Source organism: Phragmites australis, chromosome 1 (genome assembly GCF_958298935.1).
Source record: "Phragmites australis chromosome 1, lpPhrAust1.1, whole genome shotgun sequence".
Lineage (NCBI taxonomy): Eukaryota > Viridiplantae > Streptophyta > Magnoliopsida > Poales > Poaceae > Phragmites > Phragmites australis.
In genome coordinates this window covers 46,478,510-46,620,527 of record NC_084921.1, presented here as the reverse complement: position 1 = coordinate 46,620,527, position 142,018 = coordinate 46,478,510, and the positions used below count along the sequence as shown (strand labels likewise).

At 43.1% G+C, this 142,018-nt stretch overlaps 11 protein-coding genes and 1 long non-coding RNA gene across 16 annotated transcripts; 4 read left to right on the top strand and 8 right to left on the bottom strand.

The window, feature by feature from the left end:
- The first annotated feature begins 5,179 nt into the window (after positions 1 to 5,179).
- LOC133922941 (uncharacterized) lies at positions 5,180 to 7,745 on the top strand. The gene is made up of 2 exons (XR_009910549.1): positions 5,180 to 5,623; positions 7,222 to 7,745. It is a non-coding gene; the product is annotated as an uncharacterized LOC133922941 (long non-coding RNA).
- A 5,333-nt stretch (positions 7,746 to 13,078) lies between these two features.
- Positions 13,079 to 15,186, bottom strand: LOC133890138 (NDR1/HIN1-like protein 13). The gene is made up of 2 exons (XM_062330587.1): positions 15,052 to 15,186; positions 13,079 to 14,402 (listed from the first exon to the last, which is right to left on the bottom strand). Exon 2 carries the CDS (start codon positions 14,367 to 14,369, stop codon positions 13,488 to 13,490), a length of 882 nt encoding a protein of 293 aa, XP_062186571.1. The 5' UTR covers positions 14,370 to 14,402; positions 15,052 to 15,186; the 3' UTR covers positions 13,079 to 13,487.
- A 2,887-nt stretch (positions 15,187 to 18,073) lies between these two features.
- Positions 18,074 to 23,577, bottom strand: LOC133922930 (uncharacterized). The gene is made up of 3 exons (XM_062368444.1): positions 23,058 to 23,577; positions 20,247 to 22,461; positions 18,074 to 20,155 (listed from the first exon to the last, which is right to left on the bottom strand). The coding sequence occupies exons 2-3, from the start codon at positions 22,429 to 22,431 to the stop codon at positions 18,504 to 18,506; spliced, it is 3,837 nt and encodes a 1,278-aa protein (XP_062224428.1). The 5' UTR covers positions 22,432 to 22,461; positions 23,058 to 23,577; the 3' UTR covers positions 18,074 to 18,503.
- Positions 23,578 to 27,923: 4,346 nt separating this feature from the next.
- Positions 27,924 to 31,646, bottom strand: LOC133922918 (transcription factor GAMYB-like). Its single transcript, XM_062368440.1, has 4 exons — positions 31,483 to 31,646; positions 30,694 to 31,072; positions 28,581 to 29,595; positions 27,924 to 28,507 (listed from the first exon to the last, which is right to left on the bottom strand). The coding sequence occupies exons 2-4, from the start codon at positions 31,063 to 31,065 to the stop codon at positions 28,242 to 28,244; spliced, it is 1,653 nt and encodes a 550-aa protein (XP_062224424.1). The 5' UTR covers positions 31,066 to 31,072; positions 31,483 to 31,646; the 3' UTR covers positions 27,924 to 28,241.
- A 19,450-nt stretch (positions 31,647 to 51,096) lies between these two features.
- Positions 51,097 to 54,826, top strand: LOC133922909 (probable arabinosyltransferase ARAD1). Its single transcript, XM_062368436.1, has 8 exons — positions 51,097 to 51,372; positions 52,152 to 52,325; positions 52,626 to 52,783; positions 52,876 to 53,023; positions 53,147 to 53,401; positions 53,931 to 54,041; positions 54,129 to 54,197; positions 54,448 to 54,826. Exons 1-8 carry the CDS (start codon positions 51,265 to 51,267, stop codon positions 54,565 to 54,567), a joined length of 1,143 nt encoding a protein of 380 aa, XP_062224420.1. The 5' UTR covers positions 51,097 to 51,264; the 3' UTR covers positions 54,568 to 54,826.
- Positions 54,827 to 59,848: 5,022 nt separating this feature from the next.
- Positions 59,849 to 60,729, bottom strand: LOC133890128 (uncharacterized). The gene has a single exon (XM_062330577.1). It carries the CDS (start codon positions 60,566 to 60,568, stop codon positions 60,173 to 60,175), a length of 396 nt encoding a protein of 131 aa, XP_062186561.1. The 5' UTR covers positions 60,569 to 60,729; the 3' UTR covers positions 59,849 to 60,172.
- Positions 60,730 to 65,667: 4,938 nt separating this feature from the next.
- LOC133922889 (proteasome subunit alpha type-3-like) lies at positions 65,668 to 69,535 on the bottom strand. Its single transcript, XM_062368421.1, has 11 exons — positions 69,339 to 69,535; positions 68,826 to 68,977; positions 68,701 to 68,740; positions 68,515 to 68,598; positions 68,089 to 68,162; positions 67,932 to 68,018; positions 67,749 to 67,833; positions 67,503 to 67,549; positions 66,761 to 66,826; positions 66,080 to 66,170; positions 65,668 to 65,993 (listed from the first exon to the last, which is right to left on the bottom strand). The coding sequence occupies exons 2-11, from the start codon at positions 68,927 to 68,929 to the stop codon at positions 65,922 to 65,924; spliced, it is 750 nt and encodes a 249-aa protein (XP_062224405.1). The 5' UTR covers positions 68,930 to 68,977; positions 69,339 to 69,535; the 3' UTR covers positions 65,668 to 65,921.
- A 7,385-nt stretch (positions 69,536 to 76,920) lies between these two features.
- Positions 76,921 to 81,071, top strand: LOC133922840 (ribonuclease III domain-containing protein RNC1, chloroplastic). Its single transcript, XM_062368349.1, has 5 exons — positions 76,921 to 77,828; positions 78,525 to 78,729; positions 78,804 to 79,004; positions 80,244 to 80,330; positions 80,420 to 81,071. The coding sequence occupies exons 1-5, from the start codon at positions 77,062 to 77,064 to the stop codon at positions 80,735 to 80,737; spliced, it is 1,578 nt and encodes a 525-aa protein (XP_062224333.1). The 5' UTR covers positions 76,921 to 77,061; the 3' UTR covers positions 80,738 to 81,071.
- A 410-nt stretch (positions 81,072 to 81,481) lies between these two features.
- LOC133922859 (probable U3 small nucleolar RNA-associated protein 11) lies at positions 81,482 to 85,917 on the top strand. 3 transcript variants are annotated; one of them, XM_062368399.1, is made up of 9 exons: positions 81,482 to 81,725; positions 81,854 to 81,944; positions 82,152 to 82,243; positions 82,334 to 82,427; positions 82,529 to 82,608; positions 82,734 to 82,817; positions 83,060 to 83,159; positions 85,480 to 85,568; positions 85,653 to 85,917. In XM_062368399.1, the coding sequence occupies exons 1-9, from the start codon at positions 81,670 to 81,672 to the stop codon at positions 85,654 to 85,656; spliced, it is 690 nt and encodes a 229-aa protein (XP_062224383.1). In that variant the 5' UTR covers positions 81,482 to 81,669; the 3' UTR covers positions 85,657 to 85,917. The 3 variants fall into 3 exon arrangements, with proteins under 3 accessions (XP_062224383.1, XP_062224374.1, XP_062224367.1); XM_062368390.1 differs by having other exon boundaries at positions 81,483 to 81,725; positions 85,480 to 85,573; positions 85,680 to 85,917; XM_062368383.1 differs by having other exon boundaries at positions 81,483 to 81,725; positions 85,480 to 85,573.
- Positions 85,918 to 86,103: 186 nt separating this feature from the next.
- On the bottom strand, positions 86,104 to 90,015 carry LOC133922849 (L-2-hydroxyglutarate dehydrogenase, mitochondrial). Of its 3 annotated transcripts, XR_009910541.1 has the most exons (6): positions 89,300 to 90,004; positions 88,293 to 88,574; positions 87,476 to 87,912; positions 86,743 to 86,902; positions 86,291 to 86,630; positions 86,104 to 86,196 (listed from the first exon to the last, which is right to left on the bottom strand). XR_009910541.1 is itself a non-coding variant. In XM_062368361.1 (5 exons), exons 1-5 carry the CDS (start codon positions 89,555 to 89,557, stop codon positions 86,520 to 86,522), a joined length of 1,248 nt encoding a protein of 415 aa, XP_062224345.1. In that variant the 5' UTR covers positions 89,558 to 90,004; the 3' UTR covers positions 86,241 to 86,519. The 3 variants fall into 3 exon arrangements, 1 of the variants encoding a protein (XP_062224345.1); XM_062368361.1 differs by lacking the exon at positions 86,104 to 86,196 and having other exon boundaries at positions 86,241 to 86,630; XR_009910542.1 differs by lacking the exons at positions 86,104 to 86,196; positions 86,291 to 86,630 and adding an exon at positions 87,234 to 87,363 and having other exon boundaries at positions 86,772 to 86,902; positions 89,300 to 90,015.
- Positions 90,016 to 91,862: 1,847 nt separating this feature from the next.
- On the bottom strand, positions 91,863 to 96,024 carry LOC133922880 (leucine-rich repeat protein 1). The gene is made up of 6 exons (XM_062368410.1): positions 95,673 to 96,024; positions 94,587 to 94,658; positions 93,552 to 93,695; positions 93,203 to 93,274; positions 93,043 to 93,114; positions 91,863 to 92,185 (listed from the first exon to the last, which is right to left on the bottom strand). The coding sequence occupies exons 1-6, from the start codon at positions 95,873 to 95,875 to the stop codon at positions 92,116 to 92,118; spliced, it is 633 nt and encodes a 210-aa protein (XP_062224394.1). The 5' UTR covers positions 95,876 to 96,024; the 3' UTR covers positions 91,863 to 92,115.
- Positions 96,025 to 121,462: 25,438 nt separating this feature from the next.
- Positions 121,463 to 141,686, bottom strand: LOC133922831 (uncharacterized). Its single transcript, XM_062368336.1, has 2 exons — positions 140,881 to 141,686; positions 121,463 to 121,815 (listed from the first exon to the last, which is right to left on the bottom strand). The coding sequence occupies exons 1-2, from the start codon at positions 141,418 to 141,420 to the stop codon at positions 121,801 to 121,803; spliced, it is 555 nt and encodes a 184-aa protein (XP_062224320.1). The 5' UTR covers positions 141,421 to 141,686; the 3' UTR covers positions 121,463 to 121,800.
- Between the last annotated feature and the right edge of the window lie 332 nt (positions 141,687 to 142,018).

Sequence of the window (142,018 nt, the reverse complement as noted above, 5' to 3'; positions counted from 1 at the left end):
GGTCGCATATCATACAGAAGCCAAACAAATGGGTCTCACCCGGCTAGCCTAGGACTAACACATGGCTAAGTGGTGGTAGGACTGAGACACCTCAAAGATCACCCCGCAAGTTCCCTCGCTCGACCGCAAATCTTAGCTCACACTTGGCCACCACTTCCCGGATATGTAGGTCAATGGAATCTTCAATAAGCGTTGACAGAGCTTCAGGGTGAGGAGGTGGGTTGGCCAGTTCCGGTCGCGCCTCTTCCAACCAATACTGGTCGTGGGCATTGTCAGTAGGTGCGGTCGGGGGCTCAGAGCGCTAGGGATTTTCAGAAATTTCAAGGCTTCTACGACCTAGGTGGCCACAACATAACTCATCAGGGAAATTAAAAAGTTCATCCAAACATAATACAAAACCTAAATTATAGTTTGATATTAACTCCTCGGCGGCCTCCACCCAAAAGATGGATCCCACATAGTTCACTGGCCTTTGGCACTCCTCCTGCAGTCTCTCCTCGGCTACGGACCTGGCTATTGCAACCCCCTCTCGAATGAGGTGGAGGTTGAAGTTGGGATCGCGATTGTGATAGCACCAGAGGATGTACCCCAACGCATCGCTCACCTCTCGCACCACATCCTTGGCACCCCTCACCGCTAGAATACCCGGTAGATCAAAAAACTTTTCCAGAAGAACCTTGGTGGTGTAGGCCTGGGTCTAGGCTGTGCGTGGGTCCTTCGGCTCAATGATATCCAGCTCAAGGCTCCTCAGGGTCTCCTTGAATGCATTAAAAGTATCTTGGAGATTGCTACGAGTGGTGCTCTCATCCTCCCTGAGCTGGGTGTGTTCGGCGGCAAGCGTGGCTTTTTCTCGTTGGAGCTGACCATACTTCTGTTGGAGCAAGAGTCACGCCTCCTTTTCTTCAGTTAGCTGCCTCTCTAGTTCAGCACACCTATTGGCTGTTGCTTCCTTATCATAAATCAACTTATGGATAGAGGCCGGGAAGCAAATGGCCAGGGAAGTAGGGCGGAGGACGAAATAGGTTCCATAACCGGCTCAGTAAGCATTGGAGCCACGATCGATTCTCTCGAGGTCAGAGCTACTGCAGGCTGGGGGGCCATAACATGTTGCTGAGGAACTGGTGGAAGGGTTACAACCGCGGCTGTGGGTGGGGTCGAAGATTTGCGGCGACAACAGATTTATGAAATTATGAAAAGAAAGAAAACTCAAAGTATCTACGCCTAACCAAAAACCTTACCATGGCAGTGGAGTGCTGAGCATGAGCCTGGACATCGTAAAGCTGCTAGGTTGGCTGGGTGGGGAGGACAACCCAGAAATCGACCTGTCGAAGCTCAACGTACCGCGAGCATGTTTGGATGCCTCCATGGTATACGGGCCCTCCGCTAGTCTCTTCCCCTGTTGCATCGGCACTGGGCCAGCGGTTGAAGATGGAAGTTCCGAGAAAAGAACAAACATACCAATCTGAGCCGAACCCTCTCCGATGGAGAAAGATCGCACAATGAAGGAGCGTCTCACGGCGGACCATCCTTCCTTAGGGTTGTCTCCATGAGAAATTTGACCCGTGACTCGACGAACTCGTCGGAGAGATCTGCATAAGAGGGATACTTAAGACATCTCATGAATAAACAAAGAGCGCCATAGAAGAGGTTGCGATGTTACTCAGAGAGCTCTCCCTGGTGGCGTCGTCACTCTCGGTATACATATATGTCAGATGTGCTCTTTTTGGTAAAGGGCACAACCGGCGCTTGATGAAGTCACAAGCAATATATGATCCTGTCAGCCCAGTGTTAGCAAGGGTTTTGACCCGGGCTGCGAGGATTAACAGCTTTGAGTTGGTCACGGGGGAGTTCCCCCAGCTCTAGGAGACATGTGTCGGTTTTTTTGACACATATGTTGTCCAAGGAATCCTCCGTCTTGAGATAGAATCATTCTTCCCTCCAGCCCAACCACAACAACTTGAGATCCATCTCAAGGTAGGAGCCAACGATGCCATCGCGAAGGCGGAATCCGCAGCTCCCGGTGGCTGGCCAGGTCTACAACTTGGCCGTGTAAAAATACCTAAAGAGATCGAGGCATGGCTCGACTCTAATGAAGTTCTCACACATATGAGCAAAGACGCTTAGCATGTTGATAGAATTGAGATTGAGGTGGATGTGCAGATATTGTAGAAGGAGATGACGTTGGTAAAGAATTCAGGAAAGGACGGCACAAGGCCATCCAAAAAGAAAGAGGCAAATAGCACGATATCCCCATTGCGGGGAGCAAATACATCCTCCACCGGGCGGTACCCCGAAGAAAGGCGACGAGAGAGCAGACGGTTGTCGTATATCTACTTCAGCTTCGCCACAGTGTACTTGGACTTGGGAAAGTCTGGCTCTTTACCGGTGTGTAGCGCCATTAGGAGCGGTAGGGGTGGTTGCGGGAACATGAGTGGAGATGGAGATGATGGGCTCTGAGCGCAAGGGCTTGAAGGCTACAGGGGGTGGTGAAAGGATTCATGGGTAAGCGTTGGCTTCCCAATTTATAGGGCCAACGCGATATCCCAACCGTCTCAAAATTTGAAAGGCCACGTTTTGGGGGCCGAAATTCCCTCAGGTCTGGTGGAAATGAATGTCTCTCTCACACAATTTCTCTCTCTCTCTCTCTCTCTCTCGAAGTTTAAAACCTCCCCTCGGCATACGGTTTTTTGGGCCCACCACGAAAGTGGATTGCATTGATGGCCACTCTCAGGGTGAACTCGTGTTGACTTGGGGTCCAGGTGGTGCGTCTTGGTCCATCTGCGATCACACGATGAACTGCTCAAACCACCACATCCACGAGGGAGCTTGAGGGCTACTGTCGGTGTATAGAATAGGGGTCTCCTGTTCTGAGGGCTCACACTAGCCAATACTAGTTGGCAGAAGATTCTTTTTTGGTCCAGGGTCCCACTGCGCGACTAATCTGCATGTTCGCGACCAGGATTCTTACCACATAAGGGATTCCCACGACAGGCCTTCGCTGGTCGCGGGACAGGTACACATCTTACCAATCTATTCTTATTAAATGTATTTCACTCAAGTATTTTTCTTCCCTAGGCACTCCTCCCTAGTGAACAGGTGGTGATCGGCGCAGTGGTGCAATGCCCCGTCCTGTAGCATTAAACATTACGAGACATGCTCGTAGGCATGTCAGACTGCTTCACAGGTGCGTTTGTGAGACCGGTGATGGGATGGGGCGCACAGCCTAACTAGGGCGACGTAGGTGTGGAGGTGTCCAGTGGATGGGATGGACTCAGCTGCTTCATTAGAACAAAAAGGGACATATGCACCTATTTTAAATATCCTAGAGGTGTGAGGTTTAGCTAAGATATGGGTCAATGGAAAAGGATTCACTTGTAAGGTCTCATTCTCTCTGTATATAAAGAGAGTATGACCCAGTTTGTAAAGAGGGATAAGAAAGAAAGGATCAAGAAACTCATCTATAACTAGTTCACAAACACTGATAAACAAATACACAAGATGTGGGACTGTTATCCTTAGTGAGGCATGAACCTGGATAATCCATGTGTTTTTGAGTTCATCACGAACACACGCACACCGTAAGTGTCGTTCACACGCCCATTGATCGGTACACCCTGGAGTCATTATCAGGAATTAAACCTCGACACACCCCTAACCACGTGGTGGACATAGAAGACACAACATGGGAGAAACTTGACGTTTTCTGCTGAAAGCGTAGCGCGGCAGATAGGATGCCCTTCTGACAACGCCAAAGGATCGTAGCTGTGGCATAGCGGGAAGGGTGAGAAAAGCTGCAGTTTTTGGTTGCTCTGGTGGCGTCATGATGGGTTCGATGGTGACCTACTTGTAGGGATGACAATGAGTTGGGTCGGAGTTGGGTGGAGCAAAACCATGTCCGACCCAAAACCCGACAGTCTGAACTTGACTCGAGCCCAAAGTGGTGATCGGGTAAAATTTGATACCTGAATCAGCACCTGCCAGGTTCCCATCGGGTCGGGGAGCTCAGTGACTAGAGAGGTCAGGCCGGGCGGGGTGACCGCCAACCAGGGGAGGCGACGGCAGGGAGGCCGGGCGATGCGGCTAGGCGTCAAGCGACCAGGCGAGGTGGTGGCGGGGAGGCTAGAAGGCCAAGCGGGGTGGCGGTGGAGAGGCTGGGTGTCAGGCAGGCCACACGGGGAGATGAGAGTCGGGAGGACGGGCATGTGACTGCGGCCTGATGGATGAGTTGGCCAGTTGGACTGGCCTATGGCCTCATGGGTAAGTTAGGCTACTATGTGGGTGAGATTTCAAGCGTCCCCTAAGTATCTGCAAATGAAATTGAAAATCTAAACTCAACTCAACATATTTTAGATACTTGACCCGCTAATCCCATAACCGAAAATCTAGATCCAAATCTAAACTCATCAAACATGGAACCTATGAATACTCAAACTCACAAGTCTAATCATCGTCCCTATCTGGCTGCTTGTGAGGCTGTGTGCAACCGTAACGCAGAGTTGCGTACGAGAACTAAGCAGAGCCACAAATCCGTGCTTGTTTCTGTCGTGCGAAATTAATTAAGCAGACACTGCATCTGAAGCAATTTTCTCGAAACCTGATTTTTTTAAAAAAAATCTCGAAAAATAATCGGCCTAATGATCTCGTGGCTCAGATCAGATGACCTGATGCAGTCCCATCAACATATCTGGCTTGCTATTGCTAGAATAAAAAACAAAGACATTACCCTTGGTGCTCGATCCCCAATCGCACCCCCGTCGACCGTGACGAGGCGAGGTCACGCCGAGAATGATTGATCGTGTTGTAAAACATTATTGGCGGTTACGATCTCTTCCTATCCGATTCTCCAACACAGCATAATCTCAAATTAGAACGTAAGGACCAGAGGTATAAAATCTGGTAAAGACTTACTTCTTTATTGTAATAAATAATCCGTGCTTTGTGTCTCTTTTAGTATATATAGAGTTGTTTGGATCGTAACATATGTTTGTCAGGTCGAACCTTAAGCAATCATAATTTTAAGATAATGCCTAATTTTCGAGCGTGCGCACTTCTCTCCTGCGGCACGCATGCTCAATCCTCTGTCCGTTCGCATCTGTCTTCGCCTCGTTGATTTTTGTAACCGCCGGTTGCATTCACACGGCGACACGCCGTCCATACTCCTATTCTGGGCCCACTCCGCTTTGGTAAAGTTTTCTCACCCGTGTTTTTCCTACCTAGCTAAAGTTTATATTTAGTGGCTCATATGTCATCACAATTCTTTGTGAAGGCAACGGCGTGGGGAGGCGAGTAGTTTTGGGACACGCCTGTTCAGACCATCTGAAGTGGCGTTGGTTCATTTGGTGACCCTTCTCTCTCACCAGGTTCATCTCTCCCTCAGGTGATTTTCATCTCTTGCCCTCAAATCGATTTTAACTAGGGTTAATTTTTTGTGTTCGATCCAATGAGGGAAATGAAAATCGGAACCTGGTGGGAAGGGGGCACAGAGGAAGGTGAGTTCGTTGTTCTGCTTTATGCATTCAAATTCGTCCCCTTTTTTCTCCAAATCATGTCTAGATTTTTCAGTTTTTAGGATGGTTTTTTTATTCAGCGTTTCGAAAGCAAGTGGGGAGGTTCATGCATCGAGGTGAGCCCATTGGATTTGTGCTTGGTTAGCCTTTGTTTACAGTTGAATCGGGGGGTTTGGTTTGCCTTCGCATTCAAATTTCGCATTCACGAATCAGGAGGTTTCATTGGAGTTTTTGACCTTTTTATTTGGTTAATCAAGTTCAGCGCGCTACATCGATTAGAGTTTGAATATGAGAACCATTTTAGTGGGGAGAATTTTAATCAGATTGTGACTAGGAATGTTAGTTCATACATACCCCTGCTGTTTTTTTCCTGGGCACGTTTGGTTCATGCTATCTAGGGAAGTGGAGGAAGTGGCTTTTGCTCTGGAACCTACTCTCCAATAAACATGTCGATGTTAATCTTTTGTATCACATACCTCTAGCGTAGAGGAAGTGGAAGAAGCAGAGGCCGCAACCATCAATCCCACAACTGATACCTCCTCCTAACCAGTCGTTGATGCCCCCACCGCTATGGGCTTCGGAGCCATCCATTTAGAGCAGCGATCTCGTTCTTAGGCATGAGCTCACTATATTTGCTTTTCGATTTAAATAAATTTACTCTTGAATTTGGTATGAATTTGCTCGTAAAAATATATAAATTTGCTTACTGATTTTTTATGGATTTACATTTGTAAATTGGAGCAAACTTGCTCTTTTTCATATTTATTTGCTAGTAAACTGAAACAAATTTGTTTTTAAGTTTGTATATGAACTTTCTATCTGAGTTGGTACAAATGTTTGCTTGTAAATTTCAACAAATTTGTCTTCTAAATCTGTATAGATTATTTTGCTTGTAAATAAAATAAACTTGCTTTATGAGGTATAGATTTGCTTGTAATTAAGCAAAATTTATCTTTTGTGTCTTACTGATTTCTTTTATTAATTGAGGTAATATACTCTCATAAACCTAAGGAAGTATACAAATTGCTTTGATTTTTGTTTGAAAACATGTAGTAGATTGATTTGATTTTGTTTTTACACGATTTCTAAATTGCTTTTTGAATCCTATGTGATTGTTTGCAATTGTTAACTAAATTGCTTTTAGACATTTGGCGAACAAGAAAAGAACATGTGCAGTTTGCATCACGTTCGCACAATATAAGATATTACTAAAAAATAAGAACGAGAATGTTTGTTTAGATATTATTTTACCAACTAACTTCTCAGCTTCTATTTCATTTTTCTATAAGCAAGCTTTTCGCTTATCAGAAATCATTTTTAGAAAAGTCACTCTCAACTAACTTCTCAGCTTCTATTTCATTTTCCTATAAGCAAGCTTTTCGCTTATCAGAAATCATTTTTTAACAACTCATTTGTTTGATCTTCTGGTTTCTAACATCAAAAGCAGTAAATAAATAGAACCTTAGTCAAGATTATATGGCAAAATTAGTTACCAACCAAACCTGCACATAGTCTCGTACTAGGAAGCCCATTTGGTAGACCTAAAACCAAGTAGGACAGGGTACATGTATCCTTCCACCGATGCGTCCAGACTCAGAGGCCGAATCATTATGTCCCGCCCGCCTGGCATGGCGGCTGCATTATTGCCGAAAATGACCCAGGCCCTAACGCACGCAGCACCAGCATGTCTGTCTGTGCCTCTGTGTGCGCGCAGGTGCAGCTGCAGCCACCGCATCGCACGCTGCGGAGGGCGGCGGCGGCGGCGGCGGCGGCCCCATTCCGAAGCCAACTACTCAGCTCACAGGAGGCCACGGCCGCCCGATCCGGTTGGTGCCGAGAGCCTTTTGAGAATCTCAAGGCAGGAGGATCAGATCAGGACAGCGTCGTCTCGCTCTCGTCTACAGCGAATTAGTTAGGGCTCCTCGTTCATCTCACGCCACACGCCGACACGGTGACACGCCATGCCAAGCTGCAAATGCTTATCCAGATCTAGCTGCGTTCTTTTTTGCTTGGATATCAATTCTGACGGGATCGTTGGCAGCCAGTTGCTTTCAGGAATATGTATATCAGAAGCTCTGCTAAGTTCTACTGGCAGCTAGTAGGCCTCTTATTCTTCTTGTTTCCAATTGGGTTTTTTTTTTTGCACTAAATCGCATTTAGATTATCTGAAAGCGAAATCTTTGTATTTGTATATATGTGTACTGCTTGACAAGCGGCTTAATTGCATCCTACAAACAATGTGTTACTGTGTAATCACGAGCAGGCTGAGAATGATTGCAACGATCTTTTTTCTCTTATCTTTTTCCCCCTTCCAGTGATGAACTTGTGAAGGAACCAAAGGTACCTGCGAGATTTTGACGTGATTGCAACTGAAAATTTTGCTTTGCAATTGATAAGAAATTAAACCAGATATAGATTAGATGTGAGTGTCATGCTGTTGCAGCACAGCGCTAGTCGGCAGCAGGGCAGCAACTGCTTAACATCGCGGAGTTCAGAAAAATCCGAGAAGCTGTTTGTAGATGCACAGTGCAGACTTTACGACCTAATCTGAGCCGTTAGTTTTCTAGATCAGATGCCCCCCAACTGTCGAAAGGTTAGTTCCGGCGCCTTTAATTTCATAACAAATATATTCTTACACAAACCAATATTAACCTGCTTTCAGATCACTGAAATCCTCTGGTTAGAGGAAGAGCAAACCACATGGCAAGTCTTTTCTCCCCTTAAGGGCTTTGGATGGCTCATACCCCACTGAGATCCTAGCCTATTCCACGGGGACGATTCGGTCTGTCGTTTTGCTCCCACTGTTATCCCGGACCGTTATTTGGACACCACATGGGCCAAAAATTCCTCGGTCCTTTCCACCCCAATACCCATACACCCATAGGGAAAATAAAAAACATCTCCTGACTCATGAAAAAATCTCCCCATCGTGAGCGTTGCCTCGTGCATCTTGCAATTCGTCGTCGTCTCCGACGCCTAGCAGCTTTGCGCTTCCACACGAGCCTAACCACCAGCACCTCAGGTGGCGCAACGATTTGGCCCCACTTCCTTGCGTTCCACCTCCTGATGCCCTAGGTACGTGGAGCTCAATTCCCTCGCAATTGGCCTCCAAGATGCGAGATCTATCCACACGTTGTCCCTCATCCTCGCCTTAGGTAAGTCTATTCGCCGCTAGCCTCACTCTCTGACCTTGCTGGTGGCCTCCAAGTCCTCTATGCCATCCTCCAGCGGCCCTCCCCGTTGACCTCCTCCGCGCTGCGCTCGCTTGCCACCACTGGTGCCGCATCGCCTCCCTCGCTCTCCCCTGCACACCACCACTCCTCGACTACTTCTTCCAACTCTCCGCTACCTCTGGCCCATCACCCTTCCCCCCAAGCGAGGAGGGCCCGCACCGCAATGCCGTCTTCATGCCCCTAGCCACCACTACCTCTGACACCGTTGCACACCTCTCCCTCAACTCCACCCGTAGCTTCTCCATCCACGATGTCCACCTCGGCCTCGTCCTCCTCCTCCCGGACCCATTCCTCGAGAAGATCCTGACACCTAAGCAAGCTGTCAAACTATGAAACCTACGCAAGCTTGTTGTCTAGCTTAACCATGGACTTCTCTGAATTATCATCCATTTACCATGCATTTAGCAAATGCCTTTTCTTAACTAAAAATACATGCACATTGTAACATTGTATGCTATGTTTATTATCAGTTTGCATCGATATGATATGGCCAAATCTGTAGATTAATGTCACCAAATATTTGATGAGGCAAAAGCTTCAGTTTTCATGTGCGCGAAAATAAACAATCCCCATATTTTAGCTTCTGCAACCTAGTATGAATTTATCCAACAAACATTTATCTCAGAAACTGATTTATGTCTGCCAATAATAGACCTCACTCAAAATAATATATGCTCCCTGCATTAGAACAACTAAATAATTAGGCCTTGAAAATGACATTTCGGATAAATAGATATGCAATCAACAAAAGAACAATTCAGCAGTGACAACCCTATGGATGCGACAAAACAGCTGCCACTGTGGTAGACATGACGATGATGCTCTGCTTTGCTCGATACAAACTGGAACTATATTATGTTACTTTAATATTTAACCTACCGGTCCATTCGGTCCATTGCCCTTTTACCTCTCTAGTTTGATAAACGCTATTGCTGGTTCTTTTTAACTTTCAGTTTTGTGTAAATTTTGAACTAACAAATGATCTTAACTCATTGGCACGCCCACTTACCATTTTTGCATGTGGTCCAGATATCATTGTCCAGACCTAATCCTAATAATCTGAAGTTCTGAACATCACATAGCTGAAATGTGTTGATGTTGGCACAACGCTGAAATGACTCAAATAAGTAGCGGAAAAGGAAATCACCTAGTTCTAGGCAGTAGAACTGTACAATAGTTGTTGTATGTCAGCAATTCAGGGCCAGTTTGTTTTTCCCTCGTGCGGGTTGGTTTCAGAATGGGAGTCAGCAAATACTAATGTTGAACATTCATTAGTTGTACAATCGTATATATGGGTATACATATGTAGCAGCAGCAATCTCTTTCTGAGACTCGAACCTACCTACTTTTCTATCCTAAAGTTGTGTCTAATATACATGATGATCTAGATAAAACAATTTCAGAACTGTTATCAATAGGATTGTTGTCCTGGACTGTTATCAATGCACTGCTGGTTCAGAACTAAATAATTATGCACTTTGATCCTATCTACTGCCAAAGTGTTGTATGGGTTTAAACAATCTCCTTGTTTTTTTTTTCCTAATTGTTCTTGAATTAGTTTCTTCAGTTGTTAGTTTTTTTGATTCTTATATTACATTCTTAACTATCATGCATTATGATGTGTAATACAAATTATTTAGTTATTTGACTAATCTTGTTTTTCATGTCCTCACAGGCCTAATTTGGATCAACTTAGAGGTTATGGGTTACAATTTTGCAGAATATGCTATCAATTTTTAATTTGGATCATGCCTAATTTGCATTTTTCAATTGTCTCTGTACTTTGATGTTAAGTTGTCTGTATGAACTAATCAACTATGATGCACTTTGAGTTAGATGATTAACTTGATCGGATGCATGTATCAGTACTTGTGAAAGATTAACCACACCACATGTTTTTTATATTCTAGCAGCATTTTCATTTTTTCTGATTTTTTTTTAATTTTTTTGATTGGTCGGGATTTTTATCCTTGTATCTCTCAAATAACAATTAGGAACTTTTCCCATGTAGGGTTTTTATCCCTTTGCCAGGAGGGGGTGTTATTGGCAATGAAAAATCTCTTTCGGGGTTTAATTTCATGTGATTTTTGCACCCTACCATCCAAACAAACCCTAAGGGTGTGTGACCATACGTGCAAGAGCCCTTGGCCTGACTCTAAGATTCGTGCATCCGAAGAGATAATTGAACTGAGCATAGGTACACTCTTTTTCTCTTTTTTTTTTCCTTTTAAAGGAAGACCAAAAGCATATTTTGTACAACTACTAAGGTCATGCCAAGTAAAAATTCAACTGATCATTAGACCCTATTTGGTAGAGCTCTAGCTCCAAATTTTATGTAGGATTTAGAATTTGTAGGATAAAATAAAGTAGTTTAAATATCTATTTTCAGTCTAAAATAAAAACAATATGTCTAAACCAAAGATCCTTAATCTACCCACAACTCTAGCTCTAAAAATTTCTAAAGCTAAAGATGACCAACTCTAGAAATTTTTGAAGTTGAAGCTTTGCTAAATAGAGGCACACCAATGTCTTCAAAATTCAAAACCGGAAGTGGATATACAGATCTGAGCATATAAGTTAAAAAAAACTAGCAAAGATCACGACACTTTCTGTGATATAGCTTGGATGATATCGCGAGAATGCACCTGATCTGAAACCCAAGATCTCAAACCTGATCTAGCCCCGAAATGTCTACCGTGTGCAAAACCACACTTGGCCCTGGCCCTAGCCCCAGCCCCATCGGCGACCGGAGACCCGACAGGGCACCGGAAACCCGATGGCGTCATCCCTCCTCTACGCGAACGCGATGGCATCCTCGGCCACACCGCTCGCTTCCACATCGTCGGGCCCTCCCTCGCCAGCAACATGAGGTCACACATAGGAGGAGGGAGAGAGGGATCAGAGTATTGGACTTGCGGAGGAGACCTCGGCCGATCCGTTGATCTGAGGAGCGCCCATAGGCCTCCTTCGCCACCATCATCGGGGAGATCGGGGAGGGCGGCCTCGCCTCTTTTGTCACCCCTGTCGGTTGGTCGCGTTCGACGCACCGGCGAGCCGCACAGGAGCCACCGACATGCCCTCTCTCATCGACGATGTGCCAGCCACCGCCGTCGCACCCTCCCTTGCCTGCGACGCACTAGCCACAGCCACCGTCACCACCTAGGGGAGCAACCGAGCATAGGAGGCCGGGAGGGGGTCGCACTACCGCGCAGTCGTGCCGATGCATCGGCCCACACAGGAGCCACTGTTGCACCTCACAGGAGCTAAGGAGTCGTCGGTTCGTGAGTGCCTCGCATGTAATTGGGTTGGTGAGTCCACGAGTGGAAGACGCCAAGCCGTGGTAATAGTGTCCGGAGACGAAGTGGAGGCTCACACGGTCCAACGACAAATACAAACTACTGCATGGTAATAAGTCGTCTCGTTGATGGGCCTCACATTTCGGGGCCCATGGGGCACCCGTAGTGCAAACTGCCACCCGAACCCAAACTCGAATTGGATCGGCCCCCCGACCCGATAGCCCCACGGGGCCGTTTCTCCCCTCGAACCCGCCCCCATCAGGTATTAAACTTGCGGGGACCCGACCCTATCTGATCCATTGCTACCCCTACCGCCATGACGTGGAGTACACTATTTTTTTTTTAGATGAGACACTATCACACTACTGTTAGTTGCCCGGATATTACGAGAATTAACTGACCGGTGACCAACAGGCATTCTTAGAGAACAGAAAAACAAAACAAGCTCTGAATCATTCCTTGTGCTGTATAGCTAAACAATTAATCCGACACATACGACATTGATATGTGGAGATGCACTTTTCAAATGGATCGAAATGTTTTCGGCGTTTCAGGCTTTCAGCATTCATCAGCCATGAACTATGATGATGTTGTCAGGCCCGGCTCTGTACTCCGATTTTTCTGATACGTTGAATATGCTTCTGCATTGAGTACGTCCTTGTCAATCATATAATTTTGAGGTCAAGTACGCCCTGAAATGAGCGCTCCATTCCCATGGTACTGAATGCTCAATTTTGTCATGGGGCCTGTGTTAGTGACTGCAAAGCCATGAATGCCCCAGTATATAGGACTACATCGAAGTTCATGTGACATTCTGGAATCCCTGATTGTGTCAGGAAGGCAGAGGCATTCACAACCAACTCGTGCGTTTCGGATTTGAGAACAACAGGTGACAGCTTCACATAGGAGCATAAAGAACAAGATTTTTTCCCCTTTCGAGTCCAAATTAACTTTAGATGATGAGAGGAAAACTGTGGGGCCATGTTATGGTGCAAATTTCATTTGCACTTGGACTAACACATGAGCCACCACTCATGACAGATTTACTAAATATTCAGGTATGGTGAGTTCTTTTTTTAGGAATCAGGCAAAATAATACTCGTCTATCGTCTTGGATATCCAACAGACGGATGTTTGAAAGTGTACTGGAAATCATGTCACCAAGGCCTGAACTCAGTTTCAAGATCTGGTTTTTCAGCTGCCCAGTTGAGGTAGTAACACAAACAAGGACCAACAACAATTTCTTCAGTCTTCGGCGAAAGAACGAAGGTGCAAATCATCGACGCCTCAAACTGCAGCACGTTTTCGCAGTCGCAGCATGCACGATATGATTCAGATTACTCGATTAAATCGACTTACAAATGAGCAGAGGGAAAATGTATCATGGATGGAATCAGCAAGAATCCATTGGTCTCAAGAAATGCCTTCTAATCCACCAACATGTTACTTGCTCAGTTCCACCAGAACAGGATCCCCTTCATGTCGCACGACCTGGACACCACCTTCGCGTCGGCGGCGAGCCTGTCGACCGCCACAGTGCACCGCACCCTCAGGGGCACGGCCCACGCCTTCACCTTGCCGAGCTGCAGCCGCACGGGCACCTCGATGCCCACGTCGAACGGCACCGAACGGAGCCGCTCCGCCGCGGCCATCTGCCCGCGCACGCTCTGCGAGAACCGTATCCCGGACCCCTTCTCCTTCGCCACGAACACCGTCACGTTCTGGGGCTCCTGGTAGAACGACGGCCACGCGCCGTCGGCCAGGACGACGCCGTCGTACGACACGGAGACGTGGCTCGCGTCGCCGTCGTAGTGCACGCCGATCTTGCCGTTCGGGTTGTCGGCGCGCACGGTCGCGTCGAAAGCCGGCGAGAACGGGCCCGCGGCGGAGGCGTTTCCGATGCCACCGAGGCCTGACACGGCGAGCGCCTGGACGGAGTACGCCGGCCGCTTGGGCCTGAAGACCAGGTACATGACGCCGGCGAGGGCGGCGAGGAGGACGGCGAGCGCGAGGACCGCCGCCAGCAGGCACGTGCAGACGCGGACGCAGGAGCAGCGGCTGCGGCGCTTGGCGCGGCGGGTGTAGTGCTCGAAGAGGTGCGCGTTCTCGGGCGGGGGGACGCGGAAGACCTTGTCCTTTGGCACCTGCACCACGTAAGCGCCGGGCTGCGGCGGCGGAGGAGGGGGCGGCGGGAAGGGCTTCTCGAAGTGGAAGCTGTAGAGTGGGCTGGAGGAGGGGTCGGAGGAGGAGTGTGCGGATTGGTTCATCTCGCCGGAGAAGTCCGAGCTCGACGCCACCGGGAGGACGCGGCCGTGCCCGTGCCCGTGGATCATGGGCTGCTCCTCGAGGCGCTCGTCCGAATCAATCTGCGCGGTTGATGCATCATACACCAGCTTAGCAATGAAATCATATCGAACGTTGTAGATACGGTGCAAATCGAAAATGCAGACGCTGATGCCATATCCAGGCAGGGTGTGAATAAGATTTTTTAAAAATAAATAAAAGAGATTTAAAGCATGCCATGTTTCCCCGAAAATACAATTGAAAATGCTAGGCGCTTAAAAATTCGGATCTGTGTACTTTTGGAAGCCATTCATGTTCATTCACGCGGTCACGCCCCAGCAGGCTGCGGCTTACACCCAGATTGATGGCTTCAGTCCCCCAAATAGCTAAATATTAATTCACTCCCTATGAAAATCCAGAGCAAATTTTCGTTAAAAAAACATCCAGAGCAATTACAAATGTCATTTTGCCTTTGGAAGCTGGTTCCATATCGCAAGGATAACCAAGAGCTAACGAACAAATGACACACCCCTCGATCATAAAACCATGGCGCGTCACGAGCAAAAGCTCTGGCACGGAGCGCTACTCGAATCCAAGAACTGGAGAAAGGCATGCAGGACAAGATTGACCCGGTACTAGCTCTCGACCGAAAAAACTAGAGCGAAAGCTTTGTGCGATCGAGAAACACCGCGGCAAACAAACCGAAAGATCACAAGGATGGGGACGCACTACCTTGCCTGGTCTCGCGATGCTCGCCGATGCCGTCGTTTCTTCCGGGTTGTCCCGTCTGTCGGCGGCGTCCAAGGCTCGAAGCGACGGACGTGCGGGGAGGTAAGCAAGGCTGACGCTGACGTTGAGCTGAGCAGGGTGGCCGACGTAGAGGCGGCAAAGGTCTGGGGGTGGAGGGGCTTATATAGCAAGGTGTATGGCGGATGCGGGTGGCTGGCAGGTGGGCCCGGGTGGTGCGATTGGGTGGGTCCGGCGGAAGACGAGCTTAAACCGTGTCGCGGCGGGACTCGGATCTCTGTATTAACGGTAGATTGGACCACTATTCATACAGTAAAATAAGTCTGATGTCATAGTATTATGTATTAATTAATTATCTATTACTGTATAATAGTTCTCTAGTCTACTGTACATCTAATTTTGCATTGTATCTATGCACTGTAGCACTACCGTATTTCTTTGACCGGTGAAGCCCCTCGTATCTTGTGATTGTGATCAAAATTTATCCTACCCCTTACATGCCACTCCCACCGCATGGCTTATGCGTTCTACGGTAACGCGGGTCCTCAACCCACACATGGATTCTCCTTCTATAAGCGCACAAACCTAGCAGCAGGAAAGTCATTCGCAGTGAAGATTCTGCCCAAGGAGTATTACTACTATCGTAGCACTCCTTTTAAGTCCTTTAAAAAAACAAAGGAAGACAGTACCACTCCTATACTAGTACTTACTAACAAACATGGTCAAATAGGCCATTTAGGCCGGCCTGGCACGGGTCCGGCTCGGCACGGCCCGGCTACGGTCTGACCGAACGGCCCATCTACTGTAGCGGCCATGCCGTGTCGGCCCGCGTGCCTCTCCCTCGGCCCACGGCACGGTTCGTCGGTGACCGTGTCGTGCCAGGTCAGCTCGGGCACGATTTCAGCCTAACGGTCCGATCGGTCCGACAGGCCGAAATAGATAAAAAAATTATATAGAAAATAAATATATATATATATAATATATAGAAAAAAATATAGAAAATAGATAAAAATATAAAAAAATAGATAAAAATATAAAAAAATAGCTACAAAATTAAAAATATATTTAAAAAATAGAAAATAACTCGGCCGGGCCGTGCCGTGCCGGCCCGTCGTGCCGCGCGCTCGGCCCAGGCACGGCCCGTGGCCTCGTACCGTGCCAGCCCGGCCCGTCAGTGATCGGGCCGTGCCGTGCCTGGGCCGTGCCTACAGTGCCGTGCCTCGGGCCGGTCCAGTAGGCACGACCCATTTAGACGTCTTTACTTACTAAATGCTGCAAGTTGTAGCATAGAAGTAGCCAGGGGCAAACCCGAAAAACATATAAGGAGTAACAATCTTTCTTGATCCATGATGTCGTCTCCTATGAAACAACAATCTTGCAAAGACATTTGCTGCATATGGGTTAGACGACCCTAGATGTGATTGATCGTCTGGATACAGTGTTGCTTGTATGAACCGTATATATAGGTTGATGGTAAGTAGTTTGAATGAAATTATATTTATCGTAAAAATGTTTAATTGGTTATATTAGTTTAGACATCTGAGTTGATTTTCTGTTTGGTTGACTGATTTTGAGGTTGCATAAGCTGACGTAAGAGCTGAGATTCTGATTAATTGCTCGTATGCAGGGAAAATTTTATCGGCGATAGAATTTCGATATTTTCGTTTTATTGGTTGGGTTCGGTAAATTCTTTTTATCGTCCAATTTTTTTTTAAATTCCCACCTAGTAGCATACTATTACACACTACTATTATATCTTTGAATCAGTGATACTCTTTTATTCCTATATTATTATGTGTATTTTTTTATGTTAAATGGTTTGAAGATAATTGGTGTTATTTTTAAGAGAAATTGAGCTGTTTTTTTCTAAATTTTGACTGAAAAATTTTGTCTATCGCCAATAGAATTCTGATAAATTCGAAAATCCCGTTTATCGGTGACCCTCGATAAATTTGAGTTATCGCTAAATAAAAACTTGCTTATTTTATGATACTGACAAGTGAGACTACTTGCATGATCGGATGCAGAAGCCTGTATCCGTCAGATCAGACTGTGAACGTACATTTACATCTATCGAGCCAAACTAAAATAGTATATATGAACAATCAAATATATTTTTTCCTAAATTATACACATCCGTTGAGTTAGAATCCATACACACGAGCAACCACTCGCACCCCTAATGAATGAACTGTGCCTCCGGCCCCGGTAGTAGGCAAAGCTTCTGAGGGGGCGGCGGCAGCTGGTAACACAGCCCAGAACAGCAGACCACGCAGATTAAGGAGTAAGCTGCTACACGTAACCGTAACGATGGGCTGGCTCAGTTAACAGCATTAGTCAAACATCGCAGAGCAAATTCTTAATGCAGTCAGGTACTGCTAGGATTCAGGCAGGAAGGTTGGTAGAAGTAATGCGCGCCACGCTCGCACTGCCGGCGAAGCCTTCGCCGGCACGTCTGGTCGTGCGCTCATGCTTGTCCATACCACTAATCCAGAGATAAACCAGTTTATTCTGTCAAGATAATGCCCAAGAATGCTCGAATAGCAATCCTGGAACATATCCGTACTCGTGCCAAACCAAAGAGAAATGTTACAGACCGATTGATCAAACAACCGCCCATGGTGGTTTAAGGGATGTTTCCCCAACCGATAGGATGTCCATTCATCATGTATAAAAGAACATCAAATCAATGAATGAATCAATCAATTTTCTCTCCACACTCTATTGTGTCAATCTCGACTTACAACCAAAAAAAAAAGGAGCTTAGTTCCGTAGGTTCTCCTGATGCTCGGGCAGGTTTCAGCAGGGTCGTAGAGATGCACTGTACATGAGGTGTAGAAGAATCGCAGACACGATAAGCAGATGGAATGCTTTAAATCTGACAACGTATTCACGGTACGAGCAGTTGCAGTCTATGGGGCTCAAATCGAGGTAAACATCAAAAACAATTGGTCTCGTTCGTCTATTGCCAGCTTCCCCAGTTCAATCAAATTGGACAACAAACCTTGGTCACATGGTACAATACATTGATCTATCTCCCTGTCATCACACCACACTGTCTGCGCAAAAATTACACCTCTTCAAACTACAGCCAAAGCTTTCTTACGATAAAAACAAATTACAGCCAAAGGATGGGGGAATCAGATTAAAACAAACCCGCCAAAACCGTGAAAGGGTAAAAAAAAAATGAAAGAAAAAAGAAACAAATGCGTTCACGAAAATCTACATCAAAACTTAGTATTTTGAATATTGTGAAGTATATGCACAGCTGCAGGCCCCTGAAACTTAACAAGAGGGCTCCAATCCAATCCACAATAAGCTCCTTCACCCTTTGACCAAGGATCATTTTTGTCTCAACTTGGTAGCATCTCCTTTTATGACATTTTATCATTTCCCTTTAGCAGTCATTGTGATAGTATTCATCGCTGTTCACTTTCCTATTTTCTTTCACAAGCATCCTCAGACTCCATTGCCTGAACAGTACTCTTGGCACTGCCATCAGAGAGCTTCTTGAACACTGCATTAGTGTCATATTGGATCATTGCCTCATTAGAACTCATATTGCTTGTACTCTCCACTGGTTCAGCCTCCCTAGCATCTCCGACATTATGCGGACTTTCGGCATGTATTGCTTCTAGAAATTTATCATGATTTGTGGATTCTGCAGTATCTCCATATCCATCCTTATCTTCATTTTCTTCCAAACTACCATTTACAACAGAATCACATTGCTCCCTGAAAGCAGCATGTATGTCTTCCACGGATTTTGCATCGATGACATGCGGCTGTCCCGCAACATCTTTGGGCTCTGAATCAACATTAACACTAGAGATGTGTGAAGTTTCAGTGTCCGTGCTGGCCTTAGCAGACACACCATCGCTAACTAATTTTAATGCAGTTTCTATATCCTCCAGAGACTTTGCATCAAGAATCGCTATCTCAGAATCAGTTGTAGTTGTCATGGACTCATTTTTACTGACCTCCGTTTCACTTGATCCAACTGCTAACATCACTGCTGAAGGTGTATCACCAGAAGGCACTTCTGTCTCATCGCACGGTGGCTTCAACTCCGTGCTCATTGCTTCAAAGGGGTTTGATTCAAGAATCCGTATCCGAGGATTGTAGACAGTCTGCTCAGGGTCACCATGAGATGCTCCACATGACCAACTAAATTCGTGGTCATTTAGGTCATCGACCAATGGAGAGTCTTCCCTGGAGTCTACAACACTGGCTTCTGACATGATCAAGGAGACGCTGTCAGACATCTGTGGGCCAATCATGGAATCTGCAGGAACACCATTGGCAGGGCTATCAGAATGGGAACCACAATCCAGCACCTGCCGGTCCAGTCTCATTGATTCTACTCGGAAGTCTCCCACTGCATCCAATTCCGACAGGAAATTTTCATCAAATCCACTGTCCTCCATAGGCTCAGGGTAGATTTTACCGGCTTCGTCATCAGAATCAAGTAGATATCCTGCAGTTGTTTCTTCTTTCATGTCACCTATATCCACCTTGTTAGGTTCAGCAGCCATGGAAACAAAGGGATTCAAGACTTCTGCAGGATCACTTGATGGAGATTGGATGACATCACTTGCTTGAGGATACGAGGAAATGACTGCAGAGCTCAGACTTCCATCAGATCCAACATCAAAGTGTTCTTTGGTTACATGCAAGCCAGTCAAGGCAGCAGCTGAATCAGTAAATATTGCCGTTTCATGCTTTTCTTGCATATTGAAGTTCTCCACAACTCTCTCCTCAGGGATAGGATGCAGGTCCATAGATATGACCGGAAATGTTCCCTGCACAAATTCAGAAGGCAGCTCCATAGACCCATGAATCAAGTTATCTAATGACACATCATTGATTGAATAGGACATGAGGTCAACATTTCCATCTTTCTTGGCTGGATTGCTTGCACCAAGAACAACTGTGCTTGAATTTGATGCAATTTCAGTGTCAAGATACCCTGAAAGGTATCCAGAACCTGATTCGCCCTCCTCAGCTGGCCTGGAGGACGAAACCCATTCTGAGCATTCAGCTTCGGTGTTAGGTTGGAAAGAAGGTTTAGCACCAAGGCTGCTGTCACCTGCACAACAGGAGTACAGGACATGGTTCAAATAAAGCTGTGGAACAAGTATTAAGCTATTAAACAAATTGGTCAGATCAAACTTGCTTACCATCTCCATCTTCCCAGCTAAACAGATCAGGAACCGGATGAAATGGCATTGTGGAATTCCCAGCCAACTTGGGCATGTAATCTTCTTCACGACCCTTTCCGTTTGTTGAGGCAAGATATGCTTCCCTTTCTTGCGATCTTTCAAAGACAAAGTGCTGTAGAGCAATCTCACGGTCATCAATGTCACTGTTGTCTTGTTCAACATCTATGGAGTTGATACCATCTGAGCATTCACTTCCAACATCTGCAAGGTCACTATCTTGTCTCAGAAGAGCTGGAGCTGGTGACTCATGCTCCACCTGCAAATTCTTTTCATCATGGTCATTGTGATCCTCCTGATCAGCAACCGATGAAGCCACATCAGATTCAGCAACAGATATCAATTTAGATTCACTCTTATCACTGAACTGTCTTTGGAAATTGCTTCCGTTCCGTTCCACTGTTTCAGGGAGATAATATGCCTTAAGTCTAGAAAAACGTCTCTCCTGGGTTGCATCCTCCCTTCCAAAGTTGAAGCTGTCACGCCTTCTGAAGAACATGTCACGATGAGAAGATGCCACAGATTCTCCAGAGTTTAAACTATCATGTGCAGGGATACCACTCTCATTGGACTGTTCAAGGGGCAGATCAAATAGGTTCTTCCGTGCGTGCAGAATTGAAGGAGCTGAGCTGGGAATTGCCGCTTCTTCAGAATCATAAGGAAGGTCAAAAGGGTTCCTCCTTGGCACTGAAATAGGTGGTACTTGTGCACGGAAGTGTGACAAGTCATCTAAACCCCTACCAGCACCATTACTATCAATATTTATCAAGTTGCTGTCAATTTCAAATCTTATGTTCTTCCTGGACCTTCGCCTTGCCATCAAAATCTCCAACCTGCGGTTCCTTTCCATCTCAGAATACCCGAGATCCATCAGATTCTTCTCATCATCTGCTGTCCAAAGAAATGCAGCTTCCCTCCCTTCATCTTTCTTCTTCCCCTCCACATTATCTTTAGCGTCATTTTCATCACCTTCATCATTACTTTCATCGTCAATTTGATGATCCTCTGAGACATGAGAATCAGTGTCTGAATCATCCTTTGGAATAGGATCAGGGTGAGTGGAGTCAGCACCCAAAAGTGGGTCAATCTCGTCAAGAACTGGAGCAATGTCAGTCATAGAAGCGTCAGGAGAAGAACTCTCTGCCCGATCAGAGTCAAAACCAGATGAACCATCCTGACTGCGAACTCTTGCCCATGGTGAGCCAAGAGAGGAATCAAGCAAGTTGTCCTCAACAACATTGCTAGTATCAATATTGAGCCCGTTGTTCTTTTTCCATTGGTGAACGGAGACGGCGCAAGCTGGTTTGCTAGTTCCAGCAAACCCTTCAGTTGCCTTCTCTTCAGAAATTTCTCTCTCTTTGCTGGCTGCTGAATCTTTAAATACTCTCTTATGATTCAGATTTTCCTCATGGTCAACATGTTTATTAACATTCTCACTGGACGAAAACAAGCCAAAGGATGTATCTTTCTCATTCAAACCACTAAGAAGGGCACCATCAAATAGGCTACTCTGCCCATCAGTCCTACCCTGTATGAAAAATGAATCTTCTGATTGTATTTCCTTGTTGAAGTTCAAATCATCCCCAGTCCCAACCTCTTGACAAAAAATGGCCATAGAAGGAAATGGTGTTAATGTTCTAGGCATGTTACGCCGATCAGATCTCTCATCTTCTTCATCAACTCTCCTCAGAAGAGGAACATCATCATCCAGATCAACATGCTCGCTAGCCCTCTCTCTGACAAAAACTGTCTGTTTAGTTTCCCTCTCTTTGGAGTTTGATGTATTCTCCCTGAATCCAGGCACTGAAAGTCTCTGATTTGCCTCAAAGTGAACATCACTGGACGAATTCCCAACCTTGAAAGCTGAAATTTCTGGAGTACCCTTGTGATCTTCACTAGCCTCAGGAAGATTAATTTCTCCATAACTCAGTAGGATTCCAAGAAGAAGAGTAGTACATATAATTACAGGAGAAGAGGAAAGCAGGAACACAAAGAACCTTGGTGAAGATCTGTACAACAAATAGAGAAAAACACCCAAACAGAAAAGGATTGGGTGTTCGGAAACAAATCTATAGCCTTTTCTAATGGAGGACCTCAAAACTTTCTTGATACATAGAAGAGCAGCTTGGTTTGCCTCAAGAGCCATGGCATGTGATCCTCAGCCTCCAACACAAACCTACCACAAGAAAATAAAAATCAAGATTAATAAGTTGAGTAGAACAAAGTAGCAGTGTTTGGACTAATTGATACATACAAAAGAATTTGGAAAATTCTGTGATGCTAACTTAATAAAACCAAGTTACGTTACCCAGCGAGTTAACCCAAGCTGATTCAGGTTTTTTCTTTCCTTCTTTTTTCTGAAGGAGACCGAGCTAATGCAAATGATCGCTATTCAGTGAACCAAATGAACCTAATCACACACGTTTACCAAACACCACCCTCACAAACAGATCCAACTAAAGGCTAATCAAATAGGATACAGGAGTAGGCCATAGTCAATACTTATCCTTCAGCAATTAGCAAGCGCAGATTCTAAATCGAAAGGGGGGGGGGGGGGTAAAGACATCCGATCTTGGTCCACAAACCACTGAAACATCGCCGCCTTTACTCCCGATCAAGCAAGGGGCAAACAGATCTTCACCACTAACAACTCAGCATCATGATCCAAATCCACAGTTCAGCGAAGCGAGATCGATCGTACTAAGTCGTGCCCAAACTCATCAACTACAAACCCACAGTTCAATCAGATGGAATCGGAAAGAGGGCACGTACCTTTCAGGAAGCTCGGCAGCAAGCAGTTGCGAGCGAGGCAGGAGAAAGCTCCAAGGAGGAGCAGAAGAAACAGACGAGCGTAGTAACCGAAACCCTGTGGCGACGTACAGCGACCGGGCAGGGACGGAAGCCAAAGCCGTGCCAAGAACAGCAAGGGGAACGCCCGGTCAAAGCCACCAGCGGAGTGTCCGTGCGCGAAACGTGCGCGCGTATCCGTGCGCAGGGATACTAGCAGCAGAAAGACAGGGATGTCAGAGGAGTGAGGCTTTGGACTATCGCCCCGCCACTTTCGGCTGCGGCTTTCGCGGTCGCGGCGGGATGGACGGAGTGGGCTGTGGGCGGCGGCGATGGCGACGGCGATCGCCCGAAGAAGAGAGGAGAGAAGGGGAAAAGGGAAAAGGCGGCGGCAGTAGCAGCAGAAAGCGGAGGAAGTGGTGGGCCCCGCCTTTCCGTCCCTGCTGCTACAGCTGTCTCAGATCGCTTCGTCGCCAGGCCGGGGTGGCGGTGACGTTTCCGCGTGGCTGACGGGGGTGGCCGGCGCTCTGTGGGGCCCGGAGACAGAGGGAAGGGAAGGGTGTCTGTGCGTACTGCGGCCGGTGGTGTGCTGGCGCAGGCTCCGCTGTCGGAGGCGACACAGTGTTGTTTGTTTTCGAGCTATGCTTGCCTTGCTCCTCGCGATCTCACTTTACCTGCACAGCACGACACATTCCCGTTTGAATATTCAAACGGTTGGCTTCTTATTTTAATTTTTTTTGAGGAAGTAGTTATAGTTGAAATAAATTTAAAACTGATAAGCAAATTTTAATTATTTTTTTAAAGCTAAAAATTTATTATAAAATATAATGATCGAAATTCAATAGCACAACCGCTTTCTCAATTAACCAGAAACTCCGAAGATTATCCAAACAGGCTCATTGTTGCGCTACATGAATTAGGGCCTCTATGTTAGAGTGACGTGTGTTAGACATGTTTGGTACAATTTTTTTAGCTTTTTTCTTCTCAGAAATCAGAAGTCGAATCAAACAATCCAGTTATGAGTTAGTATTTAAAAAAGCTCAAAAAGTTAATTTTTGAGAAAATAAATTAAAAGCTGAGAAGCTAAGTTGAAATAAGAGTTTTTAGTTTTTAAGAAGCTAAAAATTTATTAAAAAATAATAGTAAAAAATCAACTGTCAGAAAAAAAAAACAAAAGTCAAAACCTTAATCCAACAAACATACCTTTAGTAGCAGCAAGGGGCCGTCTACACGTATCTCGGATGTTTTAGGACCCCGCAGCACTCAATTTTTTGTAGTTTGATCAAGATCTAACGAACCACGGCTTTCTTTCTCCTCCTGGCCTTTCTTTCTACTCCGGCCTTCTTCCTCCTTGCTGTCAAGCCCATCCATCGTGTGACGCCTCTATCGCGCCCTCCTTCTCACGTTTCCAGCGGATCCCGTCACCATGCTAACCTCTCTCCGTTGGATCCCTAACCCTAGCTACGTTGGAGCGGGAAAAGACCCACCTCAACACGAATCGCACGGGTGACGGAAGGGGATGAAACACTCGATTGAGAAATGGCTTTTTCCGTAGTAATAAGGTGTCTTTGAGCGAAGCAACGTACTGTACGTCGAGTTTTTCATTTCATCCATCAGTCATCGGTGACTACTGAGGAAAGACCTGCCTTCACGGCCGTGAGCGTTGGTTGAATCACTTCACCCGTTTGATGGAATGAAACTGATCCTCTCCAATCAATGGCGTGGAAAATAGGTGCTCTAAACTGCCACTCTTCTATGAGTCAAGCGATTGAAATTTTGAAAAAAAAAAAAGTGCTCAATACCTGGAGACTGGCTGCATCCTTTTCCGATCGATCTGACCAATGGTTCCCTGTGCTGTCATGTGCAGCGGAGTGGTTGGCCAAACATCCAGATCCAAACCCAGCCGAGTGCAAGTGCACAATAGTTTCTACTCGATCTAATCGATCTACTCGATCTCTAGCTAGCATGCACGAACCGACGCCAAGTAGTTTCTAGGCGACAGAAAGCATCGTGAACCGACGCCTAGTAGTTTCCATTCTTGAAATAACTGGACCTCCAGAGCCAAGTGCGGAAATGCAGTGGTTGCTGCGTATCGCGAACACTCGGCGCGTGAAATGATCCATTGGATCCACGATACCTCACCGAAATCCGCCGATGCAGTGGGTACTGCATGCTGAAGAAATCAGTTGCTACTAGTACTATCTTCGTTTTCTTTTTACTGTAGTAATTGTGATCTTGTGTTTTTTAAAAAAATTTAGCAATTTTGATATTATGTTTTTCTAAAAAAATTATAGATATTTGAAACTTTCGTGCTATTAGATCAGTCGTGAATTATACTTCATTAGTATTGTATATTTTTCAATATTTTTTATAAAAATGCAAAATTAAAATTACTATAGTAAAATCCCAGTAATAAATAAATATAAACAGAGGTAGTCCCTAACTGAAATGCAGAGGGAGACAAGCCACGTGCATGCATTGACTAACACGCGATACCAAAGATTCAGAGTAGACAGATCCAGCACTGCCGGTTTTTTAATTAAAGAAGTAAAGAAAAGAAAAAACAAAGTAGCAGATATTCCCTTTTTTTATTAAAGAAGTAAAGAAAAGAAAAAACAAAGAAGCAAAAGAGCCTAACAAAATGGAATCCCTCAAACCTGACATATCTGTAATCTGCTCTTTCGGAGATATCTCCAAGAACCTGCAGTCTACAGAATCACGGGTCTGTACATTTCAGAAGTTGACCGCAGTTGTCGATCAGAGTTGAGGCATCAGCTTAAGCATCTCGCCGTCGCTGCAGTACCTCCACCACCACGTCCACACCGTCCCCCACGTCCACACCGTCCCCCACGCGGAGGAATCGACGAACCGTGCGTCGGGCGCGTACACGGAGCTAGCGTGCGCGTTGGTCGTGGGAGCGGCCTCGCTCATGGCGAAGTCATGCCACGCACATCGTGTGATGGGCTGATGGCCTGACGCCCTGATGGGTGGCGTGAATCCGGGGCCGGCAGCACATCCATGGCACGCACACACGTCGCGCGTGTAAATGAAATGATTTGGCTGGAGAAAGATCAAGAGACAGTCTCGTAGGCTGCTGCCATTGTTGAAGATGGAAGCAAGGCTGTGCCTGCACGGTTGAGTTCAGAGAAGTGTTACGCGACGCTCCTGAAAGCTGAAGGTGCAAGGTGAGCTACTCCGATGAAATTGAACGCCTTAGGTGAACGGATTCTGGGAGAGTTTGAGGTTGAATTTTGAGCGCTGGAATTGCGATGGTCATGGTCGGTAGTTCATTTCTTCTCAGAAAAAGAAAGAAGGTTCTGTAGTTCATCGCCTAGTATATGTAGTGCTACCACATGCCTTCAGTCTTCACAACTTTGACAAGTCTGCATAGCGAGCCCTCTGCCAAAGGGGTAAAGGTCGAGAAAAGCTAGTGCTTGCATGACACTTAGGCATGCAGGTGAGCAGGTCCCAAAGAAAAGGGATAAATGCAAAAACTCCCCCAAAAGTCACTTGGATTTTGACTTTCCCCCCAAAAGTTGTTTTGTTGCAAAAAAACCCCCCAAAGGTTTGATTTTGTTGCAAAAACACCCCTAAAAATTCAAAAAAATTTAAAACAAATCACAAAAAATTCTAAAAAAAACTAGAGACAATTATAAGACCTTTTGTGAAATTTGTTTTCAAAAATAATATCCTTTGCATCATATTTCATAGAGAGTAAGTTTGAAAAAAAAGAAAAACGTGCAACTCATTTATTAATTCGAGTTAAATGCATAGTTAATTATTTACTAATCCAAAAATTATGAAACAGAATTTTTTAGTCTTCTTACATGATCCTCTATCTTGTAAAAATACATGAAATCTTGAAATAGTTATTGTAACGTGCAGGATTCAGTAAATGGGTTGCAGATAGATTAATTCATAACTAATCCATAACACCCCCAAAATTAGTGAAACCACTTTTATTAGTTTACTTAAATAATTATTTGTGTAGGAAAAATAATGGTAGACATGACAAAGTTAAAATAACATGAGTTAATAAATGAGCTGCACATTTTTCTTTTTTTTCCAAACTTCCTCTCCATGAAATATGATGAAAAGGATATTATTTTTGAAAACAAATTTCACAGAAGGTCTTAGAATTGTCTCTAGTTTTTTTTAGAATTTTTTTAATGATTTTTTTATTTTTTTGAATTTTTAGGGGGTTTTTTGCAACAAAGTCAAATTTTTGGGGGGCTTTTTGCAACAAAACAACTTTTGGGGGGGAAAGTCAAAATCCAAGTGACTTTTGGGGGGGTTTTTGCAGTTTTCCCCAAAGAAAAAGAACACTCCTGATGACACACACACACACACACACATATATATATATATATATATGTACGAAAATGACCAAATGGTCGATGTGCAGCACACAGAGAGAAGAAAAAAAACTGATCACATGCAACTAAAAGGACGAATCCAACGCAAGAACTGATATCAGAGAAGTAGGTACACAGCGTCTGCGATCGTGTAATGTCGCATGCAACTTCCTCGTGTCATTGATGATAGAGCGTCTTTTGGGTTCCAACTCTGAAGCCACAATGTTGCAACCGTATTCATTCATCACCTATCTTCGCCTTTTTCTCCAGCCACCAGCTAAAGCAAGCAGATTGCAAAGGTAGCCAAAGCCAAAACTGGAGGTGCAAGAATGATGCTTTCCCTAAGTAGCCTAAATTTGATTGAGGAATAATTTCACAAATTTTCGGTGCAATTTGCACATCTAAAGAATCATCAGGCTTGCAGGTATGCTAATAACAATGACAGTATATGCTTCAACAAATTGCTACCACTCGCAAATGTTCGAAGAGATTGTACAGCACAATATCAATAACCGATCTTAAATTGTTCAAACAAAAGCATGATGCATTTCCAACAGAATCCTGGCCACAGAGATGGCAAAAAAGGTTCTCGAATAGAAAGCAACAAAAATAAATAACCGTCTTCATGCGCTTTATTGGACAAAAGGACTCGTCGCATGAAGTGCACACCTGATAGCTGCTGGATGCCCACCTCAAGGACCTGACACTAACGCAGCATTACAACTAATGAGGCCTTCCCTGACATTATCCTCAAAACAATCAGCAAGAACAACGGCGAGAATCTCCTTCCGTGCCACAAAGAGCCACAAGGAATTCAATTGAATTCCGACATTTCACAGGCATGTGGCATGTTCCTCCATGAGGAAGGATCGAACACAATTCCATCACCGAGAGCAGGTTTGCACTCGGCATTCATGTCACCGCCCAGGAGCATTGCTATGGCATTGTTGAAAACTGACTGATCAGCTGTATTTCCGGAGAATAGTGCATCTGGCCTGAAGTTTTCAGGACGAGGTGAACCTCCCGACTCGCATTTAGGCTCTACCACCAGCTCGCCAGAACCCATTGCAGGGCTTTGTGCTGCAAATGAATAGGCCATAAGTAACTGAACTAATCAATTGGGGCAAAGGATTAGCGAATTAAATATACTCACCAGGAGAAATTCTCGAGAGCTGAAAGATGTCAGGTGATGTGGCACAAACAGGAGTGGATTCAGTGAATGAATTTCCACTGAAGGGGGCATATTCATTGAAGAAAGAACTGGGATGTTCTTCCCTATATTCCTGACAGAGATCAAACTCTGGGCTAACCACCGTAGTAGTCTCACATGGTGTACCAGCAGAGGAACTTGAACTTCTGACAGACAGCTGTTGGTTCTTCCCAGATCGTAGTGTTTGAGCTTCCTGAAGCAGCTCTTCCAGAAGACCACTGTTCCTCGGCGACGCACACTCAGATTTCACTGATGGGGTCGCTATTGGAGACTGCAGGTAAGGATCAACTAACTCAGTAGGCTGCATTGCAGGAGCCACAGTATACTTGAGCCAGCTATTTGGATCAGATTCAGTATCTTGGAGTGAAGGGAGCTCCATCTTCAAAGGACCATTTGTGGACCTAGAAGCAGAGAAGTTGCCATTTAAAAAGGCATGGCTGCCAGTAAGTGCAACCCCAAAAGGTGCAATAGTCTTGCTGCTAGCATTGGCTTCATTGAGATAATCAAAACTTAAAGCCTGCTTGAGCTTCTCAGAGTCATTTGAAAATTGACCCATCGAGGAAAGCACACCATCGATTGTATCACTCAATGCAGGAAGCACACCGCCAGATTGTTTCAGCATCCCTGACTGATCTACCTGATCCGTGAAGCTACAACTTTTTGATGCAAAGCTCTGGCCGAGCAAATTGCTTATTGAAACAGCTGAAAGCTGTGGTGCATAAGCCTCTGGATTAGCAATGAAATTGTCACTGGTAAAATCCGGTGGATAAAGACCGTTCCCGTTCAGAAGATCATTGGATAGATTCTCGCCCCAGTTAAAATCACTAGAGACTTGCTGATCTTCATTTGGAGATTGATTGCATACACTAGCAGGATAGATAGGAAGGCCGGCTCGTTGACATCTCTTTATTCGAGTGTTCCAGTAGTTCTTAATCTCATTGTCTGTACGCCCGGGCAACTGAGAAGTGATGCTCAAGGTTAATGACAACAAAGTATAAAGAAAAAAAACGTGCAAATTGTTCAGGGTAAAAAGGGAACTTACTAGAGATATACGCAAACAGGTTTAGTATATGAAATATTTCAAAACATAACAGAATAACACTGGGAATAAACTTCAATCAACCAGAATTTATGTCTTTATCAAATCGTAGGAAGCACATACCAGTGATGATGGCAAAAGTATTAGATTTATGTGGTCTCTAAAGACCGTGAAGAAAAATGATGCTACTACTTGGTCACACCGAAATATATCTCAAGTTTTCAATTATTGCTCCTTGTCATCAATTAACTTGTATCTCAGACAACATACAGCCTGGCTAGATTGGCAGACTTTGCTAACATGATAACGCGAGTATCTAAGTCTCAAAAGGTAGAGTGTCCTTTCCAGTTGATTGTTGATTGTTAAAGAAACAAACTAGTAGCAAGGCCACTAGATTTTAGTGACAACGAAAGTAGAGTCAGCCTCTCCAGAACTATCTTTGCTGCTCATATGAAGTATTCCTACCTTTGAATATGACCATCAACTATGTCTTTACCAATAAAAGAGTAGCAATGACAAATCATTTGAAATTGAAAAAACAAAGCTAAAAAACATTAGCAAGTGACCATTACTTGATATCACAGATCAGAAGTGATCCTAGAAACTTAGGATCTGTGGATCAGGAATTTGGTACCAGGAGGATTTGAGCAGGTTGCTACATGAGGATTCTTTCGAAGGTCACCAGACCTAATTTTTGAACCACAAGATTGGTATTTTACTCAACTAAACCATAAAATCATCTAAGTTATTTCAGAACAGTAGCAGTAAGCAACATGAACAGATTAGCACAGTTCCAATAAGTGAACAAATACTTCATCACTAAGTAAAAAACATCACTATTTTTCACGAACGTCTACAAGAATAAACGTCAAGATTAAAAACTGCAAGTATGAGAAGATCCAAAGAACACATCAATTCTCTATGGAAACTTGGAGACTAAAGAAGAGCATGCTGATACGAATTACGAAATATCTATGCGCAGAGAGCAGGGAATCAAGTAATCAGCATGGCACTTACATGAGCAGCCATCCTCGCCCACTTGTTCCCCATTTTGGCGTGGAGCTGGATGATGAGCCGCTCCTCCTCGGGGGTGAAGCCCCCCTTCTTGAGGTTGGGCCTCAGGTGGTTCGCCCACCGGAGGCGGCAGCTCTTGCCGCAGCGGAACAGCCCAGTGTTCTTCTGCACCGCGTTCCAGTTCCCTTCGCCGTGCTTCTTGACGTAGTTAACCAGGATGGCGTCCTCCGCCGACGTCCAGGGCCCTTTCTTCAGGGGCGGGCCGCCGCCCCTGTGAGGCGAGCCCCAGCCGCTGCTGCCGTCGTCGGCCACCGGCGAGTCCATCTGGTCCTGAAGGATCATCTCGCAGTCGCTCTCGCTCTTCACCCGGTACATCGGGCGCCTGAATTATGCACGCAAAACAGAGTGGAACTAAAAGTATTATATGACTTGGTTTATGCAAATATTAGTAGATGAAAACTACCTAATTTCCAAATTCAGCAAAGAGAAAAGCGAAAGGACTTTTATTAAGAGCCTGTTCAGCTTAAGAACTCCAAGCAGTGACAGCACCACAGTTTAACCCAGATTTCAAGGAAAGGAAAGATGAAAAGGTGGTGTTTTTCCTCACAATTCACAGATCAAAGCACCAGACAAACATGGCCTAGACACTAGGCCTCGTTTCCCGAGAATGGAAAATCTCGCACGGCAGAATTGGGCCGAAAAGGAAAAGGAACCGAAATTCACCACCTCCCCCCTCAGATCACCACCTCGTCACCCGAAACAAACGAGAATCCAGAAAGAAACCGGAGCTACCTGGCCGAATCTTGCAGCAGCCGGAGCCGATCGAGCCCGTGGTGGTGCTGAGTTGAGCTCCTCCAATGGCCCCCCTGCTATTGTGAGCTCAGCAGCGAATTGCAGGAGAGGAGGCGACTTGAGGGGAGCAGAGGAATGGAAACCGGAGGGGAATGGAAACCGGAAGGGGAGGATCTCTACGACGTGTATAATAAGGTGACATCGACTATTAAAAAAATCATTTAAGAATATAGAAGAGAAAGAGAAATAAGATAAAAAAGATATTATCTATTAATTAATAAAAATTTAAACATTAGATAACTATTTTTATAGATAATATTTTCTCCATGATATATATACATACCGTATATTATTTATAGTATCAATTTTCCACATATTATTTAATAATTATGTGTTATTTAGATTATTTACAGTCAATTCACATAATAGCTTGTCTATTATATTATATATATATATATATAACGTAAAATTATATTATAAACAGTAGTCATATATATCACTATACATGCCCTAGGCGAGATACCACCACCACTTAGCACCAGAATATGTGGGAATCTCCGGGGTGAGAGAGAGAGGTGGGATTTGAGGGGAGAGATCATAAAGCTGTAAGGTGCAGCGCCAGAGAAGACTTGCGATTGGGCGTGGGCGCATGAGCACCTATTTTCTCTCTCTACAGCCCTATTTTTTTTTCGATTTTGCAAAACTACGCTCTTATATTTATTGCAAAACTACATTTTTGTTTTCTTTGTTCATGTCTCGTACTCTCTCAGAACCAGCGACTGTATCATGAACACAGCATTTGCAGATAAACATTTTTAAGGATATATAATAGGAGTGCTAAATATTGATAGCTATCACGTCGTACAAATTTTCTACCTACTCCAATGATTTTACTTGGAAAAATTTAAGAATTTTAGTATCTGTTAAAAAACTAAAAATGAAGGATTATGTCTTATTTGTTTTTATTGTGGATTATCACAATCTGAATTATATGGAGAAATTCATTTCTGTCAGACTGTGGATTGTAGGATTTTGTAGTACAACTTAGGACTTGTTTGTTTCAGCCGAGGATTCTGAAAAGCAACTTGTAGCTTGTGAAAAACTTTTAGATTATGGATTCTAAAAAAATTAATGGATAGTTCAGTAAAATAGATTTTCACAATCTGTGAAAAGTTGAGGAAAACTAGCTTCTTGGATCCCCATAATCCAACAATCGAATTGTAAAAAACTATGACAAAAATTATCAGTTTATTTTAGCTTTAGATTGTAAAAGCTGAAAGCTATAATCTAAAACCAAAACAAACATACACTTAGCTGATGAATTATGAGAATAGAATTTTAGATTGGGATGCTTTTGCTTTTGCTTTTAGGACTATAATATATAGTCAGAATAAAAAACAAACACAACTTTAGTTTACTAGGATGAATCCACTTGCTCATAAAAATAGTCAAGTAGTAACATATGGGGAATTCCCTTTTTATGTGTGTAGTCTCGTAGAACATAGATGGCATGATGAATAGATATACCGTGTGAAGGAGAAGATACCTTCAGTTAGGCACACAAAAAAAACCCTCCAACTTGCATAAAGCAAAGGGCGACATTTATACTAAATCTAGAGAATTTTTCCGTTAGTAGTAATGCATCGATCTCACTTTCTGCATGTTTATAACTTAAATTTACTTGCCACTGCTCTCCTATAGAAGTGCAGCCTTTTTAAAAAATTAGAGTGCTGCACTATGCGCTCTGGCAAACACCGAGGGAAATAAGGTCGTCCTTGGGTTAAAGAACACGCTTGGTTTCATCCTCACAGTTATCTTTATGCACCTTTTATTTTTACAGCTTTTGTATTTTTTTTCCAAACCATTTCTTTTACCTACTTCTAGTCACAAGACTTTTTGTAAAACGCAATCACTAGTATGGAAAAATACAGGTTCTTGTAGAGTTCTATAGTCGAATTTGTACACCAAATAGTTCTTCTGAACGGAAACAGAGAAAACTCCACTCAAGTTCTGCATAGCATCCATGCACCGATAAACATTTTTTTTAGAGGAAGCATGCACTGTTGAACTTACACATGATGCTTTCATCGGCCTCTCGTCTCCGTTCTCACCGCTCTGATTTTTCCAGCTTAGAATATGCCAGTTCTTGCGGGCGACGAGTCAAGACATGCATGCATGCTGCTGCTGCAGGGCTCAAAAAAAGGGGGAAAAAAAAAGAGCGAGCAGCCAGCAATTTCGCTGCCCATCTCGCATGCTTTTCGGTTGCTTCCGGGGCGAAAATACCGAGCTCCCAACTCCATTCGGCTTTGCTCCAAGCGAGGTAGTAGGCCGGCGCGGCCGGTGTTTGGCGGCCGATGGATGGATGGATGGAGATTGAGTAGCCGGCCGCTGCTAATTCGGGGCCGCACGTGGTGAGCCGATCAGGTGCTCATCCCTGCGTACCAGGCCTGGAGGGGAAACTGCACATGCCCCGGTCCAAGGTCCAACAACTTATCTGCTTATATTACGCGCTAAATCCGATTAGCCTTTAATAAAATAAGTGTTGAAATTTAGATCTTATTTGTTTGTTTTTAGATCATGAATTCTGCAAACAAATGGTTAGATCTGAAAATAGATTATACAAATATATAGATTTGATTATGGCACAATCTACAATCCGCTTAAGATGAGTTTCTATAATCCACAACTCAGAATTCAGTACAGAAACAAACAGGATCTTAGCACTCCATGTGCAAGATTGTATTTTCAACTTCAGATTACATTGTGCAGAAACAAAGAGAGTCAACCGTGTACAGTTTGGGAACCAGGTTTTTGGCGGGGTGGTGTAGCCGTGCGTGAGGATGGCTTCGCCTCACCACGTTCCAAATCCCTTTCCTACCTTGTGCACACATATGCAAGTGTTTCAAGTGATAAATTAAACGTTTATTCAATTATAGACGTGTGATAAAAAAAAAAGGCACATTTGCATGTCGTGCGTGCCTATGCCTTCTTTTAAATCGAAAAAGAAAACTATATAATTCGTATGATGTGCAAGTATATATGTATTCGCCTTTTTGAATTTTATTGGAGGACTTTTTTTTTCCTATAACCGTTTTTTTCTAATATCATACTCAATCTTTTTTATGTCAGTACCATACTCAAGCCTCCTATTTGTTTGCAGTACGAGTTTTTTTTTTTTTGCCGAATAGTGCACAAGTTCAACTATGTCATGCAAAACTTGTGTGCAGTTTTTGCGTTCCAAATATATCCTAAACTCTGAATAGAAATGGTCAAGTTAATAGACAGCATCACACGTAACACAAAGCAATTACCCACTTCGATGCAAAACCTTTCTTGAAGAGAGACCTGGTGCAGAGTTGATTGAAGAGTATTTGGTTACTTCCTCCATTTCACAATATTTGCCCTTAGTCTACCGTGTACACTGACCAATGAAGTATTAGTTTCAATGAAAAAAACAATAAGAATTGACAATCCATATCCATATTAAATGACATGATATAATCACTTTTCTGTTACAAAGCATTTAATTAGAAGTAGAGAGTGGAAACATCTTAATAACTACACTTTTATTTTTTTCAACGGGCAAACGTTTATAAATGGATTATCCCCATGCCACGGGCAAACATATTAAAATGGAGGGGTAAGTTAGATGTAAAACCGCAAATGAAATATGTGATATCGGATGATCCATCCTTTTTTATGTAGAAAACTCAAGTGCTTGAAATGAAAAGGATTGCATAGGCAGATAAATGCCCTGCTAGTTCGCGTGCATGGGGACCGCGTATATATGCTGTAAATACGCCTTTTCCGGTCAAAAAGAGTCCCGTTCCATATGCTCGTAGGTAGAATGTCTCAAAATACTTTGATCGATGTAGATGCACCGCGGAATGGCTTCTTTTCTTCGTTAATTTACTCCCGAACAAGAACAAATCTCTATTATTTTGCTTTTTCACATGAAGCTGGCATCTATTCCCCGTCAAACACTTCCGGAAGAAAGTGGCAAAGAATTGCTCCAAAAAAGAAAGTGGTAAATAAAGGCACGCAATGTTTCACGTACGTGCATGCGATAGTGGTCATAAAAGGTTCAGCATTAGATCCTGAGAAAGAAAAATTACCGGTACAGTACAGTACAGAGCACTGAAAAGCAGAGTATACCAGTCCAGTACATGTAGCACAGGCATGACAATGTTATGTCCGGCAATTTACTGCTCCTGCGGAAGAACGGTAACTCACAGTTACGAAAATGGTAGGAAGGACACGTAGATGCTCGACCTGTGTTCACTTCAAGAGTACCCGGTCCGTATTAATTCTGCTGCACGGTTGGTCACTGCGGCCCGCAACGGCAGGAACGTAATTTTTTTGTACGATCATCGCAGGTTTATGAGCCTATTAACTTTTACTTATCACTATGCAAATACTCGCATACCCGTATAGATAGATACCAACCATCCTGTCGTAAGCAAAGCACTCTAGTACTTCGTATTTCCTTTGCACTTGCAAACAGCGGCTAAAAAGAGAAGGAAAGAAAAGGAGGAAGAACCAGGGCCATTTGGGCATCATATATGCATCATAGGTAGTCAGAGATCAGATGTATCTGAACAGGCGTGCATGCAAAATGGGTCGCTTGCTCGTCGAGAGCCTCTCGATCGTTAGCGAACCAGGCGCGCACGAAACAAGCGCGGAAGAAAAGGCTCGGCTAGCCGTGCAGGATTGACCTCGATTCCTGTCTTGCTTACGATACATCTCCAGAAAAAAGAAAGGAATCAAACACAAGAAGAACAGAAACAAAGAACGGCGGGACACGAGCTTTAATTCGTGTCCACGTTTTGGTCTGCATCATCAGTCGTCGTCGCCGTTCCGAAGAAGCTCTCAAGTCCGAACCGTTCCACACAGTTTTGGCCGCCGCACGGCGAGGAGAGAGAGAGATCCGGAGAAGGGGCTGCGCCCACGAGAGCTCCCAGCAACCCTGCGTGGCGCCCACCGTAAATACTGGGCCCACTTGGGCCTCATGTGGGTCCCGGCACGGGATGGTGTGGGCCCAGCTCTTATCCAACCACGGACCCCACCCGTCAGGCGAGGCGAGGCGAGGCGGGACTGCAGTTAAGAACGTGCAACCGTGCACAAATCACACCGTTTTCTTAGGCTCCGAACGGCCTGGAAGGACGTCTGGAACGACACAAATCATGCACGCTGCTCACCGCGTCGACGAGATCGATCGACTCAGAAAAAGAAATGTACTATAATTTCTTTCAAAGATCCAAAAACTAAAATTGATGCGATGCGTGCACGGTTCAATTAACACACTGTGGCTGTACATAGACACGACGCGACGTCGATGCACGCATCATTTTCCTTTAACCGTCGGTGCCCGCACGACGATGAATCGCGCGAGCGGCTGGTGGTGCTGGCCGGTCTGCCTGGAGGTCGATCGGGCTGCAACGGACGATCGACGGCTGGTTTCGACGGGGACGACACGTAATGCACGCACAGTACTCGATCTATCGGTGCTTTTTTTTTTTCAGGGTTAAAGGAGAGGTTGATTTGATAGGTTCGTTTGTCACCAGGTTTAGAAAGGATTCTGAAAATGAAGGTCGTTACAGCGGAGGAGGTGGGTGTGAGGATAGAATGGTGAGGATATTGCTGGCTACAGACGATAGAGGATGATTAGTGGGTCAGTGTAGAGATGAGAGAGGCAAGTATGTCAGGTTAGCGTGACGATAGGAGTACCGCTAGGAACAGACGAAAGAGGACAAGAGGTGGGGGAGGGAAGCACACTGTAAGCCGATATGCGGTTTAAGACAGAGGCGGAAACAAAAGGCAGTAAAAGGCTAAAGAGAACGATAAACTATTAAATACCTATATAACAGTTTACAACAGTCGTATGAAAAGTAAAATAAAAAAGGTGGTTGATAAATAGCACGGGCTTTATTTGTTTTGAATCGTGATCGAACAGTGCTCGACAGTGAGTTCATGCCGCGCGTGTTCTTTGTTGGACGTCTGTTCACGTTTGAAACGGAGCAGAGAGCAGTCGCCGGTCGCCCGGTCGATCGAATTGGCTGTTGAGCCCCGGGTACGTACATTTAGGGGCGGAGTTAGGTAATGGAGTGTGGGTGCACATGCACCCTTTTTTATCTAAAAATATTATTAAAATTAGCTCTAATAAATAGTAAACTACTGTAACTCTGATAAATAATAAAGAGCCCTGCACCCCCCTCTCTCTGGATTCGCCCCTGCGTACGTCGTGACATCGGCGCCGGCCTTGCATGTGGCAGCCTGATCGATCGTGGTTTGCAGTGGCCAGAGAACCATGCAGGAATTTGTGGGCACGCCGTGACCCCGTACACGTACAGGCTAGCAGCAGGAAATAGAAAGACACTAGCGCGCGTCAGATTCGCAGCGCAGGACGTTAATCATATTAGCTGACGTGTGTAGATTCTGTAATCCTTTTTTGTTGAATGCGTCTCAAGCTACGCGGACGAATGTTTTGGCCAGTTACTATACCCCGGCAGTACGTGTCCAGGGAAAGAGGACATGCAGGTCGAAATGAATAAGAACGGAAAGGGTGTTTTTGCAAAGGCAACGGACTTTAATTTGGAAAAAAAACCCAAAGGCAATAATCTCTTAGGAATTTTCACATGCGACTGCGGACAAGTATAGAGCTCTGTGGCAACTCTCCCAAATAGAGGCGAGTCAGCCCCCGTTTCACACCTCTCAGATCTTTAACGAATACCGTGACGTGGGGAAGCGCCATAAAAAAAATCACATGCGAGAACAAAGTCCAATTCCGCCTACGTAAGTTCTTGCCGTGCTGCAAACTAGGTCAGAACAGGAAAAGAAGAGAGAGCGACTAGTCGTGCATTCGACGTGTCGAGTCCGAACTTCCGACGCGCGCGCGTTTCCACGCAACCTAGCTAGCTTCGTCCAATCCTATGTGTAGAAGTACGTACTGCACTGGGTCGATCAGGACTGGTATTGCTGCTATTTGTGTGTGTGTGGGGGGGGGGGGGGGGGGGTAACGTACGCGTCTTCAAGGTCAGAATCTTCGTTGAAGTCTACAGGTTTGAACTACGTTGCAGACTTGCAGTGGCCGATTGATTGAATTAACCTGCATCGATCATGCATGCATGCGTGTGAATAATTTGCACACGCAGAGATCAGGCAGTAATTCTTCTCGGCGATTCTTGCATTGTAGTAGTATGCAATTATGCATGCATGCGTGCACCTTTAATTGTCGGCTTTGCGTGTGAAGTGCGCACGTTAAGTTATGCCCAAGCTGATGCCGCTGGTCTCTGCTCTGCACGGATCGTCGTTCTGATGCGTTATAGCCTGAGAAAAAAGGTGGCCGGCCATGTCGTGTGGCCGATCGCGATTGCTTGTGCGCGTCGATGACCGATGAGCTGAGCTCAGCGCACGCGGCTGGCCGGATCCGATGATCGGGCGGGCCGGCAACGCCTGAGACGACGACGGACGTGGAGGCGCGTACGTGGTTTGGTGGATGGGACAAAGGGATCGATCGGTTGCATACCGCGCTCATACGTACGTCGTGCAACTGCGCGCGCATATATACGGCGGCCGGCATTCCGGCGTACAATACAATGCATGCATGCATGCATGCGTACGTAGGAGACTAGCTACGCATGCAAATCAAGTGGATCAGTTCTAGTAACGGCACACTGAAAAAGTTATACTCCTTCTCAGAAATAGTAAAAGTATTTTTTTATCATGGTCTTCAAAGTTATTTTGATTAAAAATTTCTCATAAAATATATCATTTATAACTATAAAACATATATAGGGTGAAATCATTTTGAATTGTAAGACTAGTTGTATAATTTTTATACACTAGATATTCTTATAATTTAATTACATATTAGTTAAAATATATATTTTTATTTTTATTTAAAAAATATGCCTACTACTTTTGAATATTGTGAGTAATTACCAGGTGACAACAATCTTACCCAATGTAGCCACGCCATACGAGAATCTTGTTCCGCGCGCAACCGCGCGTGCCCAATCTCATGCCGTTGTTGTTTAGCTATCGAAGCGCGCATGACGGTCAGGTTAGGGTTAGGATTCGGGGTTGGGGTGAGTCTCCATTGCATGAAGGGCCTAGAGGGAGGTCCGAGGGGCAGCGATCGGCGAGACGGAGGTGGTGGGCGAGGGGCAATTGAGGCCGGGCGACGGGGGCGTCAAAGCAATAGCCCGACAACTCCGGGTTAGCGTGGAGGCGGGCAGTGGGTGGCAGATCCGGCGCGCGGGGAGCCACCGAAGACGGTGGAGGAGGGCGGGGCTGGGTGAGCACGCCGAGATAGGGTCACCAGAGGCGAGGAAGAAGGAGAAAGATGGAGGCGGAGGTGGGCGCGACGGGTGACGGATCTGGCGATGGGAGCCACTGAAAGATGGTGGAGGAGGATGAGGCGGGGGCGAGCACGTCGAGATGGGGTCACCGGGGGCGAGGAAGAAAGAGGGAGGCGGAGGTGCACACCGTATCATTTAGTTGTCGGGCGGGGGCGCTAGTTCGCTTGCTCGCGCGAATTAGGACTATCCCACACCATACCTTCTAATTGGTAATTCTAAAAACTGATATACTTTTGAAAGTTTGACTATCAATATCTTCTAAAATATTTAGTTTAAAACTATGAAAATCTTGTTTGTAGTTTTATCTTAAAAATTACTTTCATAAGATCATAAATTTATTTGATTTTATAAATATAGACTAATAAAAAATCATGGACTATATACTTGAGACCATGTGTATCCAGAACATCAATTATTTGTGACTAGAGAGAATCTAGTTGTAAGGTTAAAGGGGAAACAGTTGTGTAAAGGCTCAGTACAACTGTGATCTAATTTGTGGATATATTTTTTTCGACGATGGTCAATCTGATGAGACTAGCTGCGTGATTGTGCCGCAGCTCGGCTGTTTTAAGGTCTTATTATTATAATAGAAAATAAGGTCAATCACGCCCCCATTGTGTTGCGGAAGTCCAAAAGGATGAGGATAACATGTACTCAATATATACGATATGCCTTATGCCTATATAGGCATGCGTACCACCTTTGAGTCTCGAACTGCAAAAGAAGAAAAAAGAAAGCAGCACGCAACTCATCATGTATATAGGTGAAGCAGATGGGCCGATCGAAACGGACTCAAACTGTACACGTCTCTATATCTGTACAAATAGTATTAGAGATGGTTTTAAATTAGTATCATTTGAGAAAATAACAATGAGCGGTTGTAATAAAATAGTATGCTATAAGTAAAGACGGTTTTTAATTTAGAATCGTCTATATTAATAATATCCTATTTGTTTTGAGCCTATATCTTATATAGATTATTTTCATACAATATTTTAATGAACGACAGGTGAGATGGTAAAGAAAGTTCGCACGGAGTTAGGTATTGTAGGTTCGACTCTTTAAAAATACACTCGTAGTATTTCGTATGAAAAATCATGTGACTTGTGATCACAACTACCTAAGTAATATAGGGCTGGTATGGGTAGAAAATATGTTTTTTTACTCAAAAAACTTAGTACAGATGGTAAAAAACTGCACGTACAAATATGATTTGTACCGACTCTTTTTTTATAAACAATTAAAAAAATCTCCTACGAGATTTTCAAAGCAACTATACAAATTATTTATCTACTATTGATAACATGCACTCCATATATACGATATGCCTTGTGCCTATATAGGCATGCGTACCACCTTTGAGTCTCGAACTGCGAAAGAAGAAAAAAGGAAGCAGCACGCAAATCATCGAGTTTTTTTTTTTACACTTTCTAACTTAAAAAATTAAAAAAAAGCTCTCAAATAAAAAAATTTACAGAAATAAACGCCTATCGCACTCTCAAAGAGCTTCAGTACTTTTAGAGGGCGATAAAGATACTACGATAGCAAACACATACCTTACCATCCTCTTAAAGGGTAGTTAGCCTTTGCAGCCAACTGAGAGGACGGTTAGTTAGTATTCTCAAGGCTGGTTAGTTAGTATTCTCACTGTGAACAGTACTCGGCGCTTAATTTTCTTTTCACATCTCCCCTGTTCAAAATAGTGGTATTCTGTTGTTAAAAAAAATCTTAAACTTTTTTTTACATGTTCCATAATACATGTGCAATCCATTTTAATTATATTCACTTAAAAATCATGTGTATAATTTTAACTAAAATTCTCTTAAAAAAAGTACTTTTATAACATCTAGAAATTATAAGGGGCATCAAATAAATTCTTAAAAATCTAGAAAAATTCACTAATATTCTTCTTATATGATGGACAAATTTTTAAAATTATTTTTAGCTCTAGCTTATATGGTGAAAAAGTGAGTTCCTTTGTAATGTTCTATTTATATGTATTTTTATAATTTCATGTGATATTCTTATTTTAGCTCTATTTGAATTCAAACATATAAAAACCTAGGGCTGAAAATAATTTTAGAAATTAGTCCATCATATAAGAAGAATATTAGTGAATATTTCTAGATTTTTGGAAATTTATTTGATGCCCTAACAATTTCTAGAAGTTATAAAAGTACCTTTTTTTCAGAGAATTTTAGTTTAAATGATACACATAATTTTTAAGTGAATCCAATTAAAATGGGTTGCATATGGATTATGAACATGTATAATTTTTTTAAAGATTTTTAAAGCAACAGAAGATCACTATTTTTAACAGAGAAGATGATAAAAGAAAGTTAAGCGCTGAGTACTGTTCACCACGATAACAGTAACTAACCGCCTCTCATTTGGCTGCGAGGGATAACCGCTCTTTGAGAGGATGATAAGTTCTGTGTTTGTCACCATGGCATACTTACCGCTCTCTGAAAGCATTGTAGCCCTTTAAAAGGGCGGTAGACGTTTATTACTGTAAATTTTTTTAACCGGAAGTTATTTATTTAATTTTTAAGTTAGAAAATGTAAAAAAAAACTCTCATATAGATAGGTGAAGCTGATGGGCCGATCGAAACGGACCCAAACTATAGAAGAGCACGCGTCCGTCGTACTCTAGTACATAACAAGCAGAGCAAAAGGAATAGTGATCTTGATTTGCTGTGGTAGATCGAGGAGGTACCAGCTAATTGTAGTCCAAACGTGCTCCTTTCCCGATCTGTCTTTGCGCACACGTACGTATATAGTATGTTGATAATGAATGCCTAATTAATTGAGTCGCCTATCTTTATTGGTCTATAGCTGTGTTTAGTTGCTACCCCTACAGTCATGTTTACTTGTTTCTCCCAACGGCATGCTGTAGAACTAGTACTCCCAACGGCATATATTATTAATCAAAGGGAGTAATAACTATACCAATATTTTTAACAATAGGATAAAAACATATCTCGCCCTCTGCATCGCATATCACATGATATCATATAGCACTACTATAGAACATGGTTTTACTACTAATGCTAAACTGGTTTTAATTGTCGATTTTAGAACCACGCAATGGCCAGTGATAAATCGGATTATTATCACTGTCGGTTATTGTCCACTGACAGTATTAATATTAAAAAAAACGACTAAAGCTAGGCATCCAGCCGCTGGTGCCGCTCTGACCAAGTCACTGGCAAGCGCCCTCCACGGCCTCCTCTATGGACTACAAGCAGAAATACATACACAAACTAAATTCAAAGAAGAGAACAATTTAGCATGTCTTTCGTCATCACAGAGGAAAAAAACAAAAAGCAAAATGCACTGATGCTCGTCGGACAAAGCAAAATGCGTCGGTCATCGCTCGCGCAGAACTGCCACCTCCTTGTCTTGCTCACCACCTCCCTAGCCATGGTCATCGGCTGTGGCGTCGCCCTGCTTGTCTGCTGCAATGGCCCAGGCACCGCCGCTTCGCCACGCTTAGGCGCCACCACGCATGCTCACCATAGCGGAGCAGCAGAGGGCCACTAGATCTGCGTGAGAGGGAGGAGGCCACCATGGCAGAGCAGTAGAGGGACGCATGTGGAGGAGGAGATCGATGAAAGAGGTTGACATGGAGGTTGCCGTGGATCTCATCGTCATCCTTCCTCCAGGCCGACACTTACCTTCCTCCAGGCCTGGCCCCCTTTGTTCCTCCTGCGCGAACCTTGCCGTGGTCGAGAGAGAGAGAGAGAGAGAGAGAGAGAGAGAGAGAGAGAGAGAGAGAGAGAGAGAGGTGGCGGGACTCGGGCGAGGAGGGAGATGGGAGAGGTCATCGTGGAGGTCGCTGTGGATCTCATCGCCTTCATTCCTCCAGCCCAGCCCCCTCCCTTTTTCCTGCGTGAACCTTGTCGTGGTCGAGAGAGAGGGGAGAGGGGAAAGAGGCAGCGGTGACAGAGACATAGAGAGCAAGCGAGTAGTGAGGATGGGGAACGAGACTTAGATTTTTTAGGGACGAATGAATGGATATGAACATGTGAGACTAAAGTATATTGAAAACAAAATTCGGGTCTGTCTCTGGTTAACTGTAGGTTCATTAAAAAAATGGTAGTGATATTATCACTGTCGATTGTTTTTTAAAACTGACAGCAATAATCATATTATTGTCGATTCTAATCTAATAGTGATGAGACAATGAATATGACTTTTATAGTAGTGTAGAGAGATTGGTGGCCTAGCTTCTTCGACGAACAAGAACGATCGATGATTCTTGATAGGAAGTGATGAGCTACGCATGCGTTTAGTTGGGCAAATTTCTTATTTAGAATTAAATCTTTTAAGTCTTCCCTTTATATCATCAAATTTTTAACATTCTTTATCTACCATCAATTTTATCTTTCTTTCCTTCCTCACCCCAGTGAGTCTTATGTAGTTCTCCCATCTAAAAACATTGTTCACAGTGAAACATAATTCATGTGTAACCTATTTTAATTAGATTCACCAAAAAACCTATGTATGATTAAAACTAATTTTTTTCAAAAAAACTATTTTTATAACTTCTAATAATTGTTAAGGACTCAAATAAAATCCCAAAAATCTGAGAAAATTCACTAATACTCTTCTTATGTGATAAACTAATTTTTAAAATTATTTTCATCCCTAGATTTTATACAGTAAAAAAGTAAGTCTCTTTTGTAATGTTCCATTTGTATGCAATGGTAAAAATACATATAAATGGAGCATTCAAAAGAACTCATTTTTCACTGTATAATCTAAAGCTGATTATAATTTTTAAACTTAGTCCATCATATAATAAAAATATTAGTGATTTTTTCTAGATTTTTGAGATTTTATTCGAGGTCATAACAATTGTTAGAAGTTATAAAGTAGTCTTTTTTGAGAATTTTATTTTAAATTCTATACATGTTTTTTAGTTGAATCTAATTAAAATATGTTGCACATAGATTATACAACACGTACAAATATTTTTAGAATTTTTAGAGAAATAGAAAAACACAGATTTTTCCAAAACAGAAGATCACCATGCAGCATAAATCAGTGTTGATGTCCTAAAACACTTCCTGAAAATTAAACCTTAAGAGATGCTCCCACACCCTATAAAGCGCCCTGCATCCGTTTTGAACTTGAATAAATTCACACGCTCTTTTGACCATTTGATCCAACTATAAGAATCACTGATCAACACATCCGTGTCATCCGATACATCCGAATTTATTATCATGAATCATTCCTGATAGTAGGGTACAATTCAAATATGCCCATGGTACGCCACACGCATATACAAACAGAAAATCCAGTTCACAACTGTGGAATTATGGAAAGCCTAGAGGGCTGGCTGGGTTGCCTCAGCCCACAGGCGACCAGATCGCCACTTGGGCCAATGACATTGCGGCCCATACACGAAGCACCGACGAGGAGAAAACTGCTCTCCACTCTCCAGTGAGCTTCCAGCAAGTCACCACCATGGCGGGGAAGCAGTTCCCCTCCCTGGCGCACGCGCGCCCGGCGTCCGCCTCCTTGTCACGGCGCCCACTACTTCGACTACAGCTGAGCAGAAGACGCGGGCGCACGTGAGGGACGGGCTGCCGCAGGCGCCAACTCCATCGGGGAATGAAGAGAGGGCCCGGCGCGTCAGCGAGCGAGCAAGGCGGCCAAACGCGCGATACCCGGCTGACAAGTGGGGTCCTTGACAGCTGGCTGTAACAAACTTAAAAACGCTGGAGCGCGTGAGGGAGGGGCGAGAAAGGAGAGAGACGAAACTGAACCACTGAACCAGAGTTTTCCTCTGGCGAACTGGGCTTCTTCTGTCTTTCTCTGATGAATCCATCTGATCTCCCCCTCCAAAAACTTTTCTCTACTCTAGATCGGTGAAGGGTTGTGACATTTGGTACCAGAGCCGAGTCGATCTGGCGGATCCTCCGGACTACCTCACGCGTCCGCAGTACGCGACGCGGGAGCAGAAGAAGGCGGCGGAAATGGAGCAGCAGATGGCGGAGATCGCAAAGGCGTTGGCGCCGTTGCCGGGGTTGATCAAGACGGTGGAGGACTTGTCGGCTTCAAACACGGCGATCCGCAAGACCCTCGAAGAGATGAGTCCGGCGGTGCAGAGCCTCACCGGGTGGAAGCCGGAGGTGGAGGCGGCGGTAAGCGAGTTGCGCGGAGAGGTGGCGGATCTGCGCGCTCAATTCAATCAGATCGGGGTCGGGTCGAAGAGTTCTCCACAAGCTGATCAGCGACCACCTCTGTTGTACGTGCCGCCCAACCTGAAGAAGCTAAGTGAGCCGCGATCGTCTTACGAGAGCGGGGAACTCGGGCCGAGAGGCCACGGCGCTGACGTTTCACACCGGGGGAAGGATTTTGGGGAAATTTTTTTCCCCAGTCCACCTCCGGTCAAGGGTACGCACCATTCCGCAGAAATTCATTCATCTCATGGTCCTTTCGAGTCGGTAGATCGGTCATGGGGAGGGAATTATCATTCGGCGCTGCCTAGAATGGATTTTCCGCAATTTGATGGGGATAGCCCTAAGGCATGGAAGATGAAATGTGAGGCATACTTCCGAGTGTTCAGGATCCATCATGAGATGTGGGTCAGCATAGCCTCAATGCATTTTGTTGGGAATGCATCTGTGTGGTTGCAATCAACCCAGTTCATGAGTCGCCTTCCAGATTGGGAGCGATTCACTGCTGCAGTCAGCGATAGGTTTGGGCGTGATGAGTTTCAGGGAGTGTTGCGCCAATTTTCCCGTCTCCGACAAACCACTGGGGTGGCGGAGTATGCGGAACAGTTCGATATGATGATGCACAATCTGCTAGCTCATCACGAATCATGGGAGCCGATGTTTTTTGTCACTCAATTTTTAGATGGGCTAAGGGAAGATGTGCGTGCTGCTGTGATTTTACATCGCCCCAAAAATCTAGAGACTGCTGTGTCTTTGGCTTCTTTGCAGGAGGAGGTGTTGGAGGCACACCGACGAAGGGACAGGCGGTCTGACACCGGCAATGGGCCGCGTGGGCCTCCACGCTCGGCGCTACCGTTGCCACCGCCGCCTGGAATTGGGAAATCCCGCACTGCGACACCAGAGAAATCTGATGATCGTAGGAGCATTGATGCGGCTCGGGCTGAAGGAGTCGATGAGCGACTTTCATCTCTCAGGGCCTACTGCCGAGCACGCGGACTGTGTTACAGATGCCGGGAGCGCTGGTCACCTGACCACAAGTGCGCAGCCATGGTCCAGATGCACGTGGTGGAGGAACTGCTTGAGTTTCTCTCTACCGCGCCTCAGCTAATGCAAGATGCTGACTCTGACTTTGGCAACACCCACAACACAGAAGTATTGATGACAATCTCTCGGGAAGCTGTGCAAGGCATCTCTACCCCCAGGACACTGCGGTTACAAGGTCAAATCCAGCATAAAGATGTGGCTATGTTAGTTGACTCAGGGAGCTCACACTGTTTTATCAGTATGGAGCTGGCGCAGCAGCTGAAAGGGGTGGTCCAATCTGTCAGGCCAGTGAAGGTAAAAATCGCTGATGGGGGTCTGTTGCTGTGCAATCAGGAGATTCCCAACTGTTCCTGGTGGATCCAAGGTCAGACGTTTGCGTGTACTTTGAAAGTGTTTCCCCTGGCTTGTTATGATGTGATTTTAGGGATGGATTGGCTAGAACCTTTGAGTCCCATGATCATACACTGGAGCAACAAGACTATGTCATTTGACTATCAAGGCAGGAAGATATCCTTGCAAGGAGTGACCCCTCAGTTACATGAATGTGCTATGATCACTGCTGCTCAGTTGAAGAATTGGACTACAAGAGGTGCTGTGCATACTGTTGTGCAGTTATGTCTGACAGAAGGTGCTGACCAACTAGATGAGGAAATACCGCTGGAAATCTGTGAGTTGGTTCAATCTTTTTCTCACTTGTTTTCTGAACCTACCTGTCTTCCTCCTGAGAGACCCTATGATCACTCAATCCCATTGATCCCAGGAGCCAAACCAGTTAACCTCAGGCCTTATAGATATTCCCCAGCCCAAAAGGATGAAATAGAGAAACAAGTTCGAGAGATGCTAACCCAAGGAATTATACAGCCCAGCACTAGCCCCTTCGCCTCACCTGTGCTACTAGTGGGTAAGAAAGATGGAACTTGGCGTTTTTGTGTAGATTATCGCCATCTTAATGCTATCACAGTTAAGAACAGATATCCTTTACCCATTGTGGATGAACTCCTAGATGAGTTGGCAGGAGCTAGTTGGTTTACCAGTCTCGATTTGCGGGCGGGCTACCACCAGTTTAGAATGGCCAAGGCTGATGAAATGAAAACTGCTTTCAAAACCCATAATGGCCATTATGAGTTTAGGGTGATGCCATATGGTCTCACAGGGGCTCCTGCCACCTTCCAGAATGCTATGAATATGATTTTGAATCCCTTGTTGAGGAAAGGTGTTTTGGTCTTTATAGATGATATTCTAGTCTATAGCAAAACCGTAGAAGACCATGCATCCCTGCTCAAACATGTCCTATTGTTGTTGGAAGAGCACAAATTGCATATCAAGAAGTCTAAGTGCTCCTTTGCCAAGCGACAGCTCACTTATTTGGGCCATGTTATTAGTGCTGCTGGTGTATCCACAGATGCCAAAAATATTGAAGCTGTCAACAAGTGGCCAAGACCTAGTTCAGTTAAAGAAGTCAGGGGGTTTTTGGGTTTGGCAGGTTATTACAGGAAATTTGTGAAGCACTTTGGTATTATTAGCAGACCTCTAACTGATTTGCTGAAGAAGCATGCCATTTTCTGTTGGACAGCACTGGAAGAACAATCATTTGTCACCCTGAAGCAGGCATTAATCACAGCACCAGTATTGGGATTACCAGATTTCAATCTCCCTTTTGAAGTGGAAACCGATGCTTCAGACAAAGGAATTGGAGCAGTACTAATTCAGCAAGGGCATCCTCTAGCATATTTGAGTAAGGCTCTGGGTCCAAAAAATTCTCAGCTATCTACTTATGAAAAAGAATGTCTAGCTATTCTCTTGGCTGTGGATCATTGGAGAGCTTACCTGCAAAGTGGGGAATTTATCATACGGACTGACCAAAGGAGCTTGGTCCATCTACAAGACCAACGTTTAACAACCCCTTGGCAGCAAAAAGCAATGGCCAAATTACAAGGACTGCAATACAAAATTGCATATAAAAAAGGTGCTGAAAACACAGCTGCTGATGCCTTGTCCAGGTGTGTTTCTCATGACCCAGTACAACTGCATGCTATTTCAGCTAGTGTACCTTCTTGGCTGGATGATGTAATATCGGGATATGCTGATGACAAGCTGGCTGCTGACCTGCTCTCCCAGCTTGCTTTAAACCCCACATCTGTACCTCCTTATACACTTAAGGATGGGATAATCAGATATAAGGGACGAATTTGGCTCGGCAACAACTCCACTCTGCACAACACAATACTGCAGGCCTTGCATGCAAGTGGCTTAGGTGGTCATTCAGGAATTCAGGTCACATACAATAGAATCCGCAAACTATTTGCTTGGCCTGGTCTCAAGAGAGCAGTTACTGCTTTTGTCAGTCAATGCGCAGTTTGTAAACAAGCTAAAACTGAACATGTGAGATATCCTGGCTTATTACAGCCTTTACCCGTTCCTGATCAAGCTTGGCAATATGTCTCCTTAGACTTTATTGAAGGGCTACCTCGGTCAGCCGGCTATAACTGTATTATGGTGGTGGTGGACAAATTGACAAGGTATGCACATTTCATTCCCTTGTCCCATCCTTTTACTGCTTGGCAAGTGGCTAAATGTTACTTGGACAACATCTACAAATTACATGGTTTACCCCAATATCTGATCTCAGACCGAGACAGAATCTTCACAAGTCATCTCTGGAAAGAGTTGTTTAGGCTGGCCAATACTCAACTAAACATGAGCTCCTCATACCATCCACAAACCGACGGTCAAACCGAAAGAATCAATCAGTGTCTTGAGGCATATTTGCGCTGTTTTGTCCATTCGAGTCCTACTAAATGGCATTCTTGGATTAGTCTAGCAGAATTTTGGTACAACACCTCATATCACTCAGTGTTGGGAAATTCACCATTTGAGACATTATATGGCCATGCCCCTCGACATTTTGGCATTGTTGATTCTTCAGTGTGTGTCGATCCTGATCTTACTGAATGGGCTAAGGAGAGACAGCTGAAGACCCTGCTTTTGCGCCAGCATCTTGAACGAGCTTGTCAACGCATGAAGCATCAAGCAGACCGGCGACGCTCTGAACGTAATTTCAAGGAAGGCGACTGGGTGTATCTCAAATTGCAGCCGTATCTACAAACATCGGTAACGAATCGTGCTAATCATAAGCTAGCATTCCGTTACTTTGGTCCCTTTCAGGTCTTGCAGCGCGTTGGGGCAGTGGCGTACAAGCTCCAGCTGCCGGCGTCCAGTCGCATCCACCCCGTCGTCCATGTGTCCCAACTGCGTCAGGCTCTGCCACCGGGCTCCATCAAGCATTCCGTCCTGCCGGAGCCACTGCCTGAAGCAATTGTGCCAAGCGTTCCCGTGCAGATTCTCCAGCGGCGCCTCCATCGCCACGGGTCCAAGGTGGTCGAGCAAGTGCTAATACAATGGGATGGCCAACCTGCTTCTTTAGCGACCTGGGAGATCTTCTCCGAGCTCAAGCATCGCTTCCCGCATGCGCCGGCTTGGGGACAAGCCGGTCCTGAAGAAGGGGAGAATGTCACGGCGCCCACTACTTCGACTACAGCTGAGCAGAAGACGCGGGCGCACGTGAGGGACGGGCTGCCGCAGGCGCCAACTCCATCGGGGAATGAAGAGAGGGCCCGGCGCGTCAGCGAGCGAGCAAGGCGGCCAAACGCGCGATACCCGGCTGACAAGTGGGGTCCTTGACAGCTGGCTGTAACAAACTTAAAAACGCTGGAGCGCGTGAGGGAGGGGCGAGAAAGGAGAGAGACGAAACTGAACCACTGAACCAGTGTTTTCCTCTGGCGAACTGGGCTTCTTCTGTCTTTCTCTGATGAATCCATCTGATCTCCCCCTCCAAAAACTTTTCTCTACTCTAGATCGGTGAAGGGTTGTGACACTCCTCCTCCCGCCGCCTCCTCGCCGCCGCCGCTGCCTCCGTCCTACTCCTGCTCTCCGCCTCCTACTTCCTCCTCTTCTCCCCCTCCTCACCCCGCCCCGCCCCCATCATCCTCGCGAGCCCTAGTCCAACAACCTCCTTCCTCGCCTCGCTCGACCGCTTCCTCGCCGCCCCGCTCCCCTCCGCCTCCGCTTCCGCAACCCCAGGCAACCTCGAGGCCGCGATCCGGGCACAGGAGGAGGCCAGGCTCTACGGGGAACCCGGGGGTGCTTGGCCCGCCGCGGCGGGGCCGCTCAAGGTCTACGTGTACGAGATGCCGAGCAAGTTCACCTACGATTTGCTGAGGCTCTTCAGGGACTCGTACCGCGAGACGGGCAACCTCACGTCCAATGGGAGCCCAGTTCACCGGCTCATCGAGCAGGTGAGCTTGCTGAGATCGAATTGCAATTTTGTTTTGTTTTGATGCTACGAGGCGCGTAGTTCTAGATTGGATCTTATAGAGTGCTGGATTTCGATGAGAGCGGGAAATTTTATCCGTATATGTGAAAAAATTTAGCACACTGGTTCACGTGGATTGCTTGCTGGTTGGAAGTGGGATGATTATACACTCCTTCGTGATGCATCTGTTCTCTGATGCTTTGGTAGGCTTGGAGATGTTTTTGACATGGGCGACATGCTTGTATACTAGATCTCAGAGAGTTGGTAGACTCCAATCTGCTGTAGCTTGGTTTAGCCATTGTTTTGAAAAACAGGGCATTTTGACGAGTAGGACGTTATGCTATATGTTCATGATTCCATTATACAATGTGTGTGTTGTGAGGTGAAAATGCTTCTAGACTGGATCTTATTCTTAAAGCAGTTTCAGATTCTTTGTTAGTACTATAAGTTTTACATGTAACGACTCTTGAGATTGTTTCAGATGGATAGAGACAAAGTTCATGCCTAGAGCAGTGTACTTTTATTTCATAATTCAAGCTACAAATATAATGTTAGTTTTTTATGCCTTTCGAGGATTTAAACTAACTGTTCAAAATATATCATCTCTTGCATGCTACAGTTCAAGACATCGGTAGTGCAGCACACCTTTGTTTACAGCTAATATATTTGCATAACTTTGCAATAAGTATTGCATAATTTTTAAGATTGGAACTTTCTTCCATTTGTTTTGAATGTAAAATTGTTTTTCATTCACATATGCAGCATTCTATTGACTACTGGCTGTGGGCGGATCTCATTGCGCCTGAATCACGAAGACTTTTGAAGAGTGTCATCAGGGTTCAGCGGCAAGAAGAAGCAGACATTTTCTACGTGCCATTCTTCACAACAATCAGTTACTTCCTGCTGGAGAAACAAGAATGCAAGGCGCTTTATAGGGTGTGGGAGCATCTCTCAAGGTTTAATTTTCAGAAAGTGTTTTAGGACATCAACATGGAAAAACTAGTGTTTCTGTAGGAAAATTTCTTAATGAAATTAAATTTTTGATCATTCTTTTTGGTAGTTATACCTGAAATTATAATGACGGACAACATTGTCTGAGTTCAATTTTCTATCACTATCTATAACGACTTTTATTGGTTCAATTGACTGTAGGAAATCATTTGAAATATTTACCTCTGTTTATAGAAATGAATTTATTCCAAGAGGACCTTATCAACATTACTCCTTTGATGTCAGGAAGCTTTAAAGTGGGTGACTGATCAGCCTGCTTGGCAACGTTCAGAAGGAAGAGATCATATCATTCCTGTTCATCACCCATGGTCTTTTAAGTCAGTCCGGAGATTTGTGAAGAAGGCAATATGGCTTCTACCTGATATGGATTCAACCGGGAACTGGTATCGTATTCATTGTTTGCCAGTTGCCATTTTACCTTGGAAAACTGCCCGCATACATCAGTTGAACAACAAAACTCACTGTCTTATTTCAGGTATAAACCCGGACAAGTATATCTGGAGAAGGATGTCATTCTTCCATATGTTCCAAATGTTGATCTTTGTGATTCTAAGTGTGCATCAGAAACTCAATCCAAAAGAAGTATATTGATGTTCTTTCGAGGAAGACTGAAGAGAAATGCTGTAAGTCTCTTGTTACCACTTTCTAGCATTTGACAGTTCCAAATAAGTGCATGGAAGCCTCCACTTGTACTTGCCTTGTATGATTTTTGTGCTTCTATTCTGTTGACCTTTTATCTCTTCTAGGGAGGGAAGATCCGCAGTAAGCTTGTGGCAGAACTGAAAAGTGCCGAAGACATAGTAATAGAAGAGGGCTCTGCTGGAGCTGAAGGAAAAGCAGCAGCTCAGGATGGCATGCGCAAGTCTCTCTTTTGCTTGAGTCCAGCTGGGGATACCCCATCTTCTGCTCGCCTGTTTGATGCAATCGTTAGTGGATGTATCCCGGTTATAATAAGTGATGAACTAGAGCTTCCTTTTGAAGGAATACTTGATTATAGGGAGGTAAACTTGGCCATCCTGATAGCTTTTAATACTGTTACTCTTATATCACATGCTCCGCTACTCATAGTCATAAGGTTTTTCAAGGTAATTATAACTCGGAAATTTGATTCATTGCACAGAAAATGAGGGATTTCTTGGTAGTTGCATCCCCTTAATATCAGCAAATATCTTGGTATCACTAAGAATTGAACACCTAGTTGCATATTTGTTGGTAATGGACGGTCTGGGGTTCTATTCTCCATGGGTACTGATGGTTTTATAGTTAGTAGCTTCTTTGCTGAACTGAGATATAGCTCAGCTGGACAAACTAGCCCATTTTAGCTATGCCGTGCTTGCCTTGGCTCATTATTTGGTTGGTTTACTTTTGATGGCAGACTTTATTAGCTAGTTATTTGGAACGTGCTAGTTATTGGAGCAGTTAACACTGGAATCATGGGAAGTTACAAATATTTTGCTTCCACAAGAGAATCTCGCCGCTGAGAGTTAGCTAACTCGGCTCTTTTTACTTTTGATGGGTTCTATTCTGCAGATAGCATTGTTTGTTTCATCAAGTGATGCTATGCAACCTGGCTGGCTCGTGAAGTACCTAAGAGGAATCAATGCGAACAGGGTCAGAGAAATGCAATCTAATCTTGTGAAGGTGACCTCTTTATCTAACTCTTATTTCACACGACGCCTGGGACGATTCAATATTGATGAGTAATAATTTACCTGTATTCATTCACAGTATTCAAGACATTTTCTATATTCAAGTCCTGCCCAGCCTCTTGGACCAGAGGACCTTACATGGAGAATGGTAATTTCTTTTCAAGATTATTCTAGCAGTAGCATCCGTAGATACTTGTATTATGAAAGAGGTTATATTGCTACTCCATCTGTTCAACTTCATGAGCATTCCCATTACTGTAGCCCCCTTAAGTTTTAAAGATCTTAGGTCAATTGTTTCATTTGCAGTTGCATTTCGATTTCTTGTAAATCTTGTGGCTTCTACTTATGGAGCACATGGTCCATTGTAATCATTTCGACATTCCAAACCTAAAATGCAGATTGCTGGTAAGCTGGTAAACATCAAGTTGCGCATTCGACGTTCTCAGCGTGTGGTCAGAGAGTCAAGGAGCTTATGTACGTGTGAGTGTAGAGTCGGGAACACCACAAGGATGCTTTGAACCAACCTTTTCCTTTGCGTTTTCGAATTTTCATAGCATAGCCATTTTTTAGTTGCCAATAGCATGAGCGTTGAGTTGTTAGGCAATTTTTTTTGCCAATGTACTTGCAAATCTAACCATAGTTTTGTAACCAAATGCATCAGTGGGAACAGGAAAGGGTTGACACTGCAATTTGTGAATTGTGATGTCCTGTCATGGTTGAGATTCTGCGCGGTTGCCCTTGTTAGGCTTAATGTAAAGGTTCTCAATTTACGCTTCACTGTACGGTTCAATTTTTTAAATATATATGAAGCTGAAACTATCATAAAAGAAATGAAACATATTATTGTTTTAATTTAAATATATCATCATTGTATTGGGTTATCTGGATTTTTTTTCCTAGTCTAATTCGACAGGGCATGTACGATGGCTGAAACTATCATCAAACAAATGAATCATCCACTATAGACAAAAAAAATCTATCATTGCATTTGAGGGCATGCAAGATGGTGGGATGGCAACAGGTACCCGTGCCTAGGGGCTATCTAAACCTATGTTCACGAGCTAATTTTCAAACCTATGATTGCACCTATTACCCACTATAGATGAGAAACACCACCTATGTCCACCACTGGCGGCCACCATGTGCCTCTAACTCTCTAAGTATGCTCTATGCGTGACAACATGTAAGTATAAATTGAATATAGCATGAACTATAATATAAATCTCATCAATTAAAAAGGTATCGTATATCGCTAGTATGCATCTCAAATAATTAAAAAAATATCTAATGAGGCAAGGAAACCCTAACGATGCATTTATATACCTAGTGACTTGGCCCACATTTCAAGTACTTGGAGCGGATAGCAAAACCGACACAAGAAGTGAGCTTTTTTTCTTTAATTTCCATGAGAGTATCTGTTGGCTTTAGAATCAATCCAACACATACACACAGACCCATAGACAAAAAGAATCGATCCCAAACCTGTACCCATCAAGGTTTTACCTGTGACACGCAGGTAATTTGTATCCATTGCCATCCCTAGATGGCGCATTGTCAAATGTCTCAAGTCCTATTGTATCAGCGAAATCTTAAGACGAGAGTGTATGTCGATCTCTTCGGCAGGAAACAATCTCTTAGATAATTGTGGAGTCACCTAAACAACTCAAGAGTTTTTTTTGTCATATAAAGACAAACTTAAGAGAATCCATTTAAGTTATCTTAGTGTTGTCTCCATATTCATGCGAGGCTTACATACAAAGAAAACAGTAAAAAAAAACCATCGTAAATGCCCTCGTATATAGATTCCAAACCACTCACTGAGAACAATCACCAGAGAGAGACCGACAACCGCCCTTCTTTCTTCTTCCTCTCTCCCACAGCAATGACACACTTCTTCTTCCTCTAGCTACACCGATGTCCCACATCGCTCCCCCGCCCCGGCCCTTCTCCCTCCGTCTTCAATGGTACCCCACCGCACATAGCCTACCGCTGCGCTAAGCTCTCTGTTTTGTAGCTACCCTGTCTCAGCACCGGTCCATCCAGCGGTTCTTTATCATATGCGGCTAGCAGCACCCTCGCCCCTGCGATTGCCTCCTTCACCGGGCCGACCTCCCTCTTCAGAGCTCTTCTAAATCTAGTGACAAAGGAAGCCCCCTACCCAGCACACACACAATGAACCTTCTCCCCTAATCCCATCATTCCTGCTGTTATTTATCGCCTAAGATATTGATCTTGTTTCCAAACGCCTGATCATTAGAAGGTGCGAAAGAATATTTAATATGCATGGCTGCGATCTAAATATCTTTTGTCATGGCATGTTGCTTTCAATAAAAATGATCTGATGTGGGGTTCCCGCTTGGACTCTCTAGTCTGTGGAGCAGTTCTTTCTGCAAGAAGTCGAGAAAGGGTGAGCGCGTGTGTTGAATGCATGAATTTTATAGAATCTTCAAAGCAAGAATAAAAACCCTACAGACATTAGAACTTCACCGAACAAATTTCGTATTTTTTTTGTGTTCTCAACGCTGCACTACTTAGCTAACGGAATATGCAAAATCATGTTCATGCAAGATCAACGACGGACAGAAGAGAACCAAACCTTAACTTAGCTGGCCACTGAAAGTGGTTGTACTCTATCTAATTAGGAATTAAATGGGGTTTACTTGTTGTGAGGAACGGTGCCGTTCTAAAAGTGAGTGAATTAGAATACTTATAAATCTAAACTAAAATTAGTTCCAAAAACTTCACAAGATAAATATATCTTAATTTCTATCTAAATGTATTTTATATTTATCTAGTGTGTCTACTCTACCACTTAAAATGATTGTAACCTACTTTAACAAGTTAAATTATAAGTATGTAAATAAAGTAGAGAGACAAATTTGACACAAAGGATTTTTATCTCGTAGTATCGATGGCATGAATGTCACCCCTAGTATATGTTAGAGCTCCACAAAGGATATGCTCCCGATCGGCATCCAGTCACGGCTATTGAGTTACCAAGTCGCAAAGATAAGATCTCAACCTAGATAAGTCATCAAGGCAAGCCTCACCACAAGCCTCTTTTTCGGTCTCTTACCGTCGTGATCACTTCGGAGCTTGAGCCATCAAAGCAAGGATCTCCGCGTCTCCATATATGTGTCTTGCCGCCGCTCCACAACAAGCCGGAGGATCAACAAGCTTGAGCCACCAAGACCTAACATGCCGACGAGTCATCAAGACTCTAAGGTGGTGCTGATATACCACTCGGTACAAGTTAGGATCACTCTTTGATCCTTTCTTCAAGCTGCAACACTTAGTTACACTCTAGGCCTATAAGCACTAAACACTATCTAATCTTGTGCTTAATTACTTTGGATGATCACTTTAAGCACTTTGGTGGTTTGGATGTCTTCTCAAGTGTATATGAACTTCATCTAGACTTCAGCAGCATGTCACACATCAAATAACCAAGTGGAGGGGTATTTATAGCCTTAAATCCTCCAACTAGCCGTTTTCATAACACCTCAGGTGTTAACAACTTTTCTGAGCTGTTTTCATAACGGCTCAGAAAGTTGTTAACATCGGATAATCCGGTGAGAATAGTAGTACTAACACCAGGTCATCCAGTGAGTATAACATCAGAATCTAGCTATTAAAACTCCACTCATAGCCTCTGTGAACACCATACAATCCGGTGCGCCTTCAAATCCATCACTAGACCTTCTGGTGAGTTATCTTGAGTCATCCGAGCCTTTGCAGTCCCTCTATGTAAAATGCTATGGTGCATCCATCTATGTGATTACCGGACTATCTGGTGAGTTAATCTTTATTCTTCAGCAATTGTAGTGGTCTTTGCAAGAAATGCTCCGGTGCTATACTCTCGTGTGCACAAACCAAACACCAGATCTTCTGGTGGGTTGATCTTCAGTCTCTTATATTTATTCTTCTTTGCAAGAAATGCTCTGTTGTTACCCAATACAAATCATCGGACTATCCAGTGAGGTCATCAGCCTTCTTCCCTTCTGTTAGAAATATTCTGGTGAGTTCAACACACAGAGCACCGGACTATCTAGTGAGGCTATCGGTCTCTGTGCATAATGCTCTGGTGAATGTAAACTTTTCTACACCGGACCTTCCGGTGATGTCAATTCTCCTTTAACTTCTCCAATTCAATCAAACTTTATCTCGGCTGCAGTGGCTTCTTCATGTATTGCATCTATAAGATCTACTAACAGATATTTTTGACAAACACATAAGTTCTAATGACTATATTGTCATTAATCATTAAAATCACAATCATGACATAATAGAATCATTTTCGTTTCAATCTCCCATTTTTAGTGATTGATGACAATACAATCAAAGCAAGTGATAAATCATAAATGATACCAATCGTAAATAGCATAAAGTATTATCACATTGTTTAGATGCATACTCTTATCATTTAGTCAATCTTTGTTGTGGCTCCTCCTTTCTTCACTGTCACTATCTCCCTTGATCGACCTATGCAAGAACTTCTCCTTCTTTATCAACCTAGACGTATCATGTTGCTTCTTATATCTTCTTCTTCTCCTCTTTATCAACTTCGATATTTCTAGATATCTTGTATCTTGCTTCTTACTTTGGTCATTAAAACTTCTCTCGCTTTATTAACAATCTCAAAAATAGCTACACACATATGTTAAACTTGAAGAAGACCGTTATAGCATATGGGAGAGAGTTTCATAAATCATGATCCAATAAAATAATATCAATTAAAAAAACATACTAATTGCATAGGAGGAATTGATATCAATTTAAAAAGATAAACAATGATCATAATTCATGAACTCACATAATATAATCTAAATTTCTCCTTTATATGTGCATACATATAATGACTTACTCGTGAATACCACATGTCGGAATATAACAATATATGTACATTTAGATAATAAGTAGAGGTAGAAAGTTTAAGTTATATAATATATGGAGGTAGCTTAAATGTATAAATGAATTGATAATGATATCAATTGAAACATTTAAGCATTGTATACCTCTAGTGACATATTGATTTCTCTATGAGACTACAAAAAATACATCTAGCAACACATGTTAGTCTTAAAAACATAATATATATGATATACTTCTCCTAAATATGTGCATAAAAATTTTAAATACTTATGAGACATATGCACTTGTTATTAATAATAATAGAAAGAGTACCCCATTAGATTGGTTAATGACACATAAAAGATATTAATTGTAAAACTAATACTATAAAAAATCTACAACTAATAAGCATGTAGGTTGCTCATAAGAAATAGAGAAATACAAGTAACCTACTATATAAAAACCTACACTAAATATTACAATAAATTAAAATAAACATATGTAATCTTATACAAGACAAATGAGCTACAATAATTGAAAGATTTTACATCTAGTTTCATTACATTTTTATTTTTATGATGATCATGATCTTCATCAAAATATCCAATCTTATAATCATAATTTAATATGATCATTTTCACTACACTCGTGTCTCATCAAGATGTAAATTTTTCTTTCAATAATACACGATGTACCTATTGATAGCAAACGTATGTGATAACTTTATCAATCTCTAAACTCTGCATCTTCAGTAGATATTATATGAGTACGTATATATGATGGTCTAAGTGTGTCAACGTATCGTATTAAGGTTTTTTAAAAAAGATTGACAGAAAATCGTGATTTTCTATAATGCCGGGAAAACCAAATTCATTTTATCAGGCAGCTCTCAGATATCAATCGCAATTCACATTTGTAGATCCATACTAAAGAAGAAGAATGTGCGGACCACCACAAACTGATCACTGCAAATGTTAGAACGGGATTTACAACTGTTTACATGATCACAACCTACAACATTTCACAGCCAATCAGCGCAGCTCTGCTCTGAAATCTAGAGCACAGCTGAATCCAACAGATCTAAGAAAGAATCACGTAACATCTCCCGCCGAATCCTCTCAAAATTAGTAAATCACAACGAAATCGTTAAAGGGCCATTCCTCACCGCTCAACAACACACCAAGAACCAACAAAAAAATCGCGAAAAAGAATAGTTTTACATGGAGCTCTCTTTTACATGCGGGGAGGGGGATACAACCGCGGGAATGGGCATCAGAGGAAGCCGAGGAGGACGGCGGCACCGAGCACGAAGAGCCAGACGATGTGCACGAGCAGCAGCGCCTGCCCGGAGACGGGCGCCGAGACGGCGCCGACCTCGCAGTACCCGCGCCGCGCTACGCGGGCCCCCGCGCACGCGGCCTCGGGGCAGCCGCACCAGTACGTGACCCCGTCGGCGCCGCAGACCGGGTCCGGGCGGAAGCACCGCACCGGGCACGACGGGGCCTCGCCGCCCCCGTCCGATACGGAAACCGCGCAGGGGTCGCCGGGTTCTGCGGCTGCCGCGCCGGAGGAAGAGGAGGCTAGGGTTTGTGCGAGGAGGAGCGAGAGCGCCGCAACGAAGAGGAGGCGGTGGAGGTGGAGGCGGGAAGGAGGGACTGGGGGCGGCATGGCGGCGTCCGGTGGTTGCCGGCGAGGGGCGGGGCGGGGCGGAGCTCACGGCGGCCTTTGGGGAGGAGGCGGCCGCGGCGTTAGGGGGCGTTGGAGCTACGGCCGCGGTGGAACCGGTCGGCTCTTTGAGAAGTTTCCGTTGGCGACGCGTCGGTGGGTGAGGGGTGGGTGGGTTGGGTGCGCGTCGGGTTGGACTTGGTTGGTCCGCGTTGGCATTGGCGTTGGGCTCTTGGCTCGTTTCACCGCTCACGAGAATACCAATCGGCGAATTTTGGTCGTTTCGAAAAGTTAATTTACTTAATTAAGGTATGCAAGGGGTGTATCAGTTTGATTACTTTTGCAGATATTTGTAAATTGGGAGCGTGAATTTTAAAAAGAGGTCTTTCGGATTTCTTCTGATTTATTATTTATTTAAGCTTGTAATGATAGTTTTCTATCTATCTTACCCATCTAAAGCCCGATAGACAGTCAGCTTTTGATTGATTGGTATTCATGAGCCATCAGGTCGCACTTGAATGGCACGACGATAGGAACCTTAATTAGGAAATGGATGTAGCTGTGAAGGCAGAGGCTAATAATGCATCATCTGCTATTGGTGGTAGGGGTGAGAAGAGTGCACATGCTATTGTTTTTTGAAGGGTATATATGATTCTTTTCCTTTTAGATGTTTTAATGGATACCTTGAAGAGTTGAACTACTTCATACCCATACAGGCAATGTGGACCAATTATCTGTTTTTGGCTAATGTAAAAACTGTTACATTCATTCATTTTTCATGTTTGCACATGCTAAGTTTTGCTACACCCATTGTTTGGAGTTAGTGACTATGCTAGTAGTTTAATCATTTCTACTACTATGTTTCTGTTTGAGCCATTGAGTCTACTTTAATATCTATTTGTTGACTGTTGAGTCTGGTCAACAGGTGCATCAGTAAATGTTCTAAACTTTTAATTATGCTTGGTAATGTTTGGATAATCTCACAATTGATTAATTATTGTACTTTAACACTGTTATTACTCAACAGTAATGCGTGAATTTGTCCTCATCTGTTGTAACCCTTTAAACCTGTAGGTGTTATATGTTGTAGTTTACAACCACTATAAACGGTTATACCATCAATCTTTACAAAAGGGATAAGTTCCAATTTATCACGTCAATTCCTCTTTTTCTCAAAATAATGAAGCATATCTATTGCTGCACCCATAGATACTAGAATTCATTCATGTATTTTAGTGGCTGATTATATAACCTAAAAAAATTGGTCTGGAGCAGATTTGTGTGGTTTTGATGGGGAAGCTGATAATAATGATGATGATGTGGAACTAGAAAAAGGCAATGTATTGTTAATAGGACCTACTGGATCAGATAAAACATTTGCAACCATTTAGAGTTGTTGTAATAGATATTGGATAACCTAAAATACTGTAAAAAGAAAGGGCACTCAGCAGTATTTTATATTGATGATCAAGTTCTTTCACAGGTAAAACTTTACTTGTGAATACATTTGCTCGCTTTATGAATGTACCATTTGTAAGTATGTGTAGACTCATGTATCTGAAAATGCATTTAGGCTCCCTAAGTGGGTTTTGGCTTATTGATGACAAAACGATTAAGGAACTAACATGCTTTTCTAAGTTATGAACAGATTTAAGCATTAGTTGTAAAGATAAGTGACGTTTGACACCTGTCAAAACAAATGGAGAATCAACGAAGAGTACTCAATAGGATTTAAATTTTTTTATTTTTGAAATTGAGTCTAGGATAGCCGCTCTATTAAGAGGGTTGCATTTGATTGCTTGGTTAGTGTCTCAATGCTCAAGATATCCCTTAGAACCAACTAGTTGAGAGACACAATCACTCACGGACACCGAGTTCATTCTGAAAAAATCCACTGAGTTCGGATACTCCGGTGTTCACCGGATACTCCGGTACTCAGTATTTAGCCCGGAGTCTCCGATGTAGACTCCGGCAGAGAGTCTCGGTTACGGTTTATTTTTATTTGGAAAAAGACCGGAGTCTCCGGTGTTCACCGGACACTCCGGTAATTTATGGGTTAACAGACCGGAGTCTCCGAGGGAGACTCCGCCAGAGAGTCTCTGTTAGGTGTTTATTTTAATTAAAAGGGGACCGGAGTCTCCGGTGTTCACCGGATACTCCGGTAAGTGATTGAGAGAGACTCCGGCAGAGACTCTCGGTTAGCTTTTAATCTTTTTGATAAAAAGAAAAGAGAGACCGGAGTCTCCGGTGTGCACCGGATACTCCAGTACCTGGAGAGGCCGGAGGGTCCGGCTAGTCTCCGGACTTAACTTTTTTGGAAGCTCTGTCAGGACCGGAGACTCCGGTGTTCACCGAAGACTCCGGTAATTTAATAGAACTGTAACGGCTAGTTCTGACACGTTCTGTGACCGTTCTGACGCCATTTTTGGATTTAGGGCCGGATACTCCGGTGTACACCAGATACTCCGGTCAGTTCTGACAAAACAGTAACGGCTAGTTTTTGAGAGAGAGCTATAAATGCTCCCACACCCCATGGCATTTAGAGCTTGCTATTGCTGGTAAACTTTAAACCTCTTGAGCACTTTAAGAGCATTCAAAGACCCTCCAACCACCTCTAGTGCAAAGTTTGCAAATTTTTAGAGAGTTTGTGTTTGGAGAGAGTTCAAGCCACTTGAGCATTGAGTTCTTCATCGAGCATTCGCTGTGATCATTTCTCTTGAAGCTTTGTGCTTCTAGACGGCAAGACGTCGCCCGTAGAGCACCCAAAACTTGTGGAGTACCACGGGATGTTTGTAAACATCTTCGAATTGAGTAAGAATTTTTAGCTTGATCTTGGTGGTCGCTAGAAGATGATAGGGTTGGAAAAGACCCGACTCTTTGTGAGCTCCTCAACGGAGACGTAGGCATTTCTTTGTGAGGTGGCCGAACTCCGGGATAATCTCTCGTGTTCGTATTTGTGCTATTTGCTTTATTGTGTGAAATTAGTGTTTTGTCATATAAATTGCTCTAGTGATCATCTTGCTAGTGTTAAGTGTTATTCTAGCTCTGTGATATCCAGTAGACCTAGCTTCAACCTTAGATTCTAGCTATTAGCTTTAATTCGTAATTGTTCTAAAATTCCTGTATAGATTGAAGACTCCGGACTAGACCGGATACTCCGGACCATACCGGAGTATCCGACCTTCACCGGAGTATCCAACAGATTTAATCCGCTGTTTTAGTGTTAATTTTCAGAAAAGCCTATTCACCCCCCTCTAGGCACTTTCAGTATCCTATAGCTCTTATTGAGTCATTTAACTAAATAATAATAAAAAGGATCATATCTTGCTTTTTGCTACTGCATGTAGCCTTAGCCTATTTAACCCCAACCCTCCCCCCCCCCCCCCGCGCGTTTGACTCGTTTACATGCAATGAAATAAGTTGAACTACGAGTTGCGTTAATATCTTACCTTTGAGAGTGAGTATTTTTTTTTGTTTCATTTTGACATTAACTAGGTTGCAGATTTTAATGTGCAAGCACACATAAGGGATGGTGTACATAGATGAAGTTGATAAGATCACAAAGAAGGTATGGTACATGTGCCTTTGACTTGGATTTTCTCTTTTGGTGTGAACATTAATAAGTTTATGATCCAACATGTAGGCTGATGGTGAAGGTTTTCAGCAGGCGGTGCTGAAAATGTTGGAAAGCATGGTAAGGAGTTGCAGGATAAGCATGAACCTCGGTATAACCTAATGGCATCTTGTTGGAACAAGTAAATATTCTATACATATTTTACAAACCAACTATGATTTTAAATTTATAATAGAACTATAAGAACATATTTGAAGAACTTGTATGGTCAACATGCATGTATGTTTTGCCCTCCTTTAAATGGTAAGTAACCAAGCAATTACAACTTCAAAGTAAAAATGACTGAACCCTTGCACATCTCATTCAGTGAACATGCAGACTACCTTTTCAGATTCTAAATTTGTATTGGGAGGTAACAATGTAAATGTGTAGAGTGCAGCAAAACAGGATTATATGGTTATTTTAGTTTAGCAAGGATCAACATGCTAAAAACTAACATAATACTCTATTGCAGGATCAACATGGTAATCTTAAGTTTGCTGTGTGATATGGATGAAGACTAAGCTGATATTTATCTCTACTTAATTATTTATATATCTAGGTGATCTATGTATGAACGTGAATGGCTTAAGTCTTGTGCTGCTAATCTAAGACATGAACAACTACTTCAACAGCCTCTATTAACATTAAGATACCTATCATTTCTAAGATGCATTTGCTGAATTCTTAGTGGTTACAATCAATATCGACAACCAGATGATCTGAATTTGTTTGGAATGTCATTAAGTAGTGATTTTGACATGTGTAAGGTGAAGTCACATGCCATGGATTCGGATACTATCTTTTTTGCATTTATATTCTTTGTTATTGCTTTGAGCAGCACCAACATCCTATACAGATATCCATACAAGCAAGCAGGGTTCAAGTTTATCTAGACTGCGAAAAATATTTTGTTAACCCATTGTTGTCAAAAATAAAAATATTAGGAAATATCAACTAAGCTTTTTTCAATCAACAATTCTATTGCAAGATCAATTATTCATGGCCATGAATTTTATCAAATAAGGGCCAGCAGGCACGGCAATGCCTCGCCGCTTTTCTAGTTTTATTCTGGAAATTGCCTCCTTGCCGGCCGGCCTAGCTGTAGCTGCATGTGATACCTTTCTTCAATCTGAATTCTTCCTGCTTTCTTCGCCTTCGCTTTCTTTTGATGGGTTGGCAAAACCTTCTATTCATGATTCCAAACTAAGCCCAGCCCGCAAGAGATGCAGCACTTACAAGCTATGCGATTATAAAAAAAAACCCACCGTCGCACAATTCTGTAAACCACATGGCAATTACTCTTAAAATAGACGAATGGCAATTAAAAATAAACGTGATTTCACAATACAAATACAGTTACTGATTCTTGCACAAGAGCACTACAGTCATTCCATCACAGGTAAAACCGGGAAGCCAAAAGCACCACAACGTCAAGCAATTCATCCAGGTGTCTGGAAGAGGTGGCTTGATAATTGATACTGAAGGGGAAAAGAAACAGTCATTGGCTTAAGAACAGTAAATATCATCAGAATCTGAACAACAAATCTGATACCCCTCACTGTGTAGCTTCAAACTTTCCCATGAAGGAACCTAGTTCCGTCAAGTACATACAAGTTTTTCATGACACTGAAATAAAATCTGACAAATTGGCCATGTCCAGTATGTCACCCAAAAAAGGATAAAAGATTTCACCAGCGCCCAAACATGAAATAAGCTTTGGTACTGTAGAGTCGGTGATTCTTAGTCAGCATCCATCTCCTCAAGAGCTGCCTTAGCAGCGGCCTTGGCCTGCTCCAATAGATCATTCGGAACCTAGTATGCCAAGTGAGCAAAGAAGTTCAGCTTTTGATTTACAAAAAGGAATGATCGGGCAATTTTTGGGGTGCGTATCCCAGTACCTTCTGATGCTGATGATTTGATTCGTCACATATCCAGCTCAACTCCAATTCAAAAGCTTTGTCCTTTGCTTCGTCATGCACTCCATAAATTCTGTATTGAACAGATTGTTACAACACAAATTTTAGCATACTTGTAGCCTTTTCAGGTTCTTTGGCATCAAGTAAGCAGAAAATTATAAAAGAAACTTGACGGTATCTCTAAATATCAAAGCTCACTCACCAATTAACCTGGTTTTGGTTAGCTTTGTGCACTAGTATCACTTGACATAAGATGTAATCTATCACACACCTCTACTGTAACAAGAGTCGTCGTTTTAGGATCATCTAAGCTAATAGTCTGGACTATTGTTACAATGTGATTACAGGATTTGAAAGCAATATTCTACAGATAACACTCCTACCAGCCAAAAAAATGATATGAAAAAGTCTGGTATAAAAGGAATGTACTCACCGAAGTTCTTAATGATTATTACTAAGTGCACCCTGAGCAAGACATTATATAAAAAAAAGAACACTAGATTTCTAGAATGACATGGAACACTAAGTGAAATCAAATAATCTAAAGCAAAATGAATGGCAGCAAAGCCATAGACAATAAGACGCATTCAAGACAAATGCAAAACTAAAAGTCCGTAAAGCAGCCCAATTGTATTATAATGGGAAAAGAGACTTCAGGCATACATCTTTGCAACTTCAACAATGCCTTCCCGGCAGGTAAGCTCTGAAAGCTTCAACTTCTCTATCTCACTGCAAGACAACATTCAAACAGTTGGATTTAGAATCATTCTAATAGCCATCCATAAGATAAAAGAAGTTTGTACAGAGTTACCAGACAAATTCAAAAGAGGTAAATTAACAACAATTGCTAAAGTATTCTTGTTAAGAAGGTTATGGATCACAAAAGCTATAGCCATTAATTATCTCAATCAGATTAGGGTTAAAAGTCAATACTTCTTTATAAACAAGGGAAATGGTAACATGTAAAATGCGAACTTTAATTATATAAATCGATCCTGCCTATCACACTTTAGTGGTGAACTCTGACCAATTACCATAAAAAAATATGCAGGTAGATTATTTAAATATGTAATGGTATGTACTGCACAGTCAACTATTCTATATTGATACGCTAACATTGGCTTGTCCATTTTAATCTTCTGTGTATAAAGCAGCACAAGAGAATGAAACAATGTTGTACCTATCAAATAATTCATACTATTAGATGTTAAGATGATATATGGAGGGGTCCCTCCTTTCTATTGTACTTTGCTTCTCAGTAAGATGGGTTGTAATAATATGCGCCTTTACACTAAAATACCATGATATCAATTGGACTATAAATATATATCACCAAGTGATTTGCAACAGAAGAACATAAAACAATGAGAGCACCAAAACACCAATTGAAAACTGTTAAACTTACGTTTTTGCAGCCTGTTTTCCCTTCCCCAATGCAGCACCGAAGTATTTCTGCCCAAGTTTTAAAATTCAATGAACATTATGTACTTCAAATTCACAAGGCTAGTAATATCTAATGCTATTAATAAACAACACCATCCATACTGAACATGTATGCACAACTGATGGAAAACATAATTCATGTAAAAACTAAAACAATGAGCCTATGCACTCCAGTTGATATAACTCTTAGTGTGCTGTGACAACTTACGTAGGAGATTCCTGAGGGCTCTATCATGTATAGCTGTGGCCCATCCCTATCATAACCTCCAAGAATAACACCAGAACCAAAAGGCCTAATACAAGAGAAATCAAGTTAGGATCGGCTACAGTGTACTGAAGAATACAAGTCATGTCGCCAGTTATTATGGGGCGCTACTGTAAAATGCATTACCTGAGCCACCAGTATAGTGTGCAAAGATGAACATAACTTGCCACACGATCTGCCAATTCCTTGACAGAAATAGGTTCCCCGTAGACCCTGGTGCATTACAGTTTTAGAGCATAATCATATAAAGGTGTTTTTATGGTCTAAAAGACTAAGTGCTCACTTTTCATAACTGGCAGCTTCCGATTTGGCCCTTGAAACAATTTGCCTGCCATCTGCTGCTAAACCAGCAACAGCCTGAAAATGACCATAAAAATAATTTGTCGTTACAGCACATGATTCGTAAAAGGAATGACTAGAACATGAACCCTTGTATCAATAGAAAAGGCATCATAGCAAGACAAATTTACAGAAAAATCTCAATAGACAACAACATCTTTACCACTTTACATAAACATTAATTATCTCCTAAAACAGATAATGGAACATGTTTTTATAATGTCAATCCTATATTCGTTCAGTAATAGTACATGCTACACACCAAAAGAAGAAATGCAATCTCGTCCCTATATTCATTCATCAATAGTACATGTTTTTACATCAAAACCAGCATCAATTTTGACTTTTGAGACAAGTGTAGAGACATTACCAAGCCAGAGTGCTGGTGCACTGAATGGATCCTCCGGTTAGACCCCTCCAGCATCATCTTTGAAGTTACCAGCTTCTCCACGCCCTAAAGAACAAACCACCAAAATGCAAACCAGCCAAGACATAAGAGTGGCTCCATCAAATTACAAATTGACCTGAGTAAAAAATCAGATAAGACCAATCTTACCAGCACAATCCCGTCTTTGCACTTGATCCCAACAACAGTCCTGTTCACAAAGATCAGGCCCTCACCACAAGATCACACAGGAACGTGAACAATTGAAGCGAAAAATACTCGTAGGGGAAGCATACCCGCTGTTGTCGACAGCCTTGGCGGCGTACTCGACCTGGAAGACACGGCCATCAGGAGAGAAGGTGGTGACGGACAGATCGTAACCTGTGCCTATGCTGCTCATTGTCAACTTGTTTTTGTCTTCTCGACGCCACTAGTGTGGAGATCACTCCTGAAACAAAGTAACAAAACCCCAGTCGAATAAGTTCTGCACACAGCGGTGGACTCAACGTGGGGCATGAGAGTTCAGCCAAAAATTTCGGTAAATGAACCGATATGAGTACTCCACTCCACCACGTGGTAAACAAATCCGCAAACCCTAAATTAGACGGATTGGAGTGAAACAAATACTTGGATTTCAGGGCTATTCTGCAGACCGAAACTAAACGACCAATCCGTCCAACCTATCCAGGGCATCCTAACCGACGCAAGTAGGGATCGACTCAAGTCCCGATGGATCTCCGCTCCACGCCAGTCGCGTGGGGTTTGGGGACGACGGGCACCGACGGGGGAAGGGAGGGAGGTGCAGTTACCTGGATCTGGACCGAGGTGTGCTCGGCCAGCGCGGGCGGCGGTGAAGAGCCTGCGAAACTGGGGGAGGGCAGCGGGGGGCTCGCTGAGCTCGGCGGATTCGGGTGGGGTTTGGGGAGAACGAGATCGACGCAGAGAGGGGTATTTCCTTTCTTTCTTCCGGCCCAAGCCGAGAGGGGCCTGGGAGCAGGGTCGTTCGGCCACCGAAGCGCGGTGGCCGGCGAATTCTTCTAAATTCGTGGATATCGATATCAATTTGGTGAAATTTGATTGAAACTAGACGAATTGAGTAGTAAGGGTCACACTAAAATCCGTATGTAAATAGTAAGAATTACATATGGTTTTTTTTATTAAAATATGTCTGTATAAAGTGACACTGACAAAGTTTTAAAAAAATCATCTATACGACCCGTTCCCTTTATAAGTAGTTTTTCTTCTTGCCTACTCTTGTCACGGACATGATTTACAAATTAAACGCTTTATGATCCACAAAATAAACAATATCACATGCATTATTTACATATCACACATTGACACATTGCTCAGAACATCAATCATACATTATTCGGAACTTCAACACATGTATTTACATATCACGAAGGTTAATAACATCATCTATTGTTCAGAACACATAAACCTAGCTAGTTATACATAATCCCTAGCTATACTTCATTGACACCATCTTCTAAAAGGATGATGTGCTTGACATCATTGGTGATACCGTCTTCCAAAAGGACAAGATGATCGACATCATTGGACGACGCTGTCTTCCATAAGGGCAAAATGATTGACATCATCTCAGCATTTTTCGCGGTTCAGCACAACGTCAATTCAAGCGTCATCTTCAATGAGCATGTCGCCGTCATCTGTATTAGGCTCCATTTTAACTATCTCACATATGATCTAGAATCAAACTGCATTGCTGTCAAACCGTCACCCATGGTTCAATAAGAAATGCGCGTTCAATCCAGTCTTGCAGTTCATGAAAATGTCTCTATTATGACAAACAACAATAGAGAAAATTCCATCTGCAAGAACATAATGGGGAACACGATTGATATGAAAAACAAGGTCCACAGAACATGAAAACCACATGGTCGAATTCGATGACAAGCATCCGCGTTGTGAAAGCAGTCATAGGAACAACCCCTTCCTACCAGCGCTTGATAGTAGTGAACTGAGCCATTGCATATTTGCGACAAAACACTGTATTACCCTCAATTACACAGATCAAAGCAAACCCTAAGAAACCCAAACAAAACCACGATGGACACACATACTTTACTCACCTCAGTTCAGGGGGGATTCGGCACCCAGATCTTGCTCCTCCGATGCGGAAACAACCAGAAGAATTAGTGATGTCCTAAGAGGGGATGAATTAGGATACTTATAACTATTTTGACTCAAAAAATAATACAAGATAAATCTATATCAAATTCTATGTAGATGTGCTCTATGTTTATCTAGTGCGTCTACTCTATCAATCAAAACGCTTGCAACCTATTTAAGAAGGTAAATTGCAAGAATGTAAATGCAGAAATGTAAATAAGGTAGAGAGAGCAAATTTGGCATAAAAGATTTTTTTCTCGTGATATCAATGGCATGAATGCCACCCCTAGTCCACGCTGAAGTGCCACCAAAGATATGTTCTCGATCGGTACCCGGTCACAACTCTTGAGCCACCAAGTCACAAAGAGAAAGCCTTCACCCGGACGAGCCACTAAGCCACTGGTGACCCGGATGAGCCACTAAGCCACCAAGGCAAGGTCTCACCAGTGGCCTCTCTTCGGGTTCCTTACCGTCGTGATCACTTCAGAGCTAGAGTCACCAAGGCAAGTGTCTTCGCGTCCCCACACAATCGCCTTGTCATCGCTCACCAAGTCGAAGGGTCAACAAGCTTGTCAGTGAGTCACCAAGACTCCATGGTACCGACGTACCACTTGGTAGAAGGTTGGATCACTTTTTGATCCTCTCTCTATGCAGCAATCACCTAGCAATACTCTCTCTAGGCCTATAAGTACTAATCACTCACTAATCTTGTGTTTAATCACCTTGGATAATACATTAAGTACTTTGGTTGTTTGGATGTCTTCTTAAATGTGTATGAGCTTCCTCTAGACTCCAGCAGCATGTTACACCTTCAAATGGCTGAGTAGAGAGGTATTTATAGTCTCAAAACCGCACACTAGTCGTTAACCCATCGGCTCAGAAAAGTTGTTAACACGGATGATCCGGTGAGAACAATAGTACTAACACTCCGGATCATCCGGTGAGTACACTTTCACAAACTACCCGTTGAAACCCCACTCGAGCTTTTGTGAATACGGGACACTCCGGTGTATACTTTATCTCCATCACAGACTATCTGGTGAGTATATACTTAGCATATGAGCCAACTGCATCCTTTTTGCGTTAATTGTTCCGGTGTAAGCATCCGGCACACATCACTTCATCACCAGACTATCTGGTGAGTTGCTTCAACCAAATGAGCCAATGCAACCATCTCTGAAAATAATGCTCTGCTGTGCATAGCCTTCATCACCGGACCATCCGATGCGTTGAACATCGTTCTACCTCTTTGCACTATTCATTATCTGGTGTGTGCAACATATTAATCATCGGACCATCTGGTGCTTTGATCTTCAACTTCAATGGCTGCAACCTTCTCTGGACAAAATGCTTTGTTGTGTATCTTCTCTGATCACTGGACCTTCCGGTGAGGTCTTCAGGCCTCTCTCCTCTTTATCAAATATGCTCTCGTGAGTTCAACAGCCAGAGCATCGGACCATTCGGTGAGGCAAATCTTCTTGGGACTTCTCTAATTCAGTCCAACTTTGTCCCGGTTGCGGTGACTTTTTCATGTATTGCATCCATGAGACCTAATAGTGTATATTCTTGACAAACATGTTAGTCACATTAACTATATTATTATTAATCACCAAAATTACAATCATGATCTAATAGAATCATTTTCGCTACGATATCCTCCTTTTTGTGATTGATGACAACACAACCAAAGCAATGTGGCAAATATCAAATATAAAGATCATAAACGAGCACAAAGTCTTACCACATTGCTTGGATGCATGTTCTTACTACTTTGTCCATCTTTTTTGTGGCTATCACTTTCTCTATTACCACTATGTCTCTTGAACGACCTATGCAAGAGCTTCTCTTTTGTCAATCTAAACATCTAGCATCTTTTCTCCTCCTCCTTCATTGACTTCGGCATTCCTAGATGTCTTGCTTGTTGCTATAATCTCCTCGCATTGTTCATCTTACTTTGGCCGTCAAACTTCTCCCCCTTTGTCAATAATCTCCCAAAAAGTGCTATAAACACATGTTAAACTCAAGAAAAAAATATGGGAGAGATCTTCACAAATCATGATTCAATAAAAGAATACTAATTGTAGGCTATGAAAGCACATAAATCATAATTTATAAAACTCACATAATATAGTCTAAACTCCCCCTATATATGTGCATACGTACAATGAGAAAGAAACATATGCACAACTAGATAATGTGTCAAGATAGAAAGTTTAACTTATATTATGCATGGATGTAGCTTAAATAAATAAAAGATTTGATAATGATACCAATTGAAGTATTTAAGCATTGCATACCCTGAGAGACATGTTGATTGCTTCATGAGACTACAAAAGATGTCACTAGAAACACATGTTAGTCTCAAAATCATAACCTATAGGATATACTTCCCTAAAAATGTGCATATAAGTGTTAAATACTTGTGAGATATACACACTTGTTAGATAACAATAGGGATTTATCCTATAGATTGGATCATATCACATGAAAAATACCAATTGTAAAAACTAGTGCCAAAAAATAAACCTACAACTAATAAACCATGTAGGTTGCTCATAGGTTAGAGATAAACACAAATAACATACCATATGAAAACCTACACTAAGTATTGCAATAAATTGAAATAAGTATATACAATCCTAGATGAGGCAAATGAGCTAGACGTAAAACAAAATACATAAACAAAAATCTAGTTGTACTTACCTCTTTTACCTTTAGATGAGGATTTGGGTATACGATGATCATGATTTTCACCAAAGCACCCAAACTTGTATATTTGACTTCTTTGCTTGAACTATCACTTTATCATGTGAGTTAAGTCTCCAAATCCCTATAGTCGCTTCGGGCTTCAAGTCTTCTTTGTAACCCAAATCGATTGGGGCCCTTTCATGTTGGTGATGACTTTCTTGGCACCCAAATAGGTTAATTCCACCTCCAATTCTTTGTCCCAACCATGTGTGCAATTACATTGCCATTATCTTTCTTTTTGAGCTTGTAGTGGTTGCTCTTGGTCTTAATCTTATAGTGGGGCTTGGTGTAGAGGTTAAAGGTCTTGTTGGAGAAGTTCGTCATCTTCTTCTTCTCTTTGATCTCCTTTTTCACTTGTTTGCATTGGAAGGACTTGTGGCCTTCTTGATGTCATTTTAAGCATGTCACGGTGGACCCCTCCGCAAGCTTCTTCACCATAAAAGCACGGTTATCTTGAGTAGGTTGGATATGTCCTTTGCACATTAGTCTTGTCAAGTCCTTATCAAGCTTTTAGACTTATTGCTTAAGCTCATCATTTTTTTGCGCAATAAGGTCATTAGATGGTTCTTAAAAAATCATTCTCAATGCATTTCTTATTGCAAAGGGTGAGCATAATATATCAATTAAATCATCATAAGAAGTACAAGTATCTAGCTTAGGATTGAAATTAATTAGAAAGGTAGATTACTTCAAAAGGACCTTAGTTTGAGATTTAATACACTCAAATTTAGCCTTAAGCTCATCATACTCCTTATTTATAAAATTGAATTTGCTCAATAATTATTTATAATAAGAAACAAAGGTAGCATGAATGTCATTAAGTGTATTGAATTTCTTATACTCTTTTGATTGTTTGTTAAGGGACATTTGTTGCTCATTGATCAAATGAAGGAGTTCAATATAGGAGGGAGAATCCTCATCGGATTCATCATCAGTTATATTGCTATCTATATTTTTGGCCATGAAGCACTTGTGTGATAACTTACACAATGACAACCTCGAGAAAAAGCTTCTCTTGGAGGAATACATGGTGATGTTCTCATCACTTGAGCTTGAATCTTAATCATCATTCACCCGTCTTTCTATGCTAGTAAGTGCCTTAGCTCTTCCCTTTATCTTCGTCTTCTTGATCTTGATCTTGATCTTCTTCTTCTTCTTCTTGATGTGATCATTTGTTTGACCAAGTTCTTTATGGAGATTGGGTGATCAATCTTGGCATTGATCTTCTTAATGTTGTTCTCTACTTGTGAGATGAGCTTGACGACTTCGAGATCCATCTTTTCATCGCTTGAGATGTTTTGCTCATCTTCTTCATAACTCTCTTCATCTTCATCTCTATCATCTTCACTTGAGCTTGACTCTTGCTCTTGTCTTCTCATCCTTGCCTTGATGTGTTGGTATTGTACTTGCTTGCTTGTAAGAGCAAGATTTTTGGTGTCGGATGAGGAAGAAGCTTCCACCATTAAGTTTATTGTCATCTCATGGGTGATGATCTTGCCAAACATTTAATTTGGAGTCGTCTTCTTGATGTTATTGTTATCGTAGATGATGGAGACTATCAACTTATACTTCAGATGAAGAGGTTGAAGTATTCTTCTCACCACTTAATTATCTTCAATTAGCGTCAAACATAACTCATTGATCTTATTGACAAGAATATTTAAATGTGAGTACATGTCATTAGCACTTTCATGGGGGTAATTGTTTGAAGCCATTGTGCTTAGTAACAAACACATGATATTTCTCATTACGTATATCCTTTGTGCCTTCATGTATTTCAATGAGACTAATCCAAATATCATGTGTATTGGTAAGAGAATAAACACGATTAAATACATCAACACATATAGATGACAAAAAGATACTCTTGACCAATACATCTAATTACCTCTCCTTGTTGGTGATGCGAAATCTCATCCCATCCTTGTTGATTCTCCAAACATCTAACCCTTAAGTTTGCAAATAACAAGTCATTAGAACTTTTCACCAGGAGAAGTTTGTGCCATCGAAAAGTGAACCACTATTAAAATTCATCCCAACGCTATACGTCACAACTCACTAAGCGATGAAGTTCTAACTGATCACAATGAAACTAAGGCTCACGGAGGTGGTGACATTTTGCTCTAGGTGACATGAGGGCAACTCAGGGAAGAAGATAAGTTCATCCTGCCCTTATCCCATAGAGCTGAGAAGAAATAGATCGTTTGTACTGTACATTCGGTCCGTTTTGATCTTTTCTATTTTCGGCTTTTTTCGAACTATCAATGTTAGGGACATATTTTCTGATGCAAACGATATTTTTTTGAATTTTTTTTCATAGATACTATTAGAATTGTCTCTAGTTTTTTATGAAATTATATATATATATTTTCAAATCTGATTTGAATTTTTTGAATCCAAATACGAAAACCGGTCGTATTTCAAATTTGTACCCCACCGAATTGACCGATATTTGCGATATTCTTTTGAACCCTGATCTGCAATCAATTTTGCAGTGTGGAACTTGGCTTGTTCGTCCCCGGATAGATGGGCTACTTTGGTTTTGTAGCACAGTGCAACAGAACCGCGGTTTCCCCTAATAAAAAAAAGTTAATTAGATTCATACCGCTACAAAATTTTTAGTTTAGAGATGGGCCACTGCAAAGTTTGAAATTATAAATATGATATTACGAAGACTTTTGGACCAAATTGCACTTGTTTTCTTCTCTTCTTTCCCTTTTCTCTCATCTCCATCGTCGCCTCCCCATGATCAGCAACAAGAGGTGGTCACCACCAAGCTCCTCCACCAATAAAACTGACCACTGGATTCAGTTGTCCCTGACGCGTCGTTGCCATATCTGGTCGCCAAATAAACTCGAGTGACACTATGATTGTTGGATTCGATTGTCCTCGGTGCTTATGAGGACGAGGATGATGCGACAGTAGGACCATCTCTTGTGACCCGTAGAGGAGCATATGTGTGGGCACTGACACTGCCTACTTGGTGGTCGTCATGATTCTTCATTAGTTGCAGACCGGTGGCGCTGATGATGCCAGCGTCAAGCACACCTATAGGCAAAGAGGTTGTCCTTGCGTGAGGACTGCACAAAGGGCAATGGTCTGGCCTCTACTCGAAGAGCATGAGGGGCAGCGACACATCTGAGGAGGTAGTCTTTGTGTGGGGAAACCCGATCCTCGATCGTCAGCATCAGTTGCTCCTTGAACGGCTTGGTCACAACAAACACTAGGCTGACGGAGGAGGAAAATAAGAGGCATAAAGGGGAAAGTAATATGAAGAAGGGAGAAGGAAGAAAAAGATAAGGTTATTTTGCTAAAAAATAGCATAACTCAAAGAAACACGCGAATTGTAATGGTATGGTTTTAATTTCAATATTTGTAAATATTTTTTTTTTCAAAACGGGCAAAATGGCCATGGTATGGTATAAATCTAATTGATCCTTTGAAAAACAGAACTGTGATTTGTCACGTCCTTTGGAAGGCCAGCTCAAGATATTTTTCCCCACTCGCTCTCTGACCCACTCCATCGTAGCCATCGATCACAAAACGGATGGCTCACGATTCGCCTCCGCTTATCCTCTTCCTCCTCTTCCCTGAACCCCAACCAAATCCCCCGCAAAACCCCAGCCCAAGCTCGCTGTCGCCACCACCATGGCGCCACACGCCATGGCGTTCCAAGCCCTCACCCTCGCACACCTCCCCTTCCCCAGCGCGCGCCGCCGCGTCCGTATCTTCGCCGTCGCGGCCGACCATACCCCTCCTCCGCCACCGGCCTCCCGTTCGGAGCCGGCGAACAGCCCGACCCGCCTCCTCCGGGAGCTAGCGCAGCGAAAGAAGGCCGTATCCCCCAAGAAGAAGCACCCGCCGCGCCGCTTCATCCTCAAGCCGCCGCTGGACGACGAGCGCCTCACCCGGCGGTTCCTCAGCAGCCCGCAGCTGTCGCTCAAGGCGCTCCCGCTCCTCTCGTCCTGCCTCCCCTCCGCGCCGCTCTCCACCGCCGATAGGACCTGGATGGACGAGTACCTCCTCGAGGCCAAGCAAGCGCTCGGGTACCCGCTCGCTCCCTCGGAGACGCTCGGCGAAGGGGACGACTGCCCCGCGCGCCACTTCGACGTGCTGCTCTACCTCGCGTTCCAGCATCTGGACCCCTCCTGCGAGCGCACGCGGACGCGGCACGTCCGGAACGGCCACTCCAGGCTCTGGTTCCTGGGCCAATACGTGCTGGAGCTCGCCTTCTGCGAGTTCTTCTTGCAGAGGTACCCCAGGGAGTCACCTGGGCCGATGAGGGAGCGGGTGTTTGCGCTGATCGGAAAGAAGATGCTGCCAAAATGGCTCAAGTCGGCCAGCCTGCACAATTTGGTGTTTCCTTATGACGATTTAGATAAGATGATACGCAAGGACCGGGAGCCGCCGTCCAAGTGAGTGTTCACATTCTTATTCATTTACTGAAAGTGTGTATTCCTTTGTTATGCTGAAAATGTGCAATTGGAAGTGTAGAGATGGAATCTTGTATCTGATCATACATTAAGATAATTTGACTAGTTAGTGGTCGGTGTGTGCAAAATGAAGCAACCAGATTTTGTCTGAGTAGTTGCATGGGACAAAACAGGTTAGGATATTAGATATCTTGATTGCTCTGATCTTGACGGTGATTTAGGGCTTGTGAACCTTTCTGGCACATTGGCAATCCACTTTTTAAATATATTAGGTTAACTTGAAGCATGATAATATTAACAGGGGAAATGAAAAATATCAGGCCTTTTTTTCTTTGTGTCACTGTTTGATTCAGTGTTACATGTTGAATGTTCTGCGGCCTTCATGATCGAGTTGTCTCCATGTATGCCTAAATGTTATACTCATACACTATTACGATATTCCATCCCTTTATGATGTATTGCTCTGTAGTCTGTACTCCTTTAGATGTGCTAATCCGCTGTGGAAAACTTAGTAGCATGAGAATATGGAGCATGTAGCCTTATCATCACACCTTTATGCTGATACCGTTTATTGTCGAGGACATTCTTTCTGAATTTCTGGTTTCTTACAGCAATGTGTGTTGTTAGTTGGCGTACATATCTAGTGAACTTTCAGTAAAATGTCTATTTGTGTATCAGGGCTGTATTCTGGGCATTATTTGGAGCTATATATTTGTGCTTTGGAATGCCTGAAGTTTATCGAGTCCTTTTTGAGGCGTTCGGGATGGACCCTGATGATGAGAGCTGTCAGCCAAAATTGCGGCGCCAACTAGAGGATGTTGATTATGTTTCAGTGGAGTTTGAAAAGAGACAACTCATGTGGCAGGATGTTGCTGCCTATAGGGTAATAGCTCTTACTATTATTTGTCCTATATTGTCACTCTTTGCATCTTTCTTATCTTGCTACATCTCTTGCAGCCACCACTGGATGCTCTTTTCGCTCATCCTAGGCTTTTCCGAGCTTGTGTGCCACCAGGCATGCATCGTTTCAGAGGAAATATTTGGGATTTTGACAATAGACCCAAGGTCATGGACACCCTAGGTTATCCCCTGCCCATGAACGACAGAATTCCAGAAATCACAGAAGCAAGGAATATAGAGCTTGGACTTGGTCTTCAGGTAAATTCAACGTCTCTAGGCCATTTTTTCTTCCCTTCTGTTAGTCCTTTCAAAAGTTTGTTTGACTATCTGAAAAGCATGTTTTCGGTGTATTACATAATCAGCCTTTTGAAATTCTGTTTCCTGTAGCAATTAGCATGAATCATACATCAGAAAAAAATGAGGTGCTGATAATTCTTGAACATTGAATGGAAGATATTGCAGTTTTGTAGCGCTATTGAAGGCCTTAGGATCCAGAACTAACTCTTGTGCGTAGGAAACAACACAGTTGGGAATATTAGTATTTTCGAGTCAACATGAAATTCTAGTATTTGTTGAGACTTGAGAATGTCTTTTGTCCTCCTATAATATATGTAGCCGTAATGAGGGAATATTGTTTGGAGTATGAACTATGGAGGCTGCGCTACATTGAGTATATTTGTGGCGCTAAACTGGTGGGTGACATTGCCATATCTTATCTGAGATGTAGATGAATAATGTGATAAATTTTAAGATGTTTGTAAAAGTATGACATGACTGCCGGTGCAATACAGTGAAAGTATAGCCAACAAGCATTGGTTTAGGATTCTATTTGAATATGCACTACTTTTGAATTTATGATGCATAACTAGTTAATTTTGATCATCACACACTGCTGAAATATGCACCATAATCATCGAGCTGCTTGCAGGTTTCATCTCATACCATTTTTCAACTGTAAGATGCGTTCAGGTTTATCGATATTCCGTATTCCCTTCGTAACATAGAAACTGAAACCTGCCTGGCAACATCAATTAGTTTTCAAGAGAGAAATTAATGTCCTTCCTATCACAACTTGGTTCACAAATAAGCTCTGTAGTATACTAGTATGTACTATTTAACAAAACTACTTAGGCTCTGTTTGTTTCGGATTGTAAAAGTTGGATTGTGATCAAAATCCAAAAGCTAAAACAAACAACCGGATTGTAAAAGTTGGATTGTGATCACAATCCAAAAGCTGAAACAAACAGGTGGTTGTAAAAGCTGGATTGTTACAATCCAAGACCCAGATTGTAACAATCCAACAATCCGCCTTTCACTAGATTGTAACAATCTACAGTCCAGCTTTTACAATCCAGTTTCTTACAATCCATAATTTACAAGCTGCTTTTAACAATCTCCAACTGAAACAAACAGACCCTTAGTATTTCAACACTCTTTGTTTCCATCAAATTTATAATATGAGAAGTGAGACCAGTGTGGTGCCTTGTTTCCCTGCAGCTGTGCTTTTTGCACCCATCAAAACATAAGTTCGAGCATCCAAGATTCTGTTTTGAGCGGCTGGAGTACGTTGGTCAGAAGATTCAGGTATGCTGTACCTTATGAATTTATCAGCATCTCGCCGTTGTCCAATGGGCCAAGAGACATGCTGATGGTCTGAACTTCTTTGTGGCCAGGATCTAGTACTGGCAGAGAGGCTGCTCATGAAGCATCTCGATGCACCTGGCAGGTGGTTGGCGGAGAAGCATAGGAGGATGTTGATGAATAAGTATTGCGGACGATACCTACGGGACAAGCACCTGCACCACGACATTATCTACGGGGAGTCGGTGCAAGACAGATTCGAACATAACCGGCGCCTAAGAAATCCTTCGACGACCGCTGTCCAGCAAGCCATACACGGGCTCGCATACTGCGTGTATGGTAAACCTGATGTACGACGCTTGATGTTCGAGGTGTTTGACTTTGAGCAGGTCCAGCCGAAAGCTGTATGAGGATGTTCTCCATCGGTGTGAATGCAGTGGCTGACCAACCAGATTGCCAACAGCAGCGCTTGAGATGCTGCAGGGCTGTGAGCTAATCGTAGAGCGGATCGTGCTGTTCTGAAGCCTGGACCCTGAGTCGGACAGCAGATTTGCCAGCGGTGATCCGGTCCCTCCTGAACCCGTCAGCGTTCCAGCCTCTTGTTCGTCAGAAATGGTAGATTAGAGATGTTGTAAATCGAACGGCTGCCGTTTTTTGAAGTTACAGCTTTGACAATTGGTTGTAAATTTCTATTTGAGCAGAAATGCAAATAGAGCAGCAGGAGGAGGCAGGAGCTACATGAGAGTTTTGTTTCCCATTTTCTCTGTCAGAGCATGTATTCTAGTTTGAACCAGTCGATAATCAGTGCAACGAACAAGATGAGCATACAGTTATCTGTCAGTCATAAAGGGGCATGATTTATCCATTCTTTTTGCAGCTATGAGTTCGTTTGATGTCTGAGCCTTGATTTTGTTCGCCGTCAGCGTCAGAGCGGTATTTCTTTTCTTTTTTTTTTGTCGGAGCGTCAGAGCGGTTTGGTTGAACCTGCTGGTGTAGCAGAAGTAAAAAGTTGTAAAAAAGAAAAAAGTTGAACCGGCCTTTTGGGCGACGAACTCACAAGTGGGCCGCTAATGGGTCCTATCGGACCGATCTCGCAGACCACACTTGGGCCGCTAATGGGTCCTACGCCCCGCGTCACAACCCAAACCCTAGCTCGGGCTCCGCGGTTCATCCCCCATTCCCAGCCCGCTTCCTTCCTCCGATCCTCCCCGCGCAGGCGCAGCTACTCTCCTCCCAAATCCGCGAAAGCGCAGGTCGAGCAAATCCGCTTCTCTGCCAACCCCGCTTGCTCCGTCGGAAGGAGGGTAGTGGAAGCAGGAGGAGGAGGAGGAGGAAGAGGAAAATGTCGTCGCTGCGGAACGCGATCCCGCGGCGGGCTCACAAGGAGCGCGCCCAGCCGTAAGTTCTCCTCCCGCAGATGTTCCTTGTTCGCGTTCGAATTCGAGTATCATCATGGCGCCTGCGCTGGGTCGCGCCGTGCTCGAAAATTTTGGGGACTGAGTTCGAGTCTGGGTGGGGTTTTGCAGGGAGGCGAGGAAGAAGTTTGGGCTTCTGGAGAAGCACAAGGACTATGTCGTCCGGGCGAAAGCTTACCACCGCAAGGAAGAAACCATCAGGGTATTGCTCCTGTTCTATGCTTGTGTCTGCCGCTTAGAAGTTTGGAAGTTGGCTGCGTTGTATCGAAATTTGGGAAGTTTTTTGCATGCTATTGGTTGTTTTAAGTCTCTGCAACTATCTTAGTCTAAGGTCCTTGATGTTAGTTCATGATTGCATATATTGTAACCGTCATAATCTAAATTCATTTATGTGCGTGGTTAATTACAGAAATTGAAGGAGAAGGCAGCGTTCAAGAACCCAGATGAGTTCTACTTTAAGATGATCAACAGTAGGACTGTTTGTGGAATTCATAAGCCTAAGTATGCACAATGTAGTTCCTCTGCTCCTCTAGTTGTGCAAGTTTGATGTATCCTGTGTTTTAAGTTGGACTGTGTTGTATGTATTGTCAGGCCTGAAGCAAATAAGTATACCGAAGAGGAACTTCTGCTTTTGAAAGATAAAGATATGGGATACATGCTTCAGAGTATTCAAAGTGAAAAAAAGGTTTGCAGTGATGTTCAGAATATTCAAAGCAAATAAGTACAATGTTTCTTGTGCTTGAATGATATATATTCTATCCTAATTTGAATGTGGACCTGTTGTAGAAAATCGAAAAATTAAGCTCAATGCTTCATGAACTGGATAGCAAGCGTTCAAACAAGCATGTTTACTTTGCTGAAGATAGGTACAGCCACTGCATTCATGTTGCTTACCAATTTTTTTTTCTGTTCAATTTGTAAGGTTCATGTTGAAACTGTTGCCTAGCTACACTTATTGTAACATTGAGATGGCTTGCTGTTTCATTTTCAGAGAAGAAGTGAAAGAATTACAATCCAGGATAGAACAAAGCAGCAACTCACCTGGTTTTCACAACATCCCTTCCCGTATAAAGAAGTAATACACATTTCTCTTTGGATTATGGTGCATCTATGTTATTTATTTGGCAATATTACGGAGAACCATTTTCACTATTTAGTTCATCATTCACTTTATGTGCATTTGATTAGGAAACTCATCAGCAGTCCTGTTTTATATGTGATATAAGATTATGTTTCCCCACATCAAAGCATGATTTTGTGCAGTTTAGTGCATGGACTGCTACCTGATAAACTTATCTCGTGTGTAATTCTTTCCAGGAAGACAGCTTCTTCATACAGGGAATCAGAAGAGAGGAAACAGAGGCTTCAAAAGCTTGAGAAACTGTATGCAGACATGGCATTGCAAAAGGAATTGAAGGTATCGCATTTCCTGATGTTTTGATTATTTCTTTTGCTTGGGTAGCACTTTTCAGAGTTTAGTTGAAATAACCTATGCAGCACCGATACGGATATGGGGATACACCATTTTTTTTAGAAAACCCTATACGCCGATACGTTTTACTATTTTTTTTTAAAAAAAGCAATAAGTTACTCCCATGTTCTATTACATAACATACTTAAAAGTCTCAATTTAGAACATATTAAAGGACTATGTTCTACCCGCAAATTGGAGAGGGATTGCTCTAAACTTTCAAACTCACCAGGTAATTACAAAAGCTCCAAACAAGAAGTCGAGTAGAATGGTGCTCTGCAACAGTTTCATAGATATTCAGCTCAACACCGTCACTGCAATCACCCACACAACAACTTGACATATTGGAAGCTTCAAGTTCTATAGGATTTGCATCCTCTTGTATAAGCCAATACTACCAAAAGCGTGATCCTCAATCCCCACAGCTAAGAGTTGACCTCCATAACCAATCACTTTTATCAAATTTTGTACACTAAACATGATCAACCACCACGGAACATCAATGGAACCATGAGTACATAAAAAAGCACTAGATTTTACAAAATGAATTGAGCACAGGGCACAAAAGGGCAGGTCCATTTCAACTCTAATAAGCGCACAATAACGCAGTAAGGGCAACCCCAGCCTAGCCGGACGCACAGACCCAACATTCCCCTAACCGCTCCTAATCCTAGTTGGCAATCCCGATTCGCTCACTCCTTTTGGCCGCTACCGGAGGCTGAAATCTACGATATGAGTGGAGTGTTGGCACGAATCGATCGACATGGAAGGTTGATTTTGAGGGGGGAGGGGGTGGCACTTACTTTGCTCGTGGAAGAAGTAATTGCCTTGGAGGCGGCAGCATAGGTGGTCGAGGGCCTGGCTAATCTCCCGGATCCAGAACCCCACCGCGTACATCGCTTTCCCCAAGCCCGCCATCTCCTTGGGCGGCAGCGACAATCGAGATCGCGAGCGGCGGCGAAGCGGTGTGGCCATGTGTTTGTTGACGCTCGTGGCCTTGGAGATCTAAGATCTCGAGGAGGGAGGGGAGCCGAGGCGAGGGGAAGGGGGAGCCAGAGAGGCTGCGGCTGGGACCGACGACCGGTCGGGTAGGTGAGGAAGGCCGGAGGTAGTGACTGGTAGGTGGAGGTGTCGCCGCTGGCATGGTCGCGATCGGCGAGAATAAGGCGTGCTAGCGGCAGCTGGTGAAAGGGAGACTGTGTGGTGTTGAAGGGGGAGCTTCCAGTGTTTGGATTCGACTGGCCTGGAGCCGGAGCCAGACTGTTGCTGGGCCGGGCTGTATCCTAGAGGTATCCACGAAATATCCAAGAGGTATCCATCATTTTCCGATTCTTTTTCTTTCCGGATATTCGGTGGATACATATCCGAGCCCCCGGATACTGATACGATTGACTCTGGAACTATCCGGTTTCACAGGAAATAACATTATGAAAAGCACTATCACACTTTTCTGGTTTGTTTCTGAAAGGGGCAGGGGCGAAGCTAGGACTAAAATGAAGAGGGTGCACAACTTCACATGCGTATAGCAACATTTACAATATCAATGCAATATGATTAATTTGACTGTTTTAGAGTGAACAATTTTTTATTAAAATGGGGGGAACATATGGTCAAAGTGAGTTGATTATCACTAATGTTTTGTTGTACCTGGGTGCCTGTGCGCCCCCTTGGCATAGTGTAGCCAGTTGGTGACATGAAATCCACAACTCTGCCAAAAAATAATTGGTATATTGCGTGCTAAGTTGCTCACTCAACTCTGACGGGAAAAGGAGCAATATGGCAAAATTTTGCTGAATTGGTTGCTGCTAGGTTGCTAGTGTTAGGTTTCCAGCATGTTTCTGGAAGGAGCTTGTTCAGTTTCATATGGAAACTTCGCCTTTAAGTCATTGGTAGCCTCAACTTTCTAGGAATGAACCAAAAGCTAATTATACGCTCTGTATTAGATCAGTGGAAAAAATAACAAGGCAGATAGTGTCTGTTGGAAGTTGGCTACTTTCCAGCTTAACTTGGTAACGACTGCAGTTTGCACTTTTGCACTTTTTAGATCAGATTTTATGAAGCTCTCTCAATGAGTGTAATAAAAAGGGTGAAATCCAGACAAATCAGCGAACTCGTTCATATTTGAAAGCAACTCTCCTAAATTGGCCTAATTTGAAATCTGTAAACCTATTGAGAGAGTGTTTGCTACTATTTAGGATTTAGGATTTGACCTAAAATTTTGTATTGTTTAGCTCTTCAGTTACTGACTTGTTTAATACTGGGGCAGAAACCTGGACGCAAGAGGAAACTCCGTGAAGATGAGATGGAGACTCCAACATCACAGCCTGTTTACAAGTGGCGGGCGCAAAGGAAGCGGTGAGGTAGTAAATGCCCGCTTCTACCCTTTTCCCCTTATTTTGAACTATCAATTTTCGCTTACATTCATTCTTCAAACTTCAGATAATATGAATGGCTGACAAATGAAAGGAAACGTGAAGTATTTACCAGTGGAAGTACTGGTCGTACTGGCAGATGGACGCTGGCGCTTGAAGAGTTTTTCCCGAATCCTAAAGCACTTACAAGTAACAGTGGCCCTCCACTGAGTACTGCAACTACTGTATTTCTGTTCTTTGCTAAATTGTTGGGCAAACAGAATTAGGATAAGCTGTAAGAACAACTTCGATGGATGTGATAAATTGGAACCTGTGTGGTTCGATTCACTGGATCATACATTACTTGCTTTCTATCCTGCCAAATTTGCTCAATTATGGACTGTAGTTTGATGAGCCAACATACACCATGCCCTAAAATGATGGGTTTCAACGCATTTTTGTTGAGCAGCTAGAAGTGGAATTATCACGCCTCAGGCAAGTTGGTATAAATCTCAGTTCGAGGAACACGAAGATTTTACAGAATTTACACCCCCCCCCCCCCAAAAAAACAATGCATTGGATATTTGAATATATTCCCCTGCCAAATTCTTGAAGGTTCTCCATACATTCCCCTGCAATTAGCAAGTTTAGATCAGATATCCAATTCTTCTAGAAATGCATGCAAGCTAGTCCAGGCCAGATTTCATATCGGAAGGTTTCACGGACCTTGAATCGGAACCGGTGCCAGTCACAGTTTATTTTTCTTTGAAACTTCCAACAAATTTCAGCTCCTAACAGCATCTACATAGCAATAAGAGCCAACGAAAAAACAACTCAAAATACTCTTTACTCGATCACTTGTTGGTAAATCCTGGTCCAGACACATTGGTTTCATCCTGCTACAAATATGAAGCAGCGACTGTCTGACAATGAAGTGCCGGTTAGGGGAATCCCATCACAAATATCTTGAAACGATATGTTCTGCAATTGCCAAGCTTGATGTCAAACCAGGGGATTCTATTCCAAATAAGTTAACCAGTCCAGGAATACCATGGACATCCTCCCCCTGCAGCCGTTCAATTTAACAGGTCATGAATGTACATGAAAAATAAACTGCTGAAGCTGGTATGGCCCAAGATGCCGATCAAAGTATCAAACATATGGTATCAGACAAGCACCTGAATAACAAAATCTGAAGGAGGCTGTCCAGGGCCTGAAAGCTTTGGTCGCATCCCAGAATAACCTGGTTCCAAAGACCCATCCTTGAGATTTGGAAAATACTTCCTTATCACAGGGTAAAATTTGGAACACGTGGTGGGGTTAACTGAGTAATCAAACCTGAGAAGGTGGATGCTAAAAGTTATAAACACCTTAATATATTCTAGAAAAGGAACTACTTCGGTAACTCATAGAAGCAATTGGGCGCAGCAAATGTAATAATTCTATTTGCAAATGTGGATAACATTTGAAGGAAAATTAGATCTTTGTGAATTCCATTCATTTCAATGATACTAATAGCATGAGAAGTTCACAAGCTCTACTATTTGCCATGTGCTCCAGATTCCAGAGATCCTGCTAATACTCACAGAAACTACGATGTTGCACCCAATTGTACTGTCATGCGAAAACACTGGTTTGATTATGTGTCATTCAGATATCTTAAACTTACCATAGTCTAAGTAGTCTTAGTCGTTGCAAATTATATCGAGCATAAAGGCATGTAACTTATTGAGGCTTAATTGATCATTGACCAAGAGACCAAAATATGTGTGCCTGAACAGAGTATGAAACTTCCTCTCCTAAGGAAAGGAACAGGAAACATGATTCAACTGCTTTGGTTAGTTGTGCTTCAAAAACCGTGGCATGGTTAATACTTGAACATAAAAGTATTTCCAATGGGCAATGGCTTACCTATTCAGAAAACATGACACAGGGTCCATTCCACTGTCTATCCATTCAACATCTGGGCCAAATCTAACAAGGCCATTCAAGTCCAGCGTGACATGGACCCCTATACCACCATCCTCTGGTAGAGGATATATTAAGTGGCTGAAAGGACTCTTGGTTTGAGAGAGAGTGAAGTAACATCCACGAGCATAATAAGCAGTGGGCACAAATGATGGGTTGAGACCATGAAATCTTTTGGCAAGTGGAACTGCGCTCAAACCTGCTGAGTTTATCAGAAGCTTTGGAAGCAAAGTGAGCTGTGGGGACACATGAGACCCTAAAGAATGTTTGTGCAGCTCTTTGCTTTCAGAAATATGGAGTTCAAGGCCTTCATATCCGACATGCCCACCGATAACTGCTGTGTTATATGATATGGTTGTTCCTAAGTTCTCAGCATCAGCCTGCATCAGCAGAAACAATGAAAATAAAATGACAGTATACCCTAATTTAGAGTTATGTATCATGCATTGCAGTGGGTTATCTTTCTGAGGAACATGACATTATCTTTCTGACGACCAATTGGTAGTGGAAAGACCCATAAATGGCAGGGAGTTCTTTACATAGAAGCTTTTGGTCCTGTGCCAATTAACTAGTTAAAAGTACTTCACTGTGCAAAGCTTCATCTACAAAAACTGATTTCAACGATGCATACATTTTCTTCTTGGAACACAAACAAAACTTGTGAAGGCATTAACATCCCTATAAGGATTGTACTGGGTTGGAAGAAAACAAACGAAAGATAGAATAGAATCAGGAACTGATTTATATGATTGTCAAGTACCAAAAGGGAGAGCATGAATGAATGAGAGTCAATTATCCCGGTACTAGGTGATAGTAAAGCTTTAAGACATCGAAGCTCAGGTTCCATCTCCATAGCTTGAGAACCTTCCATCATCTGAAGATCATCAACTCCATTTTGTTTAGCATTCGTGAGGAGCATGTCCAGCTTAGCAGTCTCTGCAAGACCAGTAGCAACGATGAGTTTACCGAGCCGTTTGTGGGGGATCCATCGTTCTGCACAGTACTTGTAGAGCATTTCCTTTCCTCTTACACAAAGACAAGCCTACAAAGAATTTCACAGGTAGAATCAGTGACACACCAATGTGATAGAGCTCCGCATAAACTTCCATTTTCATGCAGCATAAATATAATATTAGAGTTCCTTCTCTAATATTCACAGTAAAAGTCTTGTCTCATACATTCCAGGAAGCATGCCCAGCAAGCATCTTAGTGATTTATCACGCTGCGCAAGGAGGTTTTCGTACAATATATGCATAATTTCTCATATTGACATTTGAGAAACAATTTAGAATCCCGAGCACACTGACAATTAAGAGCCTGAAATGCTCCAATCAATATCAAGTATCCAACATGGTGAGAACTGATATGCAAATACTTTGTAGGACTATTACCTAGCACTTTCCTAATACAAATTAAGATTTTTCTCGTAGAGCTGAGATGCAATGTACAAGCCCCAACCACAAAAGGCTGAACCAACTCTAAACATACAAATTGTATGTGTCATCTGGAACATATTTACATCCATAATTCTATGAAAATAATTCTATCGTGAGTCGCCCAAAACTAACTATTGGTTGAGTTTGCAATTACGCATGACATGATCATGCACAAGTTGATTACTTAATTTTAACAATCTCCATCACAATTCGAGCCCAAACTTCCTCAGTTCCTCCAAGCATCAAGCCTCTGCAAAATTAGGAACCGTGTGCACTGCACGTCTGGTAAATTAAACGAAGCCCGTGGGCAGCCAGCAAATGGCGCACGCACCATGAGGCTGCGAGGAGGGTAGTAGATTCCGGCGTGGATGACCTCGCTGTTGCGGGAGCTGGTGCCGGTGCCGAAGCTGGAGGCCACCTCGACCACGACCACCTCGCGCCCGGCCATCGCCAGCGCGCGCGCCACCGCGAGGCCTACGACGCCGGCGCCCACCACCACGGCGTCCGCCGTCTCCCGGGGGACCCCAGAGGCGAGCCCCGCGAGGCCCCGCCGCCGACCGGTCCCGGCAAAGCGCCGCAGCAGGAGCATGCCTCGCTGCTCAGTCCTCACCCCTCCCTAAGTCCCTCCTCCGGGAGAGATTGGTTGATTACGAGGTGGAGGAGGTTAGCCTGCCGGCCTCACCGCCTGGCCCGAGCCCGACTCGCGTATTCGATCGTGCTGATGCCGGGTTGCGCGGTCTCGGGGCGCGAGGAGGAAGAGGCGTGGGAGGAGTAGTAAGCTGCGTTGCATCATTCCGAGGAGACGCTTAGACCATCTCTACGGACTCATGGCAGGAACTAAAATTCTTTCACGGATGGATTTTCATTTTTTAGCCCTCTAATAATTTTTTTCACGTTTTTTTTATGAAAGGATTTGCAAGATCATTCTCTTCCGAATGAAATTCTCAAAATTATTTTCTTCAAAACGAGATTATCTCATTTATCTTCACGAATCTCTTCGAAAATAAACTATTAAAAATAAGAGAAAATAAAAAAATAGGAACAGTGAGGAAAATCAGAAAGAAAATAAAATAAAAGAAAATATAGTTAGAGATGGTCTTAGCGTAGTGACGGAGGCGCGTGGTGAGACTGTTTCATGGCCAAAGCCTCATGGAAAAAGGAGTCAGGTTTTTTTACTAGTAAATAAAATTAATCCAAAGTCACCAATAAATATAATTTATCAAATATATTAGATAAATTTTAAACAAAATACTATTAAATATGATAATTTTTTTATTAGAGTTCAAGGACCTAATAAACTAGATATATTATATATATCATACCGAAATTTTTTCTCTGCTCTCAACTCGTGGTCCACCGTGGGCCATTTCCGGCAACTCCTGGCTACCCGTCTACTTTTGATCGGTGAACGCTAAGATGGGAAGGACTTGGAGCGAGTGTAACAATTTATAGGAAACTTGTGTAGCAGTGGCAACATCGGTTGCTTCCATAATGCAGGTCGCTGCTGCTTCGTGTGAACGAACTAGAAAAACTAGTTTGTACTATCACATGCTCTATGTACATACTATTTATCATATAAGATATTTTCTATGTTGTGAGATACGTATGTGAGAGTACGTATTTCTGGAATAACAAATATGCTTCCTATATAGGTAAACTAGTCTGTACTACTGAAGATACATACTCCATATTATAATATACCACATAAATAAACTGGATATACTCCTTTATCACTATAAGTATACTTATATGCTTATTTTAAAATACTCTATTTATCATATGAGATACTCCCTATATTATAAGATACGTATGTGAGAGTATATACTCTCAGAGTACCAAATATACTTTCTATATATAAATATAGGAATATGAAGGTATTATCAAAAGCTATTAAAATTGATGAACTTCTTTTTAATTTTTTTTAATTAACATTAAGTATCTTAGAAAAAGTATATAAGTATACTTAGAGTGATAAATGAGTATATACAGTTCATTTATACGGTATATCATAGTAAAAAATATGTACTCACGAAAGTACATACTAATTTTTCTATATATATATATATATAAATAAAGAGAAACACTTGCTCGAACATGACAAGAATATAGTGAGGGTGCACACGACCTGTTCTCCGGTTGTCTGCAATGAAGACTGTTGGGTCGTAACTGCAAGCCAACCTTGCTTGAGCTAGCAACCACTGACGACTTGCCTGAGCTAGCAGCAGAATTTAAACATTGACAGTTTTTTTAGAAGAGTGACAGCTTGTTTAACACATGTTAGCATAAATGCTCTTATTTCTCCTTCCGTTTTCTGAAAAATAACTTGGTTGGCAAGTTAGGTTGGCATCATTAGTGTAGTACTGTTGAGTGTAGTATACCAGTATTTAATTTTGGTCCACGAACCTGATCTCATTCGGCTCAGCAAGGAAGAAGGAAATTCAAAGAGATCTCAGCAATTCCATTTCAATGTTACACATTACATCGACCAGCTGGCAGCTGCAGGCTGCACCAACTAATGTACTATTAACAATGATACAACATCATCTGAACTTCAGGTCCTCCAAACTGCAAGTCTGCAATGTCACTTTATTAAATAATACTGGTGCTACCATAAATCACCAGCAAGCAATGGCTTTCAAAAGTCAATAATCAAATTTTAAACAAAATTCAGTGAGTGAACTGACGAACTTTTCAATACCTTTCTAGTCCAAAAAAACTGTAACTAGCTTGTTCATGCCAAGATATCCATCAGCAGACACATTTCCAGTCTATCGACAACAAGAGAGCACCGCTGCATCAATTTGCACAACTAACAAGGCTAGACTAGTTCACAATGAATTATGCAATACTACGAGTTTGGTTAATATAACACAAGGAAGCAAGCAATAACTCCGTTGTAGAGAAAACGACATTATCATTTCAGTCATAATAAGCAGTTTCTCGTTTACTTTGACAGAAAGAAAGCATTCTAGAGCATTCTGCTAGAACATACAACTTTCTTGCAGACAGCAAGGCGCAAATAAGAGCTATGTAGGGAGGGAGGATTACAGAGTGGCAGGACCAGACCTAACAAAATATATATCACCCGATTTTCAGTAACCTTGTACGCCCGTTACTTTCTAGCCATCCTTTTCTTCATGTTGCCCTCTAGCAGTTGGTGTCATATACAGCCAGGCCTTGTAGTTCTGGACCTTCCAAGCGTGGGTTCTTCTCAAAGCTGCACGAAAAACATAATGCACATAGGTTATTCTTTTTTAAGAAAACACACAGGTTAATTTCTTGGAGCTTAAAAAATGTAAGCTCGATACAAGTAAAATATGCGCCACTGCAAAACTAAAACATCCATGCCGGAGACTACAGCATTAGGACTGTACTTAACACAATTTCCAGGATAGAGAACCACTGTTGTTCTAGTGTTCATATGACTAGAAAAGTGACACCAACTTGCTGGCAGCGTTTTATCCCCGTCCTTCCACCCAACAAAAATATAGAAAATATAAAAGATGTCCTAGTAAGAATGCAGCCACAAGGGACATGAAACAGGTGCTTCGAATTTGGTTTGATCATTCATCAACTAAATTATTCTCAAGTCCAAAAATGCCACCAGGTGGGGTGTAGGACACTAGGACTCATCCAATTAAACAAGATACAAACAACATGGTTGTGATAGTGCAGCCAGATGCCCTTTTAGATTGATAATATAAGATTCTAGGCATATCATTTTGAATCAACAATGGAGGTGATCCACTTCATTATTAGGGAAGCAGCCATCCAAGAGTAACGGAACAAGTATTCACCAAAAATTTTCAATGACCTCTAAGTTAAAACAAAGAATTCCCCAGGCATGTTTGCAACAATAACGGAGTGCACTGGTGTTAATAAGGACTAATCACATAATACAAAAATGTGTGCAAATACAAAAGAAATGCAGTGTAATGATGCTGAACCGACAGGAGCGGACAAGCATAGCTTATGGATGAACTTCAGGCCCTCGTAGTGGCTGAGGCAGCCCAAATCTTTCAAGATGTAATTTATCTTGGTCAAGGAGATACAACAACAGGCAGTCAAACTTACTTGCTAAGAGGAATGTGCTCAAATGGTCCAGATGTGGGAATTGTTCCGCACAGATCATTACTTGAAACATCACTGAAAGAAGAAGGCGGATAAATTGTCACATGGAAGATTCATGTGGAGTGAATAGAAAACTTAATATTGAACGTTGATTTGTACTTACACAACTTTGAGACTAGATATTCCAGCCAATTCCCTAGGGATCGGCCCAGTCAAATGATTGCCATTGAGCCGCCTATGAAGCACAACCATGTGTAAGCAAGGTATAATGATGTGGAAATAGTAGCAAACCTTACTATTGATCGTAAAGGTCAATCACATTTACAGCTCAACGTATGTGTAACTGTACCTAAATATGAACAGCACAGAGCCTGCCCCACCACAACCCAACACAATTTCAAAAAACACAGAATAATCATCTTCAGCAGAACCAGAATCAAGTCCATGTTTCATTGCTAATATGTGACGACTATTTTACAATATGTAAAGAGCATTTGAAGAAATAAACTTACAAGAATACCAGGGACTTCAACTTTCCAAGGGTGGGAGGTATAGTCCCAGAAATGTTGTTCTTGTACAAGTCCAAGCTTATTAGATTCTTCAAGTTACCAAGCTCAGACGGGATTGTTCCCTGAATATTATTTTTGTAAAGTTCCCTGTTTCAATGCTAATGTCAATACTAGTGCAGTGCATTGAGTGAATAATTGATAGGCATATATCAAACTAAATGAAAAACTTCAAATATATCAAGCCCGTATATCATAACTCTAACCGAATCGAAGATGGTCAATTTGCAGTAGAGAAAATGGATTCTACCTACCTTTTAAAATTAGGAAAGTGGGCATTAAAAAGCATAAATCATGAAGATGTTTCAGTAGGGTACTAGTCTACTAGGGAAGTATGGAAAACGGGATCCTATCTACCTGATCGACTGAATCATAAGCATGGTATCATATAACTGAAGGCATGATGTACCTTCTTTTAACTCTACATATGTTAAGGTATGTTGCTCATCAGAAGAAGTAAAGCCATGTCATTGTAATTCCCTTTTGGTCGTACAAGTTCGTTTATACCAGCTAGATAAAAATACTAGAAAAAAAGGTTCAGAAATCCATTAGCCTTACAATGTAGGTTGGGGTAATATAGTACTGCAGAAAAAAATAAGCTCCAAATCGCCAAATTCAAAAATGACTACAGGGTTTATAAAATATAATTTGCGAAATGCAACCAGATTCCTTACAACATAAAAAGGGCCTATCTGTGTTCAAAGGCCTTAGTAACTCTAACAAAGCTCATGCAAGCAGCATCCACGAAAGCAAATTGATCAAGGGTTGGAAAAAAGTAGTTTAACCACTAAGTCCTATTGTTGGTGTTTGCAAACTAAAACATATATGGATTCATGAGCCATTTTAAGGGGCATAATGGTATTTATAAACGAAACAAAACTACATGCCAGAAGCAGTTGAACAACAATAATAAAAGTTCGTTCCAACATCCTATGGAGAACAACTAGCAAGAACCAGACCATATGGGTAAGTAGAGCTTACAGATACTGCAGATGGTCCAATCTTCCCAGCTCAGGTACCAGATGACCAGATAAGTTCAAATTACCAAGATCCCTGTTAGAAGAGGTATTCCAAGCAAACAATCAGAAAAAGGTACTAGTCTGAAATTTGAAAAACATATACAATACAGGAACGCCATCCAAAGGTTGTCTACAAAAATGTGTGTATGTCTTAGATTTTCATGTATACTGCAACAAAATATGGAACTCTGATTAATGTGTTATCTACTGAGTTTTCCTTTGAGCTAACTCATCACATAAATGGCAGGCAGAAGGGCATGTCAAAAGCGAGTACTTATACCACAATCCAACTGAAATATCAAAAGAGAACAAAAGCAATGGAAATTTATGGTGAATCAAAATGGTAGCAATCATTTGATGCTTTTGCCCCATGTTTCTTTTTTGAAATAAATTTGCCCAGTGTTTCTATTCCACACTTCCAGCACAATAGCTAATATATGTCTACCTTTGAACCTTATCAGCCTCTTCCATCTAAAAGGTTCCACCCTCCTCATTGGCCACATCCTTAATAATCTTTTACCACAATCCCCTAACCAACTAAGTAAACTTCAGAAACCACATAAACTTTGCAAACTAACTTTTTCTAATCAGTTCACAATAATCTAAATCACACACTCCTAACTCAGCTTCACTAACTTCACAAATCAGTTCTCAAACTAAGCTTTAAATTAAACCCCTACTTAATTGCATAAGTCCTTTTGCAGTCTACCTGGCCAGTTGTCAGTCCTTTAGCAATCACACGCTAACAAACTCATCGTTTCAACAACGATTTTCTCATCAAATCCAACTACTAAATCAGAGAGTCAAGGAACAGTAGCAAATCCCCAAATTAAAAGGTTGCATCTAACTACAGTTTCCCCGATCAATCACCAACATATTAAAGCTAGGAATCAACACAAGTACAAGGGGATCATCACTTGCTCCTCCAAGGACACAAGGTCAGCTATCCAACTCCCCACCCACAAGCCTCGGCCCCAACTCAAACGGGACCGCAGGGGAAAAGGGCCAGAACGAGGGAGAGAGGATGGAGGCGGCGGCGGCGGCTCACAGGCGGGTGACGCGGTTGTCGCGGTCGCAAGTGACGTGGAACCAGGTGCACGGGTTGACGAGCGTCGGGTCCCAGCTCTGCAGCACAACGCCGGGGTCCTTGAGGCTGCGGCGCAGCGCCGAGAGCGCGTCGCCCTCGGAGTTGGCCCCCGCCAGCGCGAGCACGAGCGCCACGGCCAGCGCTCCCGCCGCCTTACCCGCCATGCCGCAAGCGAGATCGACCGGTGGGTGCCCGGATCTGGCCGCGGAGGGAGCAGCAGCAGCGGAACGGGAACAGGAACAGGAACAGGAGCGAGCGAGATGTCTCCTTGCTTTTGCTGGTGCTGGTGCTGGTGCTGGTGCTGCAGGTAGAAATAGAATAGAACTCGTCCTTTTGTATGGGTCTCCGCGTGTCGTGTCGTGTCGCGTCGCGTGGGCGAGAGAAAGGGGAGAGGAGTGGGGTAGTGGACCGACCGGGCCCAACTTGTGGTGGTGGGTCGTGTACTTGGGCCATGCATGCCTGCTGGAATCGAATGCAAAGCGATAGAGGTGATTGTCTCGAGCTTGCTCCTGCGTGTCTTTTTCCTGTACTCTCTCTCTCTGTGTGTCTGCTGAAAAATAGAAAGGGGCAGATACTCTTGCCTCCAATTTTACATTACCTTAATTTTATGCATTGCAACATTCTCGCTAGCACGAAGTTGGGGAATTCGGAAGGAGGGAGGGCACGAGAGAAACATAAAGCAAATAAGATTCCGCGGCAACTAGGCGCACCGGCACCGAGATGTCTGCGTCAATGTTCCACTTCGCTTGCTAGTTTCACGGGGTCTGTTCCTTCACTTTTCTCCCCGCTTTTGCACTGCACACAGAGCTGCTGTAAAAGCTAGTGTTTTCTTGTTCGTCGGCCACGGGCTCGCAGCTCGCGCGCCATTGTCAAAAGGCTCGCGAGCCCCTCCCTCCGCTTTCCAGTTCTACTTAATATTATCAGCCTTTTCTGAAACAAAGCCCCGTTTCTGTCGTGGAGCCGGAGCAGCACTTAGTATTGAAAAGCTGATTATTCGACCTAACTTAGGAACCTTGAAAAGACATTCAATTGAAAATTCTGAAACACCAACGCATTGCCCAATATCATCAGTACACTGAACTGCTAAACGACAATCACCAAAACGTAGAAACAGTTTACGGGACGGGCTCCGGGCGGTCCTCCAGGCACGAGCAGTGCTACATCTAGTACAAAGCTTACCTGAACTTATGACCGACATGGCAGCCGCATGTTAATTCAGCAGCACATCGGGTTCTCTTGATTCACGGAAGCACGGAGTATTGTTCACTGATACGTAAGCTTTTAATAGCATTTCTGTAAGTACTTTAGACTAAGCATTAGTGTTTTGGCACCAACTCACACAAAGCACCCATAACCCACGTTGTGAAGACTGAAGAGCAACCGTTGCCGTACGCGATCTGCGTGACCTGCCGGGCGCGGTCGGTTCGTAGTTGGGACACAGCTTCCGCGCTTGGGGCAATCCGCGCAGCCGCGGCAGCGAGAGAAGCGTGGCGCGGTGGCGGGCTGGTAGCTGCCTGGTGAGGCACGGCGACCACGCGCAGGTGTGTCCGTGGCGACCACGCGCAGGTGTGTCCCGTCATTACATAGCAGCACGGCTCGGTTGCGGAATCATATCGAGCCGAGCAAACCGGCCGAGGGCAGTGTTGACGATTAAAATTGATATAGAGTGAAGAATTTCGGAGCCGTGAAATTTAATGGGTTGAAACATTCGGTTTTAGATTGGAAATATTCGGTTTTAGATTTCAACTTCTGGTTAAATTTTTATCGGAATATCCGGTTTTTGATTGGAACTTTTGGTTAAATAATTTTTGTCCAACCTGAGAACCTCATTTCAGAGAAGAATTGGATATTTCGGTATGGTTGGAATTTTCAGTTTAGGGCTCGAACTTCTGATTTAATTATTTAGTTCAAACTGAGAACCTTATTATAGGGGAATAGGATATTCTGTCATAATCGGAACTTCTGATTCGAGTTGGATATGAGATTTTAGAAAAAGATAGAGTCGGATTTGAACGAGAGTTTTGATAGATTTCGACTTAAAACGGGATAAGATCATCCCTCCCTATAAATATAAAGGACCATGACCAATTGAAGATGACCAACATCCAATCGAATTAATTCAATTTACTTTTATCTCTCTTTTATCCCTTTTATCCTAACTCGCTTTTCCAACCTACTTTGCTTCTTGTTCTTGATCTCTACGGTCAAGGATAAGCCGCTGGCCATTTACGCTCCGACGAAGTCCCTCCTGAGTGTGGGTGACGGTGAAGGCTCAACGGCGTAGTGCTACAGTGATGGTGCTGCCCACTGAGCACCCAGATCGGAACTTCCGATTGGGAGGCTGGAACTTTCAGTTTTTTCAGGGGAGCTCCAATTCGATTTGCACATGAGGTGCTCAATGTGTTTGGCGTGACAACTTTTTACGTCAACACACGCGACCCCACTGGGGATTGAAGTTTTTCGACTATCTCTTGGTCGAATTCTAAATCCCTAGACATGTCTACTTCAGAAATTAACAAAAATAACATCATCATGATGTCCTACGACGAGTTACCGAAAGAATCATATATGGTGATCGAAGTTGACTTGGAAAAACGTCAGCAACAGTTGCTCTTGCGCTATGTAAAGACTCGGCAAAGTGTGTTCAAGAAAGAAGATTCTCTACCGCTTGCTAATTAAACCACTAAGGTACTGACTAATGTAAGTGTTAAACCCTCTCCCTCGCATGAAGAAGTTGTTAGTATAATTGATCAATCTGTTGGTGTAACCATGACTAATAGTGTTGAAAAGATGGTTGATGCTACATTGGCTGAAAAGATTCGATCTTTAGTTTTACAAATTTATGAGGAACAAAATTTGAAGAAACCTAGAGGACATAATTTATATTTTGTCAAGGGAAAGAATCTAGGGTTCTTGCTAGTAATGTTAGTGCTTCAATTCTTCCTATCGTTGTTAATATGTTACCTAGTGTTTCTTATGTGCATTTGAGTAATCTAATGATGGCTGAACTAACATGGGTAATGTTGCACCTAATCATGTTTCTTCTTATGCTATTAAAACTGATGTGACACAAAACTTATGTCAAACACCATATGTTAGGCTCTATGCTTCGACTTCGGCTCAAGCTCACAAAGCCGAAAGTTATCCTAATGTGCAAACACATTTTTATCAAATCGTAGCATATATTGTTCCGCCTATACCACCATAAGGATCAAAAATCTCTTATAGGTCGATACTTGAACACAACTTTACTATACCACCTCCTATCACTTCTTATGTGCCGAATGTGCCTACACCGTCGCTTGAGCCAATAGCTAACACTAATCAGATTGTGACCAATTTCATCGAAATCATGCGAGAACAAAGAACCAATGTGCTAAGAGATCAATTCAATTTAGAGGTTAGGAAAAAAGCTCATGCATACCAAAAGCCATATCCTGAGCACTACGACATAATACCATATCCCTGTGGTTTTAAGGTTCCTGATTTTGTAAAATTTACCGGGGAGGATAATAGAACAACTAGGGAGCATGTTGGTTTATTTCTTGCACAATTAGGTGAAGCTAGTTCCAATGATGTGCTAAAAATTAGATTATTTCCTTTGCTATTATCTGGAACTGCTTTTATTTGGTTTACATCTTTTGCTCCTAATTCTGTATATATGTGGTCTCAATTAGAAGAAAAGTTCTATGAACATTTTAATAGTGTTGATACTGAGTTGAGGCTCTCACATTTAACATCGGTTAAACAAAAATATAATGAAACTGTTGCTAATTATGTTAAGAGGTTTAGAGATATAAAAAACCGATATTTTAACTTGACACTTTCAGAAAAGGATTTAACCGAATTAGCTTTTCGGGTTTGTTGTCTCTTCTTAAGGAAAAGCTAGAAGGTTATTATTTTCAGGATGTTAATCAAGTCTTGCAAAGAGCTCTAGCACAAGAAAGCCATGCCAAAGAATCTAGAAATTTTCAAAAATCGAATGATAAATCTAGAGTTGATCGTTCCAATGTTCACGTGCTTGAATATGAATCTGAAAATTCGGACAACGATAATAATGTTGACGTATGTGTGGCCGAATGGGCTTAGTCTTCTAAGTCTAAACCATTCGTTTGCTCTGCTCTTAAGCCAATATCTTCTAATAATCGGCAAAAAGAAATTAAATTTATTTTTGATGTAGCTAAGTGTGATAGATTTTTTTTATTACTTGCTACAAGAAAAAAAATTAAGCTATCTCATGGTCATGTAATTCCTCCATTAGAAGAATTAAAGGGGCGAGCTTATTTTAAATGGCATAATTCTTATTCTCATGCTATTAACGATTGTAATGTTTTTGATGGACAGATTCAATCGGCCATTAAGAAAGAATGATTGAAATATGCGGAGATGCAAATGGATAAGCAACCATTCTCAGTTCATGTGATTGATCTCTAAGACAAGAGTATTCTAATTGGCCAACTCAAATTGAATCAACTAAAGGGAAAAATATAATCGTTGGTGAAGAAAGACCTAACCTTTGGAAGAGAACAAAAATTTGCTAAGAGAAGTGATATTTGAGCAGACTCCCGTAGGCAAATTTCTCCATTTCATCTGGGATGGATAGCACCACGTGGGTCAGTTTTTGATAGAATATCACGTGCCATCCACGACTGATTGGGGCATAAAGACCAGTTTAGTGATGTTCAACATGTTAAAAATATGAAGAAAGTATACCAGGTCATGGAGGGTGGAGTTTATATTCAAAATTCAAATTCTAATGTTGATGAAAGAGGACCATTGCTGCTGATATTATTGAGATTAAATCAATGAAAATAGTGACCGAATATCTTGATAAAGGACCGATTGCTATTAGCAATAAATCGGTCAAGTCTGAAAATGTACCTACTGCTTTCCATATTGTTCAAAAGGCTAATAATTATGAAGCAAGTAGCAGCAAGCTGCTTCCTAAATATCTACAGTCGAGGTGGTGTCACTCCGTCTTTTCTCATACAAAAAGAGAAGATTAATGTGGCTTCACAAGCAAGAATTGATGGAACAAGTTGAAAAATTATGGGATGATGCTTTCAATGAAGTTAAACCTATGTAACTCATGAAGTAAATATGAAAACCAAAATTAGATACAGTGACAGCTCATACAATAGCCCCTTTACCAACAACAGCACCGGTGGTTATGCAAGAAGATAAGGAAGATGAGGAATTAGTTAATTATGCTGATTCGCCGGTGCATACTAATGATGCTTCACCTACCGAAAGTATGGATGTCAATATAGTTTTTATGTTACTTTTGGGATTTCATGCTATGGATGAAGGTGAAGTGGCTCAATTGGATTTTGGGCAAAAAGAAGCTATTTTTAAGAAGCCAAACGAGACTGATCGGTATTTGAAACCATTATATGTTAAAGGCCATATTAATGGGAAGTCGATTTCAAGAATGCTTGTTGATGGTGGAACTGCAATAAATTTGATGCCTTATTCAATTTTCAAGAAGCTTGGTAAAAGTGATAATGAGTTAATGAAGATCAATTTGATGTTCAATGGATTTGCGGGTGATTCTAATGTGACCAAAGGTGTTATCTATATGGAACTTACTATTGGAAGCAAGACGTTATCCATCACTTTTTTTTTTGTCGTGGAGACACAAGGTAACTATAGTGTGATTCTTGGATGCGATTGGATTCAGGCAAATAATTGTGTTCCTTCTACCTTACACCAATTTTTAATTCAATGGGTGGATGATTATGTGGAAATTATAGATGCGGATACTTTGGCCATTGTTGCTTTGGCCGATGCTTCAGTTGAAAGGAGATATGGCAATGCTAAGTGCTTATCGGGTCTTGATCTTTCTGATTATGATTTTCTTAGCGTCTCCAAGGATGGATTTGTACTCGTGGTTGTAAAGCCGACTTGTGATAATCAACTCAATAATGTAATATATCAATGAGTAGATATAAGAATTTAGAATGGGTTCAAAAGCGTAAGAGCAATATTAGTCACATAAGAACGATATTTGTGAAGGCATTGAAGATTTAGATGAGTTAGATAAGTTAGGTCAAGATTTCTCATTGGTCGATCCATTAGAAGAGGTTGACATAGGTAATGATAATATTCTTAGGCTGATGTTTGTAAACAAAAACATGGAAGCCGATTGTAAGGCTAAAGTAACCGAGTTGCTTAAAGGATACGTTGATTGTTTTGCTTAGGAATATTATGAGGTGCCGGGACTTGACTGAGAGTTGGTGGAACATCAGTTGCCTATTAAAGTGGGATTTAGGCCTAATAAGCAGCCACCTAGGAGATTCAATCCTAATATTTATGATCGGGTTAAAGAAGAAATAGAACAAATGTTGAAAGCTGGATTTATAAGACCTTGCAGGTATGCGGATTGGATTTCTAACATCATCCCGGTTGAGAAGAAGAGTAGCAGTAAGTTGCGAGTTTGTATTGATTTTAGAGATTTAAATAAAACTACTCCTAAAGATGAATATACTATGCCTATAGACGAAATGTTAATTAATGATGCTTCAGGACATATAAGTTTTCTTGATGATAATGTTGGTTATAATCAAATTTTTATGGCCGAGGAAGATATGAATCAATGTATATATTATGACCACAATTTGATTACATATCTTATTATTTTTAACTCTAAATCAAGTGCTTCTTGTGTCTAAAATATTTATGTCGGATGGGGATATACAGAATCCAACCACCGTGCATGGTCCCATCCCGTCCCACCTCTGATACGAGGCCCCTCCTCAGATCTGGCTCCATCCACGGTATAAGATGAGCCTACAAACATGGAGCTAGACCAGATGAGAGGCGGTAGCCTGAGTGCGTACCTGAACATGGATCAGCTTGAGTTGGAGACAGCCGCTGAGGCTGCACAGGGCACGAACGAAGATGATGCTCCGAAGGGTCAGATTGATCTTGATGCTGATGCTCCAGAGGGTGACGAGATGACAAGAGAAGAGAGGAGTGGACGAGGTCCCAACATGATGCTTGAGGGATGTTTCATCATCACGGAGGTCAATTCAGTCAGGGAGCCCACAAGATCTAAAGTTGTTCTGGGCCGTTCAAGATAGCAATCGGGTGTCTAGTGAGGGACCATGTTATAATCACATATAAAAGTTGGAGAGGCAGACGAGACGACATGATAACATCAAGGATCAAATGTGGGGCAAGTTGGTAGCAAAGTTTGAATACCCTGAAGGATGCAACATGGCCAAAGCGAAGAGTCGTGCCTTATCAACGATGACCATCGCGTTCAGGAATTTCAAGGGTAAGCTGTGGAGAAATTATTACTTGGTGGGTCGGACATTGAAATGAGATGATTATCCAACGGTGAACCATTTTGGAACAATTTTATAAAGCACATGCGGTCGGAGGAAATGCAACGACTAAGTGAGGCAAATAAGGCCAATTCACACAAGAATGTGTACCCCCACAAAACTGGCTCACGTGGGTACGTGAGGAAATACGATGAGTGGGAAGAGATTGAAGAACAAGTAACCTGCAGTAGTGCCACACCTGAGATGGCTGACTGTCACATCCCCAAATTCTTAATCACGCAATTAAGCATAATCATACTTTTTAAGCGTTATGTTTAATATTGCGTAATTATAATTCGGAATTTTTATGCAATTCGTATGAAATCATTTGGATGAGAGAAGGAAATTCGGGAGAGAAAATGATTAAATTCGCAGCGAAAACGGACACTTTTCACTTACATGTGGGCCCCACATGTGGCTCCACCCTCCAACTACTTAAATGGGCAGCCCACCTACTCTCTCTCTCTCTTCTCCTCACTCTCCCTCACGTCCCCACCCGAGCTCCCTCTTCCTCTCACTCCCCTCTCAAGCCCTCTCTCAATTTCTTCCAAAATCTGAGCTCTAGAGAAGGATTGGAGGTATGCATATGGTACCATTGCATTCTAGAGTTCATAAGCTACTCATCCATCCAACTCATTTTTGTTTTCTCGAAAGATTCAAGCTGAATTTGATGTCTTTTGGTGTTCATGGTTGAAGCACAAGAAACACTGGAGTTCTTCGATTTCCCTCCATTTCCTCCACTCCTCAACGGTCATCCAGCTCCATAAGCATCTTGAGTAAGTCTCTTAGGCTTCCCATGGCAAGAATTCGTGGTTTGGTTGATTAATTTCAAGTTTTAGAAAAGTTCATGAGTTCTTGAGGTTTTGGACCAAAATGAGGATTTAGATGAGTTTTGAGCTAGGAATTGAGTTACTAGGTTGATGAATGGATTCTAGACTCCTTAATCCATCCCAAACAAGTTCCTATGTAGAGTTCTCGTGGTTGGTTCGGTTGTATGGTTCGGATATGTGGTTGTGGTTCGGATATGTGGGAGGTGGTCGAGATGGCACTTGTTATACATTGATACTAATGTAGCTTCAGTTTCATATGATCAGTTGATAGTTGTAGGGTAATTTCATATATGTTGATTAAGTTAGTTTCTCACACATATGTCTATGTTACTTATCGCATATGTTTTACTTAACCTTGTGGCCTATTCTTGCTAACAGCTCAATACATAATCCTTGGAGTCGGAATATTATATACCCATATTGTGTAAGACTTGCGAGTACCTTCATACTCAGGGTGCTGCTCTTAAATTGATGCAGGTTCACAGGTTAGCGAGGAGGGGGCGGTATTTGGCTACTTTGTGCCTGCCGATCAGGGTGGCGGGCAGGAGTAGCACACTCTACTCTGAACTCAGTGTTCTGGTATGGAGCCTAAGGGCATGTGGCTTTATATCTTTTTGTTGTATAGCTTTTAGTCTTCCGCTGATTAGTCCTTTTGCTGGTTAGGAGTTGAGCAGGTTTTAGTCTCGTCCTAGCTCTATTTTGCTGTAAATTGTGATAACTTGTTGCATGCTTAAGAGCTTGTAATATATTGTTAATTACTTACTCTTTATTAAGCTATGTTGTGATATACTATGTTGGAGGTATGTGTTCCGATCCTTGGGCACAAAACACGTGCCGGGACTACCGAAATGGTATTCAGGTTAATCATCGAGGTTGGATTATAAATAATGATCCTCCTGATGATTAATTTGAATACTGTTTGGACGGTTCCTCACAGTGTGGTATCAGAGCCTGATTTAATTAAGTAGCCTAAACACAATTAGAACGTTATTTAGTAAGTGTGTCAAACCCACTAAGCAACTAACTAAAGTTTACTTATGCATTTTCCTGTCAATATGTATGAATCTGCTATATTATGCCCCTAAGTATAACGTATGTGGTTGTGATGTTTGATGGGGTGAGATGCATTTGAGCAAGATACGTGTAGTTCAGAAGCGAGCATACTTTCATATTTCATTGCTCATTTTGCATCATACCTTTGGACATGCATTTTCATTAGTATATAATATACGGATCCAAGTAAGCGAGATCTGACATAGGAAAATAGTATTAGTTGGAGTTGAGTTTCAATTCTGTCGTCATTTTAGCATTGGTTCTGTTTGATTCCAGGGCCTCTCACTCCCTCATAGCTACGAGATATACCTGGCGGCACGGGCTGAAAGTCAGTGCCACCACTTCACCATATGTCATCGATGCACCCGAGGCCAAGATTCTAGTGAGTCAGTGTGTGCCCAGAGCGTCAGTCATTATCAGTGAGGCGCACTTTGGTGCAAACTTGCTGGTGATGGACTCAAAGGGGATATATGTCATTTTGGGAATGAACTAGCTCACCAAAAATGAAGCTATTATGGATTGTGCTCAGCGGACAGTTACTCTAAGTGGTCCGTCTGGCACCCGAATTCAATTGAAGCTTGAGGGTGTCAATCATTGTCTCTTTGCTTTGAAGGCTGTCCCCACCGTAGACCTATTGAGTATTCCTGTAGTGTGGGAATTCCCGGATGTCTTTCTGGATGAATTGCCAGGAATGCCGCCTGATCGGGCAGTTGAGTTCTCAATTGATCTCATGCCTGGAGCGGCTCCAATTTCCAAGAAATCTTACAAGATGTCGTCAGTTGAGCTAGTTGAGCTGAAGAAGCAGCTTCAGGAATTGCTATCCAAGTGATTCATTCATCTGAGCTCCTCACCCTGGGGATGTTCGGTACTCTTTGTGAAGAAGAAAGATGATACCCTATGGATATGTGTTGATTACCGTCCGTTGAATGAGGTCACTATCAAGAACAAATATCATCTCCCTAGGATTGATATTTTATTTGATCAACTGACCGGAGCCCGAGTCTTCTCCAAGATCGACTTGAGATTGGACTATCATCAAATCAAGGTCCGACCGGAGGATATCCCAAAGACGGCTTTCTCGACTCGCTACGGGCTATATGAATTTACCGTCATGTCCTTCGGATTGACGAATGCGCCAGCATTCTTAATGTATTTGATGAACACGGTGTTCATGGAGGAATTGAATAAGTTTGTCGTGATTTTCATCGACGACATTCTCATATACTCCAAGACTGATGCAGAGCATGTTGAGCACCCCCGTATTGTTCTTGGCCGGCTCACAGATCATCAACTCTATACCAAGTTCAGCAAATGTGAGTTCTGGCTCAGGGAGATGGCATTTCTGGGGCATGTTCAGTCAGAGAACGGTGTTGCAGTGGGCCCAAGCAAGGTGCAGGATGTGCTCAATTGGGTTCAGCCCAAGAATGTCACTGATATCCGGAGTTTTCTCGGACTCACGAGCTACTACCGCCGGTTCATCGAGAATTTCTCCAAGATTGCCAAGCTGATGACTGAGTTGTTGATGCAAGGCAATGCTTTTGAGTGGTCGAGGGACTGTGAGACAGCTTTCCAGACTTTGAAAAAATTGCTCACGACCGTTCCAGTCCTTGCTCAGCCTGATGTGAACAAGGGCTTCGATGTCTATTGCGATGCTTCTCGCATGGGCCTCGGATGTTTCCTTATGCAAGAAGGTAGGATTGTCGCTTACGCCTCACGACAGGTGAAGCGCCATGAGGAGAATTATCCGACACATGATTTTAGAGCTGGCTGCAGTCGTGCACGCTCTGAAGATCTGGCATCATTATCTGATGGGGAACTTGTGCCGTATCTATACGGGTCACAAGAGTTTGAAGTACATTTTCACTCAAAATGATCTGAACACGAGGTAGCGAAGATGGCTCAAGTTGATCAAAGATTATGAGCTAGAGGTGCACTCCCACCCCGGCAAGGCAAATGTGGTCATCAATGCTTTGAGTCGGAGAGCTCATTGCCATTGTCTTACAGTCTCGCCTGGGGGCTTCACACTGTGTGATGAGTTCCACCGGCTTGGGCTCGAGATGATCACGGATGGATTCGTTGCCAACCTGGAGATCAAATCCACTCTTCTATATGGGATCAAGGTAGCTCAGAAGAATGACAAAGGCATGGCCCGAATCCGCGAGAAGGTGAAGATCGGCCAGGCCTTATGCTTTTCTGAAGACAAGCAGGGCATTCTGTGGTTTGGGAACCGTCTCGTGGTTCCGAAGATTGAGGCTTTGAGGAAGAAGATTCTTGATGAGGCTCATGACTCGTTGCTGTCTATTCATCCTGGCAGCACAAAGATGTATCAAGACTTAAAGCCCTGCTTCTGGTGGACTCGCATGAAGTGAGAAATTGCTCGGTATGTGTCTGAGTGCGATGTCTGTCGGCGAGTGAAGGCCGAGCATCTCAGGCCCACTGGTACACTCCAGCCCTTGCCCATTCTTTCCTGGAAGTGGGAGGAAATTGGAATGGATTTCATTACCGGCTTGCCGAAGACCTCGAATGGGTACGACTCTATATAGGTGATTGTGGACCGATTGACGAAGTCCGCTCATTTCTTGCACATCAAGACCACATTTTCGGCCAAGCAATATGCGGAGTTGTACCTCACTAGGATAGTTTGCCTTCATGGTATTCCAAAGAAGATCATTTCTGATCGAGGCACATAATTCACTTCTCATTTCTGGAGGAGTTTCCAAGAGGCTATGGAAACCTAGCTTTTTCATAGCACAACATATCATCCTTAGACAGACGGTCAAACTGAGCGGGTGAATCAGATTCTTGAAGATATGCTCTGTGCGTGTGTTCACACTTATGGAAAGAGGTGGGACATATGCTTGCCGTTCGCAGAGTTCTCCTACAACAACAGCTTCCAAGTGAGCATCGAGATGTCGCCGTTTAAAGCTCTTTATGGCCGAAGATGCCGAATGCCGTTGAATTGGTCCGAATCTGGTGAACGGGCCTTTCTAGGTCCGGATTTGGTCAAGGAGGCGGAAGATCATGTTCTGAATATCCATAAGAGTCTTCTCATGGCTCAATCCTGGCAAAAGAACTATGCGGATCGTCACCGCCGAGACCTCGAGTTCGCAATTGGAGATCAGGTGTATCTCAAGGTTTCACCGCTCAAGAGTGTTCACCGATTCCAAGTTCGAGGCAAGTTAGTGCCTCGATATGTGGGACCATTCCAAATTGTTGCTTGACGTGGAGAGGTGGCATATCAACTGGACTTGCCTCCGTCCCTCTCCGTCGTGCATGATGTCTTCCACGTGTCGCAACTTAAGAAATACCTCCGAGTTCCAACTGAGGTCGTTGATGTTGCACCTTAAGAGTTGTAGCCGAATCTTATATATTGTGAGCGACCTATCCGGATATTGGATGTAGCGGAACGCAAAACTCGGCGTCATTCCATAAAATTCATCAAAGTCCAATGGAGCAACCACATCGACGATGAGGCAACTTGGGAGCGTGAGGATAAAATCGACTTTGAGTATCCCGAGCTCTTTGCGAGCTTGTAAGCATTGTGTGAGTTTTGTACAATTGGGACCTCTTGCATGTTTTTGCTCGTCGCTATGTTGAATAAAAGCATTACATTGGGTTCCATCACTCACCGCGTGATAGTATCCACAGCACGGTACCTCTCACAACATGGTTTCTAGACTTATCGCGCTCTTCCCCGACCCGTGCCGAATCTCGGGGCGAGATTCCTTTTAAGGGGTGGAGGTTTGTCACGTCCCCAAATTCTTAATCACGCAATTAAGCATAATCATGCTTTTTAAGCGTTATGTTTATTATTGCGTAATTATAATTCGGAATATTTATGCAATTCGTATGAAATCATTTGGATGAGAGAAGGAAATCCGGGAGAGAAAAGGATTAAATTCGCTGCGAAAACATACACTTTTCACTTACATGTGGGCCCCACATGTGGCCCCACCCTCCAACTACTTAAATGGGCAGCCCACCTACTCTCTCTCTCCCCCCCCCCCTCTCGACTCTCCCTCACGTCCCCACCCGATCTCCCTCTCCCTCTCACTCCCCTCTCAAGCCCTCTCTCCATTTCTTCCAAAATTCAAGCTCTAGAGAAGGATTGGAGGTATGAATGTGGTACCATTGCATTCTAGAGCTCATAAGCTACTCATCCATCCAATTCATTTTCGTTTTCTTGAAAGATTCAAGTTGGATTTGATGTCTTTTGGTGTTCATGGTTGAAACACAAGAAACAACGGAGTTTTCGATTTCCCTCCATTTCCTCCACTCCTCAACGGTCACTCAGTTCCACAAGCATCTTGAGTAAGTCTCTTAGGCTTTCCATGGCAAGAATTCGTGGTTTGGTTGATCGATTTCAAGTTTTAGCAAAGTTCATGAGTTCTTGAGGTTTTGGACCAAAATGAGGATTTAGATGAGTTTTGAGCTAGGAATCGAGTTACTAGGTTGATGAATGGATTCTAGACACCTTAATCCATCCCAAACAAGTTCCTATGTAGTTTGGAAATGATCACATTTTGATTTGGCAAGTTTTTCCCCAAATCTGGAGAGTTTTGGGAAATGCGGAGTATACGCATAAAAGTGCTGATAGTCCGCACATGTGCGGAGGTTCCGCACTAGAGTGCAGAGGGTCCGCACTTTCTAGAAAAATGGTATTTTGAATTGTATTCAAGATTTTCCTATGTTTAAGCTGCAAAGTTAGTCTAGAACCTTTGGTATGGTATATGCGCAGGTGTATGTAGCATAGATTCAAATTTGGAGTTGAATCGATCGATGAATCGTCAAAAGACACATTTTCAGCCATGTCCGGAGTATCCGAAGAAAAGTCCAGATAGTCCAGAGTTTGCCTGAGTTGCGCAAATGTCTGGATGTTTCGCATAATTTTGGGGATAGTCCGCATATGTCCGGAGGTTCGCACTTTCAGCAACTTTTCAAATTGGTTTGAGTCCCAATTTTGTTCTAGCTCGCATATTTGAACTTTTAACATGTTTTGCGCATCCTATGGTTTAAAATTGATGAATTATGCTTATGTATGTATGCATATTTAGTGAGTTAGTGTCGGGTACCAATGGGTAGAACATATGCCGATTGCATTCTTCTACTTTGAATACTTGTGTATTTACATTCCTTGTAGCCTTGATGTGTTGTCAATGTCTAGGTATGAGTTGGAATTATATGCTTAGCCATGCTTAAGTCATTCTGTAGAAGTCGAACGACGGCGCGTCCCGTTGTTCGCGAGCATAGGACCTCCTTATGGTTACATACACTTGTTGAGGTGGTGATGGTTGTATGAGTGGTGAGTATAAGACGAGATGTGGGCGGTGCTAGGATGATGTTTTGTCCTGCTCAGATGTGGAGTTCCCCTGGGTAGGCCGGTAGAGGAAGACCGGACACCGTAGACCGCTTGCATCATTTAAGGCCGATCATTGGGGTAGTTGGTTTTAGCACTTACCTTACTCACCACATGCCGATCTAATGGTAAGGCGAGCCGAATACCTTCGCAACTGTGGCTTTGTGGGGCCTGAACATCGACGATGTGAGCGGGCGGGCTTGTAAGTGGTACTAGTTTGCTCCAAGAGTAGTTCTAGTACTGCCGCGCCGAACAATGCATGCCGCACATGGTTGGGGCTGGTTGGGAAAGGTTGACACGGGTACCCCCCTTTTGTGCACTTTAGCGAGTGGCACAAGCCGTATGGTCCCCAAGTCATGTGGGTCCAGGAGTATCTCCTTGCTTGGTGTATAAACAGTTTGAACTACCGCGCTCTCGGTCATGAGCATGCTATTGTTTCATTTGCACCCGGTCGTAGAGTTCTCGTGGTTGGTTCGGTTGTATGGTTTGGATATGTGGTTTGTGGTTCGGATATGTGGGAGGTGCCCTTAAGTTGATGCAGGTTCACAGGTCAGCGAGGAGGGGGCGGTGTTTGGCTACTTTGTGCCTGCAGATCAGGGTGGCGGGCAGAAGTAGCACACTCTACTCCGAACTCAATGTTCTGGTATGGAGCCTAAGGGCATGTGGCTCTATATCCTTTTGTTGTATATCTTTTAGTCTTCCGCTGATTAGTTCTTTTGCTGGTTAGGAGTTGAGCAGATTTTAGTCTCCTCCTAGCTCTCTTTTGCTGTAAATTGTGATAACTTGTTGCATGCTTAAGAACTTGCAATATAATGTCAATTACTTGCTCTTTATTAAGCTATGTTGTGATGTAATATGTTGGAGGCATGTGTTCCGATCCTTGGGCACAAAACACGTGTCGGGACTACCGGAATGGTATTCGGGTTAATCGTCGAGGTTGGATTATGAATAATGATCCTCCTGATGATTAATTTGAATACTGTTTGGACGGTTCCTCATACTGACTAGATTGAACAAGCAAAGCACTATCTGTACGCGAGAGGGGTGACTTTGTCGGCATATGACAACCTAATCTTCAAAAGCGACAGAGACCATGAAGCTACGCAAATAATTGCAGATGCTCACGTCTAGTCTTCCCAAGTCTCTTTCAGGCCAGAAAGGGAGAAAGACCAGTTAACCTTGGCACTAGGAACCAAGGAGAACCCATGTCGCACCAGAGGCAAGGGTGTGGTTCCTTGGAAAGAGGGATTCCCGGAAGCCGATGACAGTTACAGGAGTCGGAAGAGAAGGAGAAAATAAATAGAAGAACTGCTGGTTGTAGTACGACAAGATTGACATGGATTACCCCGGAGAGATGGGTTCCAAGAGGCTCGGATCAAACGTGGGTGGCTTTGTTCTGTGGCACAAACGCTACATAGTGTTTGAAGATGAGACAGATGAGTTGTCTGATGCGGAATCGGACTCACCACACATAAGATCTCTAACTCCTCCACGGTTGTTGCCACCACCACTATCACCAAGAAGAGACCCAACTACTCCATGGTCGCCGTCACTGCCATCATCACCCAGAAGAGAGCCAACTCCTCCCTTACGCAAGTTGCCACCAAGGGAGCCAACTCCTCCCCCTCCGAAGTCAGCACCACCACCACTAAGAGAGCCAACTCCTGTCCCTCTGAAGTCAGCTCCACCATCACCAAGAGATGTCAACTCATCCCCCTCCAAAGTTGACAACATGTGCACAATCTAAGAATTTGAGTTCATCTCAGAAGTCGGCTTCATCCCAGAAGCAAAGGGCACCTAAGAAGGTGGTAGCACCTGAGAAGTTACCTTATGAACAAACACCAGAGAAAACCAAAGCGACAGTGGACGCCAGTATCAAGAAATTATTTAAAAAGCCAGAGCCTGAGAGGAAAATACCAATCCGTGTAGAAACACAGAAGTTTTTCTTGAAGATGGCCACACCTATTGAGCGTAAGAGTAAATTAGACTACGCGCGCATCAAAAGTAAGAAATACTTGAAGGAGTCTTCTATAAAAAAGATACGATAAGAACAGAATTTAGAAAGATTCTTTAAAGATGCCAAAATGACAAAAGAGCAATTTATATATGAGTTCTTGCCACCAAAAGTAGCCAAGAGATGGCAATTTAAGCTGGGTGAACTATTGGTCACACCTAACATGTGGGATAAACTAACATATCAACTTTAGAAATTCCATGTGTGGTACATGAAAGAGTTGAGCGAGGGTAAACAAATGGTCGAGGCCAAAATCAAGGATTGAGATTTCCTCCACGGGGACACCACTATTCATATATTATTCGAGAAAATGATCAAGTGTACCAACAAGATGCCCTCGACGTGTCTATCTTGAGTTGTTGGACTCTATAAGTGTCATATACATGTAATTCATAGTATAAATTCATATATCATTGGATTGAATGTCTTAACTTATTCCTTATGTAGAATGGAGGTACAGAGATGCAGGACGTAGGGCATCGATGATGTGGGATTCATCGACCCACATCATGTAAATCCGACAATGATGCAATCCGATCCAAAACGAATCGAGAACTATGCATTGAAGTGTATTCTAGAGCTACAACTGAAGAAATACATACTTTTACCCTACCACTGTGGGTATGTATTTTTCTCTATGTATGTTATACTCTTTTGAGTAATGCATCGTTAGAAATTAGGATAAACTAACCTATGATGGCCTATGTATAGTTATCACTGGATCCTCCTTGTCATCCAGCCAAACATTAGCGAGATTGTTGTCTATAACTCACAAAATAATCCAAAAGAAGCCTACCAACCAGTCATTGACTTGCTACAAAGGTAAAACCCGACAATTTTGATATTGCTCTTGTAATATTTGATTTGATTGAATATAAGTCTAATTACGGTAATAATCACACACATATAGAATATATACATGATACATCAAGAAGAGTGTTAGACATCGACCATTCGCAAAAACATGAATAGTCCGATATGACTTTCCTTGTAGGAAGCAAGGACCGAGTAATAATTTATATGGTTTTTATGTAATGGAATTCATGCACGGATTCAACGGAGACACATCGTACCAAGTGACCGATATTGAGGTATACGACATACATCTTGATGACTAATTTTCAGGTCCGATACGTGTTCATAAGGATTTATTTCTTCAATTCTTGTAATTGCAGCTCCTCGAGCTATCCAGAGATTGACTCTTGTCTGTTGAAATCATAGCACTTCAAGAATAATTTGTTGGGTTCATCGATGACTAAATCATTAGTCCAACTGGTGAATTTCATGAAAATTAGCTCGTCTCTCTTGTTACCTTCATCCAACAAGAAAGGGTAGAGTTCAGACCCTTCGATTAACAAGAAATCTTAAACTCATTGTCCTTGTTGTAATAAAATTTGACATATATGCGGTGTATATATACTGTGATAAGACATGATGTTTTATAACTTAAATTTATATGCTTGTTTATATATGATGCGATCAAACTTAACGTCTTATGAATTAAATTTATATGTACGTGTCTATAAATATATCGTATATTATTGGTGGTAATGGCCAAAATATGAAAATAGGCACGATATTGGTGGCAACCGCTAGGGTTTGAAAAGGGCGGGAAAAAACCTATCAATGTCGGTTGGTTTTTACACCTATTAGTGCTAGTTGGTTCATGAACCGACACTGATAGGTGTACTATCAGTACCGGTTAGTTTCATGAACTAGCACTGATGTTAATTTTCAGTGTCGGTTTCAAACCCGACACTAGTAGTTAGTGACTATCAGTGTTGATTCATCAACGGGGGTTCAAGACCCACCACTGATAGCGATTTTAAATCATCACTGATGTTCTGTTCTCACGTAGCGTGGGTTGGTTCAAAGTGACCAATTGCCACATAACAGTTCTATAATATGTAATAAAATGAGCTATAATAAAGTAAAAGACTAACCTTTAAAATGGGTTTGAGTCGATCTATTTGCATCACCAATTGGGCGAGACATGGACAGCGAGGATCCCGCATTTGTTACTAGTTTGGTAGGTTTAACTTTTAACTTTTCTACTACTCCCCTAAAGCAATCAAGCATGTAAGCATCATGCATGGGACATGTTCTGAAGAATTATCTAGATTGACAACACAGAGTTGATGCCACAAGACCTATCATAAAAGTAGTTTCATAACATATAGTAATTCTTTTTAAAATTATATTTTTTATAGAATTTGGTCATCAAAGTATTATGTTTTAGGTCATATTGATGTTCTACATTACCCTTTTCTGGTTTTAAACGACTTGTAATTTTTTGTTCTGATTAAAATGACTTACATTTGGAAAGCAAAGAATAAACATCTCTACTAATTATAATGGTATGTGGCTCTCCTCTGTTGTATTCGAGAAGAAAAATAACTAATATTTAAAGAAAGAAGGAACAAATACTTCTCACGGCAAAGGCTGCGAAAGTGTAGTGTTTTCACGTTAGCCGTAGGCATGAGAAATGCCAAAAGGGCTGGAGAACCATCATTGCTTTCAAGTTTTAGGGCATGTACAACGCAACGTGCTTAGATATAAGTAAGGAGAGAGAGAATATTGCCACATCATTAAGCACACGTTAAAAGTTGTTGTCTCTAATACAAACCGGTGCTTAAACAGGCTCAACTATCCCGTTAACGCACTTTAAGCAAACTTAAGCTATTTCTCTCTATAAGCACCTGGCCATACGGATTCTCTTATATAAGCAGTGTCTAAACACCTCCATTCGTACAAATCCTTACTCTTTTTGGGTGTTACAACATTCAGAAACCACAGTTTTAAAAATATGAGGTGTCAAATACCAACGTTTGTGAATACACCAGAATTTAGGAAACCACGAGGGTTTGGTATTTGCAGTATTTAGCATAGTTTTTGGTTTAAACCAAATAGCTATTTTTTTAGGGAAAATCTAGACTCTTAAACGAATTAGCTATTAGCCTAACTAGCTACTATGTTTATTATTGGAAAAAATAAACAAGCTAGATATACATGGACGAAAGGCATCAAATATGATTTTTTTTTTTACTTTATTAGCTTTTGAATGTGACAAGATGTATTTCGATCGGAAGAATACGGAAGGGCCTTCTTTCATGCATTCGCAAAACAATACTCATACGTGTTCTGGGTACGAGTATTATATAGGCTAGTTTAGCTCAATCTTATCAACTCATACATGAAACATGGATGCATGCGTGCGCAACGAACAAGGCATGAACCTGAATTTTATTTTGTACCAAGCCTCACGGCGAAGTGCTGCACGGCGAGCACCGAAAGTTTGCGAGGCAGAGCTCCGTTTTAAGAAAAGAAGTTGTGAATGGTTTTTTAAAAACTCCAAAAATACTATACTATGGTATTAAACATACTACGGCTTATAAAACTACAATGTTTCTCGTACCCAAAACACGTCAAAGTTTTTGATATCACGGCATTTTCAGAAAACCATGGTATTACCCTATAAATAAAAAACACTTCAATTCGTATCTGAACAGGTCCTAGACATTTTTGCGTACATTGCCTTTGTGAGCAAGCTCCGTTTCTTTCGTCAACTGGGAGCAGCACTTGGCATGAAAAGGCCGATTAGGAACCTTAGGCCATGCGCGACGCCATGAGTTGGCAGGACGCCTATCGTGAGTTACGTGTTTGGTTTGCCACGGTGGAGCTTGTCACAGGGGAACGTGAGCGCTTGCGGGTGGTGTTGCTGCTCGAGCAAGCGTTTGACATTTCGAGTGTCCATGTGGAGTTGGGCAGTACTGTCCAGCAGGGGAATTTTTTTTTTGTCGGAGCACGTGGTGTTCATTGTGGTAACTGATTCTTAAAGGGACTCTTGTTTCGTGAAACTATTTAAGCATCTGTTATTTCCGTTCTCTTTTAGATATTATTTTAGTATTTAGTATACAGAATAAGATTATAATAAATTTCACTACGTAAAAAATAGACAAAAGAGACACAAAATAAGTCACGGGTCATCTTAGATCAGTCATAGTTATGATCTGTCACCTATTACAACTCATAAATGATAAGTCATCCTACCCAGTCATTGGTGATGGGTCACAACTTAATTCGTCACCAATAACTAACTCATCAGTGACGGATCATCCTAGCTAGTTATTAGTGACGGGTCAAGTTATGACCCGTCACCAATAACTTAATTAATACATAGGGCTATCATTTTATGTATTGTGTGTATATATACCTCTAGGTATTCATATGCTTAAGTTTATGTAGATATATACACACAACATTTATAGTTGTTTTTATAGATATACATGATCGATATATAGAGCTATAATTTTATGTGGTGTAAAAGTACATGTATTCCTGGTTTACACCATGTGTGTGTATATGTATAGTAGTATAAATATATACTCATATATATATGTGTATTCTATGTTATTTTTCTCTACTCATCAGGGGTGTATATATATATATAATATACAGTCTCAGGAATATATATATATATATATGTATGTATGTATGTATGTATGTATATGATGCTAAAAAATTTATTTTTCTTTTACTTTTCTCTTATTTTTTCTCACCTCAGCAGCACTAGAATATGAATTATTCTACAATTTTGCATAAGTTTGATGTAAGAGGTGGCGACTATGGATACAAACGCGTGTTCTAAAAACGGTGCAAAGACTTTCGGGGGCGAGAACTCAATCTTCCAAGCCGTTTTTGGCCTCAAAAAATTTGCCGAAACCTACATTGTAGATGTTTGTAGGGTAAAAAAAATCGTCAAAATCGAAGTCTCTATACAAAAGTTATGTCATTTTTACTAAAAACACTCTGGATCAATATTTCAGGAAAAACGTCATCGGTGACCGGTCATAACTGTAACCCATCAGTTACGACCCGTTACCTATGACCTTTGACCATGAAGGTTAAAAGGATAGCATATCCAGTTTCTATCACAAACATATGATAGTTGAGGTGGTAAGAGAGTCGCACGCAAGTTCCTGGGTGCGGATTTGAGTCCAATGAAATGCAAAGACCGAAATATTTTTTGAAAATGATATGAATTGAGCATATGCGATGGGCTATGTACTAGGGTAGCTCTCAGGTGAAAAATATATTTTTTTGGACTTTTTCGTGTCAAAAAATAGAAAAAACGTTCATCAGTCATAAGTGATGGGTCACAACTGTGGCCCGTCACTTATAACTTGTAATAAGTGATGGGTCATAGTTATGACGCGTCACTTATAATCTTAATAAGTGACGAGTTAAATTTTGACTCGTCACCGATGACATCATTAGTGACAGGTCCTTACCCATCACTTATGATTTGTCATCAATGACGTGTTTGGGGTGACGGGACACCCGTCGCCCATAACGATTATAACCTGTTACTTTTGAGCTTTTTTCACGTAGAGTTCTTTTATGTATGACATATTTACCCCTTTTCATTTCTCTCACATTCAATCAATAGCATATAAGATATAAATCCACCACACTCATTAAATTTAAACTCTACTTTTTAATAGGCTTTAATATAAGTATTATAGTAACACACCACATTAAAAATATAAAACGATATCTATTTAAGAACAAAATAAAATTCCTAAAATGATATGTATTTTAGAATGGATGTAGTATTAAACAGTTTTTTCTGATTGAAGGTTAAGGCTCTTATGTACACGCTTCATAACATACTCTTTATTCTCTCTTCTTAAGCATCAATCTAAGTATCTTTGCATTGTACTGCCCTTAGAAGACATTCAATCAGATTGCAAAATCCCAAAACACCTTAAAAAAATGCCAACGCATTTGCAGATTGCAAATCCCAAAACATTTGCCTTTGCCCACGATCACAAGCACTGAACTCATCATCAACCAGAGTCCATAGGGATAAACCGAAATCAGTTTACACCGTGGGAGAAGCGATCGGCTCGACGCCGCCCGCAGCCCAACCTTTCAGTGTCTCGTTTACCAACCAACCGCCCGTTTAAGGGACTGTGTTATTTGGTGCACACGTGCTAGTACAGTAACTAATAATTTTTTATTTTTGAAAAGTTCTTCCCTCCGCAACATTCTTTTTGGAAAGTTTTTAAAAAAGTTATCAAAATAAGTTTTCTAAATAAATTTTCCGAATAAGTTTTTCAAAAAAAAATTAACGAGAAAAGTTTTGAAGAAAAGTTTCCCAAAAAAAATCCAAAAATGGAAAATAGGCCTGTCAAAAAGACGGTGTGAGCAGAGCAACGCGAGCATGTGAAAAAAGATTTCTGTGTTTCAAGCCCATATTAATCACCGGGGAATAACATATCGCCCACTGAAATCCGTTCCATAGGATACTGGATTCTGACACAGGCTCACCTAACATCATGCTCAGGTGCCAACCATCGCCCACATCGTGAAGCGTTGCCATACGTGAGGTGCTGTCGGTTGGGTGCTTGGGGCAACGCTGGCCACTCTTGCAACATGCCCCGGATACTCTAAAAGCCAATCTACAAGATCATCGAACCCTAAAAATTTTTAGCACCCTAAATTAATGTTATAACTGAACAAACACCAAACAGAAAGATAAATATATTATCACACTAACAAAAATTAAACATCCTAACAAAACGAGAAATCAGCCTTGATCATACATTCATACCATAATGAGAAAGATATAAACACAACTAAAAGACAATAATAAGTAGAGGTGATTTATGAAAAATTTGTGTTGATACCTATCCTACATGCTTAACATCACTCAAGGCGTATCTAGAAAAATACCAAGGGTGTGTTTAAAAATTTCAGCAAGTGAATTACTTTAACAAACTATTGAGCTACAGTTGATTAAATATTTATCTTTAATAAATATAATAAGCTGAGTAGCTTGACGATAACTGAAAAACATAATTAAACATGACAAAACATGAAAAAAAAATAACAACAACTACATACTATCATCCACTAGCTATGATTCACCATATCAGTTTCATCCAATATGATATTTAGAACTTCTTTACAATATAAGAATGACATCAAGCAATTAAAGTAAAGACTTCCATATGTATGCATATGATATGTTATTTATCACTTTTACCTCTCCGCATGTAACATAAGGGTGTGCGTTATACTTCTCCACGAAAAATATACGGCATTATGCTGATACAATCGTGGCCATAAGGTGATGACATAAATTCCAATTCTTGAGATGCATATGTAACAACATAACTTCCAACATTGCACGTTATAATAAATGAACAACTTCAAAACGACAAATCTCGCTTATTTCACTTCTTAATTCAAGAATTCGAGTAAACATCAGAAAAATAAATATTAAGGTAACAAGATCAAGCACAATCAAATGATATAATTTTCAACATAGGCATATATGTCATGCTTTGCATACGAGTAATATAAACAATTGCAAGAGAGAAAACCTAACCCACTTCCTTTACCTCTTAATGCAGGGAAAATCATCCAACCTTAAAAAGACGAAAAGTAAGTAACATATTCTCATTTCAATTAATAAATTATTAGTAAGTGCAATAATTAAAAGATGGAGACAACAAAATAACAAGTTAAAGCATAGTTATCCGCTACATTCACTCGCCTTCACCGACGACGAATGCAGGAACTAGCTGCGTCCCAAAGCGGCACCACTGAACAAGTGCATAAATTAGCACCAAAATGCACTAATAGCAAAAGCAAACGGAGACACACTCCAACGCCCAGGAACCCTGCATAAGGCGATAACAAAAATAATGGAGAAACATCTACCGCTTGATTAGCACGACGGTGGGCAGGATACTCCTCTAGCTAGGTCGAGGACCAAAGAATGAAAGCCTGAGCTAAATCACAACGAGCAACACATTATTTTACCAATTACTCCTAATCTACTTATCCGATTTGAACAAGACTAGCAGCATAAAAAAAGATAACGATGAGACCTACAACTTCTATTTTAGGCTTATGGCTGAATTTAACAATGGTCTCAAATTCAAAATTAAGTTGCTGCACAAAACGGATCAATCAGAACACTAATACGATGATGGAATCGGTCGTTCCCAACTATCCATAAGCAACTAAAGACTAATTAGAAATCACCTTCACGACGAGAAACTTGAATCGACGACAAATGTAGCATTTTCCCGCAAAAACTCATCCTCTTTCCTCCTCCTCCTCCTCCTCCTTATTCCCTTCCTTTCTTCGTCTTCTTCTTCTCCTCCTCTATGCGCCTCCAGCCAGCTCCCTAGTTCGCCCTCCCCCTAACCATGGCTGGTCTGTGGCACACGGCGGTGACCGAGCAGTGAGCAATGGTGGTGTGGTGGCGGGTGGCAACTAGGGCTCTGAGGTGGAGCGGTCAGGCGGCAAGACAGTATAGGTGGGGATCGGGGTGGCAACCGATCCCATCTGACCTTATCTTTCTTATATTTTTTTTTCTTCTAACGATTCAGATTTATTAGATTGGTTGCAGCTTCACTGAGTGTCCAAACAAAACGTTAAATAGTAAAATAAAATTATCTCGATGAGATCTACGCACCCATAGTCTCCAGTCATCCATCCAAGTAACGGATAAAAGGTCAATTTTGCACTCTCACAGCCCCCTGGCCAACTTCTGGTTTTTGCAATTTTTGGTTATTACATATGCCCCGTGCACGGCTGCACGCGCGGCCGCGGCAGCGAGAGAAGCGTGGCCTGGCTGGTGGCTGTGGCAGGCTGGTGACGCGCAAACTACGCGCGGGGTGAGATCCCCTCGCTGACAAGAGGAAAAGAAAGCGCGGGTGGAACCGTCCAACATGGCACCACGGCTCGAATGCTCGATGCGGCGAAGGCAAAGCCGCGCGCGCTCACGGGAACTTTACGGGGAATCGCATCGGGCCGAGCAGGCAGCCCGGGGGTAACAACTGTGAGGGGCCGAGCAGGCTTCTCTTCTTCCCTGTAGCACTTCTGGTAAGCAGCGACGCCGGACGTACGCAAGGTCGGTCTCGATCACAGACTCTCCCAGATCGTCAGATCCTTTGTTCGTCTTGCTACTTGCTTCCAACCAAACAGCTTAGTAAACCACAACATTGTCGAGAGGAGCATCCGGCGCGTGTGTTTGCGCGACCTAAGATCAACAACAAATGGGTTCCATCGCTCTGTAAAACCTAAGAACATGCGTGAACCCCATCCTACGCATGGAAGAGATGAGAGCCAGCTGAACGGAGAAAACAAAGAAAACAAAATAATAATGTTGATTCCCTTAATCGAAGGGTCCTCGTGTCTGGAAGGTTTTTCTTTTGTCAGTGAACTCGCATAGACAAATCTGGTTGATTACTTCGGGTTTTGGCCCAGCCATCAGCCTATCATCATCACCCAAACACTGCGGGACAGGCACCAGATATTCCTATATATAATCCTACTCCCGCTACGACCACCAGCAACAAATAACATAAACCAATTGCAAACCAGACCTGATCTCATCTATTAGCATCCTATGCAAAGCTTCTGAAGACCAAGCGTAGTGTGTACCAGTTCTAAAGACAGTATTACCCGCATCAAATTTGCTTCATGCTCACCCAAATGGATACTGTAAATGCAAAGAAGAAATGGAGATGTGGTTAGTGCTCCCTGCCATGTGTTAATAACATAGGAAATGACGAGAGATAATTCAAGAAAAACGCTTCAATCAATTGTACAATACAAGATCAGAAAAGCGAAGATCCAACAAGCTAATGATCACTACCAGTTTCAACATTTTCAAGTGAGATTTAGAAGTTGGTAAAGTAGCCCTAATATAGATTTTACAAGTTGGTAAAGCAATGTTGATTTGCAAAGAGGCTGCTGTCCGATGTTAGCACAGAAAATATTCAATCCTTGCTACCGGGCAATATCAAATGTCAATGTATGTTGTTCTTTCAAAATTTGATCAGAAACAGCTCATAAAAGATTTCAAATTTCTACAAACCAGAAACAAGAACACAGCGGCGTGACAACCCTGATACAGCGTGCAATGCATATCACTTCGTTTTCTTTTTAAACGATTCTCAGAAAAGTTGCTCGATTGATAACTTCTGATCAACACCATACAAAAAACAGTCAAACTAAATCTGAAAATACAGTCAACTTGTTGAATGAAATCATATGCACGAACAGATAGCTGATACAAAACTTCATGAAGCAAGTGAGCTACTTGTTCAAAATATTCAACAAATGTGAGGATAATAAATAGTAAGTGGGCCAATGGTTAAATTAAATTGCTCAGCTGTCCTAGCAGTGCAAATGTACCTTCCGTGGAAACTGAATTTGAACATACAATGCTATTTTTTGTTATATCATGTTGACAATTGGCAAACTCGATATGCAAATACTTATTTAAAAGTAAGGATACCTGGTCATCAACATGCGTATCTAAGAAGAGACACAAGATTTTTATACAGGATCATGCCTCCCTTAGGATATATAATAATCATATATCATGTCTTATCTTGATTAATCTCAGGAAAAAACATTACAACAGGGGGATTGTCTATATCTAATTCGCATGCTCTCAGTGAATTCTCTCGTGTTCTAGTTCTGAAGCCCTTATTGGATGTATTCATTGTAGACCAACGCTGTCATGGATCTCAATGGGTTTTTTTTAGTTCCTACTCGACTAGGCTTGCTCTGTTCTCGTGATCCGTCTCCTTGCTAGCTCGGTGGCCAAACGAGCTGAACTAGAGCTAGCTCACAAGCGGCTCGGTGGCAGTCGCTGGCCCATCAAAACGCCAGGAGCGAAGCGATGCGCCCATGTCCGACTAGCTAGGTGGAGCTTAGTAGCAGACCATGTCCTAGAGCATCTTAGCGGCAGCCGACAGGTCCCATCCCCTTTGACCATGTCCTAGAGCATATCGTCGTACTCCTCCGAGCTCCATCCCCTTCGAATCTTCAATCGACGGGCCCGCGTGCCTGGCCGCCGCCTACCCGCCGGTGTCGCCGCCCTCCCATTGAGATGGAGATGGGCAAGACAAGGAAGGATTTACGGTTCCCCTCATGCACTCTCGTCCCTGATGGCAAAGTTGAGTAGCACAAGGAGCGCGGCCTCCCCGGCCTCGGGGGCTCCAGAGCGGAGCATGGCAACGAGCGGCTCTGTGGTAGCAGAGCGCTTGCGACGGAGCCCGGCTGAGGCCCTGGTGAGCCTCTGCACCTCCCGTGTGGCGTCCACTTCCTGCGTGCGCACCAGGTCAACGAGCTCCCATAGCGTCACCGCCTCGGACGACCGCTCCACCGCCACCAGCGAGGCTCCCCGGAAGAGCATGCCGCCCTTTTGTAGTCCCATCGATGCCCACCCATGGCCATCATCTCTTCGCCCAGCGCTGCCGCCCGCACACCACCCACACCGCCCACCCGCCCGTGGCTGCCGCTCACCAGTCAACACCCACCCGTGGCCGCCATCTCTCCGCTCAGCGCCGCCGCCAGCTCGCCCATGGCGATCACCCGCCTGGCACCGCCGCCATCCCGCCTCCTCTCTGCACGTGGCTGCACACTAATTTGGGTCTCACCTTGGCTCGCGAACCAGCTCGAGCTGAGCCTATTTTTCAGCTTGGCCAGGCTCGACTCGCACAAAGGCGAGCTCGTGCGCGCCGAGCCCTCATTTCCACCCCTAGTCTTGAGCTTTTAGCATTTAGATTATAGCAAAATTCACTCCTTTTTTTAAAAAAAAGTAACACAAAATCGAGGAAATATATATTTGAATATATATATGTACATATTCAAAAAGCGTTGAGTTAGTTTATTTGCCTTCTTGATTCTTTGCGTGGAGATTTGAATTTGAATGTCTCTCAAATTCAATTCTAATTTGTAGATTCAAATTCAACTGAATCCAAAATCAGATCAAATTCTGTCAAAATTCATATACTTCGAGATCAAACCCCCTCCCCCCCAAAAAAAATTAGGGCCTCAAATCCAAATCTAAATTCAAATAAATCTATTTGAATTAATACTAAACCCAATTCTAATAGCAAATCCTTTTCCTTTTCTCTAGACTAAACCTCCCTTTTTTTCTTGGCCCAACCAAGCCCCTCCCCTTTCTCCTCTGCGCACATGGGCCGTGATGCCCACATAGACCAGTGCAGTGTGAAGCAACCCAGTCGCGCCCCCTCTCCTCCCTCACCGCCACATGGACCCCACCTTCCATAGGCATCTCTCACATCTAGCTCCACCCGCACTGCACCTAGTCGTGCCGCTTTCCGACCAATTCAAAGCACGGCGACTTCCGTGCCCTTTTCCTCTCTCTGCTCTCAGCGCGCATGCACTAAAAGGTCTATCAACGCACGACTTTGTGGCAAGCTGTACGCGGATGGTCGACGGCTGCGCTGCCACACGCCGCACCTTTCCTGGACAGCGCTGCAATCCAACACTAGGCCATCGTCCTATTCATCGAGAGGCCAAGCCGCACCATCTCACTGCTGCCACACTCTTCCCCCTCTCCCTTTGTAAAATAGGAAGCGCAGCCCCCCTTTTTCCTTTCTTCCCCAAATCTGCTATCGTCGCTTTGAGCCACCATCCCAAGTTGTGTTGCTGCTTCGATTCGCTAGCCGCCATCATAGAGCTCGTAACTGGGAATGTGAAGGAGATGTGGGGCATGCATGGATTCGTGAGGAGCCTGGGGAACCAAAGCTGAGCCAACATCATTGCCGTTGAAGCTTCTCATCGTCGGCCATCCTTCCCTTCCGTGCAGACGCTAGTTAGCCCCCTAGTTCCTCCTGCTTCCCCCTAGGTAGCACGTATTTGTTTTTGTGTCCTGCCTTCGAGCGGCATGGGCTGGCCGTGGTATTTTTCCATGCCGCCACGGTGTGGTTGCCGCAAGAGCCCTCGCCCCCTCTATTGATCCGGCCTTCACGCCATGGAAGCGCTTGAGAGGTCGTAGGAGTAGGATTGCAGGTGCCAGAACCATATTAGTTTATTGGAAGTGTTGCCCAATTCCTTGGCCATCGCCATCAGCTCTGGCCACCATCTAATGCCACTCCGATAGCCAACCAATGACGAGCCCTAGCAAAATGGAATCCCTGTCACGCGTAGATGCCCGGCCCACAACCCTTGTCACGAACCAGGGCCAGGAGCTCAACTCCGGCAGGGTTTGGCCATGGCAGCGCAGCCCAACCCAAGCAGGCCATGGATCGGCCCGCTAACGGCACTACTAGGACGCTGAAAGCCTCTTCACCTGTGGGTCGGCCTCCTTCCCTCAGCCCACTGGCCCCATCGGCCCGAGGACATTTTCCCTAGTGGGCCACTTTCGTGCACTCTGGCCTAGGCCTAGATCTAGCCAACACCCGAACCCTGTACAGTCCAACCTAGTCTGAACCAGTGGGACCCACATAACACTATTTAGTGGGAGCCACCAGTACTGTTCAGTGAGACCCACCTATGGGCCCACTTATGAATAGTAACATTTTGGAATTTTTGGATTTAATTTTAGATTAATCTTCCGGGAGTTGTAACTTTTCTATTCTGACTCCAATTTTTATGATTCTTTTGCCTAAATTCATCTAAATTCGAGATCTATCTTTCTATCATAGAGTGATTTCCATTATTACTCATTTGATTTTCTATTTGGGGTTATTTAATTCTTCAATATCATGAGTCATCATTAATCGTAATCACGCTTTGCATAACCGGAAGATTTCATGGAGGAACCGGAGAATCCTAACTTTGACCAAGGACTAGATGAAGACTTCGAGGGAGGCAAGTCATGTCTCCTTGATCATTTTGAACCCAAGTTTTAATAATCTAATTGATCAACTTAAAACTTAACTTATCTACTTCAAGTACTTGCAGTAGTTAATTCCTATCAAACAATTGTCATACTATAAAAGTCATTACCAATAATCCATATCACCCTATGATTACATGTCATTATCTATATTAACATCGGGCGATGCATTGATATCTAGCATGCTTATGATTGAATACATCTCTTCAGAGATGTCTCCAATGGAATACATCTCTTCGAATATGTCGCTTGATTGAAATATCAATTCATCTCATATACCATGAATCTTTGATGATTGTGGAATTCTTGATATTGTGTGGGATATAGCGGGTGGTGCGTAGAAAGGGTGAAAACGTTTTGGTGGGGGCATGTAGAGTACTTCTCCGATGAGGATGCTCTTAGGGGCTTGAGTTACCTACGTGGTACATGTTGCCAATATTGAAGATGCTTGCCCCGGCTGCATAAAGGATCGAATAATTGCGATGTCATCCTAAGCCACCCCAGTGCAACCATGCATCCTGTTATGGGTAGGATTTGACTTTTCTCTACCCACTAAGCTGGATATTTTACTAGGAGGTCAAGGGAGCAATAAGAACCCAAGCATCTATCAGGTGCTTCGCGGGGGTGTTTATTGAACCAGACTCTTTACAAAGTTCAAGGTGGTACCCTAGAATCCCTTATGTAGGCCTGGAGTACTTGGAGTGTCTCATAGTATAGTCTGGCAAAGAAGGGTGATTGAAGCATCTCGGTATAATTCGTTCCTCCGCTAACAGCGGTTTGAGGCTAAGCATATCGTGTGGGTATAGTGTACAACCTCAGCAGAGTGTAAATCTATTCGAATAGCTGTATCCACGATCATGGACATGCAAAGTAATGACTTCACTTGGTTGGAGTCAGGGCGTGTGTATTTTTGATGGGTGAGTGTGTGGACTAGATTTTGTATGATGAAGTTGGCGGATTGATCTGCCAGGAGCTGAGTGATACTATAGGTACACTGGACACATTGATAGGAACTGTGGAATGTGGTATAGCCCCTCACAGGACCAAAAATGCCAGATATATCTTGTTACCTTGTTTAAATTCAAAGTTAACAGTAGAAAATATAAATAGATATATGCATAAACTAATTTAACCTTAAAACTAAATCGTAAAGCTTTATCCTTGAGTTATCCCGTATGCATCTATCAAGCCCTTAAAATAATATAGGACTTGTTGAGTAACTTCCATACTCATTCTTGCTATCATGCAGATGAGCTGGATGTCGACTTTGCAGGAGATGAAGGCACAGATGAGTAGATTTAGCGGCCACGTTCGTACCCGAGCAACATGCAGCTTTGACTTGTTATTCAAATGTGGGTTCGTTGGCCGATTTGCTAGGTTTGTAATGTACCGTATGGTTTTAAGACCTTTTGTACTCATGTAACCTTAATCTCATTATATACAATATTTGTCTATGATACCACAAATATTGTACTATGTGTATCAGCTACTTGATATAAGGATTGATACAGGAGGCATAGAGATAGTTGGACGGGGTCTTACAAGAGTGGTACCAAAACCATGCTTGACTGTAGAACATGACCTTAGGATAGATGTGTATGTTGACTGCTTAGTTAGTAAAAACTATACTATGAAAACTTCTTCTGTACACCCTTCACTGTCTTTTGCTTACCCTCTACCTTGTTGCTTTTGAAAAACTATGTTCTTCTGGTTCTAAGTTGTTGCTTTTCTCTGACAGATAGAAGACAGGGTCTAGACTACGTTGTGTTGTCTGAGAGTTAAGGGCTTTTCCCAGTTGTTGTGCGAAGCGTTATGTCGGTTAGGGTACACTCGGTGTCCAGAGTACTCACGGCACGAGTATGACAAGGAAGGCTCTCGCAAGTGACAAGTGTATCTTCAGATCTTTGAATGCGAGAGTAACCCAAGCTAGCAACCATGGAGAGTCAACGTCATCGGTATAAGGTACTTCAACACGTACCAGCAGGTAGCCTACGAGGCCTTTCAGGACTTGTCCAGGAGACGCATCAGTGATGTGGCACACGCTCCCATGAGGCACTTCCTAGTTGTAGATAGCTCACGTGCCGCTTGATGTGATCGTATGGATGCAATGGGAGTTGAGAGGACCCACAAAGAATGGCAGAGGGCAGTGAGGAAGCATTGCAGAGAGATTACTAGGTGGAATGCCCAAGATGGCTCCCGTGTCAGACGGACTGCTTGGAAGAGCACCCTCAGGTTACCTCCGAGCCGGACCTTCCACATTGTCATATTAGGTGTTCTACTACTACCAGTATGTACTGCAGCAGACATAGCAGAGGGCAAGATCGGCCCTACACCAATCCTAGCCGCCAAAGGAGGTCTAGTGCATGTAAAGCTGATCGAGGACAAAGAAATGGCACTAGCAGCTGACAGCTCTGAGGAAGAGGGCGCTAGCAAGCGCAAGCTCGTTAGAGACCCAAACTATGACGGATTCTCCGACCCTACTCCTACCCCGTCACTAGTAGGGACCTCCACACTGGTTGAGTCAGCCACCGACGCCGCCACTGATGGATCTACAGCCGACACTTGACGATGACGCATCATGATGAGTTAGTAGGAGTAGGCCTTTTAGTAGCTTTTGTTGCAAATAACAATGTAGGTTGATGCTCCATAAGCATGTTTTTGCTGTCGTATACTAGATCCGAAAACTTTTGTAGTAGACCTAGGTTTGTATAACAATATATGTATGTTTGTGCTTTGTGTGTTATGCTGCTTCTTAATGTCTCTTTGATTGTGTGCTTGGCAAGGTTGCCCTTGTGTTCTATCTCACTTGCCCCCATCTTATAGCTTCATACCTCAACTCTTGCTTTCTCTCTTATCCTTGGAGAACAGATGGAGCAAGCAAGACAGTCCTCTCGTATTCAACAGCAACACCAAAGGATCCTCACCAACATAGCCTACGAGGGTGAAGCCGAAGTGGAATTCATGAGAGTAAGAGGGAGAGGCCGTAGAGGCCATGGGGGCGAGGTGGCCGAATAGGCCAACAGGGCTAAAGGGGACGAGGTAGAGCCACTAGAGGCCGAGGCATAGGAAGAGGCAAAGCTGCTAACAACCAACTCAGTCACGAACCAAGTGAACAGGAAGAGTATATGGAGGAAAATGAGGCTGAGAAACTAGCATGAGGACTAAGAGTCCAGACAAGAGGAGGTCCAGCAAAACCTCCACAGCAACCAGAGGACACAACTACCCCCACCACTAGCTAATGACCTAGTGTCAGAATGGCCAATCTGACCCGCCTGATGGAGGCCATAACATAGGGAGCAAATACAACCAAGGTTATGGTTTTGGACCCCCAGTGCAAGATGACAAAATTCATGAGGATTAAGCCTCCAACGTTTGATAGCACCGAAGACCCATTAAAGGCTAACGACTGGCTTAGGGTCATCACTAGGAAGCTTAATGTCATCCACTCTGAAGGTCGAGATAGGGTGAACCTAGCAACTCACTAGGACAGTAGCGAAATAGTGGGAGAATTATTGTGAAGCCTCAGAGGACACTGAAGCCATCACTTGGGAGGAGTCCTGCGAGGAATTAAGAAAATATCATGTGCCAGAAGGAACCATGGAGATGAAGGCTGACAAGTTTTATAGCCTGAAGCGGGGGTCCAATGTCAGTGAACCAGTACATCAGGAAGTTCATCAGGCTTTCCTGCTATGCACCCGAGGATGTGTTAACTGATAAGGAGCATGATCGCTTGAAGAAGGGACTGCATCGCGGCTTGTATGTCCAGCTAGTACATGTCATCTATCCTGATTTCAACACCTCGATGAATAAGACAATCCTCTGCGAAGTCATGCACCCATAGAAGTTGAGAGAAAGAGACAATTCCCCGACCAAAGTCCGAGGCAGCAAAAAAAATCGATTCTAGAGGAACATACCTGGCTCGCAACAGAGAACCCACTACCAGCAATGGCAGATTATGAAGTATCAGGCTCCAGGATCCACATCCCGCCCAGCGGCACCAGCCTACCGCAATTCAAATACAGGACAGTCCCAACAGAGTAGCACCCTAACACCAGTAGATGCGTAGAGAGCATACTATATCTGCAACCAACCTAGCCACTTCATGAGAAACTCCCCAATGTTGATAGGAGCAATGCTCTAGCTCGTTCTAATCCGCAGGCAACTTCTAGAGTCTCAGCAGCAGGAACAGGACAATGAGGAAGCCATTTCGCATGATAGCCACGGAGGACTTCGTAGACCTTAGGGCAAGGCTGCGTGAACCACATTTACTCGCAGGAAGCTTAGGAAGCACTAGTTATACTCGGCAAGTTCCCCGTTAAGTTTGTTGTGCTGCATGAGTTGCAAACTGTTGTGCTTAAAAACCCTAAGTTTATCATCTTGTATCACCTAGAATGCCTCTAGGTTAAACTCCTTTTAAGTGGGATAGAGTTCCTCGCGAACCTAGTGACTTTGAAATCGGATAGAATAGACGTCATCCTTGGTATGGATTGTTTAACCAAGAATGAGGGCAATATAGCTTGTGCTAGTAGAAAGGTTACCCTGATCAATCATGAAGGAATCAAAGTAGAATTTGAGTCTAAAGGATCCAAATCAGACCCTATGGTATGTAACATATCTACCAAGTAAATAGAAGATGTGACAGTAATATGTGAATACCCAGATGTATTCCTAGATAAATTACCTAGTATGCCACCAAACCGTGACATAGAGTTTATTATTGACCTCTTAACTAGAACATTCCGATTACCAAGAGACCTTATAGAATGGCAGTAAATTAACTGGAAGAATTAGAGTAGATTACAGAATTACAAGAAAATGATTTAATCAGACCTAGTTCTTCACCATGTGGATCACCAGTTCTATTTGTACAAAAGAAAAATAGGAGCCTTAGAGTGTGTATTGATTACCGTTCATTGAATGAGCTGACCATCAAGAACAAGTACCCACTATCTAGGATTGATGATTTGTTTGACCAGCTGAAAAGAGCCATGTACTTCTTTAAGGTAGACTTGAGGCTAGGTTATTACTAACTAAAGATTAGAAAAAGTGATATCCAAAAGACCGTATTTGTGAGAAGATACAGATTGTATGAGTTTACGGTCATGTCATTGGACTAACAAATGTCCTAGCATAGTTCATGAATCTGATAAATAAGGTGTTCATAGAAAAACTTGACCAATTTCTGGAATTATTTATTGATGATATTATTACCTATTCAAAGAGTGTCGAAGAGCATGATTTGAGAGTAGTTATGGAAAGGCTAAGAGCACATCAACTCTTTGTTAAATTTAGCAAATGTAAGTTTTAGCTTCGAGAAGTGGCATTACTCAGACATGTCCTAATAGCTGAAGGTGTGTCTGTAGACCCTTCGAAGGTTGAGGCAGTAGTTGACTGGATGCAATCGACCAATATCTTGAAAATCAGAAGTTTTCTAGGGTTGGCAAGATATTACTACAAGTTTATTGATGGATTTTCAAAATTGGCTAGGCCAATCACCAAGATTCTTGAGAAAGACACCAAATATGAGTGGAATGAAGCCTGCGAAAAGAGCTTCTATGAACTGAACAAGAGATTAACTACCGCCCTAGTGCTAAAGTTATCAGATACCCAGAAGGACTTCGTAATCTATTGTGATACATCCCGTCAAGGATTGGGCTATATTTTGATGTAAGGCAGCAAGGTTGTGGTTTATGCATCCAGCCAACCGAAACAACATGAACAAAATTATCCAACTCATGATTCTAAATTAGCAGTTGTTGTACACGCACTTAACATCTGGAGACACTATCTTATTGGAAATAAGTGCGAAATATATAAAGATCACAAGAGTCTTAAGTATATATTTACTCAATTACATTTAAATATAAGGCAACAAAGATGGTTGGAATTGATAAACGAGTACAATCTATGTATCCAGTATCACCCGGACAAGGCTAACATTGTGGCTGACACCCTGAGAAGGAAAACTTACTATCATAATCTACATGTAATGGAATCAAGGCCAAAAATATTTGCAGAAATGCAACAACTAAACTTGCACATGGAAGCACAAGACAAGTTCACACTCTGGCGGTAAATCCAACACTAGAGGATAAAATCTGTGAAACCCAGTTAAAGGGACAGGAGATTCAGGAAATAAAGAAGAATCATAGTCATAGATAAAGCACCAGGGTTTAGAGAAGATCCATAAGGAATTATGCGGTACAAGGATTGGATATGTGTACTGGATCAAGAAAATCTTAGGGAATTAATCATGGATGAAGCCCATAACTCATCCTATTCACTCCAGATGTACCAAGATTTTCATAGATATGCGGGCCAAATATTGATAGTCAGGAATGAAGGTAGACATAGTAAGATTTGTCGCTAGATGCGGCACTTATCAAAGAGTCAAAGCAGAACACCAAAGACCTGCAGAATTACTACAATCATTACAAATCCCAATATGGAAGTGGGATAAAATTGGTATAGATTTCATAGATGGATTATATGGATCATAGTGGATCACCTGACTAAAGTAGCCCACTTCATATCTGTTAAGACGACGTATAGCGGGGACAAATTGGCAAAGCTATATATTGAAGATATTTTGAGGCTGCATGGAGTCCCTAGTAGGATCATCTCCGATCGAGGACCTCAGTTCACAGCATGGTTTGGGAAAATCTTGCACACTACCCTAGGAACTAAACTAGATTTTAATTCTGCTTACCGTCCGCATACCAATGGACAGACTGAAAGAGTAAACCAAATTCTAGATTATCTTCTAAGAGATCGTGTGTTAAGCTACGAGAGAGATTGGGAGAAAAGTCTAGCATTTCCTGAGTTCTCTTACAATAATAGTTTTCAAGGTAACTTGAAAATATCGTCATTTGAGGTGTTGTATGGACGGAAAATATCGACACCCGCATGGCTCAGTGCCACGCACCACCCCTCTTCACCCTCATCGTCATGCAAACCCCACCTTTTAGAGCCATCTCCCACCTCCAGCTCTGCCCGCACTACACCTAGTTGTGCCACTTTTCAACGCATTCAAAATGCGGCAATTCCCGTACCCTCCCTCTCTCTGCACTTAGTGTGCGTGCACCAAAAGCTCTAACAACACGGGACTTCATGGCATGACGTACATGGATGGCAGTTCTCTCCTCCCCCGCTCTCTCCCTGCTCCCTGGGCTAGATACGGCCGACTGTGCCGGCTCGGCTGTGCTCTGGCCGGTGGGCTGCCACCGTGCACGTCCATCCTTATCTCCCCTCGATCTTATCCTTTCCCTCTCCAAAATCCAAACCACCCGATCTGATTCTTTCACGTAGGAACCCTATTCGCCGCTATAAAGGCCGAATAGGGTGCTCGCGGGATGGGGCGGGATTAGAGAGCTAGAGAGAAGGAGAAGAGAGATAGAGAGAGAGCCACCTCAGTCCCCTCCCCTGTCATCACCGTTTCTTGCTCGCCCGGAGCGCCATGGTGGTCGTCGTCGTTGCCGGTGGGTCTCAACAGTAGCCGCCCCCTTCCTCTCCTTCTTTCTGCTACAGGGGCACTGGTCGGCCTTCGGGTCTGTAAGCAGGTGTCGTCGGCCGGCCTTTGGGTCGCGTCTGAGCGTGAGCATGTGTCGCCGGCTGGTCTTCGGGTCACGTCCGTGTGTGAGCAGGGTCACCGGCCAACCTTCGGGTCGCATCCGTGCGTGAGCAAGGTCGCTGGCTAACCATCGGGTCACGTCCGTGTGTAAGCAAGTGAAGCCAGTCGGCCTCTTGTGCCGCGTCCGTGTATACAGGTGAAGTCGCCCGGCCTCTTGTGCCGCGTTCGTGCTATACAGGTGAAGCCGACCGGCCTCTTGTGCCACATATGTGCTATACAGGTGGTGGTCGACCGGCCTCTTGTGTCATGTCCGTGCAAAGTAGGTGGTGGTCGACCGACTTCATGCCGCGTCCATATAAAGCAGGTGACTGGTCGTTGCTTCGTGTCCACGACCATTGTTTGTGCTATGTTGTTGGTGATTCAGTTGTTCATTTGCTTGTTCTGGTGGTTCTGGCTGGCCCTCGTGTCGTGTCCATGGAGATATGTTGTGATTTGGCCGGCAGTGCTTTTTGCTTTGTGGTGGGAATCCGGCCGACCCTCGATGTTGTGGCCATGAGACATGTTGGTGATGAAATCCGGCTAGGCCTCTTGCATCGTGGCTGTGGAGACAGCGTGTGTTGTGATTTGGTGGCCGGCTGTGCTTTTGTCTTGTAAGCCGCGCGAGCACCATCGGGCCCTCTGGCCACGACAGTGTAGCCCGGTTGAGTAAGCCACTAGCTAGCCTACTGGCACTGCTCGATGGCCAAAGGCCTCTTCGCCCATGAACCGGCCTCCTTCCCTCAGTCCACTAGCCATATCAGCCCAACGCCATTTTCCCCGGTGGGCCACCTTTGTACACTCTGGCCTAAGCCCAAACCCGGTATAGTCTATCCCAGCCCATACCAGTGGGACCCACAAAACATTATTCAGTGGGACTCACCAGTTATTGTACAGTGGGACCACCTATGAGCCCCAAACATGATAGTAACATTTTGAAATCTCGAATTAATTTTAGATTAATCTTTTGGGGGTCGTAACTTTTTCGTACTTACTCTGATTTTGATTATTCTTTCATCTAAATTTGAGATCTATCTTCTTACGGTAGTGTGATTTACATTATGACTCATTTGGTTTTTTATTTTGTGTTATTTTATTCTTCAATAGCATAGGTCGTCGTTAATTGTATTCGCGCTTTGCAAAACCGAAGGATTTCGCGGAGGAACCGGAGAATCCTGACTTTGACCAAGGACTAGAGGAAGACTTCTGAGAAGTCAAGTCCTATCTCTTTGATCATTTTCAACCCAAGTTTCAATAATCTAATTGATCAACTTAAAACTTAACTTATTATCGCATGTGTTGTATATTATACTATTTTAACTATTTGCAATAGTTAAATCCGATCAAACAATTATCATGTTTTAAAAGTCATTATCCTGAATCCATGTCACCCTAGGATTACATGTCGTTATCTATATTAATGTCGGACGACGTCTTGATATCTAGTACGCTTATGATTGAATACATCTCTTTGAAGATGACACTTCATTGAAATATCAATTCATCTCATATACCATGAATCTTTGATCATCGTGGAATCCTTGATAGTGTTGGACCCCACATGGACCCAACTATCCAGCACCTTCTCTCACCTCTAGCTCGCCTCTGTCGCATTATTCTTAGTTGCCACCGCCTTTTCCCCGTAGTCAAAGCGCCGATGACTTCCGATCATCCTTTCCTCAACCCCCCTCTCTCTCTCTCTCTCTCTCTCTCTCTCTCTCTCTCTCTCTCTCTCTCTCTCTACTGCCAGCGCACGTGACCCGGGAGGGATAGCCTGATGCGTTGCGACTTTTATGTCCACCACACGCAGATGGCCAGCGGCCGCGTAGCCACGCACCGCGGGAATTCTGCTAGCCGCCCCTTTCTATGCACCGAGAGCACGAGCTAGCGCCACCACCTTCTGCTTCCCCTCTCCCTCTATAAAATGGCATGCCGGCCTATTTTTTCCCTTCTCCCCCATTTGCATCATGCACCGCCGCTGCAACATCGTCACCCCCTCTCCCCAAATTCGTCGTCGCTACTGCAACATCGTCACCACCTCTCCCCTGTGGGCAGCCGAAAAGCATGTGGAGCTTGCCATCCACCTGGTGCAACACTTCTTCATCCAGATGCCGAGAGGGAGCACGACAACACAAAGCCGAGTTTGCCGCCGCCACCACTGCCACATCCCTTCACCGCCAGCCACCACACCCTCTCTTCGCACGCCGGTGAGCATCTCCACTCCTTGATGCCCCCTCCCCGTAGCTTGTTAGGTTGTTTGTAACCCACCTTCGCGCAACAGAGGTTGGCCGTGGGATTTTTTCCCACGTCATGATGTGGTCACCGCCAGGGACCCTAGCCCCTCTCTATGCTGACCGTCGTGCTGAGTAGTTGTAGGTTAGTCTAGGGAAGCCTATAGGCGGATCAAAGTGCACAAATCGCGGGGAGGTGCTACTCAATTCTTTTATGTCACCATCCCCATCACCAACAGACATCTAGGAGGGCTTCGGCCGCCGCCTACTGACGATGAACACCAAAATGGAATCCTCGTCACGTGTATATCCTCGGCCAACTAGTGTTGACCAAATTTGCCGTCGTTTAGCCAACTCCAGCGAGCTTCCCTATGAAGCACCGCCATGATTCCTCGTTGTCGTCCCTTCTCTGCTCCGCTCCGCCCGGCGACTGTGTGCGCGCCACTAGACCCTTAGCCACGGTAGCGTGGCCAACTGAGTAGGTCGTGTCTTGGCTAGCTAACGAGCCGGCCTGTGGGCCCAGCTCAAAGGCCTGAGGCCATTTGGCCATGTGCTAGCCTCTTGCCTTAGTCCACTAACCAATCGGCCCGAGGTTGTTCCCCGATGGGCCGACTCAGTGCACTTCAGCCAAAATATTTTATAGCCTAGGCCCAAATCCAACCCTAGCCCAGTACTATCCAATGGGCCTCACCTGTGGCCTAGGCCCAGAGATTTCTCGATTTAATTTTAGATTAAATCTTTCAAGAGTCATAACTTCTTCATTCTGACTCCAATTCTAGCAATTCTTTTGCCTAAATTCATCTAAATTCAAGATATATCTTTATATCACATTGTGATATCCATTAGGATTCATTTGGTTTTACATTTGTTGTTATTTGATTCTTCTAGCTTTGGTAGTCGTTAATCGTAATCGCGCTATGCAAAACCAAGGGGAATTTGTGGAGGAACCGGAGAACCCTGACTTCGACCAAGGACTAGAGGAAGACTTTTGAGAAAGCAAGTCCTATCTCCTTGATCATTCTGAACCTAAGTTTCAATAATCTAATTGATCAACTTAAAACTTGACTTATTATCGTATGTGTTGTATATTATGCTATTTCAACTGCTTGCAGTAGTTAAATCTTATCAAACAATTGACATGCCTTAAAAGTCATTATCCTAAATCCATATCACCCGGTGATTACCTGTTGTCATCTATATTAATGTCGGATGACTCATTGATATCTAGTATGCTTAGGATTGGCGACATCTCTTTGGAGATATCACCTATGGAATACATCTCTTCGGAGATGTCGCTTCATTGAAATATCAATTCATCTCATATACCATGATTTTTTTTATGATTGTAGAATCCTTGATATCGTGTGGGAGATGGCAGGTGGTGTGTAAAAAGGATAAAAACTATTTTGGCCGAGCCATGTAGAGTAGTCCTCCGGTGAGGATACTCTTGGGGTCTTAAGTTACCAACATGGTACTCGTTGTCAATCATTACGCTATCATGCTAAGACACCCTAGTGCAACCATGCGTCATGTTACGCGCAGGGCTTGACTTTTCTATCTCCCGACCAAGCTGGACAATTTACTAGAAGGCTTGGGGAGTAACGAGAACCCAAGCGTCTATTAGGTGCTCTGTAGGGGTGTTTATTGAACCAGACTCTTTACAAAGGTCAAGGTGGTACCCTGGCATCCCTTATGTAGGCCTAGAGCATTTGGGGTGTCTCGTAGTATAGTCTGGCAAAGAAATGTGATTGAAGCATCTCGGTATAATTCGCTCCTCCGCTTGCAACGATTAGAGGTTGAGCATATCATGTGGGTATAGTGTACAACATCTGTAGAGTGTAAATCTATTTGAATAGTCGTGTCCACAGTCATGGACATGCAAGGCAATGACCTCACTTGGTTAGACTCGGAACGTGCGTATCCTTGATGGGTGAGTGTGTGGGCTAGATGTCCGTATGATGAAGTTGCTAGCTTGATCTACCAGAAACTTAGTGGTATTGTAGGTACACCAGACACATTGATAGGGACTGCGGAGTGTAGTCTAGCCCTTTCTAGGACCGAAAACCCTAGATATACATTGTTATCTTGTTTAAATTGTTTTAAAGTTAACAGTTGAGAATATAACTAGATATTTGCATAAACTGTTTTACACTTAAAACTAAATTGTAAAACCTTATCCTTGAGTTATCTCTTATGCATCTATCAACCTCTTGAAATAGAATACGACTTCCTGACCTTCCATCCTCATTTTTTATGTCATTTAGATGAGGAGTTGGATGTCGACTTTACAGGAGATGAAGGCACAGATGAGGAGTAGATTTAGCAGTCACGTTTGCACCCGAGCTGCATGTGGCTTTGGATTGTTATTCCGCTGTACTTTTGTTGGTCGGTTGGCAAAGTTTGTAATGTACCGTATGATTTTAAGACATTTTGTATTCATGTAACCTTAATCTCATTATATACGATATATGTTTGTGATACCACAAATGTTATATTATATGTATCAGCTACTTGATCCCGGAACTGATACAGGAGGCATAGAAGATCCAAGGACAGGGGTCTTACAGCTTCCATATAGAACACGATGAACTACCAGAAATAACGGTACATGTCTTATTTACCCACGAAGGTTATGAAACCTACCAGATCAGGTTAATGACATGTGTACGGCAGATACCATCTCCTAGGATATACCATATTTACAAAATATTCATAATTATATAATTTATTAATCCTCATCAGATCTTTTTAAAAATGTTTTATTCTCAACCCATCTCACGCCGGATCGAGTGTCATCTCTACCTTAGTTACTGAATGTGGGGGTAAGTCCTATCCCCTTCATAAATCATATTTTTCTAGCCCATCTCTCAAAAATGTATTTTTGAAGCACCATGTCTTGACAATATATTAACTGAACTGTGTACAAGATAAGTCATACATTTAGATTACATGAATGCCGAACTTCATCAGCGTTCCACATATTATCCAATAGGTTTTCATGCCAAAGCTTAGTTGACATGTATTTTGCCCTTCTTAACACTTTCTTAAGAAACTCTCCTCCCCATTTTGTTTAATTTCTAATATGCGCCACAAAACTCTTATTAGTTCAGTGTCAGCACAATAATATTCCAGTCTTAGTATCACAATGTCATTCTAATCAATTAGCAGCATCACACATGACATTCGGTTAAACAACTTAATGTCCAGTGGCTATCATAATGATTTTTAAGAATCTGGTTTTATTTTAGAGAGCACGGAAGCACTCTTCATTAAGAAAAATGTACAAAACTGATGGTACATTTGAATTTTATATAGCCTTCGTAACTCTCTGCATTTTAGTTTAAGTACTAAACAAACATGAACAGCCCCCCGCCCCCCCCCCCCACCCCACCCACACACACAAAAGGACGTTGCAAGTATATATAGAGCGCATGATTTAAACGCAAAGAGCGTGCATTTATAAGCTACATGAAGAGGTGCTAGCTCTGCTTAAGCAGCTTGACCAGCCACTAATATTTTTTGAACAGTGATGAAAATTTACTTATATAGCATGTGCAATATATTATGTGTTATAGTCCAACCAAGTATGTAGTACATGCATTATGAAGATACACGCTTCCTATATTTGTGCACAGATCTCCATTTCAAAAGAAAAACAGCGCGATTGTACATTTACAGAAGAATCAGACCAGAACAACATTCATTGAGAAAAATGAGATACAAGGACAAGAGATAATGGGAAAAACAAACAAATGATGTATGAAAGAATGCTATTTTAAGGGAAAAATCAACTTTCAGCATGTCATACAAAGCACATAAAAAAGGAAATATTTATCAATTTTCAGCATGGCACACATAACACATTCAAATGGAAAGGAGCAGTAGGATTGGGGACTGGAGAACAGTTAGCACAACCCATGGGCACACATGATCAAAGGCACACCTAACCAGTATAATCTTTGGGGATCGGTTTGTTTCACCAACATGTATGTGCATGTCAATTCTCGGTTAACTCTCATTGGCTTGCAACTGGGTTCGAATTTTAATCATTATCCCAGAATGAATGGAAGGCAAACAGAAGGTTGCGTTCACATATACCCAATGTTCCTAGTGAAATCATTACTAGGATTTTAGATCGTCTTGAGCTACACACAAAAGGTGAGCTTTTTACAATTGTTGCAGTTGACTGGCCATCAACGACGGGCCCGGCACATACTGATGATTATTTCAGCACTAATGTTTTTGCTTGTAAGCTAGGCTCCAATAGTCTTTTTCATGCCATAGCTAATGCAAGATAAAGAGAGCATAATGTGGTAATATCCATTATCCAAAGTGGGATACTGGGATTCGGATTCTAAATCAGCGTAAAGGGGGAAAACAGCTGAGATCACTACAGACTCTTCAGTAAAACTGCCCCTCACCCTCTTGGCCTGATCATTACTGGTGAAAGTTCTGGTTTTTTTGTCACTCTTGGTGATCAGGTCCTGTGCTCTATGCACGCTCATTGTTGAACGCCTGAACCGGTGTGTGCACACTGCACGGCTGCTTATATAGGCCGGGCCTCTAGTAGTCTGGTATTCCAACCAGTGGTGATGAATACTGATGATCCAGCAATCGCCAGCTGAACATGCCAAAGGGAGCACCACAGGGAAACAGGCGTCCTCCCAAGCCTCCCATTATGCAACAAGACACCATAAAATCAGAGAAGATTTTGAAAAGAAACCATATAAAAGAAAATCAGAGAAGATTTCGATCGCATGTCACTTTCAAGAAGCAAAACAGTAGTGAAGTGACTTGTTCGCAGCAAAATTATACAGAGAAAAGAACACAATAGCCCGGACAAATTACCCAAGTTTATCGCGTCCACAGTACCATACACACTCGTCTTGCTTTCTCTCAGGCATACGGCATGCAGCAGATTATGGCTTTTGAGCCGGATTGGAGGTCACTAACACGCACGCACAAATCTTAGCGGCACACCGCACATGCAATACGAAGAGATGCTCGTGTCATGCAAAGAGGGGGGCATGAGGCATGCGGTGGCGGGGGGTCGATCGGGTATCACACCTTGCTATGGGGGTGGTGGTCGTAGAGCAGCGTCGGCGGCGAGAACACCGCGTAGCTGTTCTCCAGCAGCTGCGAGCTGAAGCCGTCGTCATCGTAGTAGTACCCGCCGTACGGTGCGACCGTAGCGGCGTCGGGCTGGAGGTCCGCCGCGGCGCCGGGGCTGGCGACAACGGTGTCAGAAGACGCGGCCGCGCCACCGGAGCTGATCTCCTGCCCAGCGCCGTCGATGACGGCGACTGCGGCTGCCTCTTCGTCGGCGCCGGCGCCACCCTCGCCGCCTAGGTCTTCGGGGCTGTACTTGGACGGGTCGGCGTGGCGGCCGGTGAGCTCCTGCACGAGGGCGCGGAAGCCCGCCGCGCTGGTCTTGACGCGCATGGGATTGGAGATGTACACCACCTTGATCGGCTTCTTGCCCCCGCCCTTGCTGCCCCCCTTGTGCTTCCCCGACGACGTCGACGCGCCGCCGCTCCCGCTCCCGGGACCGGGAGCATTACCCCTGGCACTGCCCTGACGGTGCCGCCGCTGCTGGTGATTATCCATCGATCTCAGCTGCTCTAGTGGAGAAGCGGCGACCTGAGGAGGGCGAAGTGGGAGCTCGGAATGCGCAAGCGGAAGCGAGGGCTGCTACGTCTGCCCCCGGCCATGTAAGGTCAACCGAGTACTGAGGAGAGGGGAATTGGGCGGTGGGGGTGGCCGATGGCGTCGTGGAGGAGTAATGTTCCGGGGCTTAGTGAGGGAAAGGGACTCCCCGTTTCGAGGAGAGAGAAGGGGGAGATAGGCATGTGATCTAGAAGGGGCGATGCAGCTATGTCCACCAAAACAATTGTCTATGCATTTCAAGAAAAAACAACAATTCCATGGACATATGGATCAACCACTAGTATCAAGATTGTAAGGCTGTAGATGGAGTCTCGCTACTAAAAAGATGTCTTCATTTTCGGCTCTAAAATAATTTTTATTATTGATTTTGAAGTCAACAATGAGCAGCGAGCAGTGATAGTCTTAACCATCTGGACTCACAGTGAAGATGTTATCACTGCCGATTAAAACCTTTAGTTAACAGTGATAGTCAGTCATCACTACTAGACGGTAATGATAGTCAATGCCCGACTAGGCACCTCTCGCACGCGTGGAGTCG

Coding starts and splice junctions, on each gene's coding strand:
- LOC133890138 (XM_062330587.1), bottom strand. CDS start 14,369: ATGATCCACGGGCACGGGCACGGCCGCGTCCTCCCGGTGGCGTCGAGC.
- LOC133922930 (XM_062368444.1), bottom strand. CDS start 22,431: ATGGCTCTTGAGGCAAACCAAGCTGCTCTTCTATGTATCAAGAAAGTT. Junction 20,156..20,246: donor TAGCTGGGAAGATGGAGATG/GTAAGCAAGTTT, acceptor CCTGTTGTGCAG/GTGACAGCAGCCTTGGTGCT.
- LOC133922918 (XM_062368440.1), bottom strand. CDS start 31,065: ATGTACCGGGTGAAGAGCGAGAGCGACTGCGAGATGATCCTTCAGGAC. Junction 29,596..30,693: donor GGGCGAGGATGGCTGCTCAT/GTAAGTGCCATG, acceptor ATCACTTCTCAG/TTGCCCGGGCGTACAGACAA. Junction 28,508..28,580: donor GCTCTCGAGAATTTCTCCTG/GTGAGTATATTT, acceptor ATTCATTTGCAG/CACAAAGCCCTGCAATGGGT.
- LOC133922909 (XM_062368436.1), top strand. CDS start 51,265: ATGCCGAGCAAGTTCACCTACGATTTGCTGAGGCTCTTCAGGGACTCG. Junction 52,326..52,625: donor AATGCAAGGCGCTTTATAGG/GTGTGGGAGCAT, acceptor CTTTGATGTCAG/GAAGCTTTAAAGTGGGTGAC. Junction 54,198..54,447: donor AGGACCTTACATGGAGAATG/GTAATTTCTTTT, acceptor CCTAAAATGCAG/ATTGCTGGTAAGCTGGTAAA.
- LOC133890128 (XM_062330577.1), bottom strand. CDS start 60,568: ATGCCGCCCCCAGTCCCTCCTTCCCGCCTCCACCTCCACCGCCTCCTC.
- LOC133922889 (XM_062368421.1), bottom strand. CDS start 68,929: ATGAGCAGCATAGGCACAGGTTACGATCTGTCCGTCACCACCTTCTCT. Junction 68,599..68,700: donor GCAAAGACGGGATTGTGCTG/GTAAGATTGGTC, acceptor TTTGTTCTTTAG/GGCGTGGAGAAGCTGGTAAC. Junction 65,994..66,079: donor CAAATCATCAGCATCAGAAG/GTACTGGGATAC, acceptor TTGGCATACTAG/GTTCCGAATGATCTATTGGA.
- LOC133922840 (XM_062368349.1), top strand. CDS start 77,062: ATGGCGCCACACGCCATGGCGTTCCAAGCCCTCACCCTCGCACACCTC. Junction 77,829..78,524: donor GACCGGGAGCCGCCGTCCAA/GTGAGTGTTCAC, acceptor TTTGTGTATCAG/GGCTGTATTCTGGGCATTAT. Junction 79,005..80,243: donor AGCTTGGACTTGGTCTTCAG/GTAAATTCAACG, acceptor GTTTCCCTGCAG/CTGTGCTTTTTGCACCCATC.
- LOC133922859 (XM_062368399.1), top strand. CDS start 81,670: ATGTCGTCGCTGCGGAACGCGATCCCGCGGCGGGCTCACAAGGAGCGC. Junction 81,945..82,151: donor GCAAGGAAGAAACCATCAGG/GTATTGCTCCTG, acceptor GGTTAATTACAG/AAATTGAAGGAGAAGGCAGC. Junction 82,244..82,333: donor TGTGGAATTCATAAGCCTAA/GTATGCACAATG, acceptor ATGTATTGTCAG/GCCTGAAGCAAATAAGTATA.
- LOC133922849 (XM_062368361.1), bottom strand. CDS start 89,557: ATGCTCCTGCTGCGGCGCTTTGCCGGGACCGGTCGGCGGCGGGGCCTC. Junction 87,913..88,292: donor CATTCATGCTCTCCCTTTTG/GTACTTGACAAT, acceptor CTGCTGATGCAG/GCTGATGCTGAGAACTTAGG. Junction 86,903..87,475: donor GTGTCATGTTTTCTGAATAG/GTAAGCCATTGC, acceptor CCACCTTCTCAG/GTTTGATTACTCAGTTAACC.
- LOC133922880 (XM_062368410.1), bottom strand. CDS start 95,875: ATGGCGGGTAAGGCGGCGGGAGCGCTGGCCGTGGCGCTCGTGCTCGCG. Junction 93,115..93,202: donor ATATCTAGTCTCAAAGTTGT/GTAAGTACAAAT, acceptor TTCTTCTTTCAG/TGATGTTTCAAGTAATGATC. Junction 92,186..93,042: donor GAGCACATTCCTCTTAGCAA/GTAAGTTTGACT, acceptor TTTTTCGTGCAG/CTTTGAGAAGAACCCACGCT.
- LOC133922831 (XM_062368336.1), bottom strand. CDS start 141,420: ATGGATAATCACCAGCAGCGGCGGCACCGTCAGGGCAGTGCCAGGGGT.